The sequence below is a fragment of the Mytilus trossulus genome, chromosome 4 (assembly GCF_036588685.1).
Source record: "Mytilus trossulus isolate FHL-02 chromosome 4, PNRI_Mtr1.1.1.hap1, whole genome shotgun sequence".
Taxonomy (NCBI): Eukaryota; Metazoa; Mollusca; class Bivalvia; order Mytilida; family Mytilidae; genus Mytilus; species Mytilus trossulus.
In genome coordinates, this window is record NC_086376.1 from 1,369,049 (window position 1) to 1,513,227 (window position 144,179).

General features: G+C 31.6%; 9 protein-coding genes across 16 annotated transcripts in view; 2 read left to right on the forward strand and 7 right to left on the reverse strand.

Annotated features, from left to right (window-relative positions):
- The window catches only part of LOC134714362 (retinitis pigmentosa 1-like 1 protein), a 7,764-nt gene extending 7,042 nt beyond the window's left edge, over nt 1–722 (reverse strand). Inside the window, exon 1 of the mRNA XM_063575603.1 lies at nt 710–722. Within this exon, the coding sequence (XP_063431673.1) occupies nt 710–722 (13 nt within the window). The remainder of the gene's footprint in view (nt 1–709) is intronic.
- A 14,193-nt stretch (nt 723–14,915) lies between these two features.
- On the reverse strand, nt 14,916–26,624 carry LOC134714462 (methionine aminopeptidase 1D, mitochondrial-like). 2 transcript variants are annotated; one of them, XM_063575729.1, is made up of 7 exons: nt 26,485–26,624; nt 19,439–19,740; nt 18,866–19,057; nt 18,209–18,372; nt 17,611–17,708; nt 17,051–17,098; nt 14,916–15,115 (listed from the first exon to the last, which is right to left on the reverse strand). In XM_063575729.1, the coding sequence occupies exons 1-7, from the start codon at nt 26,492–26,494 to the stop codon at nt 14,973–14,975; spliced, it is 957 nt and encodes a 318-aa protein (XP_063431799.1). In that variant the 5' UTR covers nt 26,495–26,624; the 3' UTR covers nt 14,916–14,972. The 2 variants fall into 2 exon arrangements, with proteins under 2 accessions (XP_063431799.1, XP_063431800.1); XM_063575730.1 differs by lacking the exon at nt 26,485–26,624 and adding an exon at nt 26,316–26,478.
- Nucleotides 26,562–35,381, forward strand: LOC134714463 (protein canopy homolog 2-like). 3 transcript variants are annotated; one of them, XM_063575731.1, is made up of 6 exons: nt 26,562–26,739; nt 29,006–29,107; nt 30,301–30,416; nt 31,360–31,554; nt 32,621–32,726; nt 33,852–35,381. In XM_063575731.1, the coding sequence occupies exons 2-6, from the start codon at nt 29,020–29,022 to the stop codon at nt 34,043–34,045; spliced, it is 699 nt and encodes a 232-aa protein (XP_063431801.1). In that variant the 5' UTR covers nt 26,562–26,739; nt 29,006–29,019; the 3' UTR covers nt 34,046–35,381. The 3 variants fall into 3 exon arrangements, with proteins under 3 accessions (XP_063431801.1, XP_063431802.1, XP_063431804.1); XM_063575732.1 differs by having other exon boundaries at nt 26,689–26,752; XM_063575734.1 differs by lacking the exon at nt 26,562–26,739 and adding an exon at nt 26,775–26,798.
- Nucleotides 35,382–47,246: 11,865 nt separating this feature from the next.
- LOC134714464 (neuroendocrine convertase 1-like) lies at nt 47,247–74,296 on the reverse strand. 2 transcript variants are annotated; one of them, XM_063575735.1, is made up of 16 exons: nt 73,920–74,296; nt 65,296–65,400; nt 64,050–64,178; nt 62,787–62,895; nt 61,427–61,464; nt 59,716–59,792; nt 57,421–57,509; nt 55,361–55,533; nt 54,718–54,930; nt 53,355–53,455; nt 52,237–52,476; nt 51,773–51,930; nt 51,376–51,509; nt 50,446–50,586; nt 49,162–49,179; nt 47,247–47,365 (listed from the first exon to the last, which is right to left on the reverse strand). In XM_063575735.1, exons 1-16 carry the CDS (start codon nt 74,073–74,075, stop codon nt 47,288–47,290), a joined length of 1,959 nt encoding a protein of 652 aa, XP_063431805.1. In that variant the 5' UTR covers nt 74,076–74,296; the 3' UTR covers nt 47,247–47,287. The 2 variants fall into 2 exon arrangements, with proteins under 2 accessions (XP_063431805.1, XP_063431806.1); XM_063575736.1 differs by lacking the exon at nt 49,162–49,179 and having other exon boundaries at nt 73,920–74,295.
- Nucleotides 74,297–91,820: 17,524 nt separating this feature from the next.
- On the reverse strand, nt 91,821–93,696 carry LOC134714363 (toll-like receptor 13). The gene has a single exon (XM_063575604.1). The coding sequence runs from the start codon at nt 93,694–93,696 to the stop codon at nt 92,080–92,082; it is 1,617 nt and encodes a 538-aa protein (XP_063431674.1). The 3' UTR covers nt 91,821–92,079.
- Nucleotides 93,697–99,143: 5,447 nt separating this feature from the next.
- Nucleotides 99,144–101,992, reverse strand: LOC134714364 (toll-like receptor 13). The gene is made up of 3 exons (XM_063575605.1): nt 101,951–101,992; nt 100,225–101,555; nt 99,144–99,915 (listed from the first exon to the last, which is right to left on the reverse strand). The coding sequence occupies exons 1-3, from the start codon at nt 101,990–101,992 to the stop codon at nt 99,462–99,464; spliced, it is 1,827 nt and encodes a 608-aa protein (XP_063431675.1). The 3' UTR covers nt 99,144–99,461.
- Nucleotides 101,993–107,263: 5,271 nt separating this feature from the next.
- On the reverse strand, nt 107,264–112,573 carry LOC134714365 (uncharacterized). Its single transcript, XM_063575606.1, has 3 exons — nt 112,516–112,573; nt 107,570–107,886; nt 107,264–107,401 (listed from the first exon to the last, which is right to left on the reverse strand). The coding sequence occupies exons 1-3, from the start codon at nt 112,571–112,573 to the stop codon at nt 107,267–107,269; spliced, it is 510 nt and encodes a 169-aa protein (XP_063431676.1). The 3' UTR covers nt 107,264–107,266.
- On the reverse strand, nt 112,427–114,216 carry LOC134714366 (toll-like receptor 13). The gene has a single exon (XM_063575607.1). It carries the CDS (start codon nt 114,214–114,216, stop codon nt 112,582–112,584), a length of 1,635 nt encoding a protein of 544 aa, XP_063431677.1. The 3' UTR covers nt 112,427–112,581.
- Nucleotides 114,217–121,843: 7,627 nt separating this feature from the next.
- On the forward strand, nt 121,844–143,433 carry LOC134714465 (stabilizer of axonemal microtubules 2-like). 4 transcript variants are annotated; one of them, XM_063575739.1, is made up of 6 exons: nt 121,844–121,994; nt 128,309–128,451; nt 128,697–128,727; nt 137,572–137,684; nt 141,550–141,636; nt 141,986–143,433. In XM_063575739.1, the coding sequence occupies exons 1-6, from the start codon at nt 121,963–121,965 to the stop codon at nt 142,945–142,947; spliced, it is 1,368 nt and encodes a 455-aa protein (XP_063431809.1). In that variant the 5' UTR covers nt 121,844–121,962; the 3' UTR covers nt 142,948–143,433. The 4 variants fall into 4 exon arrangements, with proteins under 4 accessions (XP_063431809.1, XP_063431810.1, XP_063431808.1 ...); XM_063575740.1 differs by lacking the exon at nt 128,697–128,727 and adding an exon at nt 128,782–128,812; XM_063575738.1 differs by lacking the exon at nt 128,697–128,727 and having other exon boundaries at nt 128,309–128,482.
- The last annotated feature ends 746 nt before the right edge of the window (nt 143,434–144,179 follow it).

A 144,179-nucleotide genomic window follows, 5' to 3' on the forward strand; every position in this document is an offset into this window, starting at 1 on the left:
AACTGCTAGTAGTTCACTATTAATTTTATGTATCATTGCCATTTTGCTTAGTTTCCTTTTTACATTTCCTGACATCGAACGCTGATTGCTGTGTGCTTGTTTATTCTATATTGACTAGAGGAATAGGGGGTGGTCCATACATTATTCATAAGCGGTACCAATTAGTTCGTACTAATTCGAAATACTTAATACATAAGGCAGCACATAATTGTCTATAACATTACATATTAGTCAGTACACGATTGTCTTGCTCATAACATTAATCAGTACAAGATTGTCCAACTTATTACATAACTTAAGCGAGTACAAAATTGTCTAGCTCATAACATTAGTCATTTCACAATGCTCTTTTTCATTATAAACACACAGGCACTTGTTTCAGAATTCCCCCCCCCCTATATACCTTAATATTCAAGGTTTATAGGAAAAAATAATTATGAGACAAGTGCCTGTGATTATACAGTACAAAAAAGTCTTATTCGTTAATGTGTTAGTATACACTAAATAAAATGTCAACCAAAATAATTGGTCATTTCAAACTTGCTTTTATTAGCTCGTATTGTAATTCTTCAATTTTAGAAATGAAATAAGGAAAATGTTCATCAAGTGGGCGTTTTATATTGCCATAAACTTCTGCATATATTATATAGATAGTCTTTTCAGACTAGACTGGTTCTTTTTTTTCTCGAAGCTTCGACCGAGTTATCACCTTCATTAAACATTCTCAAAAATATGGCCTACAATACACTTTGTCATTAGAATCTGCACTAGAAACATTTTAAATTCTAAAGTTTTCATAACTAATTTTGTTACTGGTAATTTTAGATAATTTTACGTTAAAACCATTTTTTTTTCTAAATTTAACATGTAATGTAGTCTTACCTCGGTGAAATACCACTCCTGTAATGAGTATGGAGATTACCGTTATGTAAGTACGCTTTGTTGTCATCCTGAACAAACACAAGTAACCAATAGCTGTCAGAAATGAACTGATGGCTTTACTCGATCAAATTAACAACTCCATACTGTGAAGAAATATAAAATTGATTCGGTTTTTATAAATTAATGAAGCGATTTTATGATCAATAATTTTTAATGCTTTTTCATGATATAGTTTACTAGTGTATGCCTTGTAAAACATTGCTTAATACATATTACCAGTTTCATGATATAGTTTACTAGTGTATGCCTTGTAAAACATTGCTTAATACATATTACCAGTTTCATGATATAGTTTACTAGTGTATGCCTTGTAAAACATTGCTTGATACATATTACCAGTTTCATGATATAGTTTACTAGTGTATGCCTTGTAAAACATTGCTTGATACATATTACCAGTTTCACCATAATAACACACTTCTTTAAATGTTACAATACTAATATATAAGGATTAAAGGACATTATGGTATGTCTAAATGCAGGAAATAGCATTGCACTGCATATTTTTAGTACATCGAAAGGCAAAAATATTCAACAGTCATAAATGGATAGTGGTTTGATATAAAAAATAAGATGTGGTATATAATTGCCTATAAGACAACTCTCCACCTAAGTCCTAATGGCATAGACATTTTAGACCCTTTCTTTTTGTTGTTGTTATCTAAATTTCTTATTTTGTGTCATTTTTTAGCCCACACCTTATATGGTTAATTAGAACACGATTACCTTACCCATTTCTAAAGATTATTGGATCAGTGAATACATTTTTAAAGATTAGAACTTTGGTAAAAAGTTAGCATGGTTCTTTGGCATCCTTATTGAAAGTGAAATATTGACATAAATGTCATTGAAATTTTAAAACCAAAGATGTATATGACATAAAAACGTGAAGAATATTTTGACCAAAAGAAACCTAAAAAATAGACAATTTCATCTTCGCCCTCCCTTGTCTTAGGGGGTTTGAATCTTGTTTAGTTATTCCTGAAATAGTACCTAGAAAAAGTTTACCACGAACCATATATATATGTATATATATATCAGTACAAGAGCACTTGGGTTATGATTTTCTTACTAATTTTATAAAAGCAGACCTTGTACAAAACTAAAAACCAGAATTATATTTAACGATTATTTTTCAAAAAGGACTAATTGATTAAACAAGTTACACCGATCTTATTCATCTTAATCTGAATAAAACGTAGAATTCTTGTAAACCATTATATGTAATTAAACGTCTTTCGTACTGAGTAATCACAGTGTAGAAAATGTGAAATCCAAGTAAAAGCCAATTGATTCATTAATTAATTTGTAATAAACCAATAGTTCACCTTCAGCATGAACTCTTAACAGACTTTTGACGTGGGAAAGGAAATACTTAACACAACAATGACTTTACAAACAGACAGTTATATAAAACTCGGGTAAACACAACAACATGAAATGCTACCGAAATAATTTCAGAACGACATAAAACTTTAATATTATAGAACTGAGGGGAGTAGGAGGGGTCCTGATCCCGAAATCCCGGGCTTTAAAACACCAGATCCCGAAATCCCGGGCTTAAAAACACGAAGTGTTTTGTGGACAGAGGTTTGTTTTTGTTTTGTTTTTACCTTGGTGTATATGTCTTTCTTCGAGTTATGCACTTGATATCCGATGTTTTGTAATTTTGCTATGTACTTTTACTTTAACTCTTTCGGAAGTATGATGAAAGATTTTAAACATTTACAATATCAATTTGTGTCAAAATCGATTAGAAAAATATATTGTAGTCTGGTTTTTTTCTTTGCAGCATATGGGTTACATAAGAACAGATAAACTTAGTCGTATTTGGAACAAATTTTGGGTCCTCGATGCTCTTCAACTTTGTAACTTGTACGTTTGGCTTCATAACTATTTAGATCTGAGCGTCACTGATGCGTCTTATGAAGACAAAGCGCGCATCTGGCGTAATAAATTATCATCCTGTTACCTTTGATAATTGTTTACACCATATCGGAGATAAAATTCGTATGTTTTAATGAAACTGATAGGAAAACGTATTGTGTGAAAAAAATCAGGAAGCTTTTCATTTAGTTATATTTAGAGGTTAAAATATTTATCTAACACTTACTTGGAGATACTGTATCAAAACGAATTATAGATACAAATGACAACAAACATTAATAGTCACGATTATAAGAAGATGGTTTATTTTCTTCTATTAAACAGCGGTTTTTAAAATCAGTGAGTAGAATATTATGACAATGAAGTCTCAAAGAATTCAATATGTAAACTTCAAAATATTTGACCACATACTTCGGATATGTTGATTCGTAATGCCCGCGTCACACTGTCCCGATTTTTACGCCGATGCCAACACGGTTGTGGACATTTTCAAAATCGGGACTGATCGTATCCAGATCGGGCTATTCGTAGTGCCATCTTAAACCATCGTAGAACCATCGGCGAATTTTTCTAACCTTCGGGGACAACTTCGGGAAGGGTTCTTAATTTTTTAACATGTTAAAAAATCCCCGAAGGTGCGTCCGATGTTGAAGGATCGTATTGAGTTCGTATCACCATCCTCACCATCGTAATGTCACCGGGAATGCATCTTTGAACATCGTATTGCATTCGTGTTTCCATCGTTTCCATCGGGCAGTTTTGACATTACGATGTCTACACGAATGAATCACGAAGCTACCCGAAGGTCTTACGATGGCAACACAACTACGCGAAGACCTCGTGATCCCGTCGTGTTGCCATCGAATAAAAGTACGAAGGCGACAAGATGGAACTACGACGGCAATAAATCCAGCTAAATGTAAGTTAATTTTCGCGCTAAAATACATTTAAAAGTGCCTTGTGCGATATGCCTTGGTCAGTCTAATACGATAGTTAAGAAAGACTTTCACAAAACATGGAGCTCATATCATATGATTCTATGAGATCAAGAAAGGCGATAGCGTTGTTTCTATTGATTCAAACGGAACAAGAAGAGCAGCTATTACAGGCTCAGGATTTACTTTTACAAGTCAAATATTATGTTTTGTCAATTTTTCATATCAAGTAACATAATGAAAATCCTATACGCGCCTCGTATACCAACACTGCAGGTACACGTATGTAGGGAAACCACCTTTTTCTTCATTATTCTGAGTTTTTTTATGTATCGTCTGAGTTGTTGTCACACGAATGTTTGCACCATAATCAATTTGTTTTTTATATGTCATATTTTGCCGCATTTGTTGCTTTCTCCACATCCTTCCTTTTGTCTATATTACTATGATTTTCTCCTGGAAAGAGCTCTATTTGAATAAAAGGGATTAATGAGCGTGGCATCCCATCGTATGTAACATTTTGGGGACAAATATGGACACTATATTTGTATATGACACATGAAGAAAATGGTAAATTGAATATGCATATTTGAAACATAAACTATAGTAACATGAATACCTTTAATATTGTCTTTTGAACCAGCAGGTAAAAAATTAAGCAACCAATTTCCTGTGTATTATGCTATTTCAAGAAGAAAAAAACAAGCCCATCTGCATGACCTTGATTTTTGGCCTTGAACGCAAAAAATGTCAGATCATTACAAGGAGGAACAATATACCAAATGTGAATAAAATCTTTTGAAGCATATTGGTTTTAGAGTGTCCACAAGGGTGATATTGTCTTGTATTACAACTGCCACTGTGACCTTGACCTTTGCACTTTAAAGTCAATAGCGCTCAAGATATTCTTAACGAGTAACACGTACATACCAAGTTTTGAGCATTTTGGTTCTACAGTTTGGTTCTAGAGTGTCCATAACAATTTTATCTACACGTAGCTTACATGAAGTAGGCGATGGGGATAATAAACTAGTTTTATAAGAATTAGACAAAAAGATCGATTTCCCGTCATGCATGGCAGATTGTACAGAAACGATATGTTGTCGAAATTCCGTTCGTATCATAAAAAAGTTCAAAACAGGTAAACGCATTTCAGACATCGTATGGCCATCGCGCCATCATCGTAACATATCGTGTAGCCTTCGTTATCCATCGTGTAGCCTTCGTGGTCCATCGTGTAGGCTTCGGCTGAGATATGAAGCTCAAATACCCGTCTTCGGTTAACCTTCGTATGTCCATCTGTTGCTATCGTATATAATTTCGACACCATCGTATATAATTTCGACACCATCGTATAGACTTCGTTATTCATCGTACTTGTTTCGGCCACTTTTTTGGTATTTTAACGAGATCGGGACCAACTTCGTACGAACTTACATTTTTCGCATTCGGGTGTCCATCTTATATCAAAATCGGGACAGTGTGACGCGGGCATAATAAAGTATCAATTTCATATCTACATAAGTTCAATAATGTCAAAGTTGATAAGTCAAACGTGTACTCGTGATGATATCTGTAACATATGATTATGAAGAAGCTACTGTGACATCTTCTAGTAATTCAATAATTTTTAGAATAAGTAACTTGACGTCTTTAAAAAACCTTACTGTAGACTGAATATAGATATTAACTCAAACAAAAACGAATACAGAATTCGAATATCTTTCGTCCGGTGAAATTTCGTGGTCATTCAGCAGCTTCTTAAAAGGGACTCATTCAGGTTAACCGATTTGACTCAAATCCTCATATTTGATTTCATCCACATTTGTCCAAACTATTAAAATTCTAAAAAAAAACAATTAACTGGACGCCTCCGGGTGCGGGAATTTCTCGTTGCATTGAAGACCTGTTGGTGACCTTCTGCTGTTGTCTGCTCTATGATCGGGTTGTTGTCCTTTTATCTAGAAAAGTTTTAACACTTAAATATTTATTTTGTATGTTCATGTTTTATATTTTTAACACTGTCTGTGTGTATATTTCGTTTAACATGTGATGCAAAGCGCTTTGAATAATATTGTTTTAGATTTAGCGCTATAGAAAAATTGTAATAATAATAATAATAATAATTGTCTCTTACGCACATTCCCCATTTCCATTCTCAATCTTAATTAATTAGGCACGGGAATGACAATTCGTAGCTTTTTTTAGTGTGTATTTTAGTTAAGACGCTATCTAATTAACTATCGAGTTGACCTCCATAGTCATCCGATGACCATATTTGAGATGTAAACATAAATATAGATATAGATAGATTAAGCGAACTCGTGCAATAGGATTGTTCTATGTTAGTTTAATTTTAAATTATAGATTCAAAATACATGTGCATCATCGTTTTTACCTGTATAAGAAATAAAATATGGATCGAATCTGTCAATTAAATGATTTACCTTTGTTTCACTTTCAATGTTGACATTTGTTTCCTTTAAATAGCTTAATACACAATTAATTCACGTGTTATCCATCTCTAACTAAGGGGTAAAATTGAAGTTCACATGAATACAGATTTATTGAGATAGAATTATTCACTTGCATCACCAATGTGTCTTAGCTTATTTTGACGAAATTGAAGCATACTGGCAGCTAAAAGCGAATAATTATTTCACTGTTTCTTTCGTTTCTTTCGTTAATAATTGAACAAAAACAATCATATTTTAGAATTTTTATATATCTCGTAGCAAGTGTCCCTTTAAATGATTGTCATCAATTACTGTCTCATAAAACCCCTTTTTTTTGTGGTGGTTTTTGTCAGGTTCGTTACCGTTCTCCTTTGAATTATTTCACATTTTGCCATACCTTTTATAGCAAACTATACGCAAATAATATTATATGGTCTCATATAACCTCACTGCTATACGGTATAAGTTTGATTTGTTGTTAAAGACAGTATACTAACCTGTAACTGCTCACATCCTTGTCTTTCGGTCTTTAATGAGCTGTAAATAAGTAGCCATGTTGAAGGCCGTACTTTAACCTATAATGGTTTACTTTTGAAAATTGTTTTTTGGATGGAGAGTTGTCTAATTGGCCCTCACACCACATCTTCCTATCTTACATACATTTTATTTGTGCCAGGTGTAAATATTGAATTTATTGAATGTTTCTCTGAATTAAACAAAAAAGTAAGCTAACAGTATATTAGCTGGGCCTTTCTATAGATTTCCATATTACTACTGTATCTATATGTCATTATCATCATTATCATTAATGTTATCTTACCTTTGACAATTATGTCCGTGTTGTCTTGAAAATTCAAACAAATATTGATGTAAGGGTTAAGAAAGACAAACCTATTAGTTTGAATAAAGCAATTGCTTGATTTCAGCCGATTTCTTACACACATTGATTGAACCTGTTAAATGCCAAATAGCAGTTCTTACATATGTCATTTTTCACAATATTAACTAACTGAAATAAGATAATCTGATCAATACATCATATTTACTGTGGGTTGTTAGTTTGTTTCAGAGAAATTTAAATGCCATTTTTCTGTTGTTTACTTTACAAAGAATTTGTGTTGTAATTGATTTTATGTCTAAGTGCTGAAATAAGATTGTGTACTTTATTTAATTATTTCAATACTATCGTTAATAATTAGAGATCATTCGTGCACATTTTAACTATCGTGTCTACATATAGTGTTCATTGATTTTTTTTTAAAGCCCTTTCACTTCCTCAAAGTTCTTCCTCATTGGGAACAAAGATTAAATTAGAAACATACTGAACTCCGCGGAAAACTTAAAACGAAAAGTCCCTACTCAAATGGCAACATCAAAAGCTCATACAGATCAAACGAACGGATAACAACTCAAATTCCATTATATTTATGACAACGAGGAGTTAACAAAAGAAACAGACATAATACTAGGTAAAAATGTCAGAAATAGAGGTAAAGCAGGCAACATTGTTTTATAATCTTAATCACAATAAAAACAAACAAATATATAAAAAAGAAACACAAAAAGGCATATATCAAATTTAACAACCTCATTGATTGCTTTCTTATTTTTGTTTTTTAATTATGTATGTTAAATCACTCTACGTTTTTTCTAATATTCTAGAAGAATCTTTTAAGTATTGTCGACTTTCGATGCTAAGAGTAGTATAGCAATAATAATGAACTTCGAGGCAAATTCAAAACTGACAAAATCAAATGTCTCTTCTGTATAACATGATGTAAAAGTATTCTTTATTTGTCTTTATGAATATAATTTTTACTGTTAAGTGTATTTTTGTGATATCCATTTGGTGTACTTGTACATCCCGTCATTATGTTTTTTGTGCTATGGTTAAAAAAAATATTTGTATGTTTTATAGTTATTAAGATTATGCGAGGTGTTGACTGCTGTACCCATATTTTGACATTTTTACCAATTATGTCTATTTGTTTTGTTCAATCATCTTTGTCAATATAATGAAATTTGATGCGACTGTCATACAAGTGAGATGTTTAGCTAGCTATCAATAAACTCATCATAGATAACAGGATAAAAAAAATATATTTACGCCAGACGGGCGTTTCGTCTACAAAAGACTCATCAGTGACGCTAATATCAAAAATGTATAAAAAGGCAAAATAAAGTGCGAAATTGAATAGCATTGAGGACCAAATATTTCTAAAAGTTTTACCAAATACAGCTGAGTTAATCTATTCCTGAGGTAGAAAATTCTTAGTATTTCAAAACTTAACAGTTACTGTATTATTATGAACATATCAATGGCAACTCTACTGTCTGTGCTGGTGATACCATCGGGGAAAGTAATCTCAACCAGCAGTGGCATCGACCCAGTGGTTGTAAAAAAACTCAGGATAGATACCAGGATAAAATTATATATATATATAGGTTTAATTCACCATTTTCTTCATAAGAACATACCTGTACCAATTCTGAAGATGACAGTTGTTATTTTTTTGTTTGATGTGTATGAGCTTTTTATTTTGCCATATGATGGGTGACTGTCCTTTTTTAATTTTCCTCGAAGTTCGGTATATTTGTGATTTTACTTTTCTTAACAATTTTCTACATTTATTTGTAAAAATATTAATAACGATGTGTGCTGTAAGTAAAATAAGGAAGTAACCTATTATATTTTTCATTTGTGTGAGAAAAAAATCAGTAAGTTAGGACTTTGAGTGAGTTCAATTAAGAGATGGTTCGGAAGGAAGCTGCATCTAAAATAGATTTTTTTCATGACAAAAAATAAATATCAATATCATTTATGTCAATGAATTAGCTCGAGTTGGAATGGAATTTTCAAAGCTATATTTTGTTTGCTTTATTTTGTACTATTCTGTTCAAGTTGGGACAGAAAAGAGCGATGTACCATGTTTGAAAAAGTTTTGCAGCTGTAGTAGAATACATAGTAGCGCAAGATGCCGAAGTTTAATGTATATTCCAAGGGTACCGAGTTATGTAGTGACCTTAGAATTGGAAAACAACTTCTTACCTCATATCAGTATGGACACATTTCGAAATGTTACAAACAACAACTTAACAGGTCTAACCTTCATAAACAATTCAATAGAAGTATTGACTGCAGATTCATTCAAGGAATTGAATTATCTAAAATATTTTGAAATATCGCATGAAAGAAAATTAAATCTTTCTTCTCTGAAAATGTCATTCACAAATCTAAACAAACTACGAATGCAAAACATGTATTTTATAAACAATGGATGGACTGTGCTTCCTCTGGTCTTTTTCTCTGATTTCAGAAATTACACCTTGGGAAAATTATCATTTGGTGACAACATTTTGAGGAATTTTAATAGCAGTCAGCTGTTGGAATTTTCAGAGATACGCTCACTAAGTGTTGAAAGAAATGAACTTGTATTTTTAAATGCAAGTGGTTTACACACAGTTCATTCTCTAATTCTAATTTCGAATAACATGTTTGAAATTCCAAATTTCTGTTCCGATAAAGCAGAGCAGTCTTTAGTACCCAAGTTATCTCGCCTTGATCTAACGGACAACGCAATTCGTAAGCTAGGTTTAACATCTTTTAAATGTCTCGAAAATCTGCAAGAGCTTATTCTGGATAAAAACCGTGTTTTGGTTTAGAAAATGATATTTTTTCCCTTCTTACAAATTTAAAAACGCTATTGATTAATCGGATGCCTCATCTTTCAATAATTAAACCAACAGCATTTAGATGCCCCTCGTTGGAAGTATTAAAATTTGCCCAAAATTAGTTCCATTTTGAGAGATCCAAGTCCTATAATCCTAATCATCTTTTCAAACACGCCCCAAGTCTAAAAAAAGTAGATTTAACGAGAAATCATATGGCAAACAAACCTAGTCTATTTCAGAATGTTACCAGAAGGAGTATTTCAAAGGATGCCATTTTTAAAAACTCTGCACCTAAAGGGTAATAGAATTACAACTTGGAATCGAAGAGTGCTCGAAAATCTGACGTCATTAAGAAATTTATACATGGATGGAAACCACATTCGAGTTATTAATGAATCATCGTTTCCGATCCAGTTATTGCGATCGTTGGAGTCATTCGATATATCGTCGAATAAATTCCGGTGTACATGTGCTCAGAAATGGTTTGTTGATTATTTACGTTCCTCAAACATTTCTAAAATACTGAAGAATTGGCCAAAGTTTTACAGGTGCGATTACCCAGATTATGAAAAAGATGTTCTTCTATTAAAATACAAACCAACAGCCGCCGATTGCGCAACATGGAGTCCGATATTTACAGTAATCATTGTTATTGTTGCATCCATTTTTCTTGTAATTGTCGTGTTATTTCTAATGTTTAATTGTCAGGCAAACATTCGTAATTTCATTTATCTATTACGAGTTATCAAACAAAAAAGGAAAGGATACATTAGATTAAATTCCTCTGAAAGCTTTGAATATGACGCGTTTGTCATATACTGTGATTCAGATCGGCAGTGGGTTCATTTGGAACTTCTTAAACACCTAGAAGGAATGGACTTAAAAGTTTGCATCCACCATCGAGATTTTGAGGTTGGAGAACATATCATAGACAATATTACCAAGTATGTAGGCAAAAGCTGGAAAGTAGTAATTGTTATGTCGAATAACTTTACAAAAAGTGAATGGTGCCAATGGGAACTTGACCTTGTACAGGAAAGAAGACGACGTCATGGGAAAGATGCGTTAGTTCTTATAATGTACAGTCAAATAGATTCAAGTCATATGACTAACTCTATAAAGTCTATACTTGACACGACGCCACATCTACGATATCAAAAAGGGTTAGGCGAAGACTTGTTTTGGTCTGCCTTTACGAAAGCCGTCAGAAAACCATTTGAAGATCCTCCGACAGCCATCCTGTAGAGTTCAATATAGTATACTGTTCCGTCAAAAATAATACTCGGAAACTGTTCATATTCAGCAACATTGTAAATTAAACATATTTTTTTTTATCAAAGTCCATACTATAAATTTGACATTTTGTGGTCTGGATATCTGTTTGACTTGTTGTACATAGACAACAGATGTACTTATATTGACAGCCAAGTTGGAAAAAAAGTCTTCAATCATAAACGAAATAAACAGCAAGTTTGAAATCATTTTAGGGTTAACTTGTTATGATATTCCGTTAATTCAAACAATTTACTACTGATATAACGTTTTACAGTTTGAAACTTGTTGATAGAATAACTACCCGAAATTTATAACAAGAGACTCTCAAGAGCCTGAATCGCTCACTTGTAATTTTGTTTTATTAAATTTTTCATTAATGATTGTTTTTGCTTTTCATATATATATGAGTGGATTAAAAATTCCATTTAAGCGTTCTTTGTATCCGTTATATTTCCTTAAAAAGCAAAAAAAAAATGCACTTTACTCCCGTTTGTCCCATTCTGTCCATTATAGCTGTTTCTTGACATACAAGGAATAAAAATACAAAATGTATACTAGATACTCTGAAATATATTCACCCCATGTTTAGCTAAGCAAACTAGATGAAGAAATTGAGAAGGCCCTACGGTGACCTATAGTTGTTAATTTCTGTGTCATTTTGGTCTTTTGTGGATAAATGTCTCATTGGCAATCAAACCACATCTACTTTATTATAGATGAACAAATTGAGAACAATTTCGTTAAAAGGCGATAACTTCTAAAAGGCTCAATTAACAAACTTGATCAAACAAACTTATTTGTAGATCTTAATCTGCTGAAATTTTTTTCTGTTTACAGTTTCTGTTTATGATTTATAATATTCAATATAATAATAATAAAAAAACTGCAAAATTCCCTTAAAATGACCAATTAAGTGGCAGCAAACCAACAATGGGTTGATATATTCATCTGAAAATTTAAGAGCTGATAGAACTTCACATAAAGAACATTTTTACCCCACATCAGATTGCTCTAAATGCTTTAGTACTAGTATTTGAGATATAAGCCAAAAACTGCATTTTACCCCTTTTGTTCTATTTTTAGCCATCGTGGCCATGTTTACAAAAAAAGAATATAAGACACAAACTTTATTCAAGATACCATAAGGATCATTCAACTTAAAGTTGATTAGAATTGGTTCTGTAGTTTCAGAGGAGATGTTTGAAATAGTTTACAACAGGCGGACAACCATGGACGACAACCGTGGACGCCAAGTAATGGCTAAAGCTCAACAGCAGACCAGAGATTACAACTAACATTTTTTTACATTCTAGCCTTCAACCGTCCTCCCCCCCTATCCCCCTCCCACAAAAAATCAAAAGGGAAAAGGAGTCACAAATGCACTGCTCAAGTTTTTTGGAATTATTTTTTTTGCATCATCTATCGTTTTGCTCATGATATCTAAATGATTGATTGATTGTTGGTATTTAACACCATTTTCAACACTGTTGAGTTTATTGTTGTTGCAAGCGTTTTTTGGTGGAAAAAGCCATAGAAAGTTAAATGACAAAAATACTGAACTCTGAGAACAAATCAAAATGGAAAGTCTGTAAACAAATGGTAAAATCAAAAGCTCAAACACTTAAAACAAAATTTGAATAGAGAACCAACTGTCGACATTAAAACAGAGTTGAATGCATCTTTGCCAGGCAGTTTTTTTTTTACTCACAGTATCAGTAGGAGGAAGTAAGGGAATAGCTTGTTGTTCGGTGTGAGCCAAGGCTCCGTGTTGAAGGCCGTACTTTAACCTATAATGGTTTATTTTTTAAATTGTTATTTGGATGGAGAGTTGTCTCATTGGCACTCACACCACATCTTCCTATATCTATATAGGGGTACTTCTTCGACACACAACCTATAAGGACCATGAGGTTATGTGATGTTTAAGAGACCAGTTTTATTTGGGGATAAGTAAAGGCAACAGTAGTATACCGCTGTTCAAAACTCATAAATCCATGGACAAAAAACAAAATCGGGGTAACAAACCAAAACCGAGCGAAACGCATTAAATATAAGAGGAGAACAACGACATAACACCGAAACGCAACACACACAGAAACGGACCAAGCATCAGACAAAACACCACGAGAATAACAAATATAACATGAAAACCAAATACATGAATTTGGGATAGACAAGTACCGTGCCACGTCTTATCTCAAAAAAAAGAGGAAACACAAACGACTCAACGTAAAAATGCAACACACAGAGAAACGAACAATACTATAACAATGGCCATCTTCCTGACTTGGTACAGGACACTTTTAAAGGGGAATAAAAGTGGTGGATTGAACCTGGTTTTATGGCATGCCAAACCTCGCACTTTAAAGGCAAAGTTAAATATAACATTGAAATGACAACATAATATTACAGGACTACAATACAAATATATAGGAGAACATATTAGACAAAGAAAAACATGATTAATAGATTAACAAAAAGCATCAGGTTTAAAATTCAATACGCCAAAAATAATAAAAATGATAAGCATTGATCATGGGAGAGAGCCTAAATAAAGGAAACAGTAATATACCACTGTTCGAAACTCATAAATCGATAAAGAAAAAAAAACAAATCCGAGTTACAAACTAAAACTGATGGAATTGCATCAAATATAATAGGAGCACAACGACACAATAGAAACACAACCTTAAAATGTAACACTGACAGAAACAAACTATAATATAATCATTTCTCTAATTCTTACTCAATTTATACTTTTTCTAAACTGGTCATTATTTCTATTTAATCAATTTGTTGTTCATTTCATCAGAGTTTGGTCCAAATTCGATTATGACTTCTAATATTTTTGCTTTCCTCTAAAATTCCCATTGTGGCGTCATGCAAAAAAAAAGGGACCATGTCTGATGATGACATATAGAAGGAACATGTCTATTTGCAGATCATTCAAAAAGAAGACTAATGATTGTCTGCATTTTGTCTTAAAATCATAAGGAAAACAGATTCCACCACCAATTCTCATGCAAAGTGATATGTATCCACTCTCGACAGTTAGATTTTAAATATTTAAAATTTAACTGTCTTGAGTAGATAAATACAGATTCTACCACTGCATTAAGTGTGATACAACATTTATCCACTTGAGACACTTTAATTTTCAAATTTAAAACTAGAGACTTGCCTAGCATTTTAAATATTTAAAAATTTTAACTGTCGAGAGTGGATAAATATCTTATTACACGAGATTTGGTGTTAGAATCTGTTCCTCTAATGATTTTTAAACAATTCGCAGGCAAATTTATTCATTCTTTTTTAATTATCTGCAAAAAGATGTGTTCTTTCTATGTGATGTTATCGGCCTTTTGTCATGCCATTTCAATAGAAAATTCAGAGGAAGCAAGAAAATGTCACCTCATAAATAGATTCTAACCAATGAAGAACTGAGATCAAATGAACCACACATTGATCAAATTTTTGTTATACAATGAGTGCAAAAAGAGATAAATTGACAAAGACTTAGAGAAATATTTTTTCACACTTGATGCAGTGGTAAAATTTATATATATATATATAACTTTTGGAACATATCAATGGTCATTAGTGAGAGTTTAGACATCAAGCTTAGGCAGATCTTAGGCAATATGAGCAAAGCATTGTTTGCCTAAAGTTCACTACTTTTCACAAAAAATATCTGCAACCATAATTTAGTATAAAGGTTACTATTATTGCATAAATTTAATAAAAAAAGTATTTAAAATTATTTTATTTATAACTATTGAGAGTCATGTGTCAAATTATAAATTGTCTACTCTGTAAGTATTTCTACTCCATCTTTTGTTACTAATACTGTATGTTCAAACTGAGCCGTCCTACTCCCGTCACACATCACAGCTGTCCAACCATCAGATAATATCTCTACCTCATCATTACCTTCTGATAAAATAGGCTCTGAAAAAGATACAATAACAACATGATCAGTCACACTGCTGAAGTATTAGAATATTCTAAAATAACAATTCTATCATTTCAATATCAGCCTTTTTTAACCTAAGACTTGTCATTTTCATGGGTACATCATACATGTATTTGTAACACTGCCATATAAGCAGGGTTTTTGCTAGCCATAAAACCAAGTCATCACACCATTTTTCCCTTAAAATGTCTAGTACCAAGTCAGGAATATGGCAGTTGTTATCAAATAGTCTTCTATAGATGTGTTGGCGGGTTTTTTTTTGTTGCAGTTCAGCATTTTTGTTGATCCGTTGTTCTCCTCTTTCAGTTGATTTGTTTTTCATTGGTTTAAGATTTGTTTTCTCTTAATGGATTAATGACTATTTAACAGCGGTATACTAATGTTACTTTTCTTTAAAATAATAGAAAACTAATTGTTTGAACACTGCTATTCCTACATTTTTATGGCAGGGTCAGTTTTTGATCAAGGAAGTCTAAAAATTTGGAAATGATATTTATATATAACTGATAATTCGAACTAAAGGGCTGACATAGACCTCATATTGTATTTAAATAGGAAGCATATTTTAGTCTCCCAAGTCCTTAGCTGCATTCTGGTCTGATTAGTGCTGTTAAGTTTGAAAACTATCAGCAATGCAAGAACAAGGTTATCACAAGAAAATATGAGAAAATATATTGTTATTTCTTTCTAAACAAACATTAACTCTGTCAATTAATAAATATATATACTTCATGATAAGACAGCCTCTGAAAAAGTATACAATCACAGTTCAATAAAAGATTGTCAGATTGTCATGTTTAATGACTTATATTATATCAGAATATTCATTCTAAAAATACTATCAGCTTGTGTTTAAAAGAAGGTAGAAGGTCTATAAAGGTCATTAACATCAACTTCTCATAAGGTTTTGGAAGTATTTATAACAAGTAACATTTTTTAAGAAACAAAAATTTGAATGGGTTTACAATGAGCAAAACAAGCATTTTACCAATCTCTCTTATCTCCCCTTTTTTGAAAAACCCAGATTTGCATTTCAGAAGTTTCCGAAGTCATAAAAAAGTGATGACATTAATAAGAATCTTTCCATTTAATGATGGAGAACCAAATTCAACAGACATTCCATTCAGTTACCTTTGAAAATGTGAACAGTCAGTTCACTTATAAGCCAGCTTCTATGTGGATAGGCTCACACCTAATTAACTCAGTCAGTCCCCTACATCATATCACAATAGCGTTTGAAAAAGATAAAGCAATGTTATCACCAAAGAAAACAACCCTTAAAGTCTTAAACATATTTTCTGAAAAAGATACTAACAAGAATGTGTCCAAAGTACATGGATGCCCCACTCACACTATCATTTTCCATGTTCAATGGACCATGAAATTGGATAAAAAATATAATTAGGCATTAAAATCAGAAAGATGATATCATAAGGAACATGTGTAGTAAGGTTCAAGTTGATTGGACTTCAACTTCATCAAAAACTACCTTGACCAAAATCTTTAACCTGAAACATGCACTTTCATTTTCTATGTTCAGTGGACCGTGAAATTGGGGTCAAAAGTTTATTTTGGTTTTAAAAATTAGAAAGATCATATCATAAGGAACATGTGAACTAAGTTTCAAGTTGATTGGACTTTAACTTCATCAAAAACTACCTTGACCAAAAACTTTAACCTGAAGCGGGACAGACGGACGAACAGACGGACGAACAGACGGAGGAACAGACGGACGAATGAACTGACAGACAGACAGACCGACGAACGGACGCACAGACCAGAAAACATAATGCCCCTCTACTATCGTAGGTAGGGCATAAAAATAACACAGAAAGCTGCTAACATGTAAATAATTAGGTATGCATTCAAAAATTGTGTCCATATTATCTTCTAAAATGACAAATACATACCTATTGTAAATGTAACTCCTTCTTTCATTACTTCAGGGGACTCGTAAGCTGAAATAAATAATAATTAATGACATTTTGTGTTACTCTCATTACTGGAAATCTGATATTATAAACTTAGAAATGTTTGTATACACTAAATTTTGCTTGTAAGGCTTACACACTATGATGACTCAAAATTGAGAATCCAAATATTCATTTTAAAATAATGCATCACAGGGAAACTGGAATTGGCCAAAAAAACTTTGCTGAATACATAAGATCATATTAACCAGTAACACATCTCCCTTCCAAATTATCAGACATACAAAGATAAAGACGAACAACAATAAACATGGTCTGTTTGGTTGACCTGGCTATATATGTAACCGATAAGCTTATTTGGTTGAGGTAAGCAGTATTAATAGAACACTACCATTCTACTGTGAGGATAAGTGTTGTTGTTTGTATGAAAAAAAAATGAAGGTACATGTAGGACAAAATGACAAAAAATAAGACAGACAACAAACTGAGATAAAAACATAACCCACATACACTTTAATGTAAAAACAAAAGTAACATACCAAAATGAAATATATCTGGTGGACAATGAAAACGTTCTCCTATTCCATGACCAATAAATGCTGGAACTACTGAAAAGCCATGAGCTTCTGCTACAGAACTAAAAATTCAAAACATAGAAAAAATGTAAATTAAGAAGTATATATTACATATTCAATAAATATAATATGTATCACTGTTTAATGTTTTCTAAAGTTGAATTATCATATCAGGGGATTCTGATGGGTAAGCATATCCTGCTCCACATGTGGCACCTGTTTAAGTAGCGTGATAGTGTTAATCCATTCATGTATAACTTTTAACTGAGAAATGATTTGGTAACTGTGCTTTCCTGATACAGTACTTTTCTGAAAGGTTGTAATTTTTTTTTAGTATTATAATAAATGCTATATTGGAATTGATTATTATTTAAAAAAAAACAAAATGTATTCCACAATGCTTTTACATCAATGACATGGGAAGCAAAATGCTCACTCCTTCCAAATTGTAGCACTGAATACAACAGTAAATGTCTTAACCATATTTTACTACATCTACATGCACATATATACTGACCCTTCTTTTATGTAACATGTAGATAAAAAGGTGTTTTATTCTTACCTAATTGTTTTACCAATTTGACAGTATTCAACTCCAGGTTTGCACACAGATATTGCTGCATCTCTTGCCAGTTTTGTAGCATGAACAAGTTTTCTCCCTTTCTCATCTACATTACCAATCAAATAAGTTTCTGATAAATCACCATGAAAACCATCACAAAAGACCTGAAATTATAACTGTTTGAAATTACAAGAGAAAACAGCACTTAGTCATGCTAGTGCACATTTAAATAATTTAGTTGTAATAAGAGCCAATGTTGATATATATGTCATGTATATAGTATGTCAAAAAAATAAACTATAGAGTTATCTTTTCTTCTTTTCTCCCCAAAGTAACTTTACAATGAGTAAAAATATCAAACAATATTTAATATTTATTGATATTTCGATTCTGATTTACATGGATTTTGGTTTTAAAGTTTTCTGTTATTCACAAGATGGTATGCACTTTTCTTTGAGAGGTTGCTTTCTACTTTATAATTCTTAATTATGAGTTTCAAATAGTATGATATATCGTTATGCTTTGCAAACTGCTATAAATGTATTACATGTAAGTGTATTTAATCTATATCTAAAATGTTCACTCAATATATATCTTTTTTTTAATAATTTAAGCATTATGTGAACAGCAGTTTTATAAAAAAAAAATACAACTTACTGTTATATCAACATTGATGATATCTCCATCTGTGAGAGGTCGAAGGTCAGGTATACCATGACAAGCGACATTGTTGATAGAGGTACACACAGATTTGGGGAAATGTTTGTAATTTAATGGCGATGGGTAGACATCGTTTTCTATACACAGCTGATGTACTTTTGCATCTATTTCATCTGTTGTTATTCCAATCTGAAATTATTGTTAAAAAATATTAATCATCTCAGGAATAGGACATAATAATGTAAAAAAGTTTATCTATAAAACTGAACTGAAACATTGAAACTAACTTAGAACTATAAAATATATTTGAGTTTATTCATTATTATATAATTATAACAATTAACAAAACAACCATGGCGACTTGGGTTTCATTCAATTTGTGATAAACATAGTAATTCAAAATCACAATCCCTACATTTACCATATTTTTAAACAAACTTGATGTGAATAATGTATTTCATCTGTCAAAAATAAGTCTGATAGTCTGGTCTTTATACTTATAATTCCAACTGTACTTTAAACATTCTGATAGTGACTGGTCTTTAAACTTAAAATTCCAACTGTACTCACCTTTAAACATTCTGCTGTCTGGTTTAATATTTTTCTTGCCATTTTTCCAGCCTTTCTCATTCCAACTATCTGATGTTTATTCTTGACTTCAACATCCTCTCCTCCAATTTGTTTTGGAGCCAAATGTCCAGTTACAGCGTATGGCGGCTTCTGTATGTGATCTGGTATTGTCCTAAAAGGTGTTGTTTCTTGAGGTAAAACCAAAGAAAATTTTCTGTCTAAGGCTTTGGTTACAGCAACATTATAGGCAGAACTTATATCAAACTTTGTTCTTAGACTTCTATATACACTGTAACTGAGCTCTGAAAAATACATTCACATAAGAAACTTATAGTCAAAATATTGTTTACAGACTATGGCAGATCTTTTTCATGCCACACATACCAAAGGGTAAAATATATATTCATTTTCTTCAACCTTGACAAAGCAATTTTTTTTGCGTAATAACTTAGTATTAAAAATCTCTGTTAGATTCATTAACAATTTGTCAAAATAAAAGTTTTATGAGAGTTTTACATATGGTGTTCACATTTCATGCATTTGTAACTTGTTTAAGATGCTGATACATGTACAACACTATCATGCAATTTTCTTTGTCTTATAATATCCCAGTGGTAGGTTACTGTCTAATTCTTGACAAACAGTTTCCATCTACTTTTATTTCAGGCCTAGGTGTTTTACTTAGGTTTGTATATTTAGTTTAGTTTTTCTTTCATTTTTTTGTACATTAACTGGGTCATTAGTTTTCTGGGTTGAATTGTTTGACAAAAAATTGTGATTTTTGGGCCTAATAGCTGACTATGTGTTAAGGGCTTTGCTCATTGTTGAAGGTAATATATGACATAGCTGTTAATTTCTGAATCATTTGTGTCTCTTGCGGAAAGTTGTCTCATTGACAATCATACCACATCTTCTCTTTTATAAGCCTAGTATTTTCATCTCATTGCATTAGTATATATCTCATTACTAGAAGTTAAAGAAATTGCAGATGTTTTGTTTTTTCATCTTGACAGAAATCTAAATATAGAAATTATTTTCATAAGTTTTACAGATGAATTTATGATTAAAGTTCTTGATTAAATACAAATTTCCCTCTACTAGAATTTAAGTTATCAGATTAGAAAAAATATACTTTCTTTCTGAAAAACTACAAACCAGTTATCATGGTTATTTGTATTTTTACATAATTTTTATCTGTTTGAAGTTCATAAATTAAAATTATATCATAATCATGCAAAGAAAGATAACTCCAATCAAAATACAGTCAACTACAGATTTAAGTGATTGTCATATCTATCATCATGTCTATAAACATGATTAATATAATCCAACAGTTCTCACGGTACTCTGACCACACACAGACTCTTAACTGCTTTACACATGTTATCTGTATAGTAATGTTTACTGTTGTAATATAATATCATGATGTGTAGCTTGTAAGAAAGTGTAGTTTAATATAAGTCTTGAATGAATACAGACGTACATACATGCCCCATGCAGAATATAACATGGTGTCAGATGAAAAAACGAATTGATTAACTACCAAGATGGATCAACTGAAACCACCCATAGCCTTAAGTATAGAGGGAAATGTTTCCGAGAATTGGAGAAAATGGAAACAAAAATTCCAGTTTTACTTGGACGCTACTGAGTTCAATGAAAAGGCAGAAAAGTTGCAATGCTCGCTGTTACTTCATTGTATTGGAGAAGATGCCGTGGAAGTATTCAACACATTTAATTTCGTGGAAGATGAAAAGGACAAAATTGCACCATTGCTATTAAAATTTGAGCAATTTTGCAATCCGATAAAGAACCAGACTTACGAACGATACAAATTCCACACGTGTTCGCAAAGTGAAGGAGAAAATATAGACCACTATGCCACAGAGCTAAAAAACAGAGCCAAAACATGTGAATTTGGACAGTTATGCGACAGTTTTGTAAGAGACAGGATAGTATGTGGTATACTAAGTGACAATGTTCGCGAAAGATTACTAAGAATTCCAGACTTAACACTCGCAAAGTCAATAGATATATGCCGCGCATCGGAAGTTTCAAAACAACAATTAAAATCTATAACAGAAGATGAAAAAACAGTTCACGCAATGAGGAAAGACTACAAATCAGGACACAAACCAAAAGTGAAACAACAATACAGAGATTATAGAAAAGACAACCCAAAAGGCCAGAAATACGATTGCAAGAAATGCGGAATGCAACATCTACCTAGAAGTTGTCCAGCTTACGGAAAAACGTGTAATCAGTGTAAAAAGCCGAATCATTTTAAGAAAATGTGCAAAAACAGAAGAATAAATGCTATTGAAGAAGAAAGCGACAGCGAAGATGAATTATACATTGGATGTATCGAAAATCAGAAGAAAAGTGAAAATTCTTGGATGGTTAATTTGAATCTGAATGGAAAAAATCAGAAGTTCAAATTGGATACGGGTGCGCAAGCAAATGTAATTCCGTACAAAGTATTGAAATTGGTGAAAGGAGATACCAAAATTATTCCAAGCAAAACAAGATTAGTCACATATTCAGGTGAAAAAATGGATGTGCTAGGGAAATGTTACATAAATGTATCTCACAAAGATAAAATTGAAAGAATGGAATTTGCAGTTGTTAATTTCAATGCTCAATGTATCTTAGGATTAAGTGCTTGTGAAAAATTAAATCTAATTAATAGAGTTATGTCAGTTGAGAAAAGTGCTGAATCTATTTTGAAAGAAAATAGTGATTTATTCGATGGAATAGGGGAATTAGAAGGATATCATCATATTGAATTAGATAAATCAATCAATCCGGTTATTCACCCACCACGTAGAGTACCGATTGCTCTGCAAGATAGATTAAAATCAGAAATAGAGAGAATGGAAAAATTAGGCATTGTGGAAAAAGTGGAACAACCTACTGAATGGGTTAGTTCAATAGTAATTGTAGAAAAGGCAGATGGTAAATTAAGGATATGTTTGGATCCTAAAGATCTTAATCGAGCAATAAAGAGAGAACATTTCATATTGCCGAGACAGGAAGAAATAACCGCTAAGTTAGCAGGAGCAAAATATTTTAGTAAGCTTGATGCTTCAAGTGGATTTTGGAACATCAAATTAGACGAGGAAAGTTCTAATTTATGTGCATTCAATACACCATTCGGAAGATTTAAGTTCTTAAGATTACCGTTTGGAATCAAATCTGCTAGCGAAGTGTTTCACAAAGCCGTATGCAAAATTCTTCATGGATTAAATGGTGTCGAATCATTTATTGATGATATATTAGTGTGGGGATGTACAAAAGAAGAGCACGACAAGAGATTAAAAGAGGTTCTAGAACGAATCCGTACCGCAAATTTGAAGTTAAGGCGTGATAAATGTGAAATGGGAATTTCTGAAGTGACATATTTCGGTCACAGGTATACACGAGAAGGATTGAAAATCGACGACAACAAAGTGAAAGCGATAACCGAAATGAAATCACCGACCACCAAAAAAGAACTTGAACGATTTCTTGGAATGGTGACGTATATAGCAAAATTCGTACCAAATTTCTCATCAAACACAGCAGTATTGAGGGATTTACTGAAAAAGGATGTACCGTTTCAATGGGACGATAATCGTGATAAAACATTCAAAGATCTGAAAACATTGATCACAAACTCTCCAGTGCTTAGATATTTCAACAGTACAAAGCCAGTGAAGTTATCCGTAGATGCATCACAAAATGGACTAGGTGCTGTACTATTACAGAAAGAGTTGCCAATCGAATATGCATCGAGGGCATTGACTACATCGCAGAAAAATTGGGCACAAATAGAAAAAGAGCTATACGCCATCGTATTCGGGTGTGAAAGATTTCATCAGTATGTATACGGAAGGACAATTGAGGTAGAAACAGACCATAAACCTCTAGAAGCAATATTCAAAAAGCCACTAGTAAACGCGCCTCCCAGAATACAAAAACTTATGTTACGACTACAGAAGTATGACATTAATGTAGTGTACAAACCAGGAAAATTGATGTACATATCAGACACTTTGTCAAGAGCTTACCTTCATGAGTTCGACAACTCATGTGACAAGGACATAGATGCACAAGTACATTTATTGGTAAAAAATGTGTCCGTATCAGAGTCAAAAATGGATGAATTCCGAAGAGAAACAGACTGTGACGATGCATTAACAGAGCTAAAGAAAACTGTAAAGGACGGATGGCCCGAGAGCAAGTCCGAAATAAACGACAAAATTAAACCATATTGGGACTACAGAGAAGAAATTCATGAAGCACAAGGATTAGTGTTCAAAGGAGAAAAAATCGTAGTGCCGTTTGCTTTAAGAAAAGAAATGCTGCAGAGAATTCACGAGGGGCACCAAGGCATAGAAAGATGTAAAAACAGAGCAAGGGATGTTTTGTTCTGGCCCGCAATGTCAAAACAAATAGAAGACATTGTCCAAAGGTGTGAGATATGCAAGCGATTTCAGAACTCAAATGCAAAAGAACCAATGATTAAAGCCGAATTACCATCGCGACCGTGGGAGAAAGTAGCCACAGACGTGTTTGATTTTAAAAACAGACAGTATTTATTAATTGTGGATTATTATTCAAAGTTTTTTGAAGTTAGTATCCTGAACAATTTGACTAGTGATACAGTCATGATGAACATGAAGTCCATATTTGCACGACATGGCATTCCAGAAGTACTTGTATCTGACAATGCAAGATATTATACAAGTTCAAAATTCCAAGAATTCGCGAAATCGTGGGAATTTAAACATATAACGTCGAGTCCGAGATACCAACAAAGCAATGGATTAGCGGAAAGGACAGTGCAAACCGTTAAACAGCTACTAAAGAAAGCTGATTATGAAGGAAAAGATCCGTATATGAGTATTTTGAATTTCAGAAATACTCCGTTAGACAGTGACATGCCGTCGCCATCTCAACTATTGATGGGTCGCCGTTGTAAAACGAAATTACCTATAACGAAGAAGTTGTTGAGAACCGAAGTTCCGGAAAATGCAAAGAAAACATTTGTTAAAAAACAAGAGAAACAGAAACTGTATTATGATAAGAAAACAAAAGAATTATCAAAATTGAACGTTAATGACAATGTATATGTTCAAAGAGAAAAGCGTTGGGAACCAGCAGTCGTTGTTCAAAAAACAGACAATTCGCGTTCGTATATTGTTAAAACAGAAAATGACAAACTGTACAGAAGAAATAGAAAACATTTGATGGAAAACAAAAACAATGTTGTAATTGAAAATGACGATTTAGACACTGAGCCAATAGTGCAACCTAATACTGTACAAAACGAAGTCAATGATTATAACCGTACGCGTAGTGGACGAATGGTGAGAAAACCAGAGAGACTAATTGAAAACATGAACTAGTGTGTAGGAGTTTAGATTAATATTTAGATTAGGACAATTTAGCTTTAGAGACAATATTTTCATTAATTACATACACATCATTTCAAAATTTCATTAATACAATTTATTTGTTTAGTAAGGCAAAGTTTTACATGATGCCATTTCATTTCATTTCATTTAAGTAAAGAAGGGAGATGTCATATCTATCATCATGTCTATAAACATGATTAATATAATCCAACAGTTCTCACGGTACTCTGACCACACACAGACTCTTAACTGCTTTACACATGTTATCTGTATAGTAATGTTTACTGTTGTAATATAATATCATGATGTGTAGCTTGTAATAAAGTGTAGTTTAATATAAGTCTTGAATGAATACAGACGTACATACATGCCCCATGCAGAATATAACAGTGATCATAAAAAAAATGCCCTAATAACATGAATAATAACTTCAAATTTAAGGATTATTATAACAATGACATCATTATAATTTGTAGAACAGATATTAGATTCTGCACCAAGCACACGTTCAGTTTATATGTAATATCCATGCCCAGCATGACAAAGCATAACATCATTTTGTAACATTTAATATCTGATCATAATTATATCAGTATATATATATTTCATTGATAAATTTCATGAAATCTGCATGGATATGATGTATAGAATATTATTATTAATCTGCTATATCTTGTGAACATCAAAAGAAGTGATACACATTGGAATATATAGCCATCAAAGTGTCAGTACCATAGGGTTTTGATTGCATCTTTACCCCAAAATCATAGGTCTGCCATCAAGATTTAAAAAATAAATATCCAAATAAGGAAAAACATTTTGTTGACATTCAATGAACAACTACTGATGACATTGTACAGGGACATGGAAATGTAAAGATGTTTAACAAATCTTTTTTTAGTTTTAATCAACCATACCCTTTTAAAATCTCAATCAAGTCATGAACTTTAGTCTTATAGGTTGTTTTTTTAAATTAAATTATTGTTTAGGGACCAGCTGAAGCCAGCTTTTGATGCAGGATTTTCATGATCACTGTGTTGAAGACCCAATGGTGGCCTGGGGCTATTTTCTGCTTATTGGTTTGGTTGTTGTTTCTTCCAGTTTGACACGTAAGGTGATGTACATTTCCTATTTCAATTCTCGATTTTAAATGATTATATCTAACATGTCTTTTTAAGTTATAATAATTATGATGTCTTGAACGTTTATTACAATTAATTTTTTTCTGTTACTTCCTAGAACATGTAGAAAGGCGACACTCAACTTAAAAAAAGTAAAATAAACTTGAAGACCACAAGAATGACAGGCACAGGCACCTGTCCTGTGTTCATCCATGACTGGCATATCCATACTTTTATAACATATATAGTCCACATTCCCATGGATAGAAAAGTGCCTGTGATATCATAATTAGGTCTTAAAGACAAATCTTTTTTTTCCCTTAAAATAAAACATGTAAAATAAAAGGGCAGTTGTACTTTTTTGCAGTTAATGCTTTGACCCTTTGTTGATATTCTCTTCAATTCCATGTATACTATCTCTTTATGAATGTTTGTCATATAAAGTAAAAAGAAGTAAAAATCCTTAAGATTGTTATGTTTTGTGCTTTTAAAACAGACTTTAAAAATAAATATTTCAGTTAGTTACTTTTTATCATGTCTGTGTCCGTCTTTATTCCTTATTTTGCTTCAAACTACCGCTTATGATAAAGCAAAGGACTTTCTTTAAAGATATATTAATGGTTCGATTTTTCAAAGAAAAATCAATCTCAATCCATTCATAGCTGTTGCAGGAAAATTTAGAAAAATTATATCGATATTATATGCATTCCTATGTATTCCAAATTTACGTTTTTAGCTAATGACTTGAGCGGCCTTAATTTCAACACAAAATCATCTGCAGGTAGTTGATGAAAGTATATTTTCTCATTTTTGTTGATTTGCAAACATTTATTTTACATAGTATGAAAATTCTGCATAGCAGTGACCAATACCTCATTTTTAATCAACAGTTTAGGGGTATTTTCTCATTAAATTCTTAGTTTATACATACTTTCTAAAATAACCAATCAGAAATGACCACATCTCTAAAAACTGATTTCTTACAGAGTTCTTTGGTTTATTGAACTCTCTTTTTTAACTCATTTTACTTGTTTCTGTGGTTAAATAAATTATAATCTGAGCAAATTTTGAATTGGAATTATCATGCATACCCATTATATTCATGATTGTGTATGTATTGCCATTGGTTAAAAAGGGGGGGGGGGGGGGGGGGGGGGGGGTCATACCTAGCTGGGACTGGGAGACACTGTTAAATGTCTACCAAATAATGGACAATAAGTGATTGATCAGTGCACACAGGGTTCAATCATCAAAAATTCACAATTGACAATTAATCCAAACTAAAATTTTACCAACAATTTTATCATGTTTATAATACAAATCAGCGTAGTTCTTATGTTGATGTTCTAAGTAATATGAGGCAGACATTACCTGTAAATGAGGACGAAGTCTGTATGAATTATTTTTTGTCACTTAAATATTTGTTAAAAAAAAGAAAGGGAAATACCGTAACGTTTCCAATTTTGGTTCTGTTGTTAGGGATTTTAGTTGTGATTTAAGTTATGACGTCATATGCAATGTAAACAAAGAAACACTATCATCAGGTAATGTTTTTTCATGCCAAGGAATTATTAAAAATGAAATTGGTATTGTGTTCCTTCCTATTTTACACTAGACTGATAAATATATATTTTACTCAAAGTTTCTGATGTTACAAACGAGACCGGAAAAAGGAAGTACATTGTTGATTTCTGTGCAGGTCCGGGATTTCAAAACATGACATAAAAAAAATTGAATGATTTTGAGTTCATTAGTACAATGAAAATTTGGGGAAATTTTCCTGATTTTTGTTTTATTATTGATTTTTCTACTGTTATTGGGGACTTCGTCTCCATAATAAATTAGAAAAGTCATCTCTGTGTAAAATAAGATTGAGTGCATGCAATCTTGCTTTTAAAAAAGGGCTACATTTATGTTTACCCACCGATGAAAGAGTTTGTAATGTATGTAATTTGGGTGAGGTACATGTGTAGACTGTAGAAGATGAAATCCCTTTTTACTAAAATGTGAAAAATTTCCTTACTACATAATAAACTTTAAAACTATTATCTTAAATATACTTCCTACATGTTGTAGTGAAAATCAGCTAAATATTAAAAGTTCCATTAATACATTTTAATATAGTACTTCTTTAAAAGTCCTGAAAGTGACAAGTTCTTATAAACATGATATACATAAGCATGATAAGTCATACATGTACATGTAAGTGTCTGGTATATATAATAGAAATAAGATTTTAGCTTCTTATATAATTAACTATAACATATTTAATATGCTGTATTTATTGTTATTATGTACTGAAATATGGGCCTTTGCCAATTATTGTATTTGTGTTTCTGCCAATGAAATATTTGTATTTTAGTCATCCAAATTATTATGACATCTTGAAGGCTACTTTTTGTAAAAAAGAAATTTCAATGTCACCTCCCATGGTCTATCTTATTAGGGACACAAATTTTCTTTTCTGATTCATAACCATGTAAAATATTTGTCCAAATTATAAAAAGTTTTTAAAAAAAATATTACATGGCATAGGCTTGATAATATGTGTATTTTAGTCTTGACACCATCTTATTAACTATTAAGTTGACCTCCAAAGACCTCAGATGGCTATATCAACATAAATATAGATATTCATAAACTAGAGCGCCACTTCAATCAGTTGATCAAATGATTTACCTTTGTTTCACTTTCAATGGTAACATTATTTTCCTTTAAGTAAGCAAACAGGAATGTGTTTTCCATTTCTAGCTAAGAGATTGAATTTAAGTTCACTTGAATATTGATTCAACAAGGTCCAATTATGCACTTGCAAGTGAATAATTTATCATCAATATTTCTTAGTTTAATTTGACAAATTTGAATCATTCTGGCTGCTAAAAGTGAATTTTTATTTCACTACAAATGTATTTCACTCTAACATGTTTTAATGATTGAACAAAAAATCATACTTAATGATACTTTAGATTTTTTTTTAAATATCTTGTAACTAGTGCCCCTTTAAACAAAAGATTGCTCACTATAACTGTTTTCTTCTTTTATTACAGACTAAGATTAGACTATGGAAGTTTACTATATAGTTGCTGTGTTGATTGGATTTCTGTTATCCCTTAGTGAAGGGAAAAAAGACAAAGAGCTGCAGTGTGCTGGTAAGTCTGAAAACACACTGTACATTTGTTAATTCAGGAAAGCAGTCAACAGTCAGGGGAATTACTTAAATAAGTGATTTATAAAATCTCTTATTTAAGTAGATTTGTCACAAAATGCGATTTTGCAGTTTTACCAAGATTTTAACTTATAGGCTTAGATCATATAGATTATATTTTGTTATTAGTTAAATTTAAAAAAAAAATGAACCTTTTTCTTCTTCTAAATAGCAAGGTTTATTTTAAAAAAATAAATGTGGTATGATTGACAATAAGACAACTCTCTCCACAAAAGACCAAAATGTTACAGAAATAAACAACTATAGGTCACCGTACAGCCTTCAACAATGAGCAAAGCCCATACGGCACAGTCAGCTATAAAAGGCCCTGATATGACAATGTAAAACAATTCAAATGAGAAAACTAACTGCCTTATTTATATGAAAAAATGAACGAAAAACAAATATGTAACATATAAACAAACGACAACCACTGAATTACAGGCTCCTGACTTGGGACAGGCACTTATATAAATAATGTGACCGGTTTAAACATGTAAGCGGGATGTACATGTATAGAATTTTTAAAAAGTCACACATACATTTTGTACCATGCATACTATCTCCAAAATAGACAAGTGTTTATAAAATGCATGCATGCCAGACTCTATTTGTCCCTTGTACAAAATTGTGTAAAACACCTCTTAAAGATTGCAATTAACACTAAATTCTGAAAAAGCATAAACATTAAAATATGAACACTAAACATAGACAATAACTGCTACAATTTCTGATAGTGTTATGAAAATTGAGGTCTATTTTAACATAAATAAATACATGTATGTAATACACTTTATCGCTATTTTAAGAAATTTTCCTTTGATCTTACTGACTGATAAATTCCATTCTCAGCATAGTAGAGTGATATGAATTATTCTCGTTAGAAACTAAGGGCACATGTGCTGTATGGCCATTGACACTTTAAATTAACAATTCAATTGTCAACATCGTCATAGGTAAAATCGACAGAAATTATCATTGGTCATGATCATCTCTACTCGATTGCTTTTCTTACTTTCGCCGTACTGGCTCAAACAAGAAAATCAATCTTGTTGAGATGATCAACAATAAACTATAAATATATTGAAAATATTATGGAAAATATGAATTTTACAAAAGTGATTCTTTTTATATCAGTATGTAGAGCTTTGGTTGATGAAGTGAACTATGGAATTAGTCTAGTTGACCCAAAGAAAACAGTACAAGTAGGGAGTTTTAGAGTTGATGGGAAAGGAGATCAAAATACATACAAGGTAAGATCAATAAATGCATGCATGAACAGAAAAAATGTTTTAAATAACAATTTTTCTATTTAAAAAGGTAGTTATTCTTAGTTATAACCTCAATACAATTATTTTAAGAAAACATAAAATTTATCAATGTTTTGACAACCATGAACAATCTTTTTAATTGTGTATTAGATGTTCCCGTTTGATAAAGCAAAGTTACTTCATATTGAAGTGGTCAAAATTTTATTTTTTATGTTCTTATCAAATCAGATACATTAAGAGTGGGTTTTTTTTTTTGGCATTCCACATATCAAACAAGAAGGACAACATTTATAAGCAAAGACTTCATGGTTGCATGGAAGTTTTATAGTTCTGAATATGGCTTAATATTGCTTACTGGACATTTATTATTTACATGCACTGTGCATGCTGTAAATTCAGAATAGAAAGTATTAATTTATCCTGTTTATTACGATTTTTATAGAATGGACAAAATTGTGAGATTCATTATTGCGATTTCAAGATAATTTGTATTCAGGTATATGTATGCATGTTCTTACCATTGCGATACTCACCTAGATAAAACATTTGCAATAATAAAAAACCTCACTATTTACAGTATATGAAATTCAATCCACCATAGGGAAACATAACAAATTAACAGCTATGTATGTTCCAATGAAATGGAAAAGAGATTATTATTTTATGTAATTACACCTTATGTTAGAATCTTGGATTTTAATTGGTTGCATTGATAGCTAGTGTATTTTTCACCAATTTACTGTTATCAAATGGAATATCGTTCATTTTTTAACGCTGCTGGGGTATTTGCCAAAAGGATATGCCTTTTTTAGGTTGTTGTACAAAAAATGTACATCTAAATTGAGCTTTAATATTTTTTTTAAGCTGCTGTTCTTTTACTTTTAGCTTGAAACAAATAGATGTTTATATTATTTTTCATTTGCAGAAACCTTATGCCAGATCAGAAATACATTTAACAGAGCTTTTTGAATCAATCTGTGAAAAATTTAGTCAATATGCATTAACAAAGAACTCAAAAGGTGGAAAAAGTGTAGTTCCAACAGCATCCAGAGATGGCCAGAGTATAGCATTGAAAGATGTTACTATTAGTAGTGATGCTACTAAACAAATGAAATATACTGTAAGTAAATAAGATTTGTTATGAAACGCCATTCGAAGAAGTTATTTGTTTTTCAAGCCCTACATATTTTAATGAAACTCTTGTACATGTATGTACATTAGCTATTTTCAATAACATTTGCTGGAAAAAAGTATAAATAACGAAATTACAGAATTCCACTGGAAATTCAAAATGGGGGTAGTTCTTAGAAACTGAAGTTAATAAATTGTTATCAAGCAAAGGAAGGAGTGAAAAACATCTTCCTCTGATCTGCAAGTAATCTTAAATTATTTGATGTTCAAAATGTTGCAACTAAGGTAACTGGTGCAGGTCATGGTTGAGGACTGCATGAGTCTGTTGGATAAACTTCATTTTTGTGGGTCACAAAAGTCAGACATAGCAATCCTACATTCTGTCGTGGTCCACTGCTGCTTCCTCTGCGTTGTTATATAGGTCATATGCGTTAACACTGCGTTGTTATATAGGTCATATGAGTTCACACTGTGTTGTTATATAGGTCATGTGCGTTCACACTGCTTTGTTATATAGGTCATATGCGTTCACTCTGTGGGTAAAGCTTGTGAAAATTTGATAACTTTCTTAAAGTATCCTGAATTTTTTACCAAGACTATACAGAAGTTGTTTATGAAAGAAAGCTAGTACCTAAGAGGAAATTTTGTAAAATTTTATTCCTGTGTTTCTGTATATTACCTATAAATGGTCTTATTTTTCTTCAAGTTAATATTACATACTGTATGCAGTTAAAGTTTTTATATGACCGCAAAATTATATTTGGGGATTTGTTTATTGATATAATGTTGTCTTCTGCGTTGTCGTCCGAAGACATATTTGGTTACCAGACAACAACTTAAATTTGAGTTAATGGATATCTATAAAATTTTACACCTCCAGGTGTGGGATTTTTCGCACTGTGTTGAAGATCCATTGGTGACATTGCCCTGTTTGGGCTCTTTGGTCAGGTTTCTGTCTTTTTGACCAATTCCTCTTTCTGTTTATAATTTTAGTAATAGTATTGAATGATGTGATATAAATTTGCAAACTTTTACCTAATATCATTATATTTTAGTGTGAAACTTTAGTAGAAGATTATGAAGATGATATGATCAAAGTGTTAGGCAAACCAAAAACTAGTTTAGAAGTAGCAGAAAAACAAATTTGTGAAGATATAGCAGGTGGGTAGATAGTAAAGGAAACTTATCTATATAGTTATTTCATCAACAATATTGGTCATTTTCTGAATTAAATTATTTAAGATAAATAAAAGTGTCTGACCACTGAAGGGATATTTGCAATTAGAATCAAGGTTAAAATACAATGTAACCACCATTTCCTATTTTCAACATTTGACACAAAGAATTGAATTTGATATGAAGAATAATATATGTACTACATTGTACTAGGTATTTTCTAAAACAACATTCAAAGAATCTTCATTATTTCTTATGTTTGATTTTGTTGCGTGTAAACAATGGAAAAAATATATGTGTATAAGGTATTTTCTTTGAAAAAAATCAAAGTATCTTATTTTCTTATTTTTGATTTCTTCAAAAATAAACAAAGGGAACTCAAGACATTTATCCTTTATTAATGTGAATATTATATATATTTTTGTCTATATATAAAAGAATTCTTTTCATGACTCAGGTAAATTAATCGATGAGTGAAAGATTACTCTTAGAAAAGAAATTTAGGTCGCTTTTCTTTTTAACCACAATTTTGTAAACGTTGTGTCGCGTTTGTTGGTGTTTTCTAAACGCTTCAAAAGTAGAATCAAATACGTTGTGTAATAGGTCTGTACTGACCTTATTTGAACTTTCAATAATGCATGTACATGTTGTTGGTAATCAGACTTTTTACAAACTAAGAAACAAATACTTAGTTTAATCAGGTTGAATTTAGAAACAAATGCAGCGTTTGTGCTAGCAAACAACACACTGCAGACTCTTTTTTAGCGTTTGCATAGTTTGTCAAAGTTTATGTAACTTTGCTAATGTTTGTTTGAAAGAAATTATCAAAACTTTTGCGCGCTTAGCCGTTTGCATCGTTTGTGTTAGAAAGAAATGCAGCTTATAAGGTCCCTTGAATAGCCTTCACAGTGAATAATAGCTATTGTATTTATTCAAAAGGACAAGTGAACTTACAAAAGTTTAAATACCTTGTTCAGAAAGAGATGGCACTGTGGAAAACTTTCATTAGATTCGCAATAATGCTTTTTTGTGTTTTGATAGAATATTAATTTTGTAACACCATAGGTTCTTCTCATACTGTTATTAAATGTTTCTCTTTGTCTTTATCAGAGGTATGTACAGAAGAAGATTTACAAGTACCAATGCCAGCAAATGAAGCTTCTGCTTATATTCAAGATAAGGATGAGGACGATGATGAGGATGATAATGAAGATGGCAATAATAGAGAGAATGAAGGACAAAAAGAAGATGAGGATGAAATATCAAATGAAACCAAAGATTCAAACATGAAAGAAGAGCTTTGATGATAGTCATTCCTAGAAACTTATTTTGAATTTTTGAAAGGATCAGTTATTTTTAGACTACAGACATTTCTCTGTGTATGATGTTGAAATATGTATTATTCAATATATTTCTAAAAAAGAATTGTTTATGTGTTTAAAAGTTCTTAATGTTGAAGATGCCTTTCCCTTCCTGTTACAAATGAAATTATAACAATGTTTTTGTTAGTGATCCATTTTATTATGATAATATTATGAAGAAGACGACTATTGATAACAAAATGTATTTTTAGTTTGTGTAGGTAAAACTCTTATTAAGTCTTTTATTGTATATTCAGGCAAAACTAAATTATAGTTAGATGGGTCATTGAGAAATGCTATACTGTCTCTCAGCATTTATTAAAAATCATACTTTGTTTTTAGAAAAACAATGTTTTGTGTATTTTAAAGTCTTAGCATACTATTTATTGTCATATTGCCCTTTCTGTTAATTAATAGTATGATGTTGCAGTGGTTAAGAAATTAAGGAGATGATTCCTGTTTGTTAATTATATACATTGCCACTCTCTTTCATTTGTTGACACATGGAATGTTGTGATAAAAAACATTAAATTAAATGGTGCCTTAAGGGTCTTATTTGTTATTAAAGTTTAACTTTCTTAATAATTGTGAAAAATGTTTTGAAATGAATGATGGGTATATGAATTCTCTAAGATGTAAAATGCTATGAAGAATATTAACCAATATTTTAAAAAGAAAGATGCTATTATCTTTTTTTGAATGAGTTAAATGCAAAAACTGCATAGTTTGTTCATGCTATTATCTATTATTGAGTGGGAGATCCAAATAAACCCTTGTAATGCATTTTATTCATCAAGACAAATACTGTGATAACTCATTTATGTGATTGAGGCATATGCTATATATTTGCAAGTTTTGATTCTAAACTTAGAAAAATAGTATATATCTCTAACAACAAAAAAAGAAGAAATGTTGGGGAAAAAAACACTTGTTGTGCCTTTTCTTATAAAGTATTTTTTCATCAAATAATATATTTCACATAAAATGTTTTTATAATATATATTTATATATACATGTATCACTTTGAATCATAAGCAGGAAGCACTTGTTCTTGTGATATCATATTTTACTACCATTCACTGCCCAGTGACTTAATAAAAGGTATGCTTTGAGGTTGAGCAAGTCCTACATAGTTAAAATTATCAAAGTAGAGTAATTGTATTAAATTAGTATTAAAAAGTTTTGAGGAAAATTTGAGGAGTTGATTGACTGTGCTGAGATTACAATAAATAATACCATTATTGACTTAAGCTATCATGTTCACATATCCAGAACCTGCTTTTAAGGATGTACACCTCTGAGGAGCCAAAAATTTCTAGAATTAAACTTTTTTTCTTAACCTGATTTTTAGGTTTATAAGACTGTAAAAAAACAATTGGTGAAGAAAAAATGATATGGTGGTGTGCTTCTTTTTTTGCTACGGCCCTTTGAAAATGCCCAATTTTGATGATTTTCTCACTTTTCATCGATTTTTACCTATTTTTGGGCTATTATCGTGAAAAAAATCACAGTTCCACAATTAAACTTTTTTTCATACTTTCCATAAAGATGAAGTGGACCAATCTGAATAAATTTAACTTACAAAAACTATAGGTAGGTGTTAATATAAGAAAGTTTTATCATATTTTGATGCTTTTTTGTGTTAAATTTACCATACTGCCAATTTTGTATTTTTATGATTTTTCTCATTTTAAAGAACAAAATGCATATTAATTCAACTTTTTTGTCATAAATGATTGAAAAAATACATATCTAAGAAATTAGAAAAGACCAAAATGAGATGGGATGTATATTATACTTGTAAAATCATTTTTTGCATCCCTCACCCATTTTCTCAAAATTTTGACTAAAAATACTGACTTGTATGGTCGTAAAATTTGAAAACTGGATTATTCAAAAACCGTTCATGGTAAATACACAATTTTTTCACAGAGTTATGTTTGATTATAATATTTTTAAAGTTCATTGATATTTTCCACTTCTATCATATGTTTTGGAAATAATTTAAGAACGAGATTTCAACGAGACTGAACGAGACTGAAAAGTCGGAAGAATACATCCTTAAATGAAATTTTAAGCAATATTTTTGTTGAATAAACAGACTTTTCATCTTGAACAAGAATAAGCTAATGTTTATTCAATATTTGTTTCCATTAACACTTGCAGATAAATTTGTTTTTTCATCTAAGGGCAATTGGACCTATTTGACTATTTTATCTGTTAGTAAGACTTTTATATACATGTATTCAAACTGAAACAAGCATGATGCAAAGGATGTTATAATATGAACTACAAATTTCAAGGGTAAAGAAAGTGTAGCTGAACAGAGAAAGGCTACTGATAGTGTAATGATTTATTTCAAGGATATTGTGAAATCCAACAATTTGTGGGTGAATGTTGACATGATGTGATATAAATGTGTTTTTATATGAGTATGGACAGACAAGTTGATTTTGTTTATAACAGATAAAACTTTACAATATAAAAATTGTTCAAAAAAGATTAAAAAAAAATTCAGACTTTAATTTTAAGGTTTTGATTTTTGATCTGTTGGTAAAAGCCTAAAATTCTACCAAATGAAGGATAGAATATCCTGATTATTTAGAAAGCTATTTTTAGACAGCAGGATGGACTGTTCACCTTGTAGTACAGTGATTTTCCTGGTTAGTCTATTGTTGAACATTATATTGTAACAACTAGATATCCAATTTCTTTAACTAAGTTTGTAAGATTGCTTTACATTGATTTGTCTCCCTTCATCAACTCAAAACATAAAATGGAATTGTATTTCTACACAGATAAGTTGAAGTTATATCGAAATTTTCAATTTTCATATACACTTATCAATTTTATGAATGTCTACATCTGTATGTTAGTGTCTCATGTTTCATTGAAGAAACATTTTTACATTTACTGAGTGCTTGTTTGTTAGCTTTTCTAAATCATAGTAGATATGAAATATTAGTTATTTTAACATGTGGTATTTGGTTAAATGACTTATGTATCAAAAATCTCTTCTCAATACATGTCTTATGTTCTTTGTCTTTTTATAGTTGTAATAAATTATATTTTTTATACCATTGCCTTTTAATATATTTTTTATTGCCAATTTTAAAACAATTGATGGATATTTAATAATGATTATGATAATATAAAAAAAAAAGATGTGGTATGATTGCCAATGAGACAACTATCCACAATAGACCAAAATGACACAGACATTTACAACTATAGGTAACCGTATGACCTTCGACAATGAGCAAAGCCCATACCGCATAGTCAGCTATACAACTCTAGTTAAGATTTGTGTTTGATTGTAATCATTTTAGTGAAGGTTCTTCATATGAATTGATTGTAAGATTTTTGACTTTGATATATGGAGGTAGATACCTGTGTATTTACTATGTTTTGATAGGTTCATTATGTCATCTAGGCTGTTCTGTTTATTTGTCTGTCTGTCCAGCCCCAGGTTTAAGGTGGGCTGAAGTATTGGACTAAGGTTGGTTAACATTTTTGTTTAAAGCATTAAAGGTTCATATCAACTTGATGCTTTGTACACATGGTAGTTATGGAGTGAATTTTGCAGTTATATAACAAATAGATTTGTTTATAGATATTAATAAACTCATCATAGATAACTACTAAATTTTATATATACGTTAGATTCGCGTTTCGTCTACAAAAGACTCATCAGTGACGCCCTAATCCAAAAAAGTTTTAAAAAACCCTAATAAAGTACGAAGTTGAAGAGCATTCAGATCCAAATTCCTAAAAGTGTTGCCAAATACAGCTAAGATGTGGTATGAGTGCCAATGAGACAACTCTCCATCCACATTTCATGGTTTAATGAGCTTGAATATCTATATTCCAATTTGTACATTGTGTCCATTGGAGGTATGCTCTTGTTTTTCACATAGATGAGTTATAAGAACATTTAGATCGTGTTGTTCCAGAATGTTTCATTTGGACTTTTAAAATCAATATTTTACATCATCTGGCACGAAGAGTCGGAGTGATCTAATGAGTTAATGATATAACACATTATCCATTTATAAACCTTTAAAAATATTATTCTCTGAAACCACTTGGCTTATAATTTCAACTGAACTGCCAAAATCATGTGAATATTAAAATCAGGTCAAAGAATGTTTCATTTGGACGTTTGAAAACACAATGTCTTACATCATTTAGAACGAAGAGTCAGGGTGGGTTATTGATGTTACTTATCATCCATTCTTAAACTATCAAAAATATTACTTTCTATACTAAGTAGCAACATTCTATCAGCACCTGTATACGAGGTATATGTCTCCCAATCAATACGATATCCCCGTGCTTGTATTTCCTATCATGATTTTCTTGATAGAGGGTTGCTGCTCACGAGGAAGCTATTAAACCAAGAGTTCCAAATGGTGAAGTTGAAATAATCCCCTTTTAAATTTTATGGACGCCATCACGAGTTGGTTGACTGTTATTAAATAACCGTTTTACAAATGATATCGGATATGTGGTCGATGCCACTGCTGGTGGAGATTTATTTTCCCGAGGCTATCACAAGCCCAGTAGTCAGCACTTTTTGTGCTGACATAAATTAAAATTGATATGGTAATATTTATCAATTAACTGTTTAGGCCGTTAGTTTTCTCGTTTGAATTGTTTTACATTGTTTAATCGGGGCCTTTTATAGCTGACTATGCGGTATGGGCTTTGCTCATTGTTGAAGGCCGTACGGTTACCTATAGTTGTTAATGTTTGTGTCATTTTGGTCTTTTGTGGATAGTTGTCTCATTGGCAATCATACCACATCTTCTTTTTTATATGTTTACAAAATTTGGATTTTTTTTAAATACTAAGGCTTTTTTTACCTAAGGCATAGATTAACTTGTCTGTATTTGGCAACACTTTTAGGAATTTTGATCCTCAATACTATACAACTTCGTATTTTATTTGGCCCTTTGAACTTTTTAGGATTCGAGTGTCACTGATGAGTCTTTTGTAGAAGTAACGCGCGTCTGGCGTATATACAAAATTAAGTCCTGGTATCTATGATGAGTTTATTTCCTTACGTCGTAACTACAATCCCCTTCTCTTTTATGAATGTGACCTACAAAATTGGACTATTTACCGGATTTGTTAAAACATGAGCAAGACGACGGGTGCCACATGTAGAGCAGGATCTGCTTACCCTTCTGGAGCACCTGTGATAGCCCCATGGGTTTAGAGGGGGTTAGTGTTGCCTATTCTTTAGTTTTCTATGTTGTGTCATGTGTACAATTGTTTGTCTGTGTGTCTTTTTTCATTTTTAGCCATGGCGTTGTCAGTTTATTTTCGATTTATGATTTTGACTGTTCCTCTGGTATCTTTCGTCCCACTTTTATATTTGAAACCACTTTAATTTTTGCGCATTAAACGAAACTGCCACAATCATCAAAATACCCAGTTTCAAACATACCCAATGATAAAAGTTTGTTGTTAAGGATGTTTGCTACTCAGTTTCATAATAAATAATTTTCCTTCAAACTAGTATATATTGATAGGGGATTAATTGAAGAATCAAAAAAGCAAAAAAAATGTAGGGATCAATGTGCTTGTTTTTGAGATATAAGCCATTGAAATTTTGGCGGGTAAATGTTCTCTCTTGATTTTTCATAGCTTTATCATTGACAAGTAAAAGTTCTCAAAAACTATTAGAAAATGAATCAAATTTTATAAGACTTTTACAAATGGCTTGTAATTATACATGGACAAGATTTATAAAAAGAAAAATGGGGGTTCATGGGCAATTTTTTTTAAGACATTTAAATGGATGAAACCAGAGAATTTCGAAAATCTGACAAAAAGTCCAAAACATGACAAGCAAACATCCTTAAGCACTTTTATTGTGAGAATAGGATCCGATCCCTTTAGATTTAAGAAATTTTACCATACATATTATCTGTATCTTATTAAGTAGTTGGTTGAAATAATAACATATGAGGTAAATGTTTGTTTTCAATAGTTGCATTTGGTTATGAAAACAAACTTGTCGGAATCGTATGCAGTTGTCTTTTTTTCTAAACAGAGTTTTGTTATTTTAGTTTGATACTGACTTCCAAATCAATTTACGAAATTTGAACATTGGTGATCGATAAAATTTGTTATGACTTTCATTGACACTTATAAAAAAAATGTTCATAAAAAATTATTGAAAAAATTCCAACGATGAATTTCGAATATCAATACGAAATTGAAATATTTTTGTTTTCGAACCAACACTTAAATGCCTATGAAGGGCATGGTATGTTATCAGCTATTATCCCAAAATGGCAATTAAGAACATGATCATAAAATGATCGATTGGGATTTGTGTTACCTAATAAACGACTTATTCATCCTATGTCGGGTATACACCAATCAATCATGTTTTAACCGACATACTAGTAGTCACGATAGTATGGTATGGTTTAAGCAAAAATCCTCAGAGTAAAGTACACTTTAGTATTCTCTCATTTGAAACAACTATTTAAATACTTCAAACGCCCAATTGTTCCAAGAACCAGTCGACAGTCAATCAAGCAATTTTATTATTTGAAATTCTTCTTGTTTTTAAAGCAATTGCTTTCATGCCGTCGCGTATGGCCATCTTTGTGACCCAGATCAGAGACTCCGCCCAGATCAAGCCATAGTATTTTGTTAAACAGGCTCCTGGTCTGTCATTCTTAAACACCTGTGTATGTTTTCTAATGCAATACATAGCTTGAAACTTTTGAAAAACGTTAGTGGATTTAAGAAGTTTCAGCATACGTTCTTGTAGATGTATTTTTGTATTTAGGGGGACAACCGTTTGACTATCAAAAAACATAGACGTCCGAGTGAAAAAAATGCATTTTTATACTTGCGATTCCGTTTTCCGTTCGTACGATGTTTCAACAAAATATGGAATCATTTCAGTTGTTGATTTAGTATTGAAAATTTGACTGAATTATCTTTTATAATATACGGTTTTATATGTTTAATTGGTGTTCTTTTAAGAAAGAGGTCAGGTGCTCTTGTCCATTCATAAAATTGTCGTTCATTCGTAAATTTATCGTAAAATCAAAATCACTACACAGGTTATCAGGTTATACGTAGTGTCAAATGATTACCTGTAATCTAACAATAGACAAAGTTAACTGACCTATTTTGTTGATTTGTTTGCGCAAATAATTTAGAGGAACGAAACCCTTGTTAAAAACACACAACAATAAGTTTGTTTTCCTTTTTTGCCATAACTCCGTAAGATTTATCGATCACCTTACTAATGAAATGGACCCGTCCAAACGTGATAGATGCCAAGTCCAGATGAAGAGATATTTACAATTTGGAATTTTCTAGTTTCATAGATAAAAAAAAGTACATCCTTTTTGGATATCATATTCAAAACGGTATGCATGACAAATGATGAAACCATTATCCTAGTCTTTCCAATGAACGAGTCTACTACGTGTGTTGACCCTCTACGGTCCACCGTGTTTGCAATTTTATTTCACATGAATTCGAAATATTGAAGATCATTTTCACAATGTTTCCTGAAAATTGGATAAAAGCAACTTAGAGCTGTTTGTTCTTGTTCGTATAATGACGATTTAATGTCATGTTTGTCTGTGATATGGCCCCTCTTTTCGGGATTGCACGATAATTATAGTTATCTCGTACCCCATGAGGATGACACATATCAACTGAGCAATAATGTTTGGGACTTAGTTTTTATACGACCGCAAATTTTGAAAAAATTTTCGTCGTATATTGCTATCACGTTGGCGTCGTCGTCGTCGTCGTCGTCGTCGTCGTCGTCCGAATACTTTTAGTTTTCGCACTCTAACTTTAGTAAAAGTGAATATAAATCTATAAAATTTTATCACAAGGTTTATGACCACAAAAGGAAGGTTGGTATTGATTTTGGGAGTTTTGGTCCCAACATTTTAGGAATTAGGGGCCAAAAAGGGCCCAAATAAGCATTTTCTTGGTTTTCGCACTATAACTTTAGCTTAAGTTAATAGAAATCTATGAAATTTTGACACAAGGTTTATGACCACAAAAGAAAGGTTGGGAATGATTTTGGGAGTTTTGGTTTCAATAGTGTAGGAATTAGGGGTCAAAAAAGGGCCCAAATAAGCATTATTCTTGGTTTTCGCACAATAACTTTAGTTTAAGTTAATAGAAAATAATGAAATTTAAACACAATGTTTATGACCACAAATGGAAGGTTGGTATTGATTTTGGGAGTTTAGGTCCCAACAGTTTAGGAATTAGGGGCCAAAAAGGGACCCAAATAAGCATTTTTCTTGGTTTTCGCACCATAACTTTAGTATAAGTAAATAGAAATCTATGAAATTTGAACACAAGGTTTATGACCATAAAAGGAAGGTTGGTAATGATTTTGGGAGTTTTGGTCCCAACAGTTTAGGAATAAGGGGCCCAAAGGGTCCAAAATTAAACTTTGTTTGATTTCATCAAAATTGAATAATTGGGGTTCTTTGATATGCCGAATATAACTGTGTATGTAGATTTTTAACTTTTGGTCCCGTTTTCAAATTGGTCTACATTAAGGTCCAAAGGGTCCAAAATTAAACTTCGTTTGATTTTGACAAAAAATTAATCGGTTGGGTTCTTTGATATGCTGAATCTAAAAATGTACTTAGATTCTTGATTATTGGCCCAGTTTTCAAGTTGGTCCAAATCGGGGTCCAAAATTAAACTTTGTTTGATTTCATCAAAAATTGAATAAATGGGGTTCTTTGATATGCCAAATCTAACTGTGTATGTAGATTCCTCATTTTTGGTCTTGTTTTCAAATTGATCTACATTAAAGTCCAAAGGGTCCAAAATTAAACTTAGTTTGATTTTAACAAAAATTGAAATCTTAGGGTTCTTTGATATGCTGAATCCAAACATGTACTTAGATTTTTGATTCTGGGCCCAGTTTTCAAGTTGGTCCAAATCAGGATCTAAAATTATTATATTAAGTTTTGTGCAATAGCAAGTCTTTTCAATTGCACAGTATTGCGCAATGGCAAGAAATATCTCATTGCAATATATTGTGAAATAGCAATTTTGTTTTTAATTAGAGTTATCTTTCTTTGTCCAGAATAGTAAGCAAGAAATATCTAATTGTAAGAATTTTTTTTATTTGGAGTTATCTTTCTTTGTCCAGAATCAACTTAAATCTTTGTTATATATACAATATACAATGTATATTCACTTTTTACTACCAACTGATAAATTAAAATAATCTTTACCATTCAGTGATTACAAGCAGTTTTTTTACATCTTAATATTTTATGATGTATTTAAATGAGTAGTAATTGTTGCAAACTCCATTAGAAATTTTAATTGAGATTAGTTTTGGAATTTAAGGGAAAGGGGGATGTGATTAAAAAAATTGGGTTCAATTTTCTCATTTGAAATTTCATAAATGAAAAGAAAATTTCTTCAAACATTTTTTTTGAGAGGAATAATATTCAACAGCATAGTGAATTGCTCTAAGAGAAAACAAAAATTTTAATTTCATTAGAACACATTCATTCTGTGTCAGAAACCTATGTTGTGTCAACTATTTAATCACAATCCAAATTTAGAGCTGAATCCAGCTTGAATGTTGTGTCCATACTTGCCCCAACCGTTCAGGGTTCAACCTCTGCGGTCGTATAAAGCTACGCCCTGCGGAGCATCTGGTTAAGAAATGATGACAAAGTAACATTATGAAAATATTTTTAGTCAGCTGAAATATATATTTATTTTTTACATGTTTATGCCTTGTAAAATATTTTGTTTCTTTCCCGTTTTTCAACATTTGCGTCTGGAAAGTTGAAATGTTTTAACTGAAGTGTTAAATTTAAATTAATTATGAAAATTAAATCAATAAAGGAAATTATTGTCCAGTTACAAACACTACTAGGGGATAATCCATAATAATTTCTCTTGGAGTTATATGTTTCAGCACATGTATATTTGACCCCAACTTTAGCCTGGTAAACGTCTCCTTGTGAAATATAAAACATATTAAAAATGACTTTCTGCTAAAGTCTTTAATTGATATAAAGTTAAAACCTTCTTAATTCTCACTAGAAAACACTCCTGTCATGTTTAATTCTTAAATATATGTGGATGAAAAAAAAGTCCCCAAAACATAAACATGGCAGCAATTGCTTTTACAGCCTTTCAGGCTTTGATTTTTCTTTAAATGTCAGGTTAGCTATTGCAATTAATTGAAGATAGCCGTAGTCCGTGACCTTTTCATTTTTTATATTTTTCTCTCAAATTAAATGCTCAATTTAACACCAAAATGGACAATAATCATATATGATAAGGTTAGTAATGGCAAACTATTCCTACTGGGCTAACAGAGATAATCTTTAATTCTTTTAAAATTCTCTTTAACAGCTTGACAGAACATTAACGGAACATAAAGATAACATTTCGATATTGCGGATACTGTCTTACTGTTAATCCTTACTTGATAGATATCCCTTTCCTTATGAATCCAATACATCTAATGATATGAGCAAATGATCTATAGGTCTTAGGACTTCTTCGACCGCATAGGTGATAAATTTATACTGCGTTCATAATCTATTGTAACAACATCTCCGTACCAAATAAGCTTCAACAAAACAAACCAGATGCTCCACAGGGCCCAGCTTTATACGACCGCAGAGGTCGAACCCTGATCAGTAGGGGCAATTTCGGTAACAACATTCAAGGTTGGTACAGCTCTGAATTTGGATTGTGATTAAGTAGTTGAAACAGCATAGGTTTCTGATACAGAATGAATAAGGTCTAATGAACTTAAACAAACTATTATGAAGGTTTGGATCAATTAAAACGTTTAATCTCAGAACCCCATATATACAATTTTTGTTAAAATCAAACTAACTTTTATTTTTGACCCTTTGAACCCTAATGTAGACCAATTTGAAAACAGGGCCAAACATTAAGAATCTAAATACGCGGTTAGATTCGGCATATCAAATAAACCCAATAATTCAAGTTTTGATGAAATCAAACAAAGTTAAGTTTTGGATCCTTTTGGCCACTAATTCCTCAACTGTTGAGACCAAAAAACCCCAAAATAATCCCAACCTTCCTTTAGTGGTTATAAACTTTGTGTTAAAATTTTATTGATTTCTATTTTCTTTTACTAAAGTTATTATCCGGAAATCATCCGTCTTCGGACGACGACGACGACGACGTGATGAAAATATACAAACAGAAAAAAAAAATTTGCGGTCGTATACAAACTTGTTACCTGTAAACGCCAACTTCTGTTGATCAGTATTTTGAAACATGAAGTTATATATTTTCCATACAACTGATTGCATAAGGCAATTACAAAACTATTTCCATAAAGCTTGAATCGCAACCTATTCCCGAATAGGACTGTTTTATCGTGTTTGAATTGGTATTGCTATTAAACATGCATCGGTATTTATACATCCAACATTCATTTAGTTATAATGGTTTTGTTTGTTAGTCTGGTTGGATATATTATTAGTTACATAGTGTGTTAGTGACCTAATAGGATAAATACAGGGTCAGTAAATTCCATATGGGGTGATAGCGAAGAAATGTATAGGAGGGAGGATATGTGTTATATCTCATCGTGTGTGGTTTGATACCCTTTTCAATTTCTATGTGTATGTTAAAGGTAAGATAATTGATCAGCTAGTTCATTTTCATCACTTTTAGTTTAAAACAACTATATGCACAGGTTTAATTTGAATTTACAGTTTTCATAAAGAGGGAAAAGCCGACAGGGTTAGACAATGCAAATAATTACACGATTACTAACACAATTCTATATTAATATTCTTTAAAAAAGATTAGAAAATACATAAAACTACACGATTACAAACTTAATTCCAATTTTGTATTCTATTTTTAAAAACTGACGTCACTTTTTGCGGCATTGATGCATTCGTGTAACGCAGAGTTAATAATTATATGGGGTTTACCAGTGTACTGTCGTAAATTAATGGTATGTGTCCATTGGTATTCTGTGTTTTGAATATTGCAATGTGCAATGATATTATTTATGTATGCATATCCCGGTACTGAGTGTTCTTGTGTTAATTTGTACTGTACCCGTCACGTAAACTTGTCATTGTAACGGTATGTTAACATTTCCATATAAGTGGGAGGTTTGGCTAGCCATTAAAACCAGGTTAAAGCCATTGTTTTTTCTATACAAGGTTATATGGCAGTTGTTATCAAATTGTCTGTTAAGTAATCAGTAGTCAGTACTTCGGTGTTGACATGAATATCAATTATATGGTCATTTTTATAAATTTACTATTTACAAAACTTTGATTTTTTCGAAAAACTAAGGATTTTCTTATCCAAGGAATAGATTATCTTAGCCGTATTTGGCACAAAGTTTTGAAATTTTGGGTCCTCAATGCTTCCCAACTTTGTACTTGTTTGGCCTTATGATATTTTGATTTGAGCGTCACTGGTGAGTCTTATGTCGATGAAACTCGCGTCTGGCGTATTAAATTATAATCCTGGTACCTTTGATAACTATTTATGTATGTTGTCGTTTGTTTTTGTAGTAGTTCAGTGTTTCTGTTCTTGTTCCGTTGTTATACTTTAATAATTGATGTATAGGGATTCGGTTTGTGACCACGCTTTGTGTTCGCTTAATCGACTTATGACTTTTGAACAGCGGTATACTACTGAAACCTTTCTTTGGACCTAAATTTAAGATAAGACATCAAATTGACGATTTTTTTATTTAATTTTTAGAATGGGTGTTATATTGAAAACATACCTATAGGTCTTTTAACATATGCATGGCGAGAAATTTCACTTTTATAACAAAGATCTCATATCATTCTGGAGCACACGAGCTCACTCGGTTTAAATGGACTTCGTGTTTAATGACGACGAAAGTTAAAAAGATCGTCCAAGGGAAAACCCAATGCTGTTATTTCAAATGGGTTTTGTGTTTTCAAATGTTTAATATCCTATGCCTTGCCATTGTTCTGTGTACTGTCGGTGTGTATCTTTATCCATAGTATAGTCTGTAATTGTTTGTCTAGTGTTTTAAAGGCCCCCTTGGTACCTTTCTGTATTTGTTATTCAATTGCTTAATTTACAGTGAATCATAAAGTGATAAACGACAAAAGAGATTTCGTCTTTTTATTGGCCATATCCATGATGGTAGGATCACCAAACCTCCCGTGTGTCCTTAATGTGCATCAGTTCATTAAACTCATGAAGGATTGATTCTACAGAACCTGTTCTCTGAAAAATAAATTATTAATAATTCAGTTGTAAAGCCTACTAAAAACATCTACGCGAAAAATATCCAAGGAAAACTTATAGATTTATTTTTTAAGTGTGGTACTTTTTGAATATTCTGCTATCATCTTTGTTTAATACAAGTATATTTTACAGTGTTTTAAAAGGTGAATTTAACGTCATTCGTGGAATACCGGATGTAGTGGATCTTGCTGCTAAAGATGAACAACGAATTTACGTTTAACGAAATGCAAGTTTTTCTTTAAGCTTTGAAGGCAGAATTTTGCGGAACCACCAACTCAAATATCCACGAATACCTGTTTTATTAAATCTACAAAACTTTGTTCCCACGATAATAAATGAATCCACAGCACGTTTGTAACAAGGATGACGTTTTTTAAAAGATCAAATGACTTTTTAATGTATTATCATACTTCCTCGGTGTTTAATACTCTAACATTATTTTCTTAAACGATTCATGAGATTTGTAATTTTAACTACTACTCCTTTATTACTACATTGTATTTGACTGTATGTTGTACGCGAGTTTTTAATCAGAAACTGACTTACAAAGAATAGTGCATTTTAAGATAATAAAAATGCGGTTTTCATGCAATGCATTATACAGTAATTGCATTCAAGTATTTTAAGTTTTGTTGAGCAATTTGAGATAGATAACTCAAAGATTATTCATGATAAGACCCCAACTCAACTGTTTTGTAGAACAGTTTTAATCATAATGGTTTAAGTATATCCTAATTCATTTCAATACAAACCAAGTTATATTCTAAAACCTAGTAAACCCTGTACATGTAAGAAGCAATCAAATCCCTGAAAGATGTCGGTTCAAGCAGAAAAGATAAATGCTAGTCAAAGAAAAAATTATAAACCAGAAAATGCAGAAGACAGCTATAGATAAACATATCACGGTTTCATTTCATGTTATGAACATGCGATTAATCAAACAACTTCACATACATAATATTCTGACCGGCTCGACTCCGTTTGAAATTCATGATCCTGCCCTCAGTTCTTATTAATTTAGTATCTTGGATTGTATATTTCTTTTAATTGATTTTCGAGTTCAAAACATCGGTAAATCACTGTAAGCATTATTTAGGCATAAATGATTTGATATCTAATGGCTAGTTATGGCTTAATTCAAATTTTACACTTCAAATTGTTTTTATATTTTCCGTGCAATAGATTATTCGTATAGTTCATGATTGAAATGGTACCTTTAAAGTTTAAAGTTTTTATTGAATTGCATTTAATAAAGTTCATGTTTCCGAGCCGCTTTAATGAATTAAACTAAAAAAGAACGCTTATATCAAAACGTTTGAAACTCAGCTCCTTCAAAATTGAAAGCTCCAAATAATAGAACATTGAAAGTGATATCAGCTGATGTCTCTAACTGTTACCAGCTATAGAATATCAATTGTTTTATGTCTGATTTTCTTAATACACATTTCATATTGTAAGCAAACAAGCAAACATCCTTAAAATATTTATAAAAATAAGAGGGTTTTTCTTTTCTCAGAATTGTTCTAATTTACTTTTGAAAAAATGATATTGAAATAAAGTAACTTAAAGATTAACCACAGCATTGATAATAAGCGTTAAAGTCAATCCTTTGTATTTGCAATGATGTCTGAATTATTGTACATGTTGTATAATAGTTTCAATTTGCAGGAATATCTAACATTCATAATCAAAAAAATATATATGTCATTCCATTATTTTACATGCAAGAAGATCTAAAGCTTAAAGGAAAACCTCTAGGAGCTTGGTGTTCTTACCATTCCTGGATGTAACAACTAAAATAATATGATATTATAGAAATATGTCCCTACTCTCGCCATTATATTTTATTAATTGCTGATATAATGTTAAAATTGACAACCCATATTGTCTGGAAAGTAGCTTTTTAGAAGACTTTCAATTTTAGTTCAAATATGTAAATACGTGATTTACATTTGATTATTCTTCAACAGAACTCTACAATTACTAATTAAGAAAGGAAAATAAAAACAAACTAGTTTCGTCGACTTTTTTTTAGCTTAAATTTGTCAAAGTATTTTCTCAGATAAGAAATAACACATCTGTATTTCTTTTCTTTAAAACTCAGTATCATCTTTGTAATAAATTCATTTCGGAAAGGTGATAAAACAAAAACCGGTTCTTTATTGATAAATATTACGTGATAAAATTTAACTATCTTAAGTCATCTTCGAATCAGTTTCTTCACAAAAGATAAACAAACATTTGTTTTAATGATGACACTTATTAAAACTAATTAAGTATACTATTGAATACCTCAAAACTAATGATATTTGAGTAAAATGAGATGTGTATTATACTACGTAACAAAGAATCAAAAGACATCTTTAAGTCAACATACGATCTATGAAAATCTATAATGGCTGTATATTTTGTCAACCTTTAAACTTCAGTTTACTTTAAAAATGTGAAAAAAATCTACGAAGACTGTCAAAGGATTCATATATCAAGAAAAACTGTAATGAAAGATTTTAGGACGAACAACGATCGTTGTTAAAGTTAGGTGAATTAAGAATGAATTAATTTGAATGAATTTCATAATCATATTTTAAGAAGCTGAATTGTATATCACTTTACTTTATCTCCTTAGCAACAGAAAGGCATTTTGCTAGAAACTTCAACAAACTAGTGATTTTGATAACGTTTATGCTTTATTATACATGTGTTTGTATTGACTACACTAGATACTGTTACACTGGCCTATCTCAATTTCATTTATTAGGAAAATTTCAGATAAATAAGATTAAATTATAATGATATTTATAAAGAAGTGAATTTTATATCTTATTGCAGAGACTACCTTATAGGAAAGTAAATTATCAACAATCAATAAAAATCAACAGGAGACACATGTTCCACTTTTTCCGCTTTTTGGTCGAGTTCCGCAGGTACATAAAGAGCACTAGTAATGTGTAGTAGAAATAGTAGGCATGAACATATTTCAATTTTCATAACCTTGTTTTGATTATCTCAGTTTTCTAGTATTTTAGTTTAGTATTTATGTATTTTTCAGATAGTATTACCTCTCGTTCATCAATAACTTTATTGTAGTTGTTGTCATAGATACGTGCACCTCCTGCTCTGTGCACGTGATCAGGTAATTCTTTGGTACCATGTAAAACTAATTTAACTGCTTTTATAACTCCTGTGTTTTTAGCTCCTTTCTAAAAAGAAAGTAGAGCAAAATGTATAGCTGCTTCCAAAATAGTGTCACATTTTTACCTAAGCCAAAATATATAGGTTGACTAAATGAAAGCGACATTGTCAATTCTGCAATAATACAATATATTAACAGGTATCTCATGTATGAGTCAATTTACTTGTAACCCTGTTAACTCGTTATCATGGGCAATTTCATGTTCCCTTTTTATTTTTGTCTTATTGTTTTCTACCTTGTCTTCCATTATGAGGTAAATATTAATTAAGAATTGTTTAGAAAAGATAGGACAATTGTTCTACTAAAACGCATGACATTCGGGTAAGAATAACGGAGCAACAATCAGAATATCTTATGATAGTGTATAAGTCTAAGAAGTCATTATCAACAAACACATATGTAATTTCAAATTCTTTAAATTTTACAATGGTTCCAACCCTTCAACTTAATAAGATGTCCAAAAAGACCACGACTTAAGGAATACAAATGGCTAAAAGACGTATAAAATTCATAACAAACTCACTGACAAACAAGGGTACCACACATTCTCAATGTAATTCTTGTCTGTTTTATATCGAAACAGGTCTCTAAGAAGTTACCTTTATTTGTCACAATAATTATCTTTACGGATACCCACTGTAAAAATAATTCATCATTATCACGATAGATGATACAGAAAACCTTTTATGACAAACTTCACGCAAAAGTTATATTTAAATCCAAAATTTAAAAGCTCTAGTACATCAAACGAAATTGGAGACATTAAGAGGCAGTTCTTAAGTTATATAATACATACTCCATCTCTAATTTTTAATTTCCACACACCATCCGGCCTTTCGCCCCAATTGTGCACTGACATGAAGTTCCAATTTTTGAAACCTTTCACTGATGAATCGAGTGGTCTCTCAGATAAAAGCATTGTTTCGGTATCTAAAAAAGGTAATATAAAAATGTAATACGCAAATAAGATATTTCATCAGCTAGCAAATAAAAAACGTAACACACACTGTGTGTGTTGAATTAGTATTATAATTTTTAATAGAAAATATAATTATGTTAATTGTGCCAATGTCTGAACCTCATTTTTCATGGATTTAGTTTTAATCTACAATCATTTCTTTAACCAATCAAGGTGTGCTAATGATGTCATTATATTTTACTTTAATCCAGAGTTTTATCAAACTAAGACTTACTCATTGCAGATGTTATATTAATTGATAGATCTCCTCTCTTTGAATATTCCATAGTTAAAGTTAACTGTACATGTTCTAAATAACGGATTTCATTTGGTTGTCCTTTACAACCATCAGTCTTTAGTGCAATTTCTATTTCCTGTTTACTATGGAAATCTCTGAAAATTTAAATCAAATACACTATTAATGAATAAAATTAAATACCTTTTAAATGCTATGTATCTAACAGCAAAAACAAACAAAAAATACAAAAAAATATCAACACACTCATAGCACTTACTTGCACGATCAAAAATATGAAAACGGGGTGTTTTTTTTTACAAATTATCAATTTATTTCAGAAGTTTGATTAAAGTATCCGATGTAAGCAAAATTGTTCTCACTTAATTTATGAAAAAAAGTGACAAATGTAAAGCAAAAATACTTGTATTGATTGCAGAATAAAAAAAAAAGGTACGACTTACTGAGGTAGATTTGATAAATCATTGGATGTAACGTAACAAATGTATTTTTCTGGTACATGCTTCCATTCTTGAGGATCTGCTGCATTTATCATTCTAGCTGCATTTAACAAACCAAATCCAAACGCGCTGTTAATCCAAAATCCAGCACCATTTTTTTTCCAACCACCATTATTTTTTAAGGCTGAATATTCTGATGTCCATGCAACTAAATGTTGAACATCTCTCCAAGTCAAGTTAGGGCTAGATTGTAAATAAATTTAATTATTATTAGGTTAATAATTATAAGAAAGAGATTTATTCGGTTTTATATAAGAAGAAAAAAATGATCAGATAAACGCAACTCTAGTATACCGCTGTTCAAAATGCATCAATCGATAGAGAGAAAAAAAATCCGGGTTACAAACTAAAATTAAGAGAAACACATCGAAAATAAAAGGAGATTACAAAGACTTTGCAAACATAGAACCAGATACGGTATTCATCTTTCATCCTTTATGGTAAATTGTGTGTTTTAAAGCTAGCTAAAACTCTCATTTGTATGACATTGTAATAAAATTCAATAAAATTCCATTGAATAGAAACTGGCTTAGAGTAAACCTTAAATAACAAATAAATTATCTATTCGTAATAGATTTACAAATTGGTTAATGTCATTTTGATATACTGATGAAAATTAGACTTAGAACATTAAAATGTCAAATACGCCAGTTATGAATCGATTACTCTTTGTGTCAGAAAAAGTATGAGAGGTGGTGTGTGAGTAAGTTAAGCGTGATAACTTGTCTGGGGTAGAAATTGCTGTAGTGACGATATACATGTTTTATTATATTGGGGAAAATAGTTAACCACATTTTAGATATAAATAACGACAAGGTAAAAAATGATGTCAAATATGTTCAATAGTTATAGTTGATAGTTTTTTTTAATAAAACAGGTATAGGGAACAGGTCGCAACATACGTCTTCGCCTTTTCATAAAACCAATACAAAAATTAGCGTATTCTTAAATCATAATTTTGAAGAATTAGTTTTTAGAGAAACCATGGTTTATACTTTTTATAACTACTGCATGAATTCATACATAACTCATTTGACTATTTTTCATACAACAGTACATACTTAGTTTCTAAAAGAAGAGCAAATATTCCAGCAGCTAGAGGGGCAGCCGCCGATGTTCCTGTATGAGATGTAGTACATGTTCCTCTTAAATCTGTTGAGGCCTGTAACACACATATCATTCAATATAGGAATGATGCATATCTATATTTCTGTAACCACAAGCAAATCACGATTCTTTCCGAAATCTATTATTATGGTATCTTCTCTACGTAAATCATAATCACTTTTAAATATAGCCAGGTAAAAACTTCCTGTCAGAAAAGTATACATCTCACTATGCTTATCTTTATAATTATTCTGACAATGAGAGACAAGTTTTGGATTTGATTCCGCATTGAAATCAGACAATGTTATTACCTAATAAAGAGTATTTTACTGTTTTATTAATATTTCTATTTTCTGCCATTTTTTTTTGGTTTCATAGTGTATTGCACTGCGAGTTATCGTTCTATTGCACCTGTGTGTAGTCTATTGCACTGACCTGTTCTGACCTCTAGTTGTAAAAACTGATAACTTGAAAGGTATTCATGTTGTCTAATCAAATTGGGTCTTTTATTCGTACTTGGGTTATTGTTTTTGATGATGGAGACTTTAATGATTCACTGTTAATTTTGTGTTTCATAATGTGCATATTTTACACAATCATTACCATTAAATGTGTATAACCGTCGAATTTTGAAGAGTATTAAATATGTGGACTTTAATGATTTGTTGTCATTTAAATTACTCGATCTGATTTCATGTCCGTTTTATAGAATTTCTAAAATTAGTTGTAAATGTATGCTCCTTACACATTATATTTTAATACAGTTGTTACTTTCATGTCTTTTATTTTTAAGAATTTGTTAGAACTGACTCAGTATGTATTACAGTTATTGAATGTGTACCAGTGCAATAGATCAAATATATTTCCCTCGGTATGAAGGTCAGCTTATTATTCCTTTACCCTCATCTGTTGGCTTCGAGCAATATAACAATGAGCTGGTCTTCATACCTCGGGAAATGTTTTTTGATCTATTGCATAGTTACATATTGAATTGCTGTATATTATCACTCCGTTTGGAAATAAATAGCAGGTTTGTTCAATTGTAATATGAAGAACAACAAACAAAAAACATAATAGGCAAGATAGTCAAATAAAGCTGTAAAACTAATTATGGAATGAATATTGTATGTCAAGTATTAACACAATCACCATCATAAAAATCTGCAAGTTTATGCAAAGTATACTGTAAGACAGAAAACCGAAATCCATAACGGATTACTTATGTCACAGTAAAACGTATGGAAAGGATTGAAAAAACTCATATGGATATTGTTTCATTTTGAAATACAGACATAAAGTCACATAAAATTTGCTTACAATTCTTTGATCACTATAGGCACCACTGGAGTAAGTTGTAGCCATGGTTGAGGCACATTTTTCAGCATACCATGGGGTTTGTTGAGCTTGAGAGGCACTGCTTATTGATAAGGTATATATACTTCCGGTATAACCATCACAGTCACAGTTGTCACCAAGACGACCACCATTTCCGGATGCCCAAACATATATTACACCCTTACCCCCTCTCCCCTGAATAGAAATGAATGAACAGAAAGATTAGTATAGTAATATCCAGAAGATGCTGTGTTTCACCTTTATAATGCACATGATTTTGTTGCGTATTATATAAATGCTTTAATTCTTATAGTAATATGGAATAGTTTTCAGTAATTGTATAAAAAAAACATTGGTTGCAATGATTTTGGTGATATTAACTTAATCCTTTCATATTAAATAATGAATTTGATTGGTTTTAACTAATTATAATAAAATCTTTATCATAGACGCAAAAACATATATATAGTATGTAAAAAATGATATTAACAAACGCAATACAGATACCGGGTTTAAAATTCAATTCATATGACAAATAATAATAATATTATACGATATATTCTCTATTTTTCCAGTGTGTTTGAATATTTATAACTCTATAACTTAATGGGCATTCGTTTCTCACCTCTTTAATTCCCATTTCGAAAGCTTTCTGCGCAAGTTTTCCAGGACCTTCTACTGTTTGTCCATCGTCGTTTGGTCCCCAGCTAGCGCTATAAATATCGACATATTTGTGGTTGAAAGCGATGGCTTCGGCCTCGACACTATCGGTTACTCTGCCGTCTAACATTCTTACACCTACATATATATAGGGATATGCTCTTAATATCTTTAAATATCACAAGTATATAATATTGCGTTAAGACGTCAACTTTAAACCTATTCGTTTAAATAAAGGAATATAACGAGACGATATAATTTTCTATACTCCAATTGCATGTTTCTGTTAAAGTGTTTTGAAGGGACCCCAAAGATCAGCAGTATGAAATCATTAAAAAGCATGAACTGAAAGTGCCCTAAACGAACCAGCCATGTTTGTGTCAGATAAACTTCTAAGATACAACTATATAAAATTTTATTTTTTTTAATTCTAGCAATAATAAAGTAAACACGACAACTATACTAATGCCAAATTTGATGTGGGATGCTACTTATATATATCATTATTGTAATTGTGTGTTCGCTGAATCTATTAAATAGAGATTAATACATGGCCTTTTCCATATAAGCCTGGGTATCATCCCGAGACCCCCATATCAGCCCGAGACGGAGTCGATTATTACGTCATATACTTCCGACAATAGTTTTATGTAAGGCAAATAAACTGTTAACAAATGCAACAACTAAAACAGTCGAAAACTTTTTAAAGAAGTTAAGTTAAGAATCAAATATATATTATAATTGTCCAACAACAGCATCTCTACCTCCATATATATGTATGGTAACATTTTGAAACATTGAAAATTTAAAAGAGTTTTATGGTCATTATTACTCCAGGTTTGTTGTACTACATGTACTATAAAATGATTCATGATTGCCAACGGCATTTGTTAACAAGTACTTAAATCCAGTAACTATCCCCACAAAAGTTCACGTTAATTTTGACGTCGTCATAAAAATGATCTGACGTCACAATGGCTAAGTAAACAACTGGTACCGGAAAAACCGGAAGTAATTTGCACGAGAAGCACTGTTATAGGTTTTTGCACGAGACGCCCCTGATATGGGTTATCAGACTGGGCTGATATGGGTTATCAGCCTGGGTGGGAAATTATGGCTTGTGTACTTCCGTTCGTTACACATATGCAAAAGCTATCATATTAATGCTAAGTTTATGATAAAATTAAATAATACGTAGGATGATATCGTTATTCAATTGTTATAATTACTAATTTTTCCTACTCGTTTTTATAATTAATCTTGCACTGATCATCCAAATGAATACTATTTTTTAGGTACTTAATATTTGAACTTTCTGTTTGATCGAAAAATATGCCGCAATAGAACTATATTCCAAATATCTGTATATATACGTTATTTAACTTAGATTTTGTCGATCCGGACGTAGGAAATTAACAATCAATTACATATAGTATTGTAATACATAGACTTTTGATGTGTCTTTTTTATTATCTTTATTGTATTTGTATGCTAGAATTTACGTCGACAAAATAAGAGGCGGTATATATCAAAGAACTCTCAAGTCGATGAAAAACTAACAAACTAATGGCGAAAACCAAGCATGACCAAAAGACAAACAACAGCTAATAAATACAAAAACAGCATAAAAACTAAAGACGAGGATAGACAAACCTCAGAACAAGGGGACCATGTGAGGTGCTTTGGAAGGGTTAGCAAATCCTACTCCATATTCAGCAACTATCGTGTTGCTAATGTAAGTGATAAGTTTCATTCGCTGATGTCACAATCGTGAGAAATGGACCGATATACCCAAATAAGTACCATAAAATAACATTTGTATAAGAACATTACATATTCCCTTCATTACCTACATTAAACGGGGAAATGTGGACCTATCGAACAATAACAATGAAAATTATATTTTCTGTCTCACAAAGCAAAATAAAATAATAATAAATGTATCATTGATTTATGTCTAACAATACAAATAAAACACATTTAGTTTATACTAAAATCAACGAGATTTTTAAAGAAATAGTTTACCTCCTATTTTGGCATTATATGCTATTCCTACACCACACATTGAATTATTAGCTACCATAGCAATTTCCCCAGCACATCGAGTACCATGTCTGAAAAGAGCAAGAGGTATGTACTATAGTTATAGAAGATAAGTGGTTTACTTGTGACATTCCATAGAATTGCTACATACACTACTTATAGATGAAATCCTGAAGAACAATATGTATCAACACCTAAACATGAAAGGCACGCTGTTTTCATTTAAAGAATTTTTATATTTATTGCCTATAGAGTGTATGTGCAAGACACAAGAGAGACAAAAGAGACCACGATAAAAAAAAATCAGAACAAAATTAAACACAAAGCTATAGATTCAAAAGATAACACTTAAATCGTGAATTATAAGGCAAATAAACCCTGTTATCAATTCATTTGATGTGCTTGAGTTTTTGAGTTTGCCGTTTGATTGGGGAATTTCCGTTTTGATTTTTCCTCGGAGTTCTGTTTTTCTTGTGATTCTACTCTTTATCCTGAATTCATATCGTCAGCAGATTACACATTTTTAAACTTAAAATTTGACTTAATTTTATCATTCCACAACTTCACGTTGGTATTTGAGGTGTCGACAAAGTCAATACTAATATTTGAACATAAGCAAAAAAAATTGCATTTTGATATTTGTTGGTCAAATTTTGATTATAATCTTAAATTGGATAAGATAGACATTCCTCTTTAATTTTTTCTAATACAAATGTTTCATTTTATAGAAGTCAATTATCGCTTGTCGTAAAACAAAACTCATAAAACATACAATGCCCTTTTTATCACACTATACGTGCGTTTCGTCTACATAAGACTAACAGTGATGCGGGAACCCAAATAATTAGATGATCTAATCCATCACGAATTTGGAGAGCACCAAAAACCAAAAATTCCATAAAGATGTCCTGACAAGGAGTAGAATAAAACAATATATATAAATACGTCTGAGTCAGTGACAACTCTACAACAGATGTATCCATCGGATCGCCATCAATGATGGTAACACATGGCTGTGTACATTATGTATATACAACTCGTCTAAACATCAACCCAACAATGTTAGATCTGTAAATTTGCTTTCACAAGTTTTTGGTTCTTCCCTCGCCGGGATTCGAACCCATGCTACTGTGATATCGTGACACCAAATCGCCTGCACTGCAGCCGTCCCGCTAGACCACACGACCACCTGAGCTCTCAAAATAAAAGAGCTTGCGGTGGGCATGTGTTACCTTTCCACGTCAGTTTTAATCTAGCGGCGTACTACAGTACATGATATATAAGGCATGAAGATGTTATTGTTACAGATCAGCTAAATTATCTATAGTAAAGGATCCAAGTTAATGTAATATACAGTCACAGAAAATATATATATATATACATAGTAGTTTAGAGATTAAAACCGGTTGATTGCAAAAACTGCAAAAAGGGGTAAATATAGTAACATTGCATGCGTAACCAACTATGTTTAAATCAAGACAGCAAAGTGCTTTTAAATAACATTTTGATTCTTTGGTGTTTGAAATCATTAAGGCAAATCTTTTATCCTATTGATTTCTTTTCCCCTGTTCCCTGACATATTTAAGTTGCTTTTTTAAAAATATTGTTACCTTTTTTAAACATGTAGGTTTTCATTTTGGTAGTGAATGACATGCAGAAGATGGTCATACATTTTAGACATCTAGATTTGTTTTGAATCTTTCCATTACTTCTTGTATTTTTAGATTTATTTCTATTTTTGATAGTTTTTTTTTTTAATTAAGGCACAACCTGAACTCCTCTTTCATTTCCTATATCTTATCAAGTGTGTGTTTTCAAAGATTTCTTTCAATTGAGTCTCGCGATTTAAAAGTGCATTTCCATTATCTAGTTGTTGTACCTATAATTACTGTTACGTCTTTTCATTCTACTCATGTATTGTTTTTAAAGAAACGCGACTTTTTTATGCAGAAAAGTCAACTATAGCTAATTTGAATTTTAATCGACCAGGTTGTTGTATTTTGTTCAATGGTACTCTTACAAAAAGATAATTGTTAAATTTCAACGTTCACGTCATCGCTTTGCTTTACTAGAACAGAATGAATGGGTTTTTTTTCAAATAATCACGAAATCAGTAATTTATAACAACCGATTTACGAACCCTTCTTTACTTATTTTCAAATGGTTTTGAAAATGGTATATACATTAATCACGATCATTATATTCTGACATATTCTGATAATTTAAAATAAAAGTATTAAAATTGCAGAACGATTGATTTTCAAGCAGATAACATACTTGTTTTCATTAGTAGGATCATATCGAGGTTGTGGGTCATCGTCGTTGTCATTTAGATCAGTGCTGGCCTTTGGATCCTACAAGCATTAAGCAAATAGTCATCATCAAAACTAAAAAAAACAATCTCAAACATATTTTATAAACGAGTTGGTTGGCCGTTATGGTATGACCGTTTAAGAGATGGTATCGAATATGTTCCTTATATCGTAACTACAATTCCCTTCCATTTTCACGAATGTGACCTACCGAACTAGACTTTTTACCGGATTTGTAATAACATGAGCAACATGATGGGTGCCACATGTGAAGCAGGATCTCCTTACCCTTCCAGAGTACCTCAGATCACCCCCCCCCCCCCCCCAGGTTTTGGTGGGGTTCGTGTTACTTAGTCTTTAAGTTTCCTAGTTATGACTTGTGTACTATTATTTGTCGTTTTGTCTTATTCTTTGTTAGTCATGGCGTTGTCAGTTCGTTCTCAATCTATGAGTCTGACTGTTCCTATGGTATATTTCGTCCCTCTTTTACTTCGAGAACTGCAAAGTCATCCTGTTGTATTTTCTTTCATATATTTATTTGTGTTAATTTATTTGGTGAGTTCTACCTAGACGTAAGGGCTTTTAAATGTATCCAAAATTACTTGACAAAAATAGTATGCAGCGATCATATTTTGTACACATGTATTCTTCGTTCAACATTTGAGGACAAATTGAATATTTTCGTGTCCCTTACACTACTATATATCAATCTCAATTGATCTACTAGTAAACAATAAGTCCAACTTTGCTTTAAAAAGGAATTGCAAACATTGATGCAGAGTTCAACAGAGGGACAAAAGATGTCATGTGAACAATCAAACACGTAAATCGAAAAATAAACTGACAACGCCATGGCTTAAATGAAAAAGACAAACAGACAATACGATAGTATACAAGAAACAACATAGAAAACTATAGACTGAGCACACGAATCCCCCCAAAAAACTGATGGTGATAAGGGCCACATTATTTTTGTGAACATTAAAAAACCAATTAGCGTGAAAAATGTTTCCAGTGCTAATAAAGGAGTTTAAGAGGAACTTGAAACCCTCTTTCTGTGCGCTTTACTTTATAGCTATACAAGAAAAAGTAATGTATAGGGGAAAACTATGGTTAAAGTGAATCCGGATGGAATAATGATAAATATCAATATCGTTTCCAAATAATAACTTTTCAATGTGTCTTGAAGGTCAGTACAACTAATAACTCTAGATTCCAGCTTCGTACATTTTTTGTTCGTTTCTATGTAGAGCGTTTGTTGTTGTTACCCTTCAGTGTTCCTGTTATTCCTTGTTTTCCTTTTATACGTTTAAGTTGGTGTGTTTCACTCTGATTTAGTTTGTTACTCTGATTTGTTTTCTCTCAATCGAATTATGACTAATATTGTCGTGTAGTGCTTTCCAAACACAGTTTAATTTGTACATGTATACAATTAATATATTACACAATATGCACCAATCTTCCATACAACATGTTACGTTCTTTAGCACCAGTTGTCTTTTTTTTTCTCAAAAAGCAAACTATACACAAATGTATTTACAAATAATTATCGCTAGCAATAATGACCAAATCATGATATCATGTCATGTTAAACTGGAAACTTGTGATGGTATCAAAAGTTTCTTCTCAAAATACACAAAAAAATGTATTTTTTATCATAAAATACGGATTCTCACATAGTTAGCTGCGATATCTGTGTGGTTCTTCTCTAAACCTATAAACAAAAGTGAAAGAGTGATGAGCCAGTGATTTTGAGTTTAATCAAGAAACAAAACTCTCATTCAAATGTGTGATTTTCACCATCTTTATTCACAGGTAAGCATTATATTTGTAGAATGTTAGAATATTTTTAAAACATACTAGTAAAAGCCATTATAACTAATGTGTGATAACTCAGACTTTTATTAAATTTAATTGCAATATATGAAGAAGGATTTAGCAGAAAAGAATAAATTACGGATCACCAAGTAAGTTTTAAACCTCCTTAAACACAAGCATTGACCCAACTTGTTTTGTTTAATCAATCCATATAATTCAACGTTCAGTCCCTTGTATGAGATTTAAAGGAGCGTCCCGTGTTTTGCAAATATAAATAACGGAAGAATTAGATGAACATAATCAAAAACATAGAGTTGTTACAAATCCCTACAAGTTTCCTTAATGACGACTTGAATAAATATTTTATTTTTAAGCTGTACATTTCTTTCAACAAAATATCCTACGACAAAAATGGAGAGAACCTTTTCCTTGGAGTTCGGTATTCTTCATATTTTTGTTACTTTGGTTTTAAGGCACACACAGAAATTAAAAATGACCCATTCTAAACATTCTTGGATTAAGTGGCATGAGTGGACTTTGTTTTTTGAAATTTGCCTCGAAGTTTGGTTTTCTTGTTATTTTTTTTAAATATTCTAATAATTGAAGTTCACCTTTAAATTATCAACCTCAAAGCAAAATGATTTTTCGCCAATTGAAAGACTCATGAAGGATATGATCCTGTCGATTGGAGCTAAAGTTTATTGATAATTCAACTTTGCAAAAAAGGACATCTGTTTCATATGTACCATTTTACAACAACAAACCACTGGGTCATTTAAGCAACTTGTATTCAAACAAACAATTTTATTTACCAATAACGGCGCCCAAAATGAGCAGAATAATTACAATATAATGTTCAAACATAATGTAAAGTAAATTAAAAATAGGTTAAACAAGGTACATAATATGATACAAATATTGGCTGGTGGACTGGTCATATTTGGTGTCCATGATGACAAAACTTTTGTAAATTTCTACTTCCTATCAAATTTAAATGTAATAAACTAAAGTTGAAACTTCCGTAAGCAACGTTCAGCACGCACGGTGTTGACTATTCAGTTAAAGTTCTTTTGGTTCATTTTATTCCAATCATTTCGTATTTTTATGTTTGGGTATTCCATACTATTTGTTTCTATCGTACATTTGACTATTCTTAATTGTTGCGCTTACAGAAATGGAGATCTTATGATCATTTAGAATATCTTGGAATAAACCTACCATCATCGAGAACTGTAACCACCACCCCTTTTCCTGTAATGCCTTTATTCCATACTGGTATCACGTGCAAGTCTAGTTTTGGCAAGCTAACTTCTGTTCTCGTGTCTGTCTGCAATAGCAAGTATATCTCATTAGGAACGACTTTTCTAAACCTTGTTAACTTGTTTCGATATCATTTTTTTATCAGTCAGTACACATACCATCGGAAACTGGGTATTAATCGGACTAACAATTTAACATTTCACGTAATCTTGGATAATAACTTTTAAAACCATGCATTCAGTAAATTGTACTGATGGTAAAACTTTTCACATCTCAAAGAAAGTTGAACCTCATGCAAAGTTGACATTTAAAGGATTAGACTATTTTATCTTTGTCCCTGTATGTCATTTGGCTGTTGTCGTGTTAATGTATTTTAACATTCTTGACATTCGAGTGTTTTAGGATGAATGTTCTAATAAAGGTTGATCCATCCAAAAAAATGGACTCGGACGTACCAAATAAATAAAGTATTATTTTATATTACGCAATCTCAACTAACAAAATACATTATGTCGGTTAGGTGAATTGCATTCGCTTATGATTCTTTAAACGTTAACCCATATCTTCTTATATTTTCATTTCCTTGTAAAATTGGATACTCTAAAGACATGTGATAAACTCAAACCGTAAGTATGTTTCGAGGCTTCTTAGTTTATCTTTCTCTTTTTCATAAACTACAACCTAGAGAGCCTAGATTTCTGGATAATTTCATATATTATTTTTTGGCAAACGAAATCAGGTATAAGTTAACCAACTATCTTGCAAGTGAGCAATTTCGTTTAAATTGATAAGAGAGCTGTAACCAAATTTCAAGTTGATGAAATAAAAATCGCTCAAATATAAATGAAAACGCAGGTCAATTTACATGAAATTTGTTGTTGATTGCAAAAGGTAACAATGTTTGAAAAGCTTTTATTGCAGTAGTGTAGTATACATATGATTGACCATATACCGAAACAATGGTCAGAAAATTAAATGAATTTTCTGTAAATTCCTTTCTAACTAAGCAGGCTTTTCTCGCTCAAAATGATTGAAACTGTTATTTCTTTTCATTATCTACAACATTTAAAAATTGAATAGAATGTTTTTTTAATTGGTTAATGTTTTGCAATTATTGCTGTTAGAGTAGGAGTAGGGAAAGGCACGACGTAGATAGACCAGTACTTATTTAGGACACTTTTTACATTTAAACAAAAACATACACCTACTTAACAAACTCACCAAATACCATTCTTTATCCCATAAAGGGTCGTTAAATTTGACTTCGTGGTAGGACCTTTCAAATGTCTCACGGTCTATCAAACCTCTTTTTGTTCTTGTCTTGTGTTCCTGTTGTTCTACCCAGTTAACCTTTAACAAAAAGAAAAGTAAGAGATTATTTTTTTTTCAGTCTCCTTTTTTAGTGTTTAAGTTATCCTAACGTGTAATGCAGGCCTCGCTGCAAATCAATCAAACAGGATAAGTTACGATTTAAAAGTATTTTTACGGATTTATATCCCGTCTTTTACAATAGGATTTTGTATTATACTGTCAATTATCGCCATCGCAATTTACAAATGATTTTATTCTAATGGACATCACGTCTTAGGACATTAAAGCATATTAAAGATTCAGATTTTGATTGCTCTTTCGGCTGAGCGCAACGGAAGTCTAGTAATCCCACGTGACAATACAAGCTCTCATAAATCAAGCTATTGCTGTTTATTAGATTCGATTTCCGTGCATACAATTAAAGAATGTCATTTTATTAAGAAATACTAAGCTGTACTAGATTTGTATTCATAGAATAATAGTAGTCAATTGAACATGTAAAATATTTCCTAACAAAAGTACGTTTTAGTAATAAATAACATCAAACAACACAATTCTATTGCACAGCTCCTTCGAGAAATCATGTAGTGGATTCAACCACTTATAATGTCTGATCTTTAGACTTAAGATTAGCAAGTGATATCGAAATAGTTGAATGAATACGCCATTTTTTGTTCATTTAAATTAATCCTTTTTATGTTATGCTAGACTTCGTGTCACTTTAAAAGCTTTATTCTAAGACCATTTCAGTACTCGCGTCATAATTTACATAAACATGAATGAAGAGGAGGGATAACAAAAATTACAGTTCAAATTTTATTTGATATAACACGCATGTGACACGCATATTTTGAACTTTTGCCATTAAAGTCGATAGTATTTAAAACTTTATGAACCTTTCAATAATGAGGTATTTAGCTTTACAGTTGCTTTATTTTATATGCTGTCTTTGATATGTCTTTTTTTTTTCTTTCTATCTTTATTTTTTAATGTGCGTTTAAACAATGCAAGTCTTCTTTCCAGGCAAATTACACGTACTGCTTTGTTTCAACGTTTCCTTGCAAAAAAATTTAAAAACATCTTGCAAAGTCTGATTGTATTTTTCTTTTTTGAAAATGATGAACAACTGTTCAAGTTATATATTAATAAATTTTACCCTCTTATCAGTTACTAGTTTCCTTGTATGGTGGTGTGCATGGCGTTTAGAACGGCTTGGTACACTTCTATGTGTCAGTAAGTAATGGTTGTCGAATGGTTTAAGCTGCAATGTAAACATACAAATAATAAGATGATTAGTTACGTGTAGTCTTCTATAAAACCATCTTATATAAAGGATGTAAGATTTAGGAATATATTGCCATAGCTGTATTTAGCAAAACATTTGAGAAGTCCCCAATGCTCTTTTTCTCCGTAATTTTCTTCATGCTGGATTTTTTTCGAAATTAAAAAAGTCACTTGTACTTGTCATTGTCAATTGCTTTACTTTCGAGAGAATTAGATAAAAAGAAACACCATGTCTATGATTAAAAATAAATTTTAGAAATTACAAAAGGAAAGGCATTTATGCTCAGAATATGTAATTAACAAACAGAATGCATGAGAATAGAGCGTCAAATACTGTTCTTCCTCTTATAGTGATGCTTTCAACATCAACATTTGTGTAATGCATAAAGAGAACACTCCTGCTTTTATATGGACATTCGTGCAACAAAAGAATATCTTTAACATCTTTAAATAGAATAATGTATTATTCAAAGATCAATTGCCGATTTAAATATATAAGTATGTTATCAATTTACAGCAATATGCAAACGTTTTGTTATTTGTTTATTAGTATCAACAATTATCTGCTTTAAATATATTAGTATCTTATACTGACTGCTCCACCGTAGTTACAGCTAGCATACTTATTGCAAAGTTCAAATCTATAACCCGTCATTGATCAGTCAAAGGGAATAATAAAAACAAATCACTATTCTTACTTGTCAGATTAATTATTCTTAAATACAAAACTGATACAAACGTGTGTCTCTTTGACACTTGAAAAGCCTCGCATATCCAATGACAATTATATAAAGGTTAACTATTATGTAAATGAATTAATGTACTCTTTATTATTAGCACTGCTTTATTGTTCTCTGTAACATGTCACACATGAATTTCCGTAGTATATTCAATAAACGACGACAACGATTTCTGTAACTTTGATAGCACAGATTGTTTTATGTAATATGTTATAATCATAACTCAGTTCCCACAGCTGGTAGGATTATGATGTTCACAATTAGATTTATTGTCAATAGTGCATATTGAGTCGGTTTATCTGCCATTAAACGCAGGTTTCTTATTGTTACGAATGAAGGAATTTGTAGCAATATAAATTGCTGTGTGGTTGATCCGGAATACCAAAAAAAATGTGCGCTAACAAATTGGAAGTAATGCAAACTTTTTGGGGTTTTTTTTTTTGGCTTGTCAGGAGCAATTATAACAATGATAAAAAGAAAGATGGGAGGCAGAACTAACCTTAAACCGAAACTTTTAACTGTAAACTGTTTCAGAGAACACATTTCTGATGAAATTGTTGTTCTGAAGTAAACAGTCATTAAATATGGAATAGGAGATAATTGCATCAAAGACTATTTATAAAATATATTAACTACTTTAAAGATCACCATTATATATATTTATAATAAGGATTTTAAGATCAAGGAAGTAACCCTAATATCCTTCAGAATGGTAACCCCTATTGTCTAATTACTAACGCAAATAAACCAACAATAAGTTTGAAAGAAGGAACAGTGCATGAAGTAATAAGACCAGCATATATAAACAATATTTAAAGCGTTAAAATTCAAATGTATAATTATATAAATCTATGATGGTTTTTATGACTTGATGACATTTCGTTTATACTTGTCGTTTAGGAAATAATTTAAACTGTACAAATAGTTCCCAAACATTAAACAAGTAAATAGCCTATCAAAGCCCTGGTATCACAAAGTTTTATTCTTGTAGATGACTCAAACGCTTGGATAAATTTTAAAACAAATTAAAAAGATGGTGAAACTGGCGTAGTGCTTACATTAACACAAAAAATCCAATTTCATCTGCAGTCGTCAGCAATAGACGTATAATTGAAGGCCAATGTTGTGTAAAACAAAGCAGTTGAAAAGCAATATAATAAAACAAATACTAATACTTACAATTATATAATTTAGTTATGTATTATACATATAATATATATGATAACCCATAGCATATACAAAAAGTTGCATTATCACAGATTTAAAAAGATTTCGACATTGAAAGTACAGATATCTGTATCGTTAAGTAAATAAAGGCAACAGTGGTAAACCGCTGTTTGAAATTCATAAATAGATTGAGAAAAAAGCAAATCCGGGTTACAAACTAAAACTGAGAGAAACATATCAAATATAAGAGTAGAACTAAGACGCATCAGATACACAACGTGTAAATGTAACACACACAGACACGAACTATAATATAACAATGGCCATTTTCCTGACTTGGTACAGTACATTTTAAAAAGAAAAAGGTGGATTGAACCTGTTTTTGTGCCATGCCAAACCTCCCGCTTACAGGCAAGGTTAAATATAACAATAAAATGGCAATATTACATGACAGATACAATTCAAATAAATGGGAGAACATATAGGACAGAGAAACACACGAATAATAGACAACAAAAGGTACTAGGTTTCGAATTTAATACGCAACCGCGCATTTCGTCCACACAAGACTAACCATTGACGCTCAGATGAAAAAAGATCGAAATCAAAACAAGTACAAAGTTGAAGACAATTGAGGACAAAAACATCCAAAATGTTGTGCCTAATACGGCTAGGATTTCTGCCTGGGATAAGAACATCCTTATCATTTATAATAATTCATACTTTTGCTAGCAGGAAATCTTTATAAAATGACTATATAATAGATATACATGATAAAACCAAAGTGGTGACTACCTACAGAATAAAAACTGGATACATTTCATAAAACAACCTAAACCAGCACATAAAAATGTACACCCGAGTTAGCCAAAGACATCAACGCACAAAGTGACGTCACATTTGAATTTCTAAAACAAATTCCCAAAAATAAGATAGAATTAGGATAAAATTCAAGATTAAGATTTGTAATACTGATATGAGATTTATTAATAACAATGAAAATTACAATACTTATTAATATCAAAGTGTGGTAAAACCATATGCATGTCTTGTAAGTTGCGTGGGAAAACGTAGATATCAACCAAGAATCACAATAGGTACTTCTAAAAATAACACTTCAGCAAATGTTCTTTTTTTCTTCTTAATCTAACGACAAATTTTGAGATGTTTGATCTGCTATTACTTCCTATCACAAACTTTTATTACATGTTCTTACGGTAAATTAACAGAAATAGCTTTTGTTTTTCACGCTGATGGTCAATACCGATACAGTTACGTACAAATCAGGCTCATTTTACCATTAAAAGGCAATTAATAAAAGACAAAAGGTCGTATAAAGCGATAAAAGTCTATCTTTTTAAGTTGTTCATCAGTACTACTATAAAGGAAACACTTTCTAATATGCTTGTAACAATCAATAACCAGATTAGCCATTGTCACGATATATAGTTTCCCTGAAGAATGGCCGCTCATTCTACTAATCTCCAAAATTGATTAGAAGTCAAAAGGTACGATTCAGGTTTTATACATCTACCTGAGTTCTTCATTAATAGATTGCCTTTTGTGTCTTTTTGTTCTAAAATGATAATGGAATGATTGGTTTAGCTAAACGAGGGATATCTATAACGAGGTACATATTCCCAAGATGGTTTTAGTATCTGTGGAATCGATAATTTAATATGATATTAATATTAAAAACCATCTTTCTAATCATATATTTAATCACTTAATCTTATATCTTGCTGTTTTATAACTAAACATCTTTTAACATTGTTTTTAGAAAATTATATCAATATTTAAAAATTGGATCGTAAAAAAAAAACCTCGTTTTTTGTATGGGCGCCTGAATACATTTATTTTTCGTAAATTGCTTTGTTTTGAATTAGAACGTTAGTTTTCACAATTTAAATATTAAACAAATACACTCGTCAAAGATTCCAGGATTGAAATTTTGTACTTGTGCTAGATGCGCGTTTCGTCTATAAAAGACTCATCGTATAAAAAAAGTTTCAAAAGGCCAAAAAAGGTACGAAGTTGAAAAGCATTGAGCACCAAATATTCCTTAAAGTTTTGCCAAATTTTCATCTCGGTAAAAAAAATATAAAAAACAATAAGTCAAAGCAGCATGCACATAAAAAAATATATCCTGAATAAACAAGCAACAACCACAATGTCAGATGTCTAGCATTCTTACAAAAAAAGTTAAAATATTTAAAAATTCAAATAAAACTGTTTAACAAAATCCTCCAGCAGCTCATGTGTTCAGCATCTGACAGCATGTCATCAGTCAAAAATTTTGAAAATAAGTACTAAGCTTTTCAAATAAGCTAACAGTTAATAAATATATATGAAAAGCAGTATGATAATTATAAACAAATTTTAGAATAATAACGAAGACTTGGAAATCAAATACATGCAGATCAGCAACAAATCCAAGACTAAATATATTAGTAGTTTAATTGACATGAATATAGTTCAAACCGAGCAGATAATATTTCATTTTGAACACAAAAATTTTAAGATTGAATCAATGGTTTCAATTATAATCACAACTTTACAAGTATCGAACATTATACGATGTTGTAGCAAAACGTATAATCACAAAAATACTGAACTCCGAAGAAAATTCAATCGGAAAGTCCCTAAATCACATGGCAAAATCAAATGACAAAAAAACATCAAAAACTAATGAACAACAACTGTCATATTCCTGACTTGGTACAGACATTTTCAAATGAAGAAAATGGTAGATTGAACCTGGTTTTGTAGCGCTAAACCTCTCACTTTTATGACAGTAGCATCAAATTCCGTTTTTTTACAACGACGCGTGAACAAAACAGACATAATCGGTAAAATAGTCAAAATATGGTTACAGCATTCATCACTGTGTTACAATCTCAAGACAAACAAACGTAGCAAACGAGTTTGCGTGTACCTCTTTTTTTTAATTAAATAAATTCTCCTTACATGTGCACTTAGTAATTGTCAATATCATATTGGTGATACACATAAACAAGGGTCATGTTGTGGTCAGTGGATAACTTGCATTCTTGATCTTGCTAAAATGTTTGATGTTTGGTTCATTCTGCAAAACCTTACAGCTTCAAAATTAATCAAACATATAATTATGTATTTCAGTTTGGTAATGTATGAAACATTAGACCTTGTTTACTGTATATCCTGTCTTATCTTCTTTCAATCGACATACATATTCATCAAACTGAGGTTATATAAATGTAAGTAGAGCTAAACACGACTTTTTACATTAGAACAAGGCTCATAAACTGTCAAACTTTCATAGAAGTAATATTTGTTGATTAGTCTGTGTGAATATGCTGTACTTTAGTATATAATAATTGCTTTAAAATAGAAAAAATTAAGCAAAAGTATTTGTGTGGACAAAAATGATGGACAATTATTATATGAAAAACAAAGAAGGTTACCACACACCATATCAAAACCTGAAATTCGTAGAAACAGATCAAGACTTCACCTTGATCAAAAGAGAAACAACAGTCCAAAAACACAATTCAAAGACATTGTGTCATGAAGAAACCCGACAAACTCTATGATGTACTCAAATGCTTCGGTGTTTCGAAAGAAAAGACAAGTCCTGCTTAAGGGACATTTATGTTGGTGATTTTGCTACAAAAAAATATCGATAAGAGTCATGAGCTAAGGCAGTACTGTAACAATACATCGAGGAAAGGAGAACATGATGTTGTCATCGACAACTGGTCAGATGTTATTTAGATAATCAAAACTGCTCTCTGGTCAAACAAATACAGAATCAGCAAATAAGCAAAAGATAAAGAGCTGATTTTCAGTGTTTTTATTTAGGAAATTATAAAGGCTTTCTTAACACAGCAATCTTTAAACAAAAATAATGTTAGAAAACCATTCCCATACATAGCATATCAAGTTCACAGCGGAGAAGTTTAATTGGTCCCTTTTGTCATACACCTTAAAACTAAGATCTCATATTCTCATTTAAGTCTACGGTGAAATAAAAAAAGCCATGATAATTTATTTGCAGAGTAATCATTTAGCTTTTTGCTTTAAATCAGAAAGGAATGAACAAAATTACTTGCACGAAATAGTGGACGTAGATTTATGAAATAGCAAATACTATCCAAAATGAAATTCAATTCACAGAAACTGAAATAAAATTGAGAATGGAAATGGGGAATGTACCAAAGAGGCAACAACCCGACCATAGAAAAAAAACAACAGCGGAAGGTTGAAAACATGCTCAAAAGTGTAATTAATACCTTTGCTTTGATGTTCTGATTTGAACCGATATAAAACCACAACCAGACACTTTTAAAATGGTATACAAATAAAGGAGAAAATACCACTTGGACAACCAAAAACCATAGGCCTCAAAAGGCAAAAACTAAACAGTTATACAGACTTTATACGATATCAAAAACAATGCTCAAAATGAAATAAAATCAATTCTAAGTATTTGGCTGCAGGTGTAATGTTCGTACCATTTTGGCAGCATGTTTGTTGTTTTAACAATTGAGTGTATAATTTTTTTCAGACATACCGAATACTTACTATAGTATTCTAATTTATGACAGGTGATCTGTGTATATTTTAGAAGGAAATTTATTCCAATATCTGGTAGGACAAATAATCGTGAAAGATAAAATTAAGAAACAAACTTGACAACCAATGTCGTGATTTCGAAGGCTAACTATGACGTCTTTACAATAAATCCGTTGGATCTGTACTGATTGATACTTCAGTATGGAAGAATATGATAAAATTATAAATGTAACTGGCTTTGAACTGGCTTTCAGTAACTGCGAATACTCTTACATCAGTGCTTTGTTTTTAATGTTTTATGCTATTAATTGTTTTCGTTATTTGTTTTCGTTTTACTGATCGTTTGAGATAAGTCAGTTCTACATCACAGTTCCTTCATGTTAGTCTTCATGTAGTTGTCCCATGTCCGGAGCCTGTAGTTGAGTGGTTGTTGTTTGTTTATGTCTGTCGTCTTTATCTTTTAGTTGTTTTGTTGTATATTTTGACTTTAGTTTTTCTCTTTTGAATTGTTTCACATTTTTTTATGTAAAGGACATTATAGCCGACTATACAGTTGGGATTTTTTATTATTGTACATGTGCGTACGGTAAACTATACGGTAATTGCTGTTATCCATTTATTTGAATTCTGGTTGATAGATGTCTCATTGGCAGTTATAAATTTTTACCATATTTCCTTACTTGAAACATTTATGTAACAATTCACCATTAACAAGGTCAACACCTTTTATATTTCGGCATGAAAATTGAAGAGATTGACAATTCTAGAATAGTATTCATTCTCTGAATTTTCAACATTAATAATGTGTGTATGAATTGTTTGTCTACTTTTTTGAGTGGTAATGTTAATAAATTGACTTAAATTGAGAGTGACGTTATAACCGAGTAATGATGTATAATTTACAAGTAATTTGGTCTCATTTTCTGTCGTGTACATATTGTATTGAAATAGGAGATAAATACACATAGTTCGTGATCAACGAAGGGTTTTAAAACCTACTATCACGTTAGATTCCACAGTAATATTTATCACTTGTGTAGTGTATCAAGAGATAAACAATTGCTTAAGCCAAATTTCTATAAAAAAAACACTTTTTAACACATTGATACAAACTTTTTTTATAATCACGCTGCAACATTAGAATTTGGATTTTTTCAAGCTAATGGAGTTCATGAATTCTTCGATGGTTCTTTGTGAGATTTTATTTCAACCAGATACTTTTTGTAGAAATCTATTTGTCTATTTGACTTCAAAGAGTTGCTTTTCATTTGTTCAACTTACGATTTTTAGCATTTAATTTACCGTTTTTTTTTTAGATTTCTTTGTGTGATATTTCTCTTCACATATGAGCACATGATAGATAGATGAGCAAACAACCAACCGATATGTCATAGACATGAATGAACCAAATATATGTCGTTTATCTAATATAATCATTAAATAATTAATATATAGATGAATAACAATATACTGTGCATTGTCAGACTGCTGAAGTTGTAATTCAAAATATTTGAAATAATGCTGCAGGCATACAACATATGTAATACCTTGTATTGATGATCTATACGTTTACAGATTCACACCTGTCGCAGGTAAATATGATATCAAAATAGGAATCGAGATTTTGAGATTTACTAGTAAAAACAAACTCACTTCCATTTATATGTGTAATAAAAGGTCAGGTGTATCAATAACACGGCAAAAGAACAAAATAAACAAAATCATATATCAAAAGAATTAAATATCGAAAATGGGTGAATACGGTAGAACAGAAAGTTAACGTTTGTCGAATATGGACTTTTAAAAAAGTATATTTCGCCTTCAAATGATGTTACTCTAATAGTTGATTCAATAGTAATTATTAGTATTACGGGCCGGGTGAACGTAAACTAGCTTTTTAAAGGTGCATGAAAACGTGTCTGTTAATTCAAAAAGTTCTTTGTATATAGTAAAATAAAAATGCTGCAATTTTTGCACGATTATTTAAAGTTAATAATATCCCTCCAAAAAATAAATAAAAAGAAAGAAAACAAACCTCTTTTACAATGTCATAGCCATGTTCCTTAGCAACTCTTTTAGCTTCTTCCTGTCCGCCCTGAATTTCTACAGCCCATTGATTTACATAATGATTTTCGCTAACAGCATAACTGATAGAAAGAAAAACGAAAAGAAAAAATATCACAGTTTTCATAGTATCCCAAACCAAAATTACGTTTCCTGTTACTCCGTTCTGTCAAAAGTTTATCTCTGACAGATAGTCTGTTCTCAATTTCAACTGTTCCGAAAAGGAAGGTTCACTTCGAATACACATTATAATTTTTCGAATTTGTCATGACGAAATTGATAAACTTTACTGTGAAATATACCTATGTCAACAGCTGTTTGACAATTGGCGAACTTATCACAGATATCCTGCAGGTACCTCAATATACGCCTATTATCACCATATATTTGACAAATAGATAGCCCGGAAATTGCAGGTTGCTTAAATAGTTAATAGAGGAATTATATATTTCAACAAACTAGCTAAATTAATAGACGATTTAGAAGAGAGAAAAAAACAATTGAACGGAGTGCGTGTATGATTATTGATGGATTTATTCCTAATAAGGTTTCAATCAAAGCTTGATTGCAGCGTTTTGAATATGAGTGTCGTTGTTGTTGTTTTTTTTATTGAAATAATCTAGATAAAAGAGGTCGTCTTTCAAATAATAAGATTAGTAATCTGCAGAATAGTATCCGATCAAATTAGCATATGTTTTTTTTATTTCACAAATTCGCTACAAACAGTTGTTTAATTGTACCTTTCTTATACTTTCTGTCAAGGAAATATTCTATGTAAATTAAAGATAAAGTGTCACTTTATCAGTTTGATTCGTTTATTTTATTTTCGACCTTTCGGTCGTTAAGTCCGTTGGATTGTTGAACAAAATTATTTATTGCAACAATATCATTATATTTTTTTTTTAAACTATAAATTAGTTGAGAGATATAAAAGAGAATATTTCAATATTGTCGATATTACGCAATACATTCACAATAAACAAAAAACAGAGAACAGCTAGAACAGTTAATTCCGAATATTATTATCGAGAAACGACATTAAACAAGTTCTGCTTATATTAAATGATATATATTGGTTTTTCACTTTGCAATTATGTAAGTGCTTTAAAATTAAGGGTAAATTACCATCAAGGAAAATTAACAATTGGATGACCTTTGCTGTCCATGTTCAGTCATTTTATTGTTTGATACTTTCACATAGTTGTAATTGGTTCACCAAACTTTTAGGATCAAGCGTGAAATCGTTGCTAGTTATTGCAGTTACACATGCATGCGCAGAGAGTTTGGTTCCATTTATATATGCCAATCTAAAGAGTCCCAGTTCCAATAGAAATATTGCAGTTCCAAGATCATGAGATTATAAGAATGATTAAACATTTATACAGTGATTATTCATATTAAAAGTGGTAGTGTCTGGAATTCTTCAGTTATCTATAGCACAGATGTTAACCGAATATCAATGAAACGAATAATTTATCACTTATTTACATCAAACGGTATTATTGTTTATGCATTAAGTGGATTCATATATTTTCGTGGGAACCAATATTCGTGGATTGATGAAGACTGACAGTTTCGTGGATATTGAATTTCGTGGCTTTTGCTGAGTTTGCTTGAATTGTAATTCGTTGCAAAATTAAATTCGTGGTTTCCAATGACCCACAAAATCCATAAAAATTAGTATCAATCGAACGAATATAATTAATGAATCCTCAGTTTACTTTTTCACCAGCTGATTATTTTGGCCACGAAGAGAAAAGTCAAAGCTCATAACATTGACTTATGTATCTATACCAACACCCTTTAAATTCTGGGGAAATATTGTTAAAGCTTTTCGAGATTCTCCAACTTTGTCAGTCTTTCAAACAATGCAGTAAATCTTCCAGTTGCGTAGCCTGTCCCAAGTCTGGAGCCTTTGGCCTTAGTTGGTCTTGTATTTTTTTTTAATTTTTAAGTTCATTTACATATATCGGAATTAAGTATGCCGTCATTATCACTGCACTAGTACACTTTTTTGTTTAGGATTTTAGTTTAAACATATTTTATTTGCTCAAAGCGAAAAAGGATCAGACACAAGTAAAACATACTTATAAAGTCTTCTCCACAATACAATATATACAACAATACAAATTGAACATGAGCATGCATCATATAATATAAACAACATACATATTACTTATCTATACTGAAAAAAGTAAAGGGAATGAGAAAAGAACGACAGAGATTAAGTTGATGATGATAATGATGATGATGTGCGTTTTACCTTTGTTGATACTATACTACGAGGAATCGTTTTGATCTCTTTATAAAATTGAATACTTGTTTAAGAATTTGTACATTTTGATCATAGGAAAGAGTTTCTTTTCCAAAAACCAGTAGTGTTAAGTCCAAATCGCAGCCTTCGGGAAGCCAGCTGAGACCATTAAACAGAATAGCCCTTTCATTTAAATAGAAAGGACAATCGAAGAAAAAATGGTGCATGTCCTCAATATCCAAACCACATTTACATGTTGGATCAGATATAATGTTAGCTCTAAACAAGTCACAATTCAAGAACGATGCAGAACATCTAAATTGGGTTAATATTATGTTCAATTTTCTTGGTCCATTTTGTTTAGGAGCTAGCTGAAGCACGCCTTTGGGTTCGAATTTCTTTGTTGTCATTGAAGAAAGATACTAGAAGATGTGGTATGAGTGCCAATAAGACAACTCTGCATCCAAGTCACAATTTATATTAAAAAAAAGACCCATTGGTGGCCTTTGGCTGTTATTTGCTCTGTGGTCGGTTTGTTGTCTCTTTGACTCATTTCCTATTTTCATTCTCAATTCTACTATACTACGTCAAATGTAATTGAACAAGAGTTGAAAATCTTTTCTCGGGGTAACAATCTGCTCTATCACCCTCTCAGCTATGTGTTATTTATGTAATGACGTGATGTCAACCTTGAACGTTTATTATTTAAATATTATAATTATATCAATCAATACACCTCAATATAATTTTTTCAAAGTCATGACACATGAATTAATTTGTAACTAAATGTGATTTGTGTAATGAAATATTATATTATTACATGTAGTTTATGTGCAAACAATCAGGACTAGCTGACTGCGGTATGGGCTTTGCTCATTGTTGACGGCCCTATGGTGACTTGTGTCATTGTGGTCTCCCGTTGAGAGTTGTCTCGTTGGCAATCTACCATATCTTCTTTTTTATGATTTAAGTTGAAATTACTTTTCAATTATTCCAATCAAACGATTCTCTACAATTAAATAATTCAAAACAAAAAAGAGGATATATGGGCGTTTTTCAATAAAAACGTAATTTCTTGTCCCAGCCACTTTAAAAAAAAATGTGTTTGATCTATGCAAGTAATTTTTTGTGCAGTCAGTACATTGAATTAGATTTAACATTTTTAAGCAAAGAAACAGTTTATTTTTAGAGGGATTGATAAGATATTGACTCTTGAATGGTCCAAAACAACCAAAATGGCATGTCCCTAGACCGCCTGTTCAACATTCATACTCTAAAATATTGTAAAAAAATGAAGAAATAAATGGTTTTTTTTACTTTACATAAGTTCTTTAATAATTCAAAAGTATGTTCAGAACCAACATATTTTAATAAACAGCTTTCAATATAGGTTTTTTTAATTTCAGAAGATGTGTCCCTCACAAAATGTCCACTACGAAACGAAGTCATTAAAATTTGCCAATAAACAGTTTTATAAAATCAATGTCATTTTTGTTTGCAAGAGATATAAACATTAGGGTCTTACAAAAGAAGTGATGCTTTTATAACGGCAATTAAATTGTTGATAAGAAAAATTGAGCACATTAAATGGACCAGAGTGATACCGTATTTTTGATAATGTCCACTACGAAACGGGTCAAATCTCCTTCAGTATCTGGTTTTAAAATTATGAAAAAAATATCAGTGTACAGCTTGATAAATGCTTTGATGAATACAATCAGTCTTGTTACTATTGCAATATAGGGATTGTGTGGAAAAAATAAAACATGCAAATACGTCCCTTACGAAACGGTCCCCTACGAAACAAGTATGGGAGAAAAACGTTTCGTAGTGGACACTTCCACTACCATGCAGTCTTTTTTTAATATTTTTTTAATTATATTCGTGCAAAACAAATAACAAGGATTAGTTTCATGTAATTTTTATTATGTTTTTATTAACATATGATAGGGTTGATGTCAACTACGAAACTTTTTGTCCACTACGAAACGCATCAAAATGTCCACTACGTAACATGAGTTGAACCTTCATATGTGAAGTACTATCTAATCTTTATCGATAAAAATGGTTTTCCAATTCAGAAAAAAATGATATTTTTCTAGTTTTTAAAATAAAAAAACTGGAATGTCTATAGGAAACATTTAATATTGCAAAAAATATATGTGTTTAGAAGAAGTTTCGTAGGGGACAAAAGTCCCCTACGACACAGTACACAAATTATGAAAATAATATCATTTTAAAGAATATTTAAGATTGCAATTTTTGTTTACAAACAGGTCTATTATAGAGGTATTCAAAATAACTCTTAAAATTAAATTTTAGACAAGTTGATTTTCCAATTTTTTTAGGTCTAAAAAGTACGCTTTTATTGAAAAACGCCCATATACGCGAAGACAAGATATTTAAAAGTTAGAACTAATTTTAAAAATGGCAAAAGAAGCAAACTAAAAATACTAAATTATTAAAAAGACGCAAATTCAGAAATGGAATCAGTTATTTCAAAACATTTTTGTTTATGTATGTGTTACATTTCTTATAAAATAATCAAATTTTGGACGTAATGCGTCTTCTGATTGGATGACGTTATTTTGGTATCAGCCCATAGACATAATTTAGTCATGTGACCATTTTCTATCTATATCAAATACGGCGATTAGTTATACTATAATTGTACATTTACCAGCTTTGAGTTTTAATAAACATGTATAATCAAATGATAAAAGCGTGTCGATTTTTTTCTTTCTCATATTTTTCCATAGTTAAAAAAATAGCATACATATTTGTTTTTACATGCACATGGTAAAACGTTTCTGAAAAACAATGAGATTTTGGCGACCGGTGCAGATCATTTTTACTTTTGTATTTTCATTTGTCAGCTGCGCCATGTGTTTGGTCTTTTAACAGGAATCTTAATTTTGTCCATCCTATATTGATAACAATGGGTTTACTGGAGAACTTCTGACGGCATTAGGAAAGTGACGAACTTAAGTGAGTAAATGAATTGATTTAGAACTTAATCAAGTCACAATGAAACCTGTAAACATCACTTAAACTTCCATTTCTATATATCCTCAGAACAGAACTTTTAACGAAGGCCATTAGTCTAAATACAATTGTAAAATAGGAAATTCTTTACGGTTACGTCATATAAGTGTCAGAAAAGGAATGGCCAGCATGACGTTACACACAGCTTTGTCATATATACAGCAAATCGCAGCAGGTCAAGTCAATATACCATGATAGCTAAATATCGTGGTATTTGTAAATCATTTTTCACAAAACGAACTATCACAAAAAACAATCGCAAATGATGACAATGTTATAACTTACATCAGGGACCTTCTCTAGGTAGCACGGCAGTTTTTGCATTCCGGAATTTAGGTTGCTCTATTGTGTACTCTACTTAAGTCGATGTATCTGAACAGTGTGGTCGGACAAAAAATACAGTATCAACTATACACATACTTTTCTACACTGAGGGATAAATAAAAAAATATGAAATAAATTTTACATACTTGTGAAAATAAAAAAAATAAAAGTTTTGTATTCACTGCATGATAAAATACACAAAAGCACTAGTTTTCATTTCTTTGTTTACTCCTTTGGTTTTTATGAGTCTTTGTTAACTCCTTGGTTTTAATTGTTATTGTCTCTCTTTTCATGCATCATATTTATCTAATTTGCCAATTTTTCTTTAATATGTGTTGGTTTTGGTCAATATCATTTTATCAGAGAAATCAGTCACGTGACTCTTTCTCCTTAAAGTGTTTGATAGTATGCACAAACGGCGAAAATATTTTACAGTTTCTGTAATGTTTTTGTTCTAGTTCATATGTATTTACTTATTTGTTAACTTATTTTCGCATTTCTTTGATTATAAAAAAAAATATGGTATAGGGGTTCAATACTTATAAATTTGATCAACATCAGTTTGAAATTAATAGTTTGTTGTTCGTTCACATTACAAAAAGAAATTGTTCGTTCACATTACAAAAAGAAATATGCTCTTTTCACTTTTTATTTAAATATATGAACCAAAAAAAACTTGACTTCCTGCATGTTTGTTTTTTGATGACATATAAAGTCTTCAACGAAATACAAGTGATTATACACTATGCCAGCTCTAAATAGTCTATACGTGTTGAGATAAGAGTTTAAGAATGACCTACTTCAGATTCGAACTGGGTTGTATTCCTTGTCATATTATATATGGGTAATCATTATCATTAAAAACAAATGAATGCACACATCAGAAAACTATATCGAAAGGCATCTTTATGATTTCAACAAAAAAAAAATATAGGCTATCCAATAAAATTTGTTTTCGATATGAATAATAGCAGATGTGGCGTTTATGTCTTCTTGTAGCTCATATTTTCCTTATTTTGAAATGTTCCCTGAAACTCATTCGTATTGATTCGTTTTCTATATTGATAAATGTGTAACTATTCTATCAGTATGTATATATAAGATTCGAATCATAATACATTAATAGAGAGTATTTATTTCAAAGTTAAGTGTTGTGAAAACTTTTTGAATTAAGAAACGTCCAATGTAAAACTTGATTTGAACACCAAAGAAGACAATTTTATCACCGGTATAAGGAAATAATTCGTAAATATAACTCAACATGCAGACATCTTATACGTTCAGGTATTTCACATCCATTTTTTTATGGAAATATTCTTTATAAAGCACAAAAATGTCAGTATTCTCCTCAGAAACTAACAAAACCTTTAAATAGACTTATTAAAAGGGGATATAGTTACGATACTGTTGTCAAGTCATTAATGATTGCATATTTTGGCTTTAACATTGATTCACTGATAGGGTCTTTGCATCGGAACTAAACACATTTATTTCTTCAAAAAAACAGTTGTTGGCATGACACGGGTTATGTTCTTCTCATATTTTTTATGATAGTATGATACTAAACCCCTAATGGGAGGGATTGTACCTGATATTCATATGATGAAGACAGAATCTTTCAATCAGTTTAATTGAGGTCTGGAGCTGGCATGTCAGTTAACTGCTAGTAGTCTGTTGTTATTTATGTATTATTGTCATTTTATTTATTTTCTTTTGTTACATCTTTTGACATCGGAATCGGACTTCTCTTGAACTGAATTTTAATGTGCGTATTGTTATTCTTTTACGTTTCTACATTGGCTAGAGGTATAGGGGGAGGGTTGAGATCTCATAAACATGTTTAACCCCGCCGCAATTTTGCGCCTGTCCCAAGTCAGGAGCCTCTGGCCTTTGTTAGTGTTGTATGATTTTAAATTTTAGTTTCTTGTGTATAATTCGGAGTTTAGTATGACGTCCATTATCACTGTACTATTATGCATATTTTTAGGGGCCAGCTGAAGGACACCTACGGGTGCAGGAATTCTCGCTACATTGAAGACCCATTGGTTGCCTTCGGTTGTTGTTTGCTCTATGGTCGGGTGGTTGTCGCTTTGACATATTCACCATTTCCTTTCTCAATTTTATAATTTGTCCATGTGTGATAAAAAAAAAAAGAGTAATAAGTCATTAAAATAACAACTTTTAGTAATAAGATTTCATTTGTTGGAAAAGCTCCTAATTTCTTGTACAACGCTTATACCTTTTTTGTTGACATGTTTTTTAAAGTCATACCGGGTGTGTATTTTTTTCAAATCCTATTCTTGTAATGTATATGTATAAGTTGTCTTTGCAAAATCAAATACTTAGTTTCTAATTGATAAAAAAAACTGACTACAAATTACCAACAGCAGCTCTTTTCACAAAAAGGTTTACGACAAAAACTGATTGTAAGTTATACCGAAATATTTGTTGTTACATGACCGTTTCCAGGTTTTTAATGATAGAAAAGGATGTGCCTATCAATTTGGAACACCCGCATTATTTTAGCATTTTTTCTATTTTTAACATCACTTTAAAGTATCGTTATACTTCAAAAGCTAAATATTTAGTTCAGTCTGAGATAGTTCTGCCAAGCGCTATGAATGTTTCGTCTTTAATGGCAGAATAAATCCTCTTAATGAATACTAGTCAATATACTCGATTATATAATTGACTTATTGAAATCTACTAACATTTTTTAAGTTTATAAAATACGTGTCAAAACTGTGTACCTGTAGTATGTTCGGTACTGCACTTGAACTCTCTAGTTTCGTAATTGTCTTCATATCAAAGAATCTTTTATTATTCATACATTAACAATCGGACGAAGGTGAGTACATTTGTCAAACAACAAGTAGGTGACTTCATTTTCTAATTGTTTTTTTTATTTGAAATATTTCTATGTCTACCTTGGAAATATATAGAGTTAGCCTGGTTGTGTTAAGAACAAATTGCATATTTTAACGAAAATTCTGATATTCACAATGTGAATATGCTTCTTTTAGTGACAGAGAATTGGTTATTTTATCAATAGACTATTTTTATTCAGTTTTTGAATTCTGAACTATATGCGTCCCGAGACAAATTGAATCGGTGTCTATTTTAGTATTAACATATTGTATTGTCCAAAACAATGACAAAACATAAGTAATTCTTCTTTTTTTCGGAAGGTGACATCACCATTTTTTCAAGTTAAAAGAAGGCTTTTATATAGGGCACTGTGTTTTCTCTTTATTTGTTTTAGGTCAATAGTTGAATATGAAGAAGAAAAAAAACATCGACAATACATATAGAAAATATAGATTTCTCCAGTATAAATTTTTCTCGTGATTATATCGATGGCCTGTTTCAATTGTGTATATAACTTGCTTTTTTGTGTGAACAATGGCTCCGTGGTGAAGGCCGTACTTTGATCTTATATAATGGTTTACTTTTTACAAGTTGCGACTTGGATGGGGAATTGTCTCATTGGCACTCATACTACATTTTTTCTTATTTCTTTGTAATGCAATCATGCTTTTTCTTGGCAGTGTTTCTTCGAAAATAAACAAACATCATACAAAAATTTGATGTTAGTTTGTTACATGTTATAGGATACGAAAAATATTTCTTCGAATAGAGAGATTTCCAACGTACGATAGACACTTCTGAAAGATAAAATTGCTTGCAACTGCTTGCATGTTTTATCTTCACACGTATAATGCTAATTAAACGGTTTATACTTAAGAGCAAGAATTGCAAATTAATTATTTTAATTTTAGCATCCACTATGTTGATGACGAAGGACATACTATAAGTTCCATCTTAATTACTTGAAAATTGTCATTACAACTATACCATGAGAACTGTTTTGTTGCTAACTAATTAAGTGTCAACAAATATTTATGAAGAAAGAAAGTTTTAGACACCGTCACAACTTCAACTTCGTACTTTATTTGGCCTTTTTAACTTTTATGGATTCGAGCGTCTCTGACGAGTCTTTTGTAGACGAAACGCGCGTCTGGCGTATATGCAAAATTTAGTCCTGGTATCTATATAAATGAGTTTAATTGTAATGGTTCATAAATTTTTAATGATTGCCTATTTCGATATGTCATGAGCAGTCCGAAATTACGAATTAAAACTTTAGACAAGATACAAATTTTACCTACTCTAATTTTAAAGATAGAAAATTAAGAAATAAGGAAATTTGAAAATAAATATTCAACGAACATAGAAAATTAAAAGAAACGAACAAAAAATAAACGTACAGAATATTTATCACAATGTCTTTAAAACAAATGTTAAGGCTACATTCACACGTGGTTGATTGAAGCACTGCAGTCGCCTGTGTCTCAATAGTAGCTTGTTACTATTTCCCTAAAAAAAAATCCTTCCCTTCATGGCTTTTATTTATATACATTGGGACTACAATATCATAACCCTTCATAGAAAATTTATCTTATCTTTTTAGCTATTAAAGTTCAATTTTTCTCAGCTTCAAATAGAATTTGTTGTGTACATCTATCTATTTGTAGTTTTACTTGCTTTCAAGTATGGTCCAATAATATCAATGTTTGTTTTTTTGTCATTTCAATGAGGATGTCTGTACCAAGTTGTGAATCTGACAGTTTGTTTTTTTTGTTAGAGATTTTGATTTTGCCCTTTGATTACGGACCTTAAGTTTGGAATTTTCCTTGAGGTTTGTTATTTTTTGTTATTTTCCTTTCTAATATTTTCAAAACGAGTAAGCAGATGACTCAAAGTATCGACCTTAGTTTGCCGCATTCACAGAAGCAAGTTCAAATATATTTCTAATGCGGTATAACTTGTATAAATATAATGTTTCAAAATGTTTCCGTCTGTACCTGCGTCAGCATAAGCTTAAACTTTTAAATGAGAAATATAGTTATTTAATTATGGTTATTATTTCATTGAAAAAAAAGTACTTGGCAAAACCCAATAAAATCACATTAAAATATACATAAATTTAAAATTACTTCATGCATAATACATAATACCAAATAGTTAACAATTTTAAAAAGACACATTGAGGTTGCACTTTCAAACTTACAGTGTAAAGACAACTTTTGATATAGTTGATCTTAGATATAACAGAGTTGTCTATCTTGATATAAGAATCAAAATCAAAAGAGGTTGCAGTCTTGTATATACATATATATTTCGAAACTACCTCTTTACAACGGGAGTGCATGCTGACGAGCGACCAACAGATGCGCCTAAAACATATGTAATGGATGGGCGTATGACATTTGCGCCGATTTTGAAAATTTTCATTCTTTCATTTGCGCCGATTTTATATTTGCTCTTCATTGAATTTTTCAGGTAAGTTAAAACTTGTACATGTACTGTGCTATACCATTGGTAAAATCTGGTTATAATTGTTTTTCATCCATGCTTTATAAAATCAACGGTACCAATTTTGTTGCACCAGATGCACATTTCGACAAAACATGTCTCTTCAGTGATGCTCGTGGCCAAAATATTTGAAGTCCAAAGCTTATATAAAAGATGAAGAGCTATAATCCAAAAGGTCCAAAAAGTATAGCCAAATTCGTGAAAAGAATCAGAGCTTTGCATGAGGGAGATACATTCCTTAATTTATAATAATTTTTAATACTTTGTAACAGCAAATTTTAATAACACAAAAATATCCGTATTTTCATGCCAGTACCGAAGTACTGGCTACTGGGCTGGTGATACCCTCGGGGACTAATAGTCCACCTGCAGAGGCATCGACCCAGTGGTAGTAATAAAATCAACGGTACCAATTTTGTTGCACCAGATGTGCATTTCGACAAAACATGTCTCTTCAGTGATGCTCGTGGCCAAAATATTTGAAGTCCAAAGCTTATATAAAAGATGAAGAGCTATAATCCAAAAGGTCCAAAAAGTATAGCCAAATTCGTGAAAAGAATCAGAGCTTTGCATGAGGGAGATACATTCCTTAATTTATAATAATTTTTAATACTTTGTAACAGCAAATTTTAATAACACAAAAATATCCATATTTTCATGCCAGTACCGAAGTACGGGCTACTGGGCTGGTGATACCCTCGGGGACTAATAGTCCACCAGCAGAGGCATCGACCCAGTGGTAGTAATAAAATCAACGGTACCAATTTTGTTGCACCAGATGCGCATTTCGACAAAACATGTCTCTTCAGTGATGCTCGTGGCCAAAATATTTGAAGTCCAAAGCTTATATAAAAGATGAAGAGCTATAATCCAAAAGGTCCAAAAAGTATAGTCAAATTCGTGAAAAGAATCAGAGCTTTGCATGAGGGAGATACATTCCTTAATTTATAATAATTTTTAATACTTTGTAACAGCAAATTTTAATAACACAAAAATATCCGTATTTTCATGCCAGTACCGAAGTACTGGCTACTGTGCTGGTGATACCCTCGGGGACTAATAGTCCACCAGCAGAGGCATCGACCCAGTGGTAGTAATAAAATCAACGGTACCAATTTTGTTGCACCAGATGTGCATTTCGACAAAACATGTCTCTTCAGTGATGCTCGTGGCCAAAATATTTGAAGTCCAAAGCTTATATAAAAGATGAAGAGCTATATTCCAAAAGGTCCAAAAAGTATAGCCAAATTCGTGAAAAGAATCAGAGCTTTGCATGAGGGAGATACATTCCTTAATTTATAATAATTTTTAATACTTTGTAAAAGCAAATTTTAATAACACAAAAATATCCGTATTTTCATGCCAGTACCGAAGTACTGGCTACTGGGCTGGTGATACCCTCGGGGACTAATAGTCCACCAGCAGAGGCAGAGTGGTAGTAATAAAATCAACGGTACCAATTTTGTTGCACCAGATGCGCATTTCGACAAAACATGTCTCTTCAGTGATGCTCGTGGCCAAAATATTTGAAGTCCAAGGCTTATATAAAAGATGAACTTAAGTTAATTTTGATTCATATTGTTCTCGAACTTCGTTGTAACTTGATGGTCATACTGCACATTGAAACGGACCGAGAAGTAAATTCTTTAATCATCGAGGGCCATACATATCGGAAGGTTAGTGTTCTCAAACATAACTTCATATCTTACTAATGTACCATAAAATCGTGTAAAGCTAGAGTTACCACGGATTCTATTGTCAAAAGACAGATCGAGCATAACCATGTGGTAGATGTCCGAAAGACAGATGCTAAAGAACTACGGATACGGTCAACAAGGAAAAAAGTATGGAGATGTAGCTTGTAGGCCTTCTTCCACCTCCCATCACCTCTTATATCTATTCACCTGTAATTTACCTGTAATAAAATCGGCCAAAATGAAAATAAAAATCGGCGCAAATGAAAGAAAAAATCGGCGCCAATGAAATACAGTCACGTTCAAATATTTGTATGTCGTTTTCAAAACGTTGTGTATTACAAAATAAGACATCTTACATAAGAAATACACATTATGTACAAAATAAAAATATAACTAAGCTAAGAGTAAGTAAAAAATAGAACATAAACAAATAACATTTGGCAAGTGGAACTCTCGCAAAGATTAATCCTGATAGGACTTGGTTCACAAGTAAATAATTGGTACGTTTTAACAATTTTATTCTTTCAGACATAAAAATCCAGTAAGCTCGACAGATAGTGCTTCCTTCCTTGTGCAAAATTAGATTTAGAGAAAACTTCTGGACTGTTTTTATCATTTATTTCTTGGTATTCCCTTTTACGAAAAAGAAGCTGTTTGGATGTAGAAAAAAATAAAAATAAAAAATAAAAATAAATAATGCAAAACAACTGATCGTTAAATTTATTATAAAATGAAAAAAAAATATAGAAAAGTGTGTACATGTTCACAAATGAAAGTGGAAATTCGGAATTCTAATTTAATAAGACGAAATTGCCTCACAATAGTTGAGCAGCTTACCACACAAATCATGCAAATGGTGATACAAGCATGAAACTTTGTAAGAACATGCCTTTAGGTGTATGTAATCATATTAGGGGGGTAACCACGAAAAAAAATCATCCGATCATGGCGACCATCTTGGATTTTTGAAATGACGTCTTCACAGCGAAAAGACATCATATTTATGGTCAGTTTTAGTTGTATTGCATCCAAAATGTTTCAAAATGGAGTAAATCATTGTTTTAAAAGATAAGGTATCACTTTTGGTAAATTATCGGTCGATAACCCACTCCTGGTTTTATGAATATCCCGAATGTGACTTGTTTTATAACCAGAATAATGTCAGTTGTTATATTCCACAAATCCTTGACTAATCTTCGATTGCTACATTAGGTTCGATAGGTTATAGGCCAATAGAGGGCGCAATTTTATTCTAGTAAACCTTTTGAGAGTGTGTGTTCTCATTGTTATAAGACGTGGCTCGGTACTTGTCTATCCGAAGTTCATATTTTTAGTTACGAAGTGTTTTTCTTTGCAATTCTGATCGGATACTGATTTTAAGGAATTCTGTCCTTATTATAAACTCCTAAACTTTTTAGGTGTACTCCTCGTTCTAAAGATCAAGAACACAATCCAGCTGAAAATGTGCATAAATGTTTCATTTGTGATAAAGTGTCACCTTTATCTGTCTTAAGAGAGGCAATGACAATGAAACTAAACTAACGACTAGTGGATTGTGCAACAGCTCTTCAGGATAAACAACTGTTGGCAAAGCTGAGTAGTGGTGATGTTATAGCACAAGAGATGAAGTATCACCCGTCTTGTCTCGCAGCTGTATATAGTAGAGAGAGATCAAAGAAGAGACAAACAGAGATCAAAAGAAGTTGCACACAGGAGGAAACTATAATGAAAGAAACTGCATTAGCTGAGCTGGTCACATACATTTTTGAAACTCAAAGAAACTCTGAAGAGTCGGTTGTGTTTCGATTAGCAGACCTGGCAAACCTGTGCGAGGAAAGATTGGCACAGCTTGGTTCTTCTTCTGAACAGGTACATTCTACTCGACTCCTCAGAGAGACGTGGGTCAACTGTTAAAGTGAGTCTACGCTGCTTAATGCCATTATTTCAAGAACAAGCTCACTCAGTTGCTACCATAAAACATTCGATGGATAAGGTCAGGGATGTTGTGTCGTTTTTGAATCCTGGCCAAACTCCAGTGATTACAGCAGACCAACCGCTATTTGTTTTGGCAAAGCAAATTCAATGAGAATGGCCAAATGAATACGGTGAAAACAAATTCGTTGTTATGTTCGGTGGATTAAATATTAAGATGGCATGTTTTAAGGTTTTGGGTGATCTATTGCGAGATAGTGGTTGGATAGAGGCTTTATCAGAAGCAGATGTTGCATCCTCTGGGACTGCAGAATCGTTCTTGTCAAGTTCTAATACTACTAAAACTAGACTAGCACATCAAGTTACCGTATGTGTATTGTTCGATTTACTTATGTCTGCTTATGAATCTTCTATTAACGAAGATCCTAATGAATCAATAGAATTTGACAATTTTATACAATGGTGTGAAGAAAGAAAAGTAGGTAGACCTCATTTTGAGTTTTGGTATTCGGTTCTTGAATTTCAGCTGTTGGTTTTTTCGTACATTCGATCTTTACGAGAAGCGGATTTTGAGCTTTATAAACAAACGTTGTCTTCCTTGATTCCATACTTTTTTGGACTTGATCATATCAACTATGCTAGATGGCTCCCTATTCATCTTCGTGATATGGCTTCATTAGAAACAAAAACCCCAGACATATACAGAGAATTTATAAAACGGCATTTCACTGTTAAAAAATCAAATCGTGTTTTCTCAAACATGGCGATAGACGAGGCTCATGAACAGAACAACGCTTTTGTTAAAGGTGATGGTGGTGCTGTAGGGCTGACCGAGGATCCCGCTGCCTTGCGACGGTGGATGGTGACCGGGCCAGAAATCAGTAGACTGATAAGCCAGTTCGAGGAATATTCGTCTAGAAGAAAGAACACAGATAATAGACATCATGACATTTCTATGTCTATGCAAAAAGATTTCATTGACAAAGTGAGAAGTCTTAAGACTGTCATGAATGATTATGGAAATCCATTTCTTGAGGATTCTGAAGATATTTACAAGATGGACAGTAAAGATATTGTTCAAGCAGGCACAAGGAAACTGTCACAAATTAAACAAACTGGATGCAATCAGTATGCTGACTTCAGAAACAGAATGCAGAACACGGCAAGTTTCTATGAGCCTATTAAGAAAAATAAGTTTATGTTGTTCAGTCGCCAACCAAAGAAAAGTTCATGTGAAACAGAAAACAAGCTTGACCTCGCCCGAGAAGACTGCAGTTTGTTTTCAAGGCTTTTCATATCCTGTCAAAGCAGACAATGGGATTTGGAAGAGTTTTTCAGCCACGAAAATCAGAAATTTCCTCCATCTTTGTCAAGTGGAAAAATCAATATTGACGTCAAATCACAGCTAATGGAAATCCTAGAAGCTAAGGGAAATTTACCAAGAGAGGAACCTGTAACAGACATGGTAGTTGTTGATGGTGCGGCTATGGTCAATTCAAGACCACCGCGAGGAACATACACTTTTGATGAATACGCAAAAGATGTGATTTTGCCGTACATTATCCAACTTGCTTCAAAACATGCCAGAGTAGATGTGATCTATGATATTTACATAGAAAACAGTCTTAAAGCACAAACACGTAAAGCGAGGGGTGCTGGATCCAGGAGGAAAGTTGTCGGCACCAGTTAGTCTCCGAAAGCTTGGTTAAGCTTCCTTCGAGTGGACGAAAACAAAACGGAATTGTTTTATTTCCTTGCCGACAAAATTTACTCGATTCAATCTGACAAAATTATTTTTGTGACTAAAGGCGAAACTGTTATGACAAATTCTAATGATGACCATGATGATCTGAGTCCGTGTAATCACGAGGAAGCAGACACATGGATATTTGTTCATATCAAAAGTGCAGCTGAAAAAGGGTGTAAGTCATCACTGATAATCAGCTCAGACACTGATGTAGTGGTTTTGGCGGTGTCTCTTTTCAAAACACTACAAATAGAAAAACTTTGGGTTGCCTTTGGAAAAGGAAATGACCTGAGATGGCTTCCGATTCACGAAATAAATCATGCCCTTGGTCCTAAATCAGAAGCTTTGTCATTTTTTCATGCTTTTACTGGATGTGACACGGTCTCTGCTTTTCATGGAAAGGGGAAGAAATCGGCATGGCAGACGTGGGAAATATTTTATGATGTAACCGAGGTTTTTGAAAGATTAAGTAAGAAACCTGAATTGGTCAGTGACGCTGATATGGAGTTGATAGAGGCATTTGTTGTGGTAATGTACGATAGGAATAAAACAACATTTGACATCAACGAATCCAGACTTGAACTGTTTGCACGCAAACAAAGACAGTATGACACCATTCCACCAACTAAAGCTGCACTGCTTGGACATACCAAACGAGCTACATACCAAGGTGGCCATGTATGGGGACAGGCAGTCATACATGATCAACATCTACCTAGTCTTGGTGATTGGGGATGGGTTAAGGAGAACGCAGATGGAATGTGGATTCCTCATTGAACACAATTAGCAGCAATTGCTGCATCTTGTCAGGAGTTACACAAATGTTGCTGCAAAAAACTTGTTCTGGTAGATGTAAGTGTTACAAAGCTGGCTTGACCTGTACAACTTTGTGTTCATGTAGTTGTTAAAACTAAACAGAACACATCGGAAAATATCGTAGAATATTACACTGATCAATCATCCACATGTCTAACATAATTATCGATAGACCAAACGGAAATTTTTATCATATATCTATACCACTATTATTTCACTTGAGTGTACGAACTTTTTCGACCAAAACCGGAAGTGGTGCTTTTTTTTTACAATTGTTGTGTGTTTGACATATTTTCATATCATTTTATTGTATTTCAAATAGTTTTCATGACATATATAGCGTTTACAATGGTTAGGACAGTTTTTCAATGTCAAAGATTGAGCAAAATGATGTCAATTTTGAATTCAAGATGGCCGCCGTGAAAAAAATCGAAAACATGTTGGCTACCCCTCTAATATGATAAAGTACTACCTAATGAACGTCTATGTCAAATCCCTTGCTTGTATCACAGTTTGCATGATTTTGTCAAATTTCGGTACTAAGCCGCCCCACTACAAAGAGTATAAAGTTATGAAATCTCGAGGGTGTTTTCAAATCACTTTCAGTACAATGAATGATTAGCTTGGTAGACCAAGACAAAACTATTTACAACATGCCAGATATGAATTGACTTGGCTTTAACAAAATTAGTTCTTAAGACAGTTGCTGAACATGAACAGTTTTCGAGTATGGGTTTTACTACCCCAGGCATATACAGCTTTGTCGTATTTAACACAAGTTTGATTTTAATTCTTCGTTTCGTATCTGGGTTGACCTTGTAACTGATTTGATTTGTTCAACATTTATGGGTCTTATGTAGAAGAAACGCACAGCTGTGAACCAAATTTAAATCCCGACAGCATTGATGAGTGTATGCAGACCTGCATACGATTGTTGACTCTAGAGAATAGCTGTTGGGGAATCCTTGAATGGTTTCATGACAGCTTTTGTTATCACAGACCAAAACAGATCTTCTCCCAACCCTTGTTGATACTGCACATGTGGTGTCGTGTCAAGTAAGGACCTGATGGAATTGGTCATGTGACTTGAATCTATTTCACTCTGCATTATGAGAACTAACGCATCTTTGCCATGGCGTCGTCTTCTTTCTTGTACAAGGTCTAGTTCCCATTGGCACCATTCACTTTTTGTAAAGTTGTTCGACATAACAACAATGACTTTCCAACTTTTTCCTACATAATTTGTAATGTTGTCTGTGATGGATTCTCCAACATCAAAATCTCGATAATGAACGCACACTTTTATGTTAATTTCCTCCAGGCGTTTAAGGAGTTCCGAATGGACCCACTTCCTATCTGAATCACAGTAAATAATAAAAGCATCGTATTCAAAGTTTTCTGAGGAATTTAATCTGATATATCCTTTTCTCTTCCATCTACTAACTCTAAGCAGATAAATCAAATTCCGAATGTTCACTTGACAGTTTAACACTAGAATTAACACCACAGTCACGACAAAAAGTGAAACAACAATTACAACTATTATTGTTAAAATCGGACTCCACGTTGAACAGTCGGCGTCTGTTGGCTTATAGTCCACGAGAAAAAGATATTTCTTGTCCTCTGGGTATCCACACGTGTAGAATTCTGGCCAATTATTTGTCAGTATTTTAGAAATGTTTGATGACCGACAATAATCAACAAACCATTTCTGAGCGCATGTACACCAGAAGTCATTATGTGATATGTCAAATTTGGTCAACGAATGCAATAACTGGATAGGAAATGATGATTCATTTATAACTCGAATGTAATTGCCGTCTAAATATAAAAGTCTCAAAGACGTTAGATTTTCGAACACACTTCGATTCCATGTTGTAATTCTATTACCTTTTAGATTAAGGTAATGTAAAAGTGGCATTTGCTGAAATAATCTTTCTGGCAATATCGCGATATGGGTTGCCTGTAAAATCAGTTTAGTTAAATTCATAAGTGGATGAAATATTTTCCGAAATATAACAGGATCCTTCGGCAGACGATTTTTTGTTAAATCTAGTGTTGTCAGACTAAGTGTGTAGTTGAAAAGTTCACTAGAGTTATATAAATACCTATTCTTTTTATCCCTTTCCTTGTCAAAATGGAATCGATTGTTAACAAATCTCAATTCTTTCAAAGAATGACTCCTTAACGCTCTTTTCTTAATTATTGACAAATGTGGTGTCCAACTTATGGAAAGCATAGTCAAACTTGTAAGACGCGACAAAATGTCATTTTCTAGCACCGCTAGACGGTTTTTGTCAAGTATAAGTTGTCGAAGATTTTCAAGACACCTAAAGGACGTCGGATGCAATTTACGAATTGCATTTTCTGTCAGATCTAGGAGAAATAACCTAGGCACTAAAGACTGTCCTGTTGTATCGGAACAGAAATTTGGAATTTCAAATAAGTTATTAGCAGTTAAAATTAGTTTTATAACAGAGTGTAAACCACTTGCATTTAAGAATACGATTTCATTTCTTTCGACAATAAGTGTATCTATCTCTGAAAACTGCGACATCATACTGCAATTAAAATTCAGGAATGTGTGGTCCGTTATCAAGAGTTTTTTCAGCGTGTAATTTTTGAAATCAGAGAATAAATCCATCGGAAGCATTGTCCATCCATTGTGTATAAAATTCATGTTTGCCATTAGTTGTTTGTTTAAACTCTGGAAAGACATTTTCAGGGAAGAAATGCTTAATATTTTTTCACTTGATATTTGTAAATATCTAAGATATTTCAGCTCCTGAAATGCATCTGCAGACAGTACTTTTATTGAATTGTTTCTGAACGTCAAACTAGTTAAGTGATTGTTCGAAACATTTCGGAATGAGTCCATGTTGATACGTGATAGGACATTGTTTTCCAATTGCAATTTCACTACATAACTAGGTACTCTTGGAATATACGTCAAACGTCTACATCTTGCGCTACTATGATTCTAACTGCAGCTGCAGAATATTTCCAAACATGGTACATCGCTCTTTTCTGTCCAAACTTCAACATAAATGATCCAAACCAAGCAAAGAAAATATGAATGTAAATGTTCCATTTCTACTTGTTCTGACACTTCGACAATAATGCTCTTGATATTTATGTTTGGTCATGAAATTTATTATAAAAACTTCCTTCCGAACCATCGCTTTATTGAACTCACGTACCATGATGCCATCTTGTGCCATTTGCACTCAAAGCAAAACATGTATTAGTTCTCATGAAAGTAGAAGGACTTTGATATCATTTTGATTGATTTTTCATTATTATTGTTTCTTCTTTTATTCTTTTATTTTTAAACCAGGAAATAAAAGATACACTTGTTTAGAATTCATTCTAAAACGTATTGATAGCTTTCAAATTTCCCATGATGACATTTTTCTTTAGATGCTTATCCCGGCTGTCTTCTCAAACCAATTTTCAGCATGAAAAACTTCATAATATAGTATGTTGATTTTCTATTCATTTAGTTTACAGAAAACATTTTCAAGCTATCTGAAAATCCTTAAAAAAACTCAAAGATACACAGCTTAATTAGTGTATTTCTTTCGAAGTCATATGTACGTAGTCGGGAATATAGTAGTTGTTATTATCGAAAGTTACTATGTATGTTGGCGTTTATTTTTTGTAGAAGCTAAGTGTTTTATTGTTCCTTTGTTTTCCTCTAATAGTTTATGTGTTCCTCTAATAGTTTGTGTGTTTCCCTCGGTTTTAGCTTGTAACCCGGATGTGTTTTCTTTCAAACAATTTTGAACACTGGTATACTATTTTTGTTTTTCTTTTTCAAGTTTCGGAGATAAAGATGTGTGTTGTATGTGCGGCACATGTTCAAGATAATTGATTTTGGTTCCGTATTTGGTTAAAAATTTCACGAAAGTAAATATTTTATTGTTTTGAATCACGACGTACGAGAAGTTAGAAAAGCTTCAAGTTATTTTTTTTAATTTTGGCGGCTTTTAACAATTTTTTAACTTCACGATTTATTATTTTGAGTCATACAACTGGAGCAAATAAGTTTTAATAAAAATAAAAATTAATTTAAACACACAAATAGGGGAATTAAACCCCGAGCGCCCGTGCATAGTTTGTGTCTTACATACGCTTAATCGGCCAATCTAGTACGTATTATTTGTGCAGTATCTATGTGGTACGTTCGACTTAATTCTAAACTTGACTTTAAAATAAATCCTTTAAGAATATATAATGAATACAATGGAAAAAATCACATCAGTTCGATTCTGTAAACAAGAAACGGTATGAATCTTCACCAATTATTTAATTGATCATTTCCACTTTTAAAGTTTAGAAATTATTAGCATCGTTAACGAACTAAAAGATAGGAAACTTTAAATAGCAGTTGTGAAGACTTTATGTGCTTACGGTGAATTTAACAATATATTTCCATGTAATGCTTGCAAGATCAACAGTGTAATTTAAAAATAAAAAGAATGAACTTAAAGTCATTAGAAACCTAAAATTAAAAAAAAATATGCACATGTTTTTTTTTATAACTAAATGGATAGTTTTCATTATACAACTTATGTACATATACTTTTTTCTGAGGAAAATATTTTAATATGTCCACATTTAGAAGAAGTTTACTTATTTTTAATTGCTTGCTTCCAGCAAGCAATTCGCCGACATATTTTCCGTATGCATAGTGACCCGAGCGTAACCCTCCTCGTAAAAATCCGGTGACCACAATACGCATGGATCTGTCATTGAAATAAACAAATATCTGATTATACATGTTAAACACGTGTTCAATACCCATGCTTTTTGTGATTTGTTTACTATAAGGTTACAATCGGTAAAACTCGGCTTCAAAACACGGCATTTAATGAGCAGCCATATTTGTTAAATCATAACAAACAGAGAGAAAAAAAATTGACGATTATATATATATAAACGCCTAAAAATTGACGATTATATATATATAAACGCATAAAAATTGACGATTATATATATATAAACGCCTAAAAAGTGTACATAACAACACCAATAACACAAAAAGGAACTATAAATGTAATTATTTATAAATATTTCGGATAACAGATATCCTTCGTCAGTCAGATTCTGATGTTAAATGAATCATCTTTAAGTCTTCTTAGATTAAACTTTCACTAAATCTTGAAATTTATACAATAAAAAAGGCAAACCGAACATCAGTTAAGACGCTTGTATCATTGCAAAAATATGTTGAATATGAAATAGGTTATATGACTAATTACATCAGAGAGTTCAAATGAATGTTTTAAATAAAAATAATAATGTGCGATATGAACTAGCACAATTCTAAAGCTTTAACAGTGTCGATAATTATGATGTTACAAGAAAGATTGCGTCAATAAGAATTCCAAATAAACAGCATTGAACGGTCTTATTTCTAAATAAACAGCACTGAACGGTCTAAATTTCTAAATATTTCAGATTTAACAACTGTAGTGTAGTTACATTAGAGTCTGCGATGTTTAAAACAAACGGCCGTTTAAAAAAAATAACAAATTTTGACTAAATTAAAGTAAAATAGTTGGACGTGGCTTGGTACTTATACATCCCTCAAAAAATTAAGCAATTTAGATTGTTATATTCAACAGATATATTTTAGAAATGAGTAAGGATAAAAATAAAAACGTGGACTGTAATAATAAGTAATTATGTACACTTTTTAGGCGTTTATATAATTTATTTTATTGTGTACATGTATCGTTACTTGTAACGATCCAGCGCCCTCGTGGGAAAAATCGTTGACTATTATTCAGACGTTTTATATATATATATATATATATATATATTTGCGAAAATAATGATAAAATCGTGCACAAAGGACTAAGTTTATGATGTATACATGCATTGGTTTAAGAATTGGACAAACATTATTTTTCACCACTCACTCGTTTCATATGACTTTAAATAGACACTTATGATTGTCACGACCCTACGGTTTGAAAAGTTTTCCCAAGAGTTCACTGTATTTCTTTGTGAATAAAAACATATGATGAATGACAGATATTTTTTGTTACCGTTTTCAAAATCAGTAAACAACTAAGAGGAGTCCCCAGTCCAGTAGTCAACACTTCGGTGTTGACATGAATATCAAGAATTCGGTTATTTTCATAAATTTCCAATTTACAAAACTTTGAATTTTTCGAAAAAACTAAGGATGTTCTTATCCCAGACATAGATTACCTTAGTCATATTTGGCACAACTTTTTGGAATTTTGGATCCTTAATGCTCTTGATCTTTGTACTTGTTTGGCTTTATAAATATTTTGATATGAGCGTCACTGATGAGTCTTGTGAATACGAAACATGCGTCTTGCGTACTAAATTATAATCCTGGTACCTTTGATAACTATTTACACCATCTCTATGTGCTCGGTTCAGATTCAAATCATTATATTTGTTTAACGAATTCATCAAACCTTCTACAAGTAGGATATTGAAAAGTATCCAATTGACTTATTAGACAAAACTGAAATAAAGTTAAAGAATATCGAAAGTCATCTGTATTATTTTGTCCGATTTTTTTTTATATAAATCATGTATAAATTGCATGTTCGTTAAAGGAATAATTTAAGTCAACACAAATAATACTAAACCCATTGCTTTTAAGGATAAAGTAGAAGCTTATACATAAAGGCAACAGTAGTATACCGCTGTTAAAAACTCATAAATCTATGGAAAACAAACAAAATCGGGGTAACAAACTAAAACCGAGGGAAACGCATTAAATATAAGAGGAGAACAACGACACAACACCGAAACGGACCAAGCATCATACAAAATCCAACGAGAATAACAAATATAACATCAAAACCAAATACATGAATTTGGGATAGACAAGTACCGTGCCATGTCTTATCTTAATATCTCAAAAATAAAAGAAAACAAACGACACAACGTTGACATGCAACACACACAGAAACGAACATTAATATTACATTGGCCATCTTTCTGACTTGGTACAGGACATTTTTAGAGGGGAATAAAAATGGTGGGTTGAACCTGGTTTTGTTGCATGTCAAACCTCGCACTTTAATGTCAAAGTTAAATATAACATTGAAATGATAACATAATATTACAGGACTACAATACAAATAAATAGGAGAACATATTAGACAAAGAAACACATGATTAATAGATAACAAAAAGCATCAGGTTTAAAATTCAATGCGCCAAAAACACGCCTCGTCCACACAAGACTCACCACTGACGCCCAGATATAACAGATCGAAAGTGAAAAAAAGTACAAAGTTGTACAGCGCTGAAGATCAAAAGTTAAAAAAAAGTTGTGCCAAATACGGCGTTGTTTTCATGCTTGGGATAAGAACATCCTTATCATTTAGAACAATTTATGCTATTGCAAACAGTAAATTTTATCAAATGAATATGAAAGAGACATACATGATGTAACTGAAGTATTAACTAATTACAGAAAACTAAACCCGAATACATAATCCTAAGACCAACACAGAATAGACACACCCGACTCAGTCCAGGCCTCAACGCAATAAATCATAAAAATGACGTCACATACGATGACGAAAAGGCACAAACGTTACGCCACATTTGAATTTATGAAATTTAGAAACAGCATGACGTCACATATGAAAAACTACAATTCAAAAGTACGATAGAATTAGGATTGATTTAAGATTATATTAGAACTAAATACTGATATTACATTTAAACACAATGCATATTACAATACTTATTAATAGCAATTAACTATAATAAATATATGTCCAGTTTGTTATGAATCCAACTTCAAACGTAAATTATCGTACAAAATTAAATATAATTAATAAAGGCGGTGATTAATTTTTGCCTTCCCAATTATAATACGCCAAATTTAAATTGAAACACACCCGTTAAGCATTATTTATGCAGCTTTATTGATACGTTTTGAAAAATCGTATAATAACAAAAACCCTCACAATAATTTGAAGCTAATGTATGCTAATAAAGCCTTGATTATATTTTTGTCATTCTAATTACAATGTTTAATGTGGTACACCAGGACAAATAAAGTGACAACCTCCAAGATATGAATCGAATGGGTTTTAACAAAATTCATCTACAATTATGTTGAATACATATTAGTCGCATTTATCTCAACTTTTCGGAATTTTATGTTTTCAAAGCTCTTCAACTTTGTATATGATTAGTACTTCCAAATATTATGAGCGCTACCGTCAAATGTTGACGAAAAAAGCGTATGCTGTACCACACTAAATTCCGGCAGCTTTGATGAGTTCTTTTTAGAACAAAATATTATTGTTGACTCTACAGAATAGCTGTAGGGGGGTCCTTGAATGGTTTCATGACAGCTTTCATAATCACAGACCAAAACAGATCTTCGCCTAACCCTTGTTGATACTGCAAATGTGGTGTCGTGTCAAGTAAAGACCTGATAGAATTGGTCATATGACTTGAATCTATTTCACTCTGCATTATGAGAATTAGTGCTTCTTTGCCATGTCGTCGCCTCCTTTCTTGTACAAGATCAAGTTCCCATTGGCACCATTCACTTTTTGTAAAATTATTCGACATAACAACAATCACTTTCCAACTTTTGCCTACATAATTTGTTATATTGTCTGTGATGGATTCTCCAACATCAAAATCTCGATAATGAACGCACACTTTTAGGTCAATTTCTTCAAGACGTTTAAGGAGTTCCGAATGGACCCACTTCCGATCTGAATCACAGTAAATGACAAAAGCGTCGTATTCAAAGCTTTCGGAGGAATTTAATCTGATGTATCCTTTTCTCTTCCAATTGCTTACTCGAAAAAGATAAATCAAATTCCGAATGTTGGCTTGACAGTTTAACATTATAAGTAACACCACAGTCACGAAAAATAGTGATACAACAATTACAATTATTATTGTTAAAATCGGACTCTATGCTGAACAGTCGGCGTCTGTTGGTTTATAGTCCACAAGTTGAAGGTGTTTCTTGTCCTCTGGGTATCCACATGAGTACAAAGTTGGCCAATGTGTCAGTATTTTAGAAATGTTTGAGGATCGACAATAATCAACAAACCATTTCTGAGCACATGTACACCAGAATTCATTATGTGATACATCTAGCTCTTTCAAAGAATGTAGTAACTGGATCGGAAATGATGTTTCATTTATAACTCGAATATGATTCCCATCCAAATATAATTTTCTCAAAGGCTTCAGATTTTCGAACACACTTTGGTTCCATGATGTGATTCTATTGCCTTTCAGATTAAGGGTCTCTAAAAATGGCATCTCTTGAAATAATTCGTCCGGCAATAACGCTATATGAGTTGCCTGTAAAATCAGTTTAGTTAAATTTGATAGTGGATACAACATTTGCCTAAATATTCCAGGATCTTTCGGCATATAATTATTTGTTAAATCTAGTTCCATCAGACTTTGTGTGTTAACGAACAGTTCGATAGGGTTAAATAAATGTTTTCCATTATTATTTTTCTCCTTATCAAAACGGAATCCATTGTGAACAAATCTTAAACTTTGCAAAGAAGAACAATTAAACGCTCCTGGTTTGATTACTGACAGATGAGGTATCGAACTAATCGAAAGGGATTCTAAGTTTGTAAGACTGGAAACAATTCTATTTTCTAAGACCACTAGACGGTTTTTATCCAGTGTAAGTTGTGTGAGATTATGTAGACACTTAAAAGATCTTGGGTGTAGTTTTCGAATTGCGTTATCTGTCATATCAAGGCGAGAAAACTTGGGTACTAACGACCGTCCTGCGTTTTCCGCACAGAAATTTGGAATTTCAAACATGTTATTTGCAGTTAGAATTAGTTCAATAACTGAGTGTAAACCACTTGCATTTAAGAATACGAGTTCATTTCTTTCGACATAAAGTTTATGTATCTCTAAAAATTCCGACAACAGACTGCCATTAAAAGTCGTAAACGTGTTATCGTTAAACTGTAGTATTTTTAGTGTGTAATTTCTGAAACCAGAGAATAGGTCCATTGGAAGCATCGTCCATCCATTGTTTATAAAATTCATATTTTCCATAACGTGCTTATCTAAACTTTTGAACGACAGTTTCAAGTAAGAAATATTTAATTTCTTCTCTTGCGATATTTCTAAATGTTTCAGATATTTCATGTTATAGAAAGCGTCTGAAGTCAACATTTTTATTGAATTGTCAACGAATGTTAAACTAGTTATTCTATTGTTCGAAATATTTTGAAAAATGTCCATGCTGATATGAGATAGACGGTTTTTTTTCAATTTTAAGTTTTCTACATAATTTGGTATTCTCGGAATATAATCCAAACCGCTGCATTTTGCACTTTTTTGTTTCCATTTACAGATGCAAAATCCTTTCAAACATGGTACATTGCTTTTTTCAGCCCGAACCTGAACAAGAGATAACCAAATAAAGCAAAGATAGTATAAATATAAGTATTCCATTCCTGCTTGTTCTAATTTACCAATAGATAATAATGATATTTATATTTGGTCGGTAAATATTATATAAAATTTCGACTTCGATTCGGACGATTTCGTTATTGAACTAACATAAAATGATACCATCAATGTTGTCATTCATATAAAAATTATTTTCTATTTCCTCATATAATTTAAAGCCCTTTGATCTTTTGGGGTTTTTCGTTTTGTTAAAACGTTGAAAACAAGGAAGTAAAAGGAAAATAACAAAAATACTGCACTCCGAGGATTTTTTTTACAGGAAAGTCCCAAATCAAATGGAAAAAATCAAACACATGTAACAAATAGACCACAACTTCATTTACCTTGTTTTGTGTAGAATTCACCCTTAAACAAAATAACTTCATCATTGCAAAATCACATATATCCACAGGTTACTAGTGTATGGCTTTAATTGTTTTGAAGACACTCGTTATATTTTCGATAACCCATTTTTTTCTCCACGAGGCAGATTGTCAAATTATTTAAAATCTCAATCTATCTTGCAACAAAACTTCGAATCGTGCGTTTATTTTGAAGTCCGTACATTATTGTGCCGTATATCAGGGAAACTGGATACGACAAAAACAAATCCGATTTTTTTTAAATCCTTAATGAAAGAAAAATAGTGAAATTTAATTTTCTTTTTAACAGCCACTTTGGTTCATATAGAAACATCACTGATGACATATTCCCTTGCAAGTAAATAATTCGACCTCATTGAGTCCTTCAACTCAGCTCTTTAGCAAAAGATAGATTGCACATTTATAAAGGTATAAAAAGAACAAGAATGTCAATATTGGCAGTTAAACAAGGTTAAAACTTTTGATTGACTAATTCGATCCACAAAAACGCGTTCTTATAAGGGAAAAAACGATGATTAACATGTATTTTATGACTATAATATAAAAATCAAACAGATCTATAAAAAAAACAATTGCATGAGTTGGCTGTCTGTTTTAATCTATATTTATGTTAATATCGGGTTATATGACCGTCGAGTCTTCGGATGTCCCCACGATGGTTGACTAAATGGCGACCAAAACAAGAATCTACGAAATGAGAATACATTTTATCAAGACCATGCATTTTGTAAATTGTTTAATAATTTTTATAATTTGGAAAAACGTTTTAGTATGTTTAAAATCAAATATGCGGATTGAAGTCACATCAATGAACATGCATTAGGCAGGCAATTTCTCTTTACCATTTAATCAAATTAATAATTCTTTAATATGGTTTTAAACTGTTATATTTTCAAATTTCGACAAGTTTTTATTAAGAATTGAACGATGAACAGTTAGTTTTCTTGACACCTGATAGGAATATATTACGAGACGTGAATAACCGAAGTTTATTGATTGGTTAGGACAATCGAAACCTAGTAAATGTCCTTCAATCCCGTAGAGTATCGGATTTGTTCTCTTTATTTTAGCAATTAGATTTTGACTGGTCATTAATCATGCATATTGATACACAGGTAATTTTTGTCTATAAATAGCCAAATCTTCTGGAGTTTCGTAAACAACAACGATAAAAGATAATACTACTTCATAACGTGTGACCTCACGTGTGTGGTAAAAAATTTTGATTGATGCACGTGGCTATTCTAGTAAATGAATTAATCTACAGAGCGAGAGCACTTTCCATTTTCATCAGCTAAGAGTCGACACTATCCCTTTTTGAAAGGCTAACGCTTGTTAATTTTACAGCTATTGATCTTTATATGTTTAGCGTAATCATCGGATAATTATAGATTATCGTTGATTATCTCAACGAGATTGATTTTCTCGCTTGAGCTGGTACAGCGAAAGTGAGAAAAGCAATCGAGTTGAAATGACCAATGATAATCTGTTTATCACTATTTTACCTATGACGAAGTTGTCAATTTCAATGTCAATTTCGTTAGCAACACCACGTGGCCTCCTTAGTTTCTAGCGATAATTTTTCCATATCAAGCGAGAAGCATGATATGAAAATAATCACAAAAAAAGATCAAAGGAAAAATGAACAAAATAGCGATAAATGTTATTTACAGATTTTTTTATATAAACTTTCCTCTTAAAACCGTTAGATGACGAAATATCCGCCAGTTATTTTAATGTGTGATATGCTTCAAATACTGTTATATATCTGTATCTTGATCTTTTTAATGTTTGTTCCAGTTTTGAAAGGATGTTAATTTAAAAGTACTAATTCACAAGGAAACGTTCTGGTAAATAGTTGCAATAGAAATGAATTGAATTAAAAACAAAATTTCCATATAATTCTTACATTTTCCTCCTTAAATGAAGAGTGCAGCTGGCTATATGAATATTGTGTAAAATTGGTATAAAAATATGCTGATTTTGTCCTATTTGGTGAAATAAATACAGGGCCAATTTACCACACCATTTTAATTTTCTACCGTACTTTTTTTACAATCGGTATGAAAATAACGAAATGAAGGTAAATATGATCAGGCAGCTCTGGTTGTTGGTTAGTTAACTGTAAAAGTGGGTATTTTCGCATTTTTATTTGCTTTTAATATCTGGGATTCTTTTTATGTAGGCTAGAACAAATCTTTTCCTTTTTAGTGTAAAAACAAATGGCAAACAATGAAAGGTTCCGAAAGTATACTATATAAAAAAGTTTTGACATTTGATCGACATAACTGTTAAATGTAAAAAGATAAACTCCATTAAACTAATTTCAAAACTGTCAATTGCAGTCAGACTTTACATATTGCTATTTATTTGTCAATATGCTCCAATAGATATTTTATTGTTTATTGTTACTTGATTTATATCTATTAACATGTAGTTATTGACGTAAGATTGATTTCTGTTGAGGGGTGTTTTATCCATCGGATTTTAACTGAAAAAAATCTGTATACAAAAATATCATATTATCTGAAATAACTTCTTTTGGGGGGAGGTAGCAGTATCCTTTGACTTCACTTTCTGCTATAAAGATATTGTTCTCTCACTAAATAAATCAAAGGTTCCGCACAATGTTGAACGCACTATATAATCAAACTTGTAATGAAGGATACATCATATATGCAGTTAAATCTGTCTTTTATCTTGATTTACATTTAGAAATTGACAAAGAGGGTCGGTTGAAAAAAAATATCACCACTAAATTCACAATTGTGAACTTTCGAAATTTCGGTGTTTGTTTTTAATATTTTCACCTCGATCATCACTAAACTTCTAAAGGAATATTTATTGTCGAAATCCGCATATTGTGCAGTAAATTCAAAAGTATCGTTAATATCATAACTGCAACAAAGTTGATATTTCTGCGTCTGAGGGTTTTACATCCGAGTAGAAGGTTTTTTAATTCAAATACGGAAATTGTTGGATTGAAGTTTGCTAATATGCAATTTTGAAAATCATTCTTTTTTAGTTTTATCAGTTCGGCAATGTATGTAGAAGCTACGTTTTTGATATTCAAAAGTACAGGCCACATGCATCACTCTAAGATATGAAATGCTCATCTGGTCCAATTACATTGGTACGTACCACGTAATATTAAACTTGTCTGACAGAGAAATAATCATTTAGAATATGCAATCAATGTGACGGAAAAATTCACATCAGAAAAGTGAGTTCGATCCAGTAAATAAGAAGTGATATTTGAAGGAATGAAGTACAAATAAAGTACTGTAAAATACAGGTACCTAAATATTACAATAATTTTTGAGTAACAAAATATTACTGAATATTAAAAGTAGATTTCCAGGACTACATATTTTAGTACAGAAATGGTACCTATGCACAAGTAGCTGTGTATATATAAAACAAAATGTAAAATCTCAATAAAACTGAAATCCAAGGAAAATTCAAAACGGAAAGTTCCTAATCTAATGACAAAATGAAATGATAAAAAATATCAAACGAATGGACAACAACTGTCATATTCCTGACTTGTTACAGTAATTTTCAAATGTAGAACATGGTGGATTGAACCTGATTTTATAGCGCTTAACCTCTCACATGTATGACATGCGCATCCATCTAATAGGTCAAATTGTCAAAGTAGGGGTACAGCAGTCATCACCGTGTGACAAAACAAACAAATATTTAACAAAGAAGCACGAAAAAATCATCTATCAAATTCAACAACCATATGCATTGCTTACTTAAATATGTATTTTAAATCAACACATAAAGGATTGAAATATTTAAAGTCCTTTAACCGAATGGTAAGGTTCTCATCAACTTTAGTGCAGAGTCGCGTATTTGACGTCAGAATGTTAACTTCACACAGAAAGAGATATAAAAATAATTTTGTCGTTCAAAGTATTATCAAAGTTATAATAGAACAATAAAGTAATTGCATTATTAAAGAACAATAACATAATGGTGGAACTTTATGTAATCAATCCACGATCAATCAATCAGATCCACGTCATATGTACCAAAGAAACACAAAAAATCACACGTGTACAAAACACACCAGCAAAAAACAAAGATAATGCAAACAACACACTGACCGGATGTACAGAGACACGTTAAATGGGTATCACCGAAAGCAGACCAAACAGTAAACGTAATATTAAGAATAGAACAAAGACAAATAAAAAAAAGAAAATATAACACGTTATTAAGATAAATATACAATGCAAGTACGCAGAATTTAAACACCAAGACAATCTTGTATTATTCGGGAAGTTGATACGGAATATATATCAACAAGGTCTTGGTAACTTCCGATGAAAGGTTTTTGGAAAAAGGACGAGACTTTCTTTGACATACCCCTGGATCATCAACTTTCTTCTCAGACACTTGTGACGTTTTACAAAGTCTGAGTAGGAGTTGCAAGCTCTTGAATATCGAATAAGTGGGGAAATGTATATCCCATATGCAGGTGAATTTGGTATATTGCTACTAAGGTTGAGGTCAGGTGATAATTCAATTTCACATAATTTCCAATATAACATTTTCACGTTTAAAGTTTCAAAGTTTTGATAAAATTGTTATCGAAATAAAAGATATGAAACGTAAAATCTCGGGTGCAAAGATTCATCACAATACCAATTTTTCAATATTTCGTGAGTACGTGGTAACTGTAAATTTCTGTGGAAAAATTGCTGCTCAAAACCACGAAATCAAAATCCACCAAAATAAAAAGTTTTTTTCTCAATTCATAAAAGTTGATACCTACGAAAATGAATAACTCCACATTATTCGAGATGGCTTGTAAAACTAAGATTTATTGGCAGTATTGACCACAGCTTTTTATTATTAACACAAATTTAAATATGTACACATATAGATTCAACGATATATATTGTTCAACTAGATATCATAGATTCATAGATAACTAGATTCATAGATGTATAGATCATTTTTTGGTTACCTCTGGCAACCTACAGATAACTAGATAAATATATATAGATAGATAGATGTATGATTCTGGGATACAGCGATCAACTAACTTAGCTGTTGGATCCTGGGATACAGCGATCCACAAAATGTACTTTTAATATCGCTAAAATATAGACAACTGTAACTGTAGTTTATCACACGCAGCGAAGTTGCCAAATTGATTAGGACTGGTACGGTATATTTAAAACTCAACCGTACCGGATCAACCGTCACTAAAGTGGGGATGAAGCTGCGATAGGACTGTGGCCAATACTGTTTTTAAATTATCTAAGATATACACATACTAGTACCAAATGTATCTGGATATGTATAAGTACCAGAACAAATAAACATTTCAAGCGCACCTTGCAAATTATTTAGAAATATGTCATTTCCTAGATCAGTCAAATGAACACCATCTTCCTTTAAAAAAGTACTATTAGGAAGAATATATGGATACTTTATATAATGTCCCCCATTCTTTAACACGAATGATGCAATGGCACTATTTATCCTAATTCTGCATGCCATCATGCTATCCTGACTTTTTGAATGACGCCAATTTGTTCTGGGTAAAATCTAAGACCAGACAATCGAACTTTTCGGTAGATAACTTTGTACCTTCTCCAAGGTGGCCTTGATTTCATTCCTGAAAAATCCTAATTTTGTCTTCTCCAAATCATTTCCAGCAATATGAAGGACAACATATTTCGGCGCTTTTTCATATTTCATCAGTCTTTTTATTGTCGATTCCAAATCTTTTAAACCCATGCCACCATACCCTTGCCACCAAATTTTAACTCCTATTCTATGGAGACCTAAATTTACACCACCTGTTTTACTTCTTGCGTGTACAAATGCATTTTTTATCAAAAATGAGCCTATTATCCATACTGACACTTCTTGGCCTACAATTTAATACATGTATGTATTGACATGAAATATACTTAATTGACCATCAAATTCAACGAAATTTATTCAAAATTGTGGTATTCGTATATAACTTTTGAAAGTATCAGAACTCCAACGACCCATTACTTTAATTTGCTCGTCAGAAAAACCAAGCATAGTTGCTGAAGTAGCACTACCGATTCTAAATGAGTGCGTCCCATACTTTGATTGATCAAAACCAATATACCCCAGGGCTTGTTTTAGAATTCCTGAAAACTGATATCCAGTCATCGGAGTAATTGAGACATATCTTCGTAATTATTAATCTTATTATAAAAACTGATAGCTGAAATATAACATTTCACCGTAGATGGAGCCATGTCCAAGCAAGACATGTATGCAATGAACTGAGTAATGTGGTTCAATGGTATTCCAAAATACTTCTCTCTGTAATGTAATTACACGTCTGTTCACTTGTAGCTCAAAGTTGAAAAGAACGCTAACGTCAAATTGACGTCACTACTATACATCTTATCGACAATATATGAATTTATAAAGGAAAGCACTGCAACGGACGATATTAAAACTTTCCACTAGAATAACCGAATTTATGTATATTACATAAATTCTAGTATGTGAACTGAGCCATGACACTTGATAACACAGGCTGAAAAGTTCTCAAATAATTTTCAAGAAAAATAATAAATTTAACACTCTATGTTGATAAGGGAATTTCCATGCGATGCTTTCAAGATTAGCAATGTTATTTGAGAATAAAAAAGAACAAACTAAAATAGACGCTAAAGATCGTTACGAACCTATTGTTTCATATGTTTTTCCAAAAGTTTACATATGGTTTGTACCTGAAACCAAAGTTTTAGACCTTGACCTTTGACCTAGGAAGGTGGTACATACATTATGACACACCCTCTGATGTTGGTTAAAATTCTGTCCGCAGTTAAAGAGGGTCTTCAGATATACTGTGAAACTGTTTACTCTCGTAGTGGTATTAACCATATGTGGATTCTGAAAAACTCTAAAGAACTTCTTGATAATTTTAAATCTCGGTCTTTTTCTGAAATTAGTTCTACATGTTCTATTAAAACTTTTGATTTTTCAACCTTGTATACAACCATTCCCCATGTGAAATTGAAAAACCGTCTAAAAGAAATAATCCACAATGCTTTTCATCATAAAAATGGTAGCATACGCTATAAATTTATCACTTTGGGATACCATAAGGCATATTTTGTTAATAAGGAACAAAAGGGTAAAACATACTACACAGAGGAACAAGTGATCAGTATGCTGGAGTTTCTTATTGACAACATATTTGTTGAATTTGGAGGTAGACTTTTTCAACAAATTGTCGGCATTCCTATGGGAACGAACTGTGCGCCTCTCCTTGCTGACCTCTTCTTATTTTCATATGAATCGGAGTTCCTTCAGACACTTGTCAAAAACAAGAAGATCAAAGAAGCCAGGTTATTTAATTTCACTTTCAGATATATTGATGATGTTCTTTCCATTAACAATCCGAACTTTTCTGATTGGATTCCATTAATATACCCACCAGAACTAGAAATTAAAGAGACCACAGACACGGCTTCCTCCGCCTCATTTTTAGACTTATACCTCGAATTTGACATACACAGTCATCTCAGTACCAGAATCTATGACAAACGAGACGATTTTAATTTTGAAATTATCAATTTCCCCCACCTTAGTAGTAATATACCAACTTCACCTGCATATGGAATATACATTTCCCAACTTATTATGTATTCAAGAGCTTGCAGCTCCTATTCAGACTTTGTAAAACGTCACCAGTGTCTGAGCAAAAAGTTGATGAACCAGGGGTATGTCAAAGAACGTCTCGTCCTTTTTCTAAAAAAGTTCATCGGAAGATACCCAGAACTTGTTGATAAATATTCCGTATCAACTTCACAAATAATACAAGATGGTCTTGAAGGATAGATTTTGCGTACTGACGTTTGTTATCATCTTAATTACGTATTATAGAATTCTTTTATAAGTCTTTTTTAGATAATCATTTGAAGTGACTCAGTGGTTATGTAAAACCACATACTTTGAACGGCAAAATTATTTCATTGATTGATATTACTTTTACTTAAGGATCTTGAATACTATGAATGACAAAACTATTTTATTCAATAATACTACTTTTTCTGTTTAGTCTGTTTTTCATGATATACATTTGACGTGAAACTGTACTTATGTATCCCGTCATACTTTGAACCACACCATTATTTTATTTATTATTATTACTTTTACTGTTAAGTCTGGTTTTTGGTATATCTACTTTACGTGAGTCTGTATTTATGTATGCCGACATACGACAAAATTATTTTTTATGTCTACCTGTGCGAATTTCAAACGCGCTATTTTACACCAGTAATGAAAACCTTCTATCATTTATGGGTAGACTTTACATAGATAAATTCAGCCGTATTTGACGTGAAACTGTTCTTATGTATCCCTTCATACTTTGAACCACACCATTATTTTATTTATTATTATTACTTTTACTGTTAAGTCTGTTTTTGTTATATCAACTTTACGTCAGTCTTCATTTATGTATGCCGTCATACGACAAAATTATTTTTATGTCTACCTGTGCGAATTTCAAACGCGCATTTTTAAACCAGTAATGAAACCTTCTATCATTATGGGTAGACTTTACATAGATAAATTCAGCCGTATAAGAAAAGCAAAATGAGAATGTTAAATTAATGTATGCCTTTTTGTGCTTCTTTGTTACATTTGTTGTTTATGTAGAGATATTAAGATGATAACACAATATTGACTGTTGTACCCCTATTTTTGACATTTTTACTCTTTGAGTATGTTTGTTTTGTTCATGCATCGTTGACAATTTAATGGAATTTGATGCGACTGTCATATAAGTGAGAGGTTTAGCTAGCTATAAAACCAGGTTCAATCCACCATTTTCTACATTAGAAAATGCCTGTACCAAGTCAGGAATATGACAGTTGTTACCCATTCGTTTGATGTGTTTGGACTTTTGATTTTGCCTTTTGATTTTTGATTTTCCTTTTTGAATTTTCCTCGGAGTTCGGTATTTTTGTGTTTTTACTTTTTAATATACAACCTATGTAATCATAACAATTTTCAAGCTATAGAGCGGTCATGGTATTTACCATAGGACAATGGGTTGTCAGCTGAAACCAAAGTTTTTTACCTTGACCTATGACTAACCCTCTGATGTTAGTAAAAATACGTGTCAATAAATAAAAGTTTGAAATCATATATAGAGCGAACACGATCTTTAGCGAAGGATATGGGGTTGTCAACTCAAACATAAGTTTTTGAACTAGAACTTTGACTTTGACCTTGAAGTTGTACAAATATTATAGACGTATTTACACTTGTATGCAAATTTGTCCGCCTTTACGTAAAATCACACAGGTTCCCGTAAACTTTGACATCATAATTTAAAATATTTGACGTCACAATTTAAAAGTAATTGTTGCTTGACCTCAAAGGGTGATTCGGAGTAGATCTAAGGTCATTCGGAGGCAAGATTCAGCTAAAAACCAAAAGTGTGAATACGTTTATTACACACCCTTGTTGATTAATATACATGTCAAGTGTCAAGTATAAAGTATGAAATTTTAACAGTTATCTGATATAGAGCTGACACATTTTGTTACAAACGGACGAACAGACTGGTCACTAAAGGGCGACCCGTCATTCGGCGGGGCCCAAATTATTAATGTTATAATTTTGAATATATAGTGTACGTACAACTAAAAATGTATTGGAGGTTCAGACTCAAATAATTATACTTGATTTACGATTTCGACAAACATTCTACAAGCAGGATACTAAACAATTGACATATTAAACAAAACTGAAGCAAAATATAGAATATTCAAAGTTTTCTGTCATATTTTGTCTGATTCTTTTTTTTTATATGTATATATCAAATTATGTCAAAATGGCATGTTCGTTTAAGGGATAACTTTAGTCAACAAACTGAGAAACTGAGGTTGTGAGTACGGATCCCGCTTGTGTGGGTGCACTCGATTCCGATCTTAATTGACTAGGATTGCCGGTTTTCCTATCGAAGGTCTGTTGTTTTCTCCGAGCACTCCGGATTCCACCACCAATAAAAACTGGCTACCACGAAATAGCCTAAATGCGGTGCTTAAAAGTGGCGTTAAAATACAATAAATCAAATCAAATCTACCTTCGAAAATATAATCTAATATGTGAATAAACCTAAACGAATCAAATAAGTTAAAATATACGAATTAAAAGTATCATATTAGGTGAAAATTTAAAAGTCAAAACAACTCTTAAAAAAATCAATCTTTATATGTACACAAAGACAGCCATTATTTACTTGTATTTCACATAGGCTGTCAATCTCATCACACTGTTTACCGTGGTACATCAAGAAAAATATAATTACGACCTCCAAGATATGAATCTAATGGGTTTTAACAAAATCAATTTACAATTTTGATGAAAAAATATTAGTCGCATTCGGATCATCTTTTAGATTTTTATGTTTTCAATGCTCTTACATTTCGTATATGATTATTCTTCCAACTTAATGAGTTAAGCAGGACCGTCAAATGTTGACGAAAAGCTCTTACGCAGTACCAAACTACAATCCCGACAGCATTGATGAGTTTTTACAGTACAGCACAACATTGTTGATTCTACAGAATAGCTGTAGGGGGGTCCTTGAATGGTTTCATGACAGCTTTTGTAATCACAGACCAAAACAGATCTTCTCCCAAACCTTTTTGATACTGCAAATGTGGTGTCGTGTCAAGTAAAGACCTGATAGAATTGGTCATGTGACTTGAATCTATTTCACTCTGCATTATAAGAATAAGTGCTTCTTTGCCATGTCGTCGCCTTCTTTCTTGTACAAGATCAAGTTCCCATTGGCACCATTCACTTTTTGTAAAGTTATTCGACATAACAACAATTACTTTCCAACTTTTGCCTACATAATTTGTTATATTGTCTGTGATCGATTCTCCAACATCAAAATCTCGATAATGAACGCAGACTTTAAGGTCAATTTCTTCAAGACGTTTGAGTAGTTCAGAATGGACCCATTGCCGATCTGATTCACAGTATATAATAAAAGCATCGTATACAAAGCTTTCGGAGGAATTTAATCTGATGTATCCTTTTCTTTTCCATTTACTTACTCGAAAAAGATAAATCAAATTGCGAATGTTGGCTTGACAGTTTAACATTAGAATCAACACAACAGTCACGAGAAAAAGTGATACAACAATTACAATTATTATTGTTAATACCGGACTCCATGCTGAGCAGTCGGCGTCTGTTGGCTTATAGTCCACGAGAAGACTGTGTTTCTTTTCCTCTGGGTATATGCACGCGAAGTATTTTGGCCAGTGTCTCAGTATTTTAGAAATGTTTGAGGATCGACAATAATCAACAAACCATTTCTGAGCACATGTACACCAAAATTCGTTATGTGATATATCTAGCTCTTTCAAAGAATGTAGTAACTGGATCGGAAATGATGATTCATTAATAACTCGAATGTAATTTCCATCCAAATATAGATATCTTAAAGACTTAAGATTTTCGAACACACTTTGATTCCATGTTGTAATTCTATTGCCTTTTAGATTGAGGAATGTTAAAAATGGCATCTCTTGAAGTAATCCATCAGGAAACGACGCTATATATGATGCCTGTAAATTCAGTACAGTTAAATTTGATAGTGGATAAAATATTTGACGAAATATTGCAGGATCTTTCGGCATATAATTATTTGTCAAATCTACTTCAATCAGACTTTGTGTGTTATTGAACAGTTCGCTAGAGTTATATAAATGTTTTCCCTTATTATTTTTCTCCTTATCAAAACGGAATCCATTGTGAACAAATTTTAATACTTTCAGAGAAGAACAGTTAAACGCTCCTGGTTTAATTACTGACAGATGAGGTATCCAACTAATCGAAAGTGATTCTAAGTTTGTAAGACTGGAAACAATTCTATTTTCTAAAACCATTAGACGGTTTTTATCCAGTGTAAGTTTTTTAAGATTATGAAGACACCTAAAAGACGATGGGCGTAGTTTCCGAATTGCGTTATCTGTCATATCAAGGCGAGATAACTTGGGTACTAACGACCGTTCTGATTCATCCGCACAGAAATTTGGAATTTCAAACATGTTATTCGCAGATAGAATCAGTTTATTAACTGAGTGTAAACCACTTGCATTTAAGAATACCAGTTCATTTCTTTCAATAGAAAGTTGATGAATCTCTGAGAATTCCAACAACAGACTGCCATTAAAAGTCATAAACGTGTTGTCGTTAAACAATAGTTTTTTCAGTGTGTAATTTCTGAAATTGGCGAATAATAAAATTGAGAATGGAAATGGGGAATGTGTCAAAGAGACAACAACCCGACCAAAATAAAAAAACACAACAGCAGAAGGTCACCAACAGGTCTTCAATGTAGCGAGAAATTCCCGCACCTGGAGGCGTCCTTCAGCTGGCCCCTAAACAAATATATACTAGTTCAGTGATAATGAACGCCATACTAATTTCCAAATTGTACACAAGAAACTAAAATTTAAATAATACAAGACTAACAAAGGCCAGAGGCTCCTGACTTGGGACAGGCGCAAAAATGCGGCGGGGTTAAACATGTTTGTGAGATCTCAACCCTCCCCCTATACCTCTAACCAGTGTAGAAAAGTAAAAGCATAACAATACGCACATTAAAAGTCAGTTCAAGAGAAGTCCGAGTCTGATGTCAGAAGATGTAACCAAAGAAAATAAACAAAATGACAATAATACATAAATAACAACAGACTACTAGCAGTTAACTGACATGCCAGCTCCAGACTTCAATTAAACTGACTGAAAGATTATGATTTCATCATATGAACATCAGGCACAATCCTTCCCGTAAGGGGTTTAGTATCATACCATCATAACATATATGAGAAGAACATAACCCGTGTCATGCCAACAACTGTTTTTAGAATAAATGTGTTTAGTTCCGACGCAAAGACCTCATCAGTGACTCAATATTAACGCCAAAATATGCAATCTTTAATGACTTGACAACAGTATCGTAATTATATCCCTTCTTAATAAGTCTATTCAAAGGTTTTGTAAGTTTATGAGGTGAATACTGACACCTTTGTGCTTTATAAAGAATATTTCCATAAAAAATTGGATGTGAAATACCTGAACGTATAAAAAGTCTGCATGTTGAGCTATATTTACGAATGATGTCTTTATACCGATGATAAAATTTAGTAAATGTTTTGACTAGTTTGTGATATCGAAAACCCTGGTGTAATAATTTTTCAGTAATACATAAATTTCTCTCGTTAAAATCTAAGACATTGTTACATACACGAGCGAATCGTACAAGTTGAGATATATAAACACCGTAAGATGGTGACAAGGGAACGTCACCATCTAAAAACGGATAATTAACGATAGGAAATGAAAAATCATCCCTTTTATCATAAATTTTAGTATTCAGCTTTCCGTTAGTGATATAGATATCAAGATCGAGGAAAGGGCAGTGGTCGTTGTTAGTATTAGCTTTATTTAAAGTGAGTTCACCAGGATAAATTTCATTAATATACATACTGAAGTCGTCATTATTGAGAGCCAAAATATCATCCAAATATCTAAAAGTATTATTAAATTTGTTTATCAGATGTTGTTTTGATGGGTCTTTGCTTATTTTTGTCATAAATTGTAACTCGTAACAATACAAAAAGAGGTCCGCAATAAGTGGTGCACAGTTAGTCCCCATTGGAATTCCGATAATCTGACGATATACGGAATCCCCAAAGCGAACAAAAATGTTATCTAGTAAAAATTCAAGGGCATATATAGTATCAAAGCATGTCCAATTAACATAGTTTTTTTGTTTATTGCAACTAAAAAATGACCTAAAAGAGTTTGAACATATATATTCACATTCTGATTTTTTGAATGCCCATTTAATTAGATGTGTGAATTTTTTCTTAATGAGAATGTGAGGCAATGTGGTATACAGGGTAGAAAAATCAAAACTTTGAACAGATTCAAAATCACCAATATAAGCATGCAATTTATCAAGTACTTCCAACGAGTTCTTGACACTCCAAAAGTAATTTATTCCACTATTTTCGAAGGCCTTATTTGAACAATTTATTATAAGGTTTTTAATTGTACCAAGTGTGCTGGTAAGAATAATAGACAATTTAGTAGTTGAACAATGGCTTGAAGACGAAATCCCATTGGAAGCATGGTCCATCCATTGTTTATAAAATTCAAAGTGTCCATCACTTGTTTATTTAAACTTTTGAACGACATTTTCAAGTAAGAAATGTTCAATTTCTTCTCATGTGATATTTCTAAATGTTTCAGATATTTCATATTATGAAAAGCATCTGAAGTCAACATTTCTATTGAATTGTCAATGAATGTTAAACTAGTTATGTTATTGTTCGAAACATTTTGAAATGTGTCCGTGCTGATAAGAAATAGAGTGTTCTTTTCCAATATTAATTCAACTACAGAACTTGGTATTTTCGGAATATACCCTAAACCACAACATTTTGCGGTTTTATTAGTTTTACTCAATTTGCAAGATCTTTTCAAACAACGTAATTCGCTCTTCCCTCTCAGAACATAAATGAAACAAATAAAGCAGAGATAGTATAAAGTTAATAGTTCCATTACGGCTAGTACTTAGTCTAATTAACCGACACACAAAAAATATGATAATTAATATTAGTCATTAAATATTAAATCATATTGTAACTTCCTTCCGGCGATCTCGTTAATGAACTAACTTAAAATAATACCATCATGTGTCATGTGTCATAAAGAGCAAACAATGTATCATTTCCTCATATAATTCTATAAAGTTTTCAACGTTTTTACAAAATGAAAAACCAAAAACGTTGAAAACAAGGAAGTAAAAAATAACCTTGATTGTAAAGGGTTCACCCTAAAACAAAATAACATCACCATTTCAAGTTAATATAATATGTATTATATATATAGGTTATATGGCTATAATTATTTTTCATTATCTCATTATGTTTTCAAAAATCTAATTTTTTTTTGTCCACGAGGCAGATTCTCGTAACATTTAAAATCTTCATTTATCTTGCAACAAAAAGTTATTCAAAATTAACTAAAATTCGTAGTTACCAACTTTCGAAACGTGCGTTTAGTACTTACAACATTGTGCCGTATTTCTTTAAATTGACACAAGCTACGAGAAAAAATGAATTCCGATTTGTTTTGTTAAGTCATTAATGTATGTGAAATAGTGAAATATTATTTTCTTTAATCAGTCAGTATGGTTCAATTTTGTCAAAAAAGCTAAGAAACATCGATGATTAATTATTCACTGTAAGTGAATAATTGTACCTCAATGAATCCATATTCATTTGACTTTCAATTCAACCCCTAACCTAGAGAAAAATTACGAGTTAATTAGGCGTGTTTAGTTATTAAATGGACAAAAATGTCAATAGTGAAGGTTAAACAAGGTTTAACCATTTGATAGACTGATTCAATTCACAAAATTTCATTCTTTTAAATGATGATTAACATATATTTTGGCCTATAATATAAAATCAAACAGACCTAGAATAATCCAAATGCACGAATTCTCTGTCTGTCTTATCTATATTTATGTTTAAATCGGGTTATATGAACGTCAACCGACAGTCTTCGGATGTCACCTCGATTGTTTACTTAATGGCGTCCAAATAGGAATATCAATGATATGAGAATACATATTATCAAGCACATGCATTGTGAATTGCTTTAAAATGCTTGGAATTTTGATATACGTTTAAGTATGTTATAAATCTTATTTGCAGATATGAGTTATATTGTAGAACATGAATTCTTCCTTTATACGAGGCAGTACCATTAGTGAAACATGAATTGCTTACTTTCCAGAGATATTAATTCGAGCATTGAATTGGCATAAGATATTAAGGTCATTAAGAAATAAGAACCCATACTAAATGAAGGCGATGACGTAGATGCGTACCTACAATTATTTGAAAAGAATGCGGATGCATTTAAACGGAACAATGAACATAAGCATGCAACACGATAAGTAGCAGTTCTGTCGGACAAACTACTGATATTGTTTGCAAGAATTAATGGACTACTCAAAACAAAAAAATGCACTTCTCCGCAGATATCATCTGAAAAGCAAGGCTCATCGTAAGAGGCCTAGTACTTCAAGACGCAAACAAAATAAAATATCGGTTGCACTGTGAAGAAGACCAGGCTGACCTGATATTCCGATCAATGGTGGATGCAGAGAATTCAATCGAGATGGTTGTTATGTCTGGTAAAGTAAATAAAGGCAGTAGTAGTTAACAGATGTTTAAATTTCGTATATCAATAAGGAAGAGCAAATCAGACCCCCCCCCCCCCCCTTTCCCAAGATGTTATATAACGTTAATTTGGAAAGTTGTCATGGTCATCTTCGCACTTCGTTCTCAATACTTTTCAACTTTGTCCTTGTTTGACTTTATAACTATATTGATGATATGAGCATCACTGATGAGTCTTATGTAGACGAAACGCACGTCTGGCGCACTAAATTATAATCCTGGTACCTTTGATAACTATTGGTTGGTTAAGAGAATGTTATCCGAGGTCTGTCATGTTGAAAAGATGATTTGAACAGGCATATATATTGTATAAGAAATTAAAAAAAGAACTTAAGTTAAATGTAAGATCACTCAGGAAACAGATGCCATGATACTCCGAAACATGATTGACACATAATCTGGAGATAGCGATGAAAATATAACTTTTGGCATGACTTTCTTTTTCTTTTAATGATATGAAAAGAAATGGACGTTTTAAAAAATGATAAAAAAAAAACAAGGTAAAGGACAGCGAGGAAACCTACATCATAATTAAGAATGGCTCGTTGTTCAAAAATACAATAACAGCAAGAAAGCAGTTACAGTATACAGATAGATACAACTTACTAGTACTCTGACAAGGGGATGCAGAGAAATAGTATGTAAAATTGCACTTGACATTCCATTGACAGGCAATTGTGAAAAATATAAAATAAAAGCATTTTCTACATTAGGAAATGCCTGTGCCAAGGCAGGAATACGACAGTTGTTTTTCATTCGTTAGATGTGATTGATCTTTTGATATTGTCATTTTTTGTTTAGTTTCCATTTTGAATTTCCATTGGAGTTCAATATTTTTGTTAATTTACCTTTTGCAAGTGTCTCCAAAAATTTCTATTTGCCTTGCATGCTATTAAAGTATATATTAACTGAATACTGCAGTTAAATGATTATGTAACAATGTACCCCGAAGATCTTGTACATGGCATTGCCAAGGTTATTATTTAAGACATGTTTGGTTACCTAATGATTAACTATCAGATCAAGGTGCAAATTTTACATCCAAAATGATGCAAAAACAAAGCCACCGAACATCAACTAGCCATCTTAAGACAAATCCCAGATGAACTTGTGGGAAAGATAAACGGTAGATTATACTCTTTGTCTCTTAAACTGAGTTTTACTGTGCGTATTGTTACATGTGTTTGGTTTTTCTACATTGGCTGGATGTATAGGGGGAGTGTTGAGATATCAAAAGACATAGTTAACCCCACCGCATGAAATAAAACGTTTGAAATGTATAGAAAAGGTTATGCTTATAAAAAATGAATACATTATGCAATCAAATCTATAGATTTATAAAAGTGTTGAAACATAAATTTATTGAATAAACAAATGATAAAAGAATTTTTTTTTTTATTTTCCTCTAGATACTGTCTTTTGGTTGTAAGAAGCTTATGTCCCAGTTTGGTAAAAATCCAATAATGGTTAATGAATTTAATATATGTTTTAAAAACAACAGACTGTGTTAACTGGAAAAAAAAGTCCGTTTATAAGGAATATACGGAAAACAGGAAATGAATTTACAAAATGACCTTCTAGATACTCGCTTTTGATCATAAACAAGCTTCTGTCCAAGTTTGCCGGGTAGAAATCCAGGAGAGTTTAAGAACGTTATTTACAATTTTAAAACTGAACCATAGAGTAAAGGTTTATATGTTAACTAGCAGAAAAACTACGTCCATTCATAAGTAGAATAATGTTAACAGGATTTTTTTTTACAAAATTTACTGCTCGTCGGTCGACATTATATAATGATCATGAGCAAAGTTCTGTCCAATTTTGGTAACAATCCAGCTGTAATAGTTTCGCAAAGCTTATAAAAGTTCCTAAACCTTAACCACAGAGTTAGTACTTGTGTATTTAGTATTTATAAAAAAGAAGATGTGGTATGATGCCAATGAGACAACTATCCACAAAAGACCAAACAGACACAAACATTAACAACAATGGGTCACCGTACGGCCTTCAACAATGAGCAAAGCCCATAACGCATAGTCAGCTATAAAAGGTCCCGATAAGACAATGTAAAATAATTCAAACGAGAAAACTAACGGCCTTATTTATGTAAAGAAATGAACGAAAAACAAATATGTAACACATAAACAAACGACAACCACTGAATTACAGGCTCCTGACTTGGGACAGGCACACAAGGCCGTAGGGCATGTGCATTTAAAGTGAGGCAATTCGCCGCACATACATCAATAATGTGGCGGGGTTAAACATGTTAGCGGGATTCCAACCCTCCCCTAACCTGGGACAGTGGTATAACAGTACAACATAAGAAACGAACTATAAAAATTAGTTGAAAAAGGCTTAACTCATCAGATAGACAAAAAATAAAAGTGGAAGTGGCCGGGTAGGATTGCTACATTTTGTATATATCGCTAGCTGTTGCGACAAAAGTCGCAGACATACTCAACAAAAATGAATGAAATAAGTACATAATTAATTATCTAAAATACTTTGGCAACTGTAAGGTCCATACTGCACATATTATTATCCAACACATCGCTCACAACAGCTTCATGAAAAGGGATGAATTTGAACTGCTGAAGTACCAAAACCACCGTAGATGATTTTGTTAATATTTCACCCTGTCTGGGACATATGAAGGAAAGCTTGAAATCGATCAACTAATATTTTTTTAATACAATATTCATAAATGACATAAATGACATCGAATAACATAAAATTTGGAAGATTGAAAAGTTTTTCTAATATTATTTCTTTTTAAAGATCTTGTTTGTACTTCTGGTATATTATTTCTTAGGTGGGGACAGTCGGTTATTTTGTTTAGCCCTCCCCCTTTTTCCTGAAATTGTTTTGGAAATTGGGGAGAGCTTTTTAAACAAATTATCCGGTCCATATGCAACTGACTACCTATGACCAAATATTTGTATAATTTATAGTAAGACTCCAAATCCATGGCAATGATCTGCAATGACTTATATAAAGGATTATACTGGTATTCACTGAAAGCTTTATAATATTAACAGAAAATTAAAAAAAGGAAAGAAAAGAAAAGAAAAGACGACGTTACGTATTTTCAAATCTACTTTATGATTGCAAACCATTTTTTATTAGATTTTGAACAGTGGCACTAAAAAGTATTTTCCTCCAATGTAAACTGCATTATATTTAGTGTGGTAATCTTTAAATATACCAGCAACGAAAAAATCATCTCGCTGTTCAAGATCATATGAGATTATGATATGCGTTTGTTCCTGTTTAATTTACATCACTTTATACAGTTTTAAATACCTAAAATGTTACAGTTGGCTGAAAGAGAAAGTTATTTTATTTTTAGGGTAGACAGGTTTAAAAGAGTCAAATAATTTTAAACACATGTTATTTTATATGGACATGATGCTGATGGAACCTTATGATTTGAATGTTGAATTGTCAATAAATGACATTTTGTTTAAAAGAATCATTTTTTACAAGACGTTTTATAAAGAAATAAACTATGTCTCCCTACAGTCTAAGTCGACTCGTCTGTTGTCACCCACCATCTTTGATAAACATTTGAATGCATGTATACTTAGCAACGTGCATCTAATGTTCTGAAATTTAGAAAAGTAAAGGAGAAATTTTCAAATTGCAGTTTAAAATACAAAAATGTCGAACTTGTGTACATTATGTATATGTGGGTAAGTAATTTTATTAAGATTATCTGTTACAATTTATAAATATAAATTTAAAGGGCAACGGGCACCTGTTGATCGTATTACCGGTGATTTAATTAACGTATCGGATTACACTAATCTCTTAAACTTGTTATTGGACATTGTATTGAAGACAAAGAAGTTGCTGAGATTCAATAGTAAAATCAAATTAAAATGCTGTTTATTATGATATTTAACAAGTCTAATTTCTGTAGCATGGGGGATAACTCTACACTAAAATTGAGTTGGCTAATGAACTACAATCATCTTTGATTTAGGACTTAAAGGTTACAATGAAATGATGGATCTGAACTGTGTCAATAAAGACATTAACAGATATACCTTTGAAATCATCTTGGACTAAAATGTAAATGTTTTGGTCTCAGAAGTAGAATAAACCTGAATGGTCAATTTATATATTTTGAGACTTAAACTTCATTGTTACTCTATTGTAAATGGCACATACATTGTACTGTAGATTCATTTATTTTCGTGGATTAGGGAAAACTTGCATGTTCGTGGATATCTAATTTCGTCGTTTTGATGAAGTCTACATATAAGCCTATAGAAAAGTTGTAATTCGTTGAACATTTAATTTCGTGGTTCACCTGTAACCACGAAATCCACGAAAATTGGTATCCAACTAAAATTAATGAATCCACAGTACAAGACATATTTTGGGGAAAAAGTACCCTTTTCAAATAATAATCGATTTTATTTTACATCTAAATAGATATAGGAAGATGTGGTGTGAGTGCCAATGAGACAACTCTCCATCCAAATAACAATTTAAAATTAAACCATTATAGGTTAAAGTACGGCCTTCAACACGGAGCCTTGGCTCACACCGAACAACAAGCTATAAAGGGCCCCAAAATTACTAGTGTAAAACCATTCAAACGGAAAAACCAACGGTCTAATCTATATAAACAAAACGAGAAAGACCACTTATCAAATGATTCCACTAAAACAATTCTGTATAGCTATATTTATCTGCCCTTATGGCCTAGCTAACAGGTCCTTATATCAAGTACATGTATCTTAGGGATTTGTAATATTCTACAGTGCATCAATTGTTTTTGATAATTGTTCAACCAATGAAACAAAATTGATAAATGTACATGTTTTAAGACGTAAATCATTTTCATCAGGGATTTTCATGGGAAAATCACTACCAATTTTAAAAGGACCATTCAAATTGGCACAAAAGTTCCTTCTATCTTGTAGTATAGTCGGATCTTCTACTACATATTCAAAGCAATTCTATATCCTATATGTGATATGATATATATGTCACTGAGATGATAAACAGCAATTGTGATTACATGTACCTTCCAATCGCTGGAATACGAGTGGAATACCTTCCAATTCCTCATGGTGATCATGAATCAAGGAATTCAGCATCATCCTTTCCTCTACACCATACAAACATAATCTGCTTTTATAAATGCCCAGACATTTTAATCCATCATTTATAGTGGCCTTTTATATAATCCTTTACCAAATAAAGTAAAATTGTCATTCATATGTGTATACATGCCTAATTTGTTTGTTCAACTACATGTAAGATTATACTTTACTTACATTTTGATTTCAATAACACAAAAATGATGTAAAAGCTTCTTTGTACTACTGTTTTTCTCTCTGCTCAAATGAATGAATCTTGCTTTGCATTTAAAAATACCATTGTTAATTTGTATAGTCATGATAGTTATTATTACTTAAGTTTGGTAGTGTCTAGCATAAAATTAAATATTTATGATAAGTGAGCATTTCTTATTATTGAAGAAATAAGATGTATTTGAATGGACAAGTTGACATTTATATATATATTCATGAACAAAAATGAAATGTACTGTACAATTTTGTAAATTCTTTTTAAAAAATCCTGCCTCAGTCATTTCAGTCACCTTTTTATCTTTTTATCTTTTTATCTCTCAAAACATATTTAAAGTTGATTTTCAAATAAATAAACTTTTCAGAATTATTGAATAATAAAATTTTATATAAATGAACAATTGAAAGCATTAAAACAAAGAAATGTTTATTTTTAGCTGTCAAATTTTTAACTGATATGTTTTCATATGGACAAAGAGAACTTTGTATTTATATACTTACAATGTAACTTTACATTAAATATGAGGATATCAATTTCAAAATGAATATAATCAAAAGTACTATATGAGAATACACTTTCCAAACTTGTTGATCCATGGAATATGAAAGAAAAGAATATTTTAAATGTTATACTAAACCTTTCAAATATATCTGTTACAGGAAAGCTGTGAAATTTCTAAACATTAAACTAACTTTATTGAGTATTCATTAAAAATTGAAAACTTATTGAAATTATTCAATTGAACAGATTTGGATAACAATTAAATCATTGTGCTAGGTATTTTAGGAATAGGAAGGGTTGTATTAGCATCAAAATCAATACTGATGAATATTATGTAGAAAAATGTAGATAAATGATTTCAGTAGTGATTCAAAGGGTAATTTACAGACACAATTATACATTTGACTTTTTTTTAGCTCTTTGGTTGGGTGGTTGTCTAGTTGACATATTCCCCATTTCCATTCTCAATTTTATGTATATAGTCATATTGTTAATTCATGTTGAAAAACAAAACTTTTAGTTCTTTTATTATAATATCTATGCGGAATTTCTTTGAGTTAGCAAAAAGAACGTCACTACCATGATTTTTGATATTTTGGTTCCTACTCCCAGTAACAAGGAAGACAAATGAATAAATGATTGTTGGCTAAACAGGTTGGCATAGGGCTCAATAATAAAACAAAATTTCATCTATACAAATTCTTTGGTACACTTTCTATCTTTTTACCACCTTTTTTAAATATCATCTACTTTATGAATATTTAAATGCTCTTTTTAAATCAAACTCTACTTCTGTTGATCATTAGGATAAATATTTTCCTATATTCAATTTGAAAATGTTTGAGTAGAAAATATAAATGAAAGGATATGACAGAAATATTTGATTAATATTCCAATATAAAATTATTTCTTTTTGTTGTTTTTCCCTTTTCATCAAAGGGTATTTTAAAATGAAAAGAAAAGATATATATATGAGGTGGTTTTATAAGTATTAGTTAAACAATTATTAATCTTTTTTTAGTTACACTTTCAGGTCAGACTCATTAAATTCACTATAACTATGCAAACTTTGAATCTTGATGGAAACTTTTATTTGATAAAAAAAAGTTTGAATGCCCCCGCCATTGGCGGATAGGGCATTCATTTAAATGTAACCCTTGACTTTCAATCCTTCTGTCTGTCCGTTTTTTTTGTCTTTTCATCTGTCCAATTTTCTGTGTCTCTTTATACTAAATCATGCTTAGAAGTAATGAATTGCTTTCTTGATTTTCCCCTTTTCCTCAGAAATTTGTAATATTTGCCAATGACTGAAAGTCTGTAGGTAATATACTTAATGGAACAATACATGTACAATCTCCTTTGGATAAATATGTTTCTTTAATAAATTTAATTAGTTAACTATTTGTTATTTTATTATTCTTTTATTTTCACGTCTTCATGTTTTTTATTTTAAGCATTAAAATTTTAGTTAAATTCTAAAAAAAAGTTCAAAAACTCCAGTTTGAAAGTGAAGTACCTAGTGACTGTAAAGTGTACTTGATCTGAAGATGTAAACACTTTATAATACCAAGGTGATCACCTGAACACAAATACATGTAGTTAGTATTAAAATTTTGATCATTGTTTAAGATAAGAACCAGTATACATTACTTGGACAGGTAAATTAGTATGTATGTTAAAGGTGTCTGTTATGTATTGATCCTGCTTACTTAAAATTGATTACAAACTTTATACATACTATATGTACCTGTCCCTTCAACTATTTTTCATCAAATTGACACTCCAATTTAAAGTATACAAATATTATCTTTCTTGATAATTTGACAAGATTTACTTGGTATAATTATACCTAAAGACATAAAGTTTGAATAAATATATTATCTATGTTATGTATAATCTCCGATAATTTCTAAATGTAAGGCCGTAAGGGCATTCAGAAAGTTTCCAAAATAAAAATACTAATAGTTTTCTAGCTGTTTCTTCCTGAGAAACACTATTCGATGCAGCCTATCATATTTTCCTGTCTGTCACAATTTTCTGAGCACAATGAGACAGCAACCTGATGAAAATACAACCAAAAGACATCTACAGGGTAACATATGGTCTTCAGCAATAGACAGATGCATGTCTATATAATATCTCTAAATGATCCAGAGTCTATAATGGTTTGCTCTACATATATCGACTAAGTCTGTATGATTGGTTTTTTTATTTACTAATAGCACCAGGCTGTTTCAGTTTTATCTTCTGAATTATTTCACATTATATTATCTTTGTTCTCTTGTAGTTTACAATAATGTAATGAGTTTGGTCATAGTTGAGATATGTACATTGGCCTCAACTAGAAAAACCTTTTGTTGGTGTCTTTTTTTTAATACTATCAACTGCAATACCTTATTTGTAGGCATCTAAACACATTTTTTTTTATTTTTTAAAACAGTTGTTGGCATGACACTGGTTATGTTCTTCTAATATTTTATGATAGTATGATACTAAACCCCTAGCGGGAGGGATTGTGCCTGATATTCACACGATGAAGACATAATCTTTCAATCAGTTTAATTGAGGTCTGGAGCTGGCATGTCAGTTAACTGCTAGTAGTCTGTTGTTATTTATGTATCATTGTCATTTTATTCATTTTCTTTTGTTACATCTTTTGACATCGGACTCACACTTCTCTTGAACTGAATTTTAATGTGTGTTTTGTTATGCGTTTACTTTTCTACATTGGCTGGAGGTATAGGGGAGGGTTGAGATCTCATAAACATGTTTAACCCTGCCGCAATTTTTGGCCTGTCCCGAGTCAGGAGCCTCTGGCCTTTGTTAGTCTTGTTTGATTTTTTATTTTAGTTTCTTGTGTCTAATTCGGAGTTTAGTATTGATTCACAATTTTTCAGTTTTTATGAACTTCCTGTTTTTAGATTTACCTTAGTTTTTGGTATTTTTTATCTACTTTTTTAATATGTCTTTGACATAATAATTTAATAATAAATTAAATTGGTCTTTGCTGGATAGTCGTCTCATGTGCAATCATACAGTATCTCTTTAATTTTTCACCATATATGGAATATATTCAGTGGCGGATCCAGTATTTTTCCAACCATTTGTTTCCCAAAAAAGGGGGAGGGGGCGCCTGGGCCTCCCTGGGATTTGCCTATGATACTGTTTATGAGTGTTAACTAATGATATATGAATTATGAAACACATTATTCTTGTGGAGAACTACATAATTAAATGAATTGAAATAGCAGGGAATATTATAAGAATAAAGTTGTAAAATTTTCTCCAAATTCAGTTTTGCCTGTTTAACAAATCAGGCAGCCCAGAATGAATGAAAACAAACAAAATATTTTATCATAAGTCTTTATTAAAGTACAATCACTGCTGATTTTTCCCAATGTTTACATTAACCTTATTCCACAGTTTTACTATCAACATTAGCAGAACATGACAATCTTTTGAAATAACATTATAATTTTGTTATTTTAGTTTCATAATATTGTTATTATAACATCCATATTTTCATTAGTTATGTCATTTTCAAAAGCAGTGTGCCCCATACTCTGATGAAGTTAGGAATTAAGATTTTAGAAATTTTGGGGAAATACTATCAGCTCTGTTTGTTATCATGAATAATCTTTCTCAGAAAAAAGAAAATAAACTATTTCCTTTACCTCTATTTTTGTTAGACTTTTACCACATCTTATTGTCTGCAAACATAACTCTTTAAAATCATGTAGTCATTTATATAACCTATTTCATCTAAATTGTTCCTATTTGAAATAGAGTTACTTCCCTTTGAGCTGTAAACAGATTTGATACAATAACAGCTGTCACCTGAAAAGATATTTTCATGTATAATTTACTTAAATTTAGCCTAATTCTATTTGGAACAAGTAAATTACTTGTATGATAAATTAAGATACATAAGTTTCAATTTACAACAAAATTAAAGTATTTAGAACTTGAATATCTTCATCATCTTGCAAATTGTCTTAGTTTGAAAAAGCCTATTTTAATATTTATATTTTTTAAACTTATTACTGATGAATCAACTTGATTTATTTCTTAATACAATATTATTATAAATTTGTGTGTGTATCTCTATAAAAAATTTTTTTTTTTTAAATTCAAATTTAAGGAGAGTTCCAAGAATAATCCATTTTTTTTTTACTTTCAGAAAGCATATGGTTCCACATGTTCACAAAGATATTATTGGCCAAGGTGATCCATCTTATAAAACTACTGAATATTCCAATGTCTATAGGCAGCATCCTCTCTGTCCACGGGAAAACTTTAAACCAAACCATGAGGCTATGCAAGGTGGTGACTTCCAAGATAGAACTACACAAAGGTAGGTCTTAATACCTCACTTCTTAAGTCTTACACAACCATAAGGCTATGCAACATGTAGACTTTGAAGAAAGAACAACTCAAAATTAGGTCTTAATACTGGACTTCTAGTCTTAACCCAACCACCAGGTTGTGACTTCTAAGATAGAACTACTCATGGGTAGGTGACAATACCTCACTTTTCAAGTCTTAACCCAACCATGAGGCTATGCAAGGTGGTGACTTCCAAGATAGAACAACTCAAAGGTAGGTCTTAATACCTGACTTCTTAAGTCTTACACAACCATGAGGCTATGCAAGGTGGTGACTTCCAAGATAGAACAACTCAAAGGTAGGTCATAATACCTCATTTTTATGTGTATTCCAAAATGATGAGGCCTTACAAGGTGGTAAACTACAAAGTTCATTAAGGTTAAGGTTTTGATGGTCCTTCCTATACATGTTTTGGATAAACATTCAAACTTTTGTCAAAGTTGCAGTTATGAGTATATTTTGCATTTATTATTCGATGACAGGTACCGGTAAGCAAATACATCAAATGTTGATAAAAACTTAGAGTAAAATGAATACCAAAAAGATTGCAGAACTTAAATAAAAAAAATAAAAACTGGTGTGAAATAATTTTAAAGAAAATTGGCCATACCTCTTTTTAGCTCACCTGGCCCAAAGGGCCAAGTGAGCTTTTCTCATCACTTGGTGTCCGTCGTCCGTCGTCTGTAAACTTTTAGAAAAATCTTCTCCTCTGAAACTACTGGGCTAAATTTAACCAAACTTAGCCACCATCATCATTGGGGTATATAGTTTAAAAATTGTGTCCGGTGACCTGGTATCCAACCAAGATGGCCGCCACGGCTAAAAATAGAACATAGGGGTAAAATGCAGTTTTTGGCTTATAACTCAATAACCAAAGCATTTAGAGCAAATCTGACAGAGGGTTAAATTGTTTATCAGGTCAAGATTTATCAGCCCTGAAATTTTCAGATGAATCTGACAACCTGTTGCTAGGTTGCTGCCCTTGAATCGATAATTTTAAGGAAATTTTGCTGTTTTTGGTTATTATCTTGAATATTATTATAGATAGAGATAAACTGTAAACAGCAAAAATGTTCAACAAAGTAAGATCTACAAATAAGTCAACATGACCAAAATGGTCAATTGACCCCCTAAGGAGTTATAAGCCCTATTTAGTCAATTTTTGTCGAGCCTGCGAATTTTGTAGCAGAAAGCTCGACATAGGGATAGTGATCCGGGGCAGTGTTAGCTCACTTCTTAAAAGCTTTATATTTTAGAAGGTGGGAGACCTGGATGCTTCATACTTTGTATATGGATGCCTCATGTTATGAAGTTTCCGTCAGTCACATGTCCAATGTCCTTCACCTCATTTTCATGGTTCAGTGACAACTTGAAAAAAAGTTAAGATTTTTTGTAATGTTAAATTCTCTCTTATTATAAGTAATAGGATAACTATATTTGGTATGTGCATACCTTGCAAGGTCCTCTTGCCTGTCAGACAGTTTTCACTTGACCTCGACCTCATTTCATGGATCAGTGAACAAGGTTAAGTTTTGGTGGTCAAGTCCATATCTGAGATACTATAAGCAACAGGTCTAGCATATTCGGTATATGGAAGCACTGTAAGGTGTACATGTCCAACTGGCAGGTGTCATCTGACCTTGACCTCATTTTCATGGTTCAGTGGTTATAGTTAAGTTTTTGTGTTTTGGTCTGTTTTTCTTATACTGTATGCAATAGGTCTTCTATATTTTGTGTATGGAATGGTTGTAAGGTGTACAGGTCTACCTGGCAGGTGTCATATGACCTTGACCTCATTTTCATGGTTCAGTGGTCAAAGTTAAGTTTTTGAGTTTTGGCCTTTTTTTCTAATACTATATGCAATTATGAGGTCAACTATAATTGGTGTATGGAAATATTTCATGATTTACATGTCAGTTGCGCAGGTTTTATTTGACCTTGACCTCATTTTTTACGGTTAATTGCTCAGTGTTAATCTTTTGTGTTTTGGTCTGTTTTTCTTACACTACATGTATAAGCAATAAGTCAATTTTATGTGTTGTATGGAAGAATTGTAAGCTGTATATGCCTACCTGGCATGGTTCATCTGACCTTGACCTCATTTTCATGGTTCAAAGGTCAATGTTTAGTTTTCTTGGTTTATGTTAAGTTTATGTGACAGTTGTAATAAAGCTTTATTATTAGGACTATCAACATAATATCAATGATAAGTAAAGAAGGCGAGACATTTCAGTGTGTGCACTCTTGTTAACAATTTTTGTAAAATTTGTAAATTTTGACTTACATTTCCACTGAAGCTATTGGGCCAAGTTCATTAAAGATAGAGATAATTTTAAGCAGAAAGAATGTTTAGAAAAGTAAGATCTTCAAACACATCCCCATCACCAAAACACAATTTTGTCATAAATCCATCAGTCTCCTTTGTTTAATATTCACATAGACCAAGGTGAGCGACACAGGCTCTTTGGAGCCTCTAGTTATTACTTGACACACATTAAGAAGGCATGCATTAGAAGGATAAACTTAAAATTTGGTAGGTATAATAGAAAAGGATTCCATCAGGCTTTACACTTCTAGACCAAACTTACATTAAGGTACTGGTAGGTAACGCTATGATGATGTTAATTTTAAACCAACAAAGAAAAACAATTACAATCCCAAAAAGTGTGGTAGATTATTAGTTGAAAAATTTCCTCTTACAGATTTAGTTGAAACTTCAGAATGAAATATGAATCTCTTTTGTGTAGAAATTGGAAAGAGAAATAAAAAGTTGTGGGAATTTATATACATGTACATATATAACACATTACAATCCTTTGACCCTTCAAACTAAATACTAAGCTTCCATTCCAACAACAAAAAGAAGCTGATTTAGTAAATAATATATCTCTGTTCTAAATATTAAAATTTTAATAATGAGCAGATAATTATATAAACAAATCTAAACATTACATATTATCTCCATGCGAGATGTTTCCTTAATTCTTTTCAAGGTTTAGAATTATAAAAAGGAATAAACACAATATGAAAGTAAACATAAACATAAACAACCATTTAATAAAAACCTTGAAATTTAGATAATCTATCAGATAAAACTCATTTATAGATAAACAAACTATTACTTACCACAAGTATTTCTAATACCATCAATACTTAAAATTCTTTGAAAAGAAACAGAAAACAACGATTATTACTGTGTTTTATATTTAAGCAAAACATGGTTAATTTTGTTTGATTATATGTTATTGAACACATGCTCCTAATCCTATGTACTAAATATCATAGACATAAAGGTTTGCATAACAAAATATCAACATTATTTTAAATATAATAATTGTAAATACTGCCAAAAAGAAACATGTCTCACAGAACATGCATGATATAAGAAGAGTTCATGGGGGAAAATGGACATTACCAGGGTATGCATGCAAGACATGATACATATACAACACATTTTAGTGTTGTTTTAACAAACAAAAACTATCATTAGTTGTGAATTGCAATTGAACATGGCTATCTTTTTTGCCCTTTCAATCCCTTTTTTCAGCTACATTGTAAGTTGCATACACAAAAGACCATGTAAAAGAGGATGTTTTTGCAAATTATTCTATGTTAATTATATATAGGTGCTTTAAAAAGACTAACATTTGTGGGAATATTGTTTCATAGGTATATTTTGAATCATATTTTCAAATTTTATACCAAACTGATAACTTACAAACTCACAAGTTGCAATTCAATATTGAGTTCTTCTTGGTACAAACTTTCAATTGTGGAGATGTTTTTAAATATTGTTACAAAGTGATCTTTCCTGATATGTTATGCTGAAAAGGGGGATAACTCATCAAACTATTTTTAGTGCATTTTTAGATCTTATTTAGATGTGACATGGCAATACCCTATCTACTGGTATGTCATTTTTGGAAAGGAAACCTTGGTATGAGTTATTTGGCCTTTTTATTTTGTTTTAAATTTGAGAAAAAATAGTAATACTGTACCAGATTTACTAACAGTAACCAAAAAATACAACTTTTGTATTAAAAATGAAGAAAAAATAGTTTGCATGAAAAAGATCAATAAGATTTTTCATTAAAGTTTATTTTTTGTTCTTGATTATAATTACAAAATTGAGTTCTTATTGGTATGAAATTGTATTAGATTTGTGAAAATGTTTTTAAAAATTCCAAAATGGGCTTTCATGCAGTTTTAACCTGAAAGGGGAATAACTTCCTGAGAAAACTTCCTAGTGAAAGTGACACAGTTTAAGCTGCAAAAGAACTTTAATAATTCCTATGAAAAATTGCATTGTCTATATTTACAGAAGTACAAGCTAAAAACACACCAGTATAACAATGGCCATGTCACATCTACTGGTATGTCATTTTTGGAAAAGAAACCTTGGTACGAGTTATTTGGCCTTTTTAATTTGTTTTTAACGTGAGAATAAAAAGTAACACTGTACCAATTTTACTAACAGTAAACAAAAAATACAACTTTTGTATTGAAATGAAGAAAAAATAGTTTGCATGAAAAAGATCAATAAGATTTCACTGATCTTTTATTATAGTTTATTTTTGGTTCCTGATTATAATTACTGATAGTGGTGACAGAAATGTTGAAAGTAAATAGTTTTTTCACACAAAACATAATAAAGACAGAAAGTTAATAAATAAACTTGCCAGTTTTGATTTTAATTATTCTGTAGATTACGTTTTAACTCACGGTGATTAGTTCTATGAATGCACTGATTGATATCCCCGATCTCATTTTATAATTAAATAATATGTATTCATAGCGTAAATTTTTAGTATTATTCTTACAATAAAATCTCAATTTGTCAAATCAAGTATTAAAAATAATAAACAGTCGGCTAGAACCATGGTGATTTATTGAGCCTATCTGCTTGCATACATAATATTAAACTTAAACTGTGTTAAGCTACAGGGTACCAATAAAAATTCAATATCGAAATGCATCAACATGAAGGCTCAATTAGGGGTAACCGTTATCAAAAACTATTGATAACCATGTATTAAAGGGTCTTATGAATATATTAGAGAAATCGTACCTCTATTTGATAACAATGTATAAGAATCTACTTAAGCCAATGGATATTTACCCTCGTACTCTGTAATTATAGTTCACACCCTTGAAAGCAACTTATTATTTGGTATTTAATTCGGGGGACTAACCGTCCATACAAGTTTTAGGAATTTATATACCCCATCTATAATGTAAACATGCCCATTTAAGCTCACATGATATAAAAGGTGAAAAATCAATTAAGAAGACATTATATTGGAATACCCACATCAGTGAACATGGCTTATATTCTGTTGGATAAAGACGGGGGTATCCCTGGACACAGTAAGGAGGCTATGACTCCAAGAAATACTCCCAGGGATACAAATGTAAGGCGTCATGATCCAGAATTCTTTACAAAACTGGATGAGCAAAATATTCAGAGAATAGATGACCGTGAAAGTCGACGTAAAGAGGATGCTAAATGGATGATTTATGATAAAAGGGGTGATGATAGAGCAATGCCTGTTAGTAGGCAAAATAATATTGGATATACACAGGAAGATATGGCCCAAAATTCTCCTCGAGATCACGAATTTTATACAAAACTTGATGAGGAAAGTGTCACTAGGATTCGTGATAGGGAAAATAAACGTCAAGAGGCTGCTAAATGGATGGTTTATGATAAAGTGGCCTATGATAAAGCAGTTCCTGTAATTGGTAAAAGTCCTAGGCGAGGGTTAGTACAATGTTGTAGGACCCATTTTTAAGGAATAGAAAGATAAATTCATGAAAAACATAGAAAACATGTATAGTGTTAATTTGGCTCTGTTCCTCGTGCTCTAGACTGGCTGTAACTTATTCTTCTTTTTATGAAAGTTAAAAACTAAGCTTCTAATAGTAAATTTTTTTGGTAAGTTTTATTATAAAATCCTAGATCTTGCTAATTTTTGTACAAAAAAAACCTAGATTATGGCTTTAGTTTAATTTAAGCATAAAAATATGAAGATAATGGTACATTGTTGTATTTATTCATGAAAATAAGTCTTATAAAAAATGGTTTGTATGACAAAGCTAGATGCATGGTTAGTATGATGAAACTGTTTCTTGTTTCAAATTTTGTACCATACACTAGGGTTAGTATGATCTTACTACTATTACTGTTTTTGAAGGACCTAAAGACTGAAGGGTAATGTATTCCAGATTTTACAGTCCTTGCCAAGCATGCCAAGGGATGGTATCATCTTCAACTTGTTTCTTCTTATGAAGTTTTGTATTTTTATGCATTATTAAAAAAAAGTTACTCTAGTCAATGTTTTATTTACTTGTCTGAAGAATGTTCCTTCGTTATGTTGGACAAATTGTGCTATTCAGAATAGTCCTTTATATCTATGTCAGATCCGGTCTACCATACTATTAAATGTAACTACAATTTTGAAATAAATAAGGCAATTAAATGTAAAACTTAAAGGTGGCAAATTACTAAGTAAAATATTTAAATAAAATTTGTAGAAGTCAATTATACAAGTTTTGATTTAAACAATAACATTTATATTCAGTAGAGATTTTTGGTTACATTTAAAGTCATTAAATTGTTTTGAAATTTGAAAAGATCTATAGAAAAAAAAGTTATGTGCTAGCTAACAAAATACAGCTACACGACATGTCACATGGAAAAGTGATGTATTTTAAAGTATACCATTAACATGATTAAAGGATGTGACAGTTTAAACTCTTGTAATGTCATATTTTACCAGATAAAATTCTTGTATCCAGTTCAAATGTCTTTTTGGATAGAGGGTCTCATTGGGGGGTTGTCTTGATGATTCCTTTGTATGATTCCAGTATCCCGCTTATCATTGTAATAATAACGCTTTTAATTTCATGCGTCAGCCCAACTGTTTTCAAGCACAATAATTTTACTTTTAAGAGTCAGGCTTACAAAAAAATCTGTCAATCTAGCATCATGCTTAGACCCCGTTAGCCCCAGTATGCATTGTACCTGTTGGTGTATGTATTTTATTCAGGATATATTTGCTTGACTTCAATCCTATTGTAAAATATAGATTTTTTTTTAATTTTGTAGGATTTCAATTTTTCTGATTTTTTTTTCCTTTTCTTTACTTAATTGATTATCTGTCACCATTCCAGACATTAATAATCTCATCATTCAAGAGATCTAAGACTAGCTTTCTTTACCTTTATGTCAGAAAAGACAACAATGCTCATGAGAAAAACTCATTTGATTAAAATATCATTGTTTTTTTTCCTTACAAGATTTTATCTTTTTGCATTCTTTAGAAAAGGTGCTTTTATTATCTGATTTTGTTTCTTTTTTTTTTTTTTTTTAAATTGACCCCTTGTAATTCCCTCCTACATCAATAAAATTGTTCATCTGATTATTTTTATGACATAAGAACAACATTGGAAAAATCTTTTTTGAGGAAGCTATAAATGTTCATCGAATGAAAAAATATAAATATTCTTGGATACTTGATTTTGTGGTTTGCCAAAAGTTGAAAACTTTGCATACAATCCTTTCCTATGAGAAATTTTGATACATTGTTATAATTCAGGACTTGTCTTTTCCCAAAAAACCTACAAATCCTGGACAAAAGGTTCTTAATGACTAATAATGACCCCAGAGTATATGGATAGCTTCTAAACACAAAGAGTCTGGTCAAGTTGTTGATTAATTTAGTAGAAACAGAGACATTTAGTTAAATTTATATTATATTTCTCGTAGGAATGACAAGATTTGATATTGTTACAAATTTTGTTCCTTACAGAATAAAAGGTACAGAATACTTGTTCTAAAAGGAACAGATATTATCTGATTGTTTATAACAGTTTCCAGGGAACTTCTGTTAGGCTCAACAAGTATACATTGACATCTGCAATACAAAATTATTAAGACCACAATTAATAAAGAGATTTATACTGCAACAAGTTGTGTTTATTTCCTAAATATAGTAGCACAGCTATATTTTGTACATGTGCAATGTCATTTTTTTTCCACAGTCAGGGGTTCATTAAGGGATGAAAATAAGTTTGAAATTTGTGTTACAATTTAAATAGCTATGAATTTATTTATTTAAGTTGCAGTATAACAACAATATTAGGTCAATGTCAGAAAAAAAATCAACTTTTTTGTACTCTGCACAAAAACTGGAGAAGGGCTCGGTAGAACCTCGCTCTAAACCCCAGTTTCTCAGCCTCATACAAAAAAAATGATATCTTTCTGACATTGATCTAATATTGTATATAGAACAATCTACTGATTAAACTATATGTATTGGACATACATATAAACAAATGGGAGGATATAAATAGTGTATTTATTACTCAGCCCTCCCGCTTTTTTAGCTCACCTGGCCCATAGGGCCAAGTGAGCTTTTTTCATCACTTGTTGTCGTCGTTGTCATCATTAACTTTTACAAAAATCTTCTCCTCTGAAACTTCTAGACCAAATTTAACAAAACTTGGCCACAACCATCATTGGGGTATCTAGTTTAAAAAATGTGTCTGTTGACCTGGCCAACCAACCAAGATGGCCTCCATGGCTAAAAATAGAACATAGAGGGAAAATGTAGATTTTGGCTTATAACTCTGAAACCAAAGCATTTAGAGCAATCTGACATGGTGTAAAATTGTTTATCAGGTCAAGATCTATCTGCCCAGAAATTTCAGATGAATCTGACAACCCGTTATTTGGTTGCTGTCCCTAAATTGGTAATTTTAAGGAAATTTTGCAGTTTTTGGTTATTATCTTGAATATTATTATAGATAGCGATAAACTGTAAACATCAATAATGTTCAGCAAAGTAAGACCTACAAATAAGTCAGCATGATCAACATGGTCAATTAACCCATTAAGGAGTTATTGCCTTTTATAGTAAATTTTTAACAATTTTCATAAATTCGTTAAATCTGGTAATTTGTTATTAGTTTATGATATGCACATACTGACCAAGGGGAGCGACACAATAAAGAGCCTCTAGTTATCTCATGAAATATTTTTCCTTTCTTTTACAGACAAGATTATGTACCACATCCTATTGAGAAGCCCTATGTCAGACAGGCTGAGCAATATAAAAGACCAGAAGGAAATATGGATGGCATGACGTCTTACAAGAAAGAATATACAGGTTGGTTAGAACTTTTGAAAATATTACTGTTTCCTTGGTATTTTGCTTTTAAAATGAACCTGTCTTTGTGTCTGTCTGTTTTGGTTTTACTTTCTTCAAACTACATAGTTCCTTGTCATTTTTAGGTTGAATACTATAAAATACATTCGAATTTTTCATATTTACTATTATTGAAATTTTAAAACACTTCGAGGATTTCAATGCTTTGAAATTTGTGTCCAACAGAATAAGAAAAAATTACTGGGAAACAAGAGATCCCAAATTTTATTCCAAATTGAAACACTCAACTATTTCTTTGCCCAATGTTTGGATTTTGATTGATATATATATAAAAAAAAAACTGCTTTCATGCAAATATAGTATCAGTAACATTTTAATAATCTTTAAGTAACTTAGATTAACCCATTCCTCCATTGAATTTTTTTTTTTGCATACTTGATTTGCATAGAATTTTTCAATAAACTTCTGATAATATGCTTTCAGGTATTAATGCATTGTGAAAAACTAATATTTCATCAAATTTAAGACGGATATTCTTTTGATATTCCTTTTCATATTTGATACAAATTTTATTTAGTCTACTCCAGACACTTTGTAGTCAAAGTGTATCAACTGAGGTACTACACAGGCGTCAAAAGACATCATTTATTATTATGGAGTAAAGGGTTGAGCAATGTTAAAGATTCAATTACAGAAAAATTGCTAAATCTTGCACAATGAATATTATAAAATTGAGATTGTTTAAGTATAAAACTGATACAGAAAAGGTTTCTAATTATTTTTGTCTCCCTTAAGACCTGAATATTTAGTAATTACAACATCTATTGGGACAAACAAACAAAATGTAATTGCACACAAGCCAATAAGCAAATGATTTGTAATTATCCTCATTATAAATGATGTTAGATATATAAGAGGTTTCTGAGTGTATGTATTGTCTAACTTACAAACTCTGAGGTTTTCATCAGTACACAAAATGTATGTTGGTTCTATAATGGCTCTGTTCCAATAATCTTTATTTTTCCCTAGAACATGATTATTATTTATGATATCAGTGTTTTTAACTGTTCTGATTTTTTCTCATGAAAAGAAACTGTATTACAGTATATGTACATGTAAATTGAAACAATATAAGGTTTGGGACAATAAGGGGTTGTGAATCAGTCATATTTCTTCCTCTTAATCTGTTGAGTTAAAACTGGTTTTTATATTGCTCGAATTTCATTTCAATTGATAATTTGTTTTTCTTTAATAGCTGTATTATGTTATGGTTATTAAAAATTTAAAGAATTATAATTCACATTTTATATTAAAACCAGCATTTTAATTTTTTTTTTAATATCAAGTTCTTCAATTTCCATTGCTTTGACAAACCATTGTCATAATAGAAAGAAGTTTTTTGACTGATATGCTCATTTTCAAATGATTTTGAAAATTTTAATATGAATGTTTGATGAAATCCTACAGTGAAATCAATAAAATAGGAATCGGTATCCTTATAAATTATAACACCAATGCTTGTAATCTGGGCCAAAGTAAGAAGAATTGATTTCCCGATCTGTTGTGTTATATATCCTAGTAACGTCAAGGATTTTTTTTCTTAAGTGCTATTAAGACAGGAAAATACTTCAACCTGCTACAAACAATCTTAACGTTAACAAGAAAGATATCGTGAGAACGTGCAAGAAACTGGGATATTAGTAAAGAAATTGTTTTTAAGTTCAATAAACATGTATGTCTTTGTCAACAACCACTATTATAAATTAATCTTGATACATTAGATATTGTTTAAACTTTTACTTAGACTAAGTTTTTGTGCAAGCTGAATAACTTGTTGAGAAATTCCACGTTCCTTAAATCTTTTACATTGATTACAGGTTTTTATTTAAATTTTAATGTCTAGATAACATGACACCTTTAGTTTTAAAAAAGCCAAAGAATTAAGTTGGTGACAAATTAGCCCTAAAGTAAAATCATTTTTTAAACCTTCTGAGATATATGCAATTTATCTACTTTAATAAAGCATTGCAGCTTTGGTTAAAATTATTTTCAAATTATTATGATTAAGAATAATCAATGTAGGCCTTCTCATTTGTGTCACCATTTATATTAAACTCTGATAATGATGCTGATTTTTAGGAATTTCTTTGATTTTCCAAGTGTTGTTCAAATAACTCTTTAGATGCTGTAAATTTTTTGTTCCAGAAATTTTCTTACATAATAATATGATAACTATTAAGTTGATTTGACAGGTAAATTTAAACAAGATGGTGATGTGCGATTTGTGAATTCCTGTATATTTTCAAATTTTAAAGAAAAACTGAATTAAACGTGTCCAAACCAATAGGTGTTATGTCAATATGGAGTTAATGGTAGCAAATTATTACTTCTAAATAAACTCATCATAGATACTAAATTTAGTATATACGCCAGACGCACCTTTCGACTACAAAAGACTCATCAGTGACGCTCGAATCCAAAAAAGTAAAAAATGCCAAATAAAGTATGAAGTTGAAGTGCATTCAGAACCAAAATGCCTTAGAAAAGTTTTACCAAATACAGCTAAGTTAATCTATGCCTGAGGTAGAAAAGCCTTAGTATTTCAAAAAATTCTAAAATTTGTAAACAGTAAAATTATGAATATAACCATATCAATGACAATTCATGTCAGCACAAAAAGTGCTGACTACTGGGCTTGTGATACCCTCGGGGAAAAATTTCTAATCACTTTGTTATAGAGTTCAGTTCCCTTTATCCATATTGCAAACAACAAGGGTATATGTTTTAAAACAACAAGAGACTATGTAAACTTGTGTTGAAATTACAATTTGTTCTTGTTTCCTTTGATTCAAATTAAATTGTTAATTTTGTATCTGTGTTTGTTCTTGGATCATGCAAAATAAAGCCTTTCCTTTAATATATTTACATGTTAGCTTAAATTATTGTGGAAATATCTCCTGATGTCGTCAGTGGATATTTCTACATAGATATTGAGATATGACAGAATTTTGAAGATTAAATATTCCTCATTAATTTCCATTGAACTGTATATCGAGTATGACTTTTGTTCATTTGTTAAATATGACAAGTAGTTATCAATGTCCGAGGTCAAACTCTTCAATCTAATGATAAAAGGTACAAAGAAATTCCATTAGAATTGATTTACTCAACGTTTTCTTAAGATCATTGTTGTTTATATTTGAACTTCTCTTTTTCCGTATACACTTCATAGTTTTTTGATAAATGATATATAGATTTATATTGACACAACAATTTGAACTGATTTATAAATTTAAATGTCTGAATGGAAAAGACTAACTTGCACTTAACAATGTTTCTTTGTTGATCAGATTTGGGTAAATATTGATGTATTGATGATGTTGCTATTGGTGAAAAGGGGAGATAACTCAAAATTAAAAAAAAAAATATTATAAAAAGTTGCTATTGATAATATCCTAGTTTTACTGTTTTAATTTCTTTTAAAAGATAGAATCAGTAAAAACAATAAATGTTTTTGATTTAAATTATGGTTAAAAAAACCTCTTTAATTTAGTAAAGGGAAGCATTATTCAATAAAGTAAAGTAATAATTATGTATTGTGTAAAGGAAACCAGTATTATCCTAGTATAATCTATAGACCTGTAAAATAGGTATAAATAAGGTATAACCTATATTAACTGAAATTTTCTGTATTTGAGTTGGGGAGGAGTATGGTTGGATATAAACTGTTGTATTTACTGACAGTCCTTATTCTGAATTAGTTTTTAATAAATTTACATTTTTTTTAATGATTTCTCTGATCTTGATGAAGACTAAGATAACAATGCTGACTTCTTAATATTGAATCTTACATTTGTATTTTCAGAAAAGCACCCAGAACGAGTGCATGCTATTAAACACGATGGACAGAGACTACCAGGAGGCAGGTTTGAAGGAGAACCAACATATAGAGGTACTTGTTTATATTTAGAATATAAATTAAAAAAATCATAGGTTTTAAAAATAAGGAGATGTGGTATTATTGCCTATTAGACAACTATATAAGTGTATGGCAATCAACAATGACAAAAAACCATACTAAAAAGTCTACTTTTAAAGGCTTGAACATGAAAAATGTGGAATAAACGAGAAAACTATGACAGCATAATTTATACCAATACAATTAACAAAATAAGAAGACATTTTTATATGTGATTGATTTTGAGTTTTCATTGAGAATGGTTTAACAATTTCTCTTTTTTTGATATTAACAACATATATCAAATTACTAAAATGAATTCAAATCTTCATTTATTTTTAAGCTGACTACAAAAAATGGGATGCCAGTCGACAACAACCTTATGGCTTAAGAGATTCCTATCAGGCTCCAACACAAAGATTTGAAGGAGAGAGTACCATGCATCATGATTTCCGTAAATATAACCAGGCCAAACGTGAACCTTTAAGACCAATGGAAGCTGCTATCGGATCGGACCAACCATTTGCTGACATGACAGATTATCGTGCTGAATACAAGAAACATGCTCTCCCCGCCAAACACCTCCATCAACAAGAGGGATACAAACCATCATCGGCACCACTGGATGACCTTACAACCTTCAGACGAGACTACAAAGGTCAACATGGACAACCAACCAGGAGCTTTAAACCTGACAATGCTGCTTTCTCATCTGGACAACCACTGGAAGATACAACAACCAATCGTAAAGATTATATCAAATGGCCAATGGATAGACCATATGTACATCAACATGACGCATACCAAAAACCTGAGGGTGAAATGTACACACAAACAACTCATAACGCTACATACACACAACTACCATTAACTAAAAATCTGGCAATGAGACCAACATCTGCTGGCAAAGCAAGAAATGCTCCATTTGATGGCACAACTAATTATTCTCAAGATTATAAGAAATGGGCATTACAGAAAAATCAACCTCACCAAAGAGATGAATATCAACCTAATGCGGCTCCATTTGAAGGCATGCCCACATACAAGGCTCACTATGTACCTCATGGTGTTCATCCAACTCAGTCATTCCGGCCAGATAACACAGCATTCCAGAGTAATGCTAGATTTGAAGATGGTACAATGTACAGAACTGATTATACCAAAAAACAAATGCCACTTTGTCCATGCCATGATCCACAATTACCAGCTAATAGAGTGATCATGTGTGAAAGACATAATGTACCTGTCATGTCTACAATACAGAAATTACCCATGTCGGCACGTACACCCATGGCTGTAGCTTAACATTCTTATATCTTATGTCTGTGATATATACTATATTTTTATAAAGAAATGCTGCTGAACACTATTACATAACATGATATCTACATGAAAAGAATTTATTGTGATAAAGAAATATTCTGGATGGGAAGATATTCTCCTGCATCAGAATACATGTTCCATATTGTATACTTTAGATATGTTTTTTTTTAATTTCACTGAGGTTGTTTATTATCACTGAAAAAAATCATGATTTAAAATTTGTTTTTTCAAAGATTTTTTTAAATTTGTTAGAAAAAGAACATCAGAGCTTGGTTAAGATTTCTGCCAATGTTAATATTAGATAACAAAACAAAAGTGCGTTTTTTTTACCTCTTAAGTGAAAGATGTTGTGGGTAGTATCTGGTATAATACCATTTCTAGAGTGATTATATTGTCTTGAAGATTTCTTGGGTATAGAAGTTTCCTTTATTATACTATAATACTCTTTTACTATTGTTTATTTATTCTTGTAGTTGAGTTTTTTAAAGATTTTTTAAAATATGTTAGAAAAACATTAGGGCTTGGTTAAGATTTCTGCCAATGTCAAAATAAGTTATCAAATTGAAAGTGCAGTTTTTTTCGTATCTTATTAAGTTAAAATTTAAAGATGTTGTGGGTTGTATCTGGTAAAAAACCATTTCTAGAGTGATTATATTGTCTTGAAGATTTCTTGGGTATAGAAGTTTCCTTTATTATACTATAATACTCTTTTACTATTGTTTATTTATTCTTGTAGTGCCATTGTTAATTTTTGCAATATTCCTCTGTTTTATGTATTGTGTCTACAAGATTGAAACTTGCTTTCCTTCAACCTTAGAATGTAAGTTTTGGTTAAGTCAGGCCTATTGAATGGTCAATGCTTATCCAAGGTAATTCTTGTAATGTGTTTGATCACTGAGAGTAGCACTGTTAAATGGCATCTAAGAGAGGCATGATATGCATGATATCAAATAATATTATAGAATAATGCGAGTAATTTGTATTTCCCCCTATCAATCAATACTTTTCATATATGACCAATTCAATATTGTTTAGCCTTGTGGAAAGGTCACAGTTTAACCATTCTGATCTATATGAAGACACAGATTGCTAAATGATTCACAAACACTGATGAAAAATTTGATTTGGTCAAAACCAATTCACTATGAATGAAATATCATGACTTCAATTGTAGATTATTTAGCTGGAAAAAATATTTGCTAAATGGACTTAGA

What these genes read in the sequence shown, in the direction of transcription:
- LOC134714462 (XM_063575729.1), bottom strand. An exon ending in CAAATTGGTAAAACAATTAG is followed by an intron (nt 17,709 to 18,208) that starts GTAAGAATAAAA and finishes TTGAATTTTTAG; the next exon opens with TTCTGTAGCAGAAGCTCATG. An exon ending in AGGAGTTACATTTACAATAG is followed by an intron (nt 15,116 to 17,050) that starts GTATGTATTTGT and finishes TATCTTTTTCAG; the next exon opens with AGCCTATTTTATCAGAAGGT.
- LOC134714463 (XM_063575731.1), top strand. Translation starts at nt 29,020, where the DNA reads ATGGAAGTTTACTATATAGTTGCTGTGTTGATTGGATTTCTGTTATCC. An exon ending in CAAAGAGCTGCAGTGTGCTG is followed by an intron (nt 29,108 to 30,300) that starts GTAAGTCTGAAA and finishes TTTTTATATCAG; the next exon opens with TATGTAGAGCTTTGGTTGAT. An exon ending in GAGATCAAAATACATACAAG is followed by an intron (nt 30,417 to 31,359) that starts GTAAGATCAATA and finishes TTTCATTTGCAG; the next exon opens with AAACCTTATGCCAGATCAGA.
- LOC134714464 (XM_063575735.1), bottom strand. Translation starts at nt 74,075, where the DNA reads ATGAAAACTGTGATATTTTTTCTTTTCGTTTTTCTTTCTATCAGTTAT. An exon ending in AACTAGTAACTGATAAGAGG is followed by an intron (nt 64,179 to 65,295) that starts GTAAAATTTATT and finishes TTTTTGTTAAAG; the next exon opens with GTTAACTGGGTAGAACAACA. An exon ending in GCTCTTCTTTTAGAAACTAA is followed by an intron (nt 52,477 to 53,354) that starts GTATGTACTGTT and finishes TTTACAATCTAG; the next exon opens with CCCTAACTTGACTTGGAGAG.
- LOC134714363 (XM_063575604.1), bottom strand. Translation starts at nt 93,696, where the DNA reads ATGTCGCAGTTTTCAGAGATAGATACACTTATTGTCGAAAGAAATGAA.
- LOC134714364 (XM_063575605.1), bottom strand. Translation starts at nt 101,992, where the DNA reads ATGAAGTTATTTTGTTTAAGGGTGAATTCTACACAAAACAAG. An exon ending in TGAATTCTACACAAAACAAG is followed by an intron (nt 101,556 to 101,950) that starts GTAAATGAAGTT and finishes TCTCTTGTTCAG; the next exon opens with GTTCGGGCTGAAAAAAGCAA. An exon ending in TGTACATGTGCTCAGAAATG is followed by an intron (nt 99,916 to 100,224) that starts GTTTGTTGATTA and finishes TTCCTCCGAAAG; the next exon opens with CTTTGAATACGACGCTTTTG.
- LOC134714365 (XM_063575606.1), bottom strand. Translation starts at nt 112,573, where the DNA reads ATGTTGTGCTGTACTGTAAAAACTCATCAATGCTGTCGGGATTGTAGT. An exon ending in GGATTGTAGTTTGGTACTGC is followed by an intron (nt 107,887 to 112,515) that starts GTAAGAGCTTTT and finishes ATTAAATTGTAG; the next exon opens with GCCAAGAAGTGTCAGTATGG. An exon ending in ATCTACCGAAAAGTTCGATT is followed by an intron (nt 107,402 to 107,569) that starts GTCTGGTCTTAG and finishes ACTTTTTTAAAG; the next exon opens with GAAGATGGTGTTCATTTGAC.
- LOC134714366 (XM_063575607.1), bottom strand. Translation starts at nt 114,216, where the DNA reads ATGACTTTTAATGGCAGTCTGTTGTTGGAATTCTCAGAGATTCATCAA.
- LOC134714465 (XM_063575737.1), top strand. Translation starts at nt 133,836, where the DNA reads ATGGCTTATATTCTGTTGGATAAAGACGGGGGTATCCCTGGACACAGT. An exon ending in GGTAAAAGTCCTAGGCGAGG is followed by an intron (nt 134,276 to 137,571) that starts GTTAGTACAATG and finishes TTTCTTTTACAG; the next exon opens with ACAAGATTATGTACCACATC. An exon ending in TTACAAGAAAGAATATACAG is followed by an intron (nt 137,685 to 141,549) that starts GTTGGTTAGAAC and finishes TTGTATTTTCAG; the next exon opens with AAAAGCACCCAGAACGAGTG.